This window comes from Solanum dulcamara, chromosome 9, assembly GCF_947179165.1.
Source record: "Solanum dulcamara chromosome 9, daSolDulc1.2, whole genome shotgun sequence".
NCBI classification, from domain to species: domain Eukaryota; kingdom Viridiplantae; phylum Streptophyta; class Magnoliopsida; order Solanales; family Solanaceae; genus Solanum; species Solanum dulcamara.
Genome location: NC_077245.1, coordinates 1,359,465 through 1,475,114, shown reverse-complemented (window position 1 = coordinate 1,475,114; position 115,650 = coordinate 1,359,465). Strand labels below are relative to the sequence as shown.

General features: G+C 32.5%; 11 protein-coding genes, 1 long non-coding RNA gene and 6 other non-coding genes across 23 annotated transcripts; 15 read left to right on the top strand and 3 right to left on the bottom strand.

Annotated features, from left to right (window-relative positions):
- Positions 1 to 778: 778 nt before the first annotated feature.
- LOC129902529 (probable alkaline/neutral invertase D) lies at positions 779 to 6,002 on the bottom strand. Of its 2 annotated transcripts, none has more exons than XM_055977822.1 (5): positions 5,602 to 6,002; positions 4,391 to 4,866; positions 3,118 to 3,549; positions 1,637 to 2,195; positions 779 to 1,232 (listed from the first exon to the last, which is right to left on the bottom strand). In XM_055977822.1, exons 2-5 carry the CDS (start codon positions 4,814 to 4,816, stop codon positions 937 to 939), a joined length of 1,713 nt encoding a protein of 570 aa, XP_055833797.1. In that variant the 5' UTR covers positions 4,817 to 4,866; positions 5,602 to 6,002; the 3' UTR covers positions 779 to 936. The 2 variants fall into 2 exon arrangements, with proteins under 2 accessions (XP_055833797.1, XP_055833796.1); XM_055977821.1 differs by having other exon boundaries at positions 5,623 to 6,002.
- A 3,011-nt stretch (positions 6,003 to 9,013) lies between these two features.
- LOC129904291 (uncharacterized) lies at positions 9,014 to 13,333 on the top strand. The gene is made up of 5 exons (XM_055979838.1): positions 9,014 to 9,334; positions 9,452 to 9,563; positions 11,192 to 11,265; positions 11,401 to 11,976; positions 12,939 to 13,333. The coding sequence occupies exons 1-5, from the start codon at positions 9,131 to 9,133 to the stop codon at positions 13,050 to 13,052; spliced, it is 1,080 nt and encodes a 359-aa protein (XP_055835813.1). The 5' UTR covers positions 9,014 to 9,130; the 3' UTR covers positions 13,053 to 13,333.
- Positions 13,334 to 25,220: 11,887 nt separating this feature from the next.
- On the top strand, positions 25,221 to 28,419 carry LOC129904240 (uncharacterized). The gene is made up of 4 exons (XM_055979783.1): positions 25,221 to 25,588; positions 25,666 to 25,788; positions 25,893 to 25,963; positions 27,876 to 28,419. Exons 1-4 carry the CDS (start codon positions 25,328 to 25,330, stop codon positions 28,195 to 28,197), a joined length of 777 nt encoding a protein of 258 aa, XP_055835758.1. The 5' UTR covers positions 25,221 to 25,327; the 3' UTR covers positions 28,198 to 28,419.
- Positions 28,420 to 41,435: 13,016 nt separating this feature from the next.
- LOC129904846 (small nucleolar RNA Z279/snoR105/snoR108) lies at positions 41,436 to 41,542 on the top strand. Its single transcript, XR_008770515.1, has one exon. It is a non-coding gene; the product is annotated as a small nucleolar RNA Z279/snoR105/snoR108 (small nucleolar RNA).
- Positions 41,543 to 45,778: 4,236 nt separating this feature from the next.
- Positions 45,779 to 48,657, top strand: LOC129902782 (uncharacterized). 2 transcript variants are annotated; one of them, XM_055978182.1, is made up of 5 exons: positions 45,779 to 46,292; positions 46,381 to 46,443; positions 46,598 to 46,672; positions 47,277 to 47,663; positions 48,458 to 48,657. In XM_055978182.1, exons 1-4 carry the CDS (start codon positions 45,852 to 45,854, stop codon positions 47,658 to 47,660), a joined length of 963 nt encoding a protein of 320 aa, XP_055834157.1. In that variant the 5' UTR covers positions 45,779 to 45,851; the 3' UTR covers positions 47,661 to 47,663; positions 48,458 to 48,657. The 2 variants fall into 2 exon arrangements, with proteins under 2 accessions (XP_055834157.1, XP_055834156.1); XM_055978181.1 differs by lacking the exon at positions 48,458 to 48,657 and having other exon boundaries at positions 47,277 to 47,897.
- Positions 48,658 to 49,388: 731 nt separating this feature from the next.
- Positions 49,389 to 52,151, bottom strand: LOC129902160 (tubulin beta-2 chain). The gene is made up of 3 exons (XM_055977228.1): positions 51,632 to 52,151; positions 50,297 to 50,566; positions 49,389 to 50,209 (listed from the first exon to the last, which is right to left on the bottom strand). The coding sequence occupies exons 1-3, from the start codon at positions 52,032 to 52,034 to the stop codon at positions 49,530 to 49,532; spliced, it is 1,353 nt and encodes a 450-aa protein (XP_055833203.1). The 5' UTR covers positions 52,035 to 52,151; the 3' UTR covers positions 49,389 to 49,529.
- A 7,784-nt stretch (positions 52,152 to 59,935) lies between these two features.
- LOC129904038 (uncharacterized) lies at positions 59,936 to 65,069 on the bottom strand. The gene is made up of 13 exons (XM_055979566.1): positions 64,817 to 65,069; positions 64,634 to 64,721; positions 64,328 to 64,514; positions 64,112 to 64,202; positions 63,042 to 63,077; positions 62,816 to 62,914; positions 62,045 to 62,175; positions 61,854 to 61,902; positions 61,676 to 61,765; positions 61,542 to 61,595; positions 60,987 to 61,052; positions 60,328 to 60,425; positions 59,936 to 60,241 (listed from the first exon to the last, which is right to left on the bottom strand). Exons 1-13 carry the CDS (start codon positions 64,892 to 64,894, stop codon positions 60,172 to 60,174), a joined length of 1,137 nt encoding a protein of 378 aa, XP_055835541.1. The 5' UTR covers positions 64,895 to 65,069; the 3' UTR covers positions 59,936 to 60,171.
- A 776-nt stretch (positions 65,070 to 65,845) lies between these two features.
- On the top strand, positions 65,846 to 67,099 carry LOC129903108 (uncharacterized). Its single transcript, XR_008770206.1, has 2 exons — positions 65,846 to 66,306; positions 66,443 to 67,099. It is a non-coding gene; the product is annotated as an uncharacterized LOC129903108 (long non-coding RNA).
- Positions 66,258 to 66,354, top strand: LOC129904848 (small nucleolar RNA Z161/Z228). Its single transcript, XR_008770517.1, has one exon. It is a non-coding gene; the product is annotated as a small nucleolar RNA Z161/Z228 (small nucleolar RNA).
- Positions 66,445 to 66,515, top strand: LOC129904841 (small nucleolar RNA Z105). Its single transcript, XR_008770510.1, has one exon. It is a non-coding gene; the product is annotated as a small nucleolar RNA Z105 (small nucleolar RNA).
- On the top strand, positions 67,001 to 67,097 carry LOC129904850 (small nucleolar RNA Z161/Z228). The gene has a single exon (XR_008770518.1). It is a non-coding gene; the product is annotated as a small nucleolar RNA Z161/Z228 (small nucleolar RNA).
- Positions 67,100 to 67,185: 86 nt separating the features above from the next.
- Positions 67,186 to 67,256, top strand: LOC129904840 (small nucleolar RNA Z105). The gene has a single exon (XR_008770509.1). It is a non-coding gene; the product is annotated as a small nucleolar RNA Z105 (small nucleolar RNA).
- Positions 67,257 to 74,916: 7,660 nt separating this feature from the next.
- LOC129902818 (protein PSK SIMULATOR 2) lies at positions 74,917 to 82,090 on the top strand. Of its 3 annotated transcripts, none has more exons than XM_055978229.1 (13): positions 74,917 to 75,155; positions 75,516 to 75,809; positions 76,863 to 77,179; positions 77,344 to 77,436; positions 77,524 to 77,614; positions 78,174 to 78,267; positions 79,108 to 79,205; positions 79,460 to 79,529; positions 80,437 to 80,540; positions 80,635 to 80,751; positions 80,894 to 80,970; positions 81,100 to 81,144; positions 81,349 to 82,090. In XM_055978229.1, exons 2-13 carry the CDS (start codon positions 75,561 to 75,563, stop codon positions 81,806 to 81,808), a joined length of 1,815 nt encoding a protein of 604 aa, XP_055834204.1. In that variant the 5' UTR covers positions 74,917 to 75,155; positions 75,516 to 75,560; the 3' UTR covers positions 81,809 to 82,090. The 3 variants fall into 3 exon arrangements, with proteins under 3 accessions (XP_055834204.1, XP_055834206.1, XP_055834205.1); XM_055978231.1 differs by lacking the exon at positions 74,917 to 75,155 and adding an exon at positions 75,205 to 75,312; XM_055978230.1 differs by lacking the exon at positions 74,917 to 75,155 and having other exon boundaries at positions 75,381 to 75,809.
- Positions 82,091 to 82,787: 697 nt separating this feature from the next.
- On the top strand, positions 82,788 to 85,871 carry LOC129903476 (monocopper oxidase-like protein SKS1). Its single transcript, XM_055979040.1, is given in 11 exon segments — positions 82,788 to 82,965; positions 83,031 to 83,061; positions 83,064 to 83,166; positions 83,657 to 83,728; positions 83,730 to 83,919; positions 84,020 to 84,122; positions 84,408 to 84,765; positions 84,953 to 85,083; positions 85,086 to 85,266; positions 85,322 to 85,400; positions 85,546 to 85,871. Coding segments are annotated over 11 exon segments (1,587 nt in total). The 5' UTR covers positions 82,788 to 82,839; the 3' UTR covers positions 85,759 to 85,871.
- Positions 85,872 to 86,178: 307 nt separating this feature from the next.
- On the top strand, positions 86,179 to 86,285 carry LOC129904847 (small nucleolar RNA Z279/snoR105/snoR108). Its single transcript, XR_008770516.1, has one exon. It is a non-coding gene; the product is annotated as a small nucleolar RNA Z279/snoR105/snoR108 (small nucleolar RNA).
- Positions 86,286 to 89,858: 3,573 nt separating this feature from the next.
- On the top strand, positions 89,859 to 90,783 carry LOC129902868 (chaperone protein dnaJ 11, chloroplastic-like). Its single transcript, XM_055978302.1, has one exon. It carries the CDS (start codon positions 89,948 to 89,950, stop codon positions 90,434 to 90,436), a length of 489 nt encoding a protein of 162 aa, XP_055834277.1. The 5' UTR covers positions 89,859 to 89,947; the 3' UTR covers positions 90,437 to 90,783.
- A 2,395-nt stretch (positions 90,784 to 93,178) lies between these two features.
- On the top strand, positions 93,179 to 99,298 carry LOC129904222 (uncharacterized). Of its 2 annotated transcripts, none has more exons than XM_055979762.1 (7): positions 93,179 to 93,657; positions 93,725 to 93,773; positions 93,863 to 93,914; positions 97,110 to 97,273; positions 97,752 to 97,865; positions 98,305 to 98,485; positions 98,789 to 99,298. In XM_055979762.1, exons 1-6 carry the CDS (start codon positions 93,299 to 93,301, stop codon positions 98,452 to 98,454), a joined length of 888 nt encoding a protein of 295 aa, XP_055835737.1. In that variant the 5' UTR covers positions 93,179 to 93,298; the 3' UTR covers positions 98,455 to 98,485; positions 98,789 to 99,298. The 2 variants fall into 2 exon arrangements, with proteins under 2 accessions (XP_055835737.1, XP_055835738.1); XM_055979763.1 differs by having other exon boundaries at positions 93,180 to 93,657; positions 98,870 to 99,298.
- Positions 99,299 to 109,353: 10,055 nt separating this feature from the next.
- LOC129903001 (thaumatin-like protein 1b) lies at positions 109,354 to 111,964 on the top strand. Its single transcript, XM_055978473.1, has 3 exons — positions 109,354 to 109,544; positions 109,911 to 110,607; positions 111,320 to 111,964. Exons 1-3 carry the CDS (start codon positions 109,478 to 109,480, stop codon positions 111,537 to 111,539), a joined length of 984 nt encoding a protein of 327 aa, XP_055834448.1. The 5' UTR covers positions 109,354 to 109,477; the 3' UTR covers positions 111,540 to 111,964.
- Positions 111,965 to 115,650: the final 3,686 nt, after the last annotated feature.

Here is a 115,650-nt window from a genome sequence, read left to right as displayed (position 1 = left end):
GACTACAACAGAAATTAGGGAAATCTGAAATCATTGATCATCAGATGCTCATCAATACTCCACAGGTGCCATTTTTGTTGATTCTCTTCTTGTTGTAGACTATGATTGCTGAGGAGTGTTATCAGCTATGGAAGTTGTTGAAACACTACTAAAACTGAATGACCCAACTTGATGGCGAGGTCGGACATCTGGAAAGAGAAGTGTGTGTTTTATACTATAGTAGAAATTAGAAAGGCAGGGAAATCTGAAATCGTTTATCACCATAAGCTCGTTAACGAGTACATTGTTATACTAATTGAGGACAAGTCCACAAGGTGATTCCAAATGTGAAGATAGCATATCAAAGTTGTGGTGTTATGAATTTTGTTTCTTCACCATTATGAAGTCCATCAAAGTCTACTCACTATCCCAAACAACAACAATTACTATGCCTCAATCCCAAGCTCACCTACCTTGCTCGCATTGTTGGTTTCAAACCCAAACAAAAGAGGAATCTAATAATTGGTCAAAACCCAGAGAATATAAAGCTTTTCAGTCAAACAATCATCAACTGCACTGAATTTGGAGGAAGCTTCTGAGGGGGTTTCTCGGATGGTAAGCACCCTTCACCTCCAATTCTAAAATTGTGGGTTCGAATCACCTAGGGAGCAAAAAAGCAAGAGCTCCTAGGGAGGGGGTTAAAAAATACATATTCATGTGACATGAAAGATGCTATGGTTGTAAAATCTAAAGAATCTAACATCACACATCTACGGGCATTCGACGGACGAAAACCAGATTAACTGGGAAAAGAGGAGCAAAGTGTACAATCTCGTAGACAATTCATAGAAAATTCAACATTTACGCGACAAACTAAAAGAGAATGTTTACGAATTGCAAAAAAAGAAAAAGAAAAAAAGAACATGTCATTTGAAAGAAAATTTGTGTACAAGGATATTAACAGGTCCAAGAAGCAGATCTTTTCATGGTAGGCTTCATCTGTTTATCTTCTTCAAGTGCTATCATACCCAAATGAGATGGATCTTCCAGCATCATTCTAGCTACCAAGTAACCAGCAATGGACCATGTCTGAAACTTACGGGCCTGCTTTCCGATAAATCGACCAAGTTTTCCGTCATAATACTCTGGCCAACTATCTTTTAGTAAACGTGATTCAGCTAGTTCAATGGCCCGTCGTGCTATTTGGGGTCGACCGGTCTTGATAGCTGCTGCAGTAAGGAGCCACAGAAGGACTAGACACAAAACCACGCAAATCAGTATTAGCATAAACTAGTAAAAATATCATAGTAGAGAACATGAATAGAACTCCCTCTATTTCATTTTATGTGAAGGTGTGACTGAACACAGAGTTTAACACGCTTAAACATGGCATGACATTTTTTGTGGCTGTAAAACCGTATCATTAAGGGCAAACATGAGTCAAAGTTGAATTGTTTCTAAATATAGAAAGGCATCATTCTTTTTGGAATAGACTTAAAAGGCATGATTGACGCATAAAATGGAACATAGGGAGACCTGTTAAGCCACCAAAAAGTAGACAGAAATATATGTCATCGTGATGCGAGATGAAATAGGAAACTACTTTTAAATATATTTAATTACTTTTGGTGTTATATAAGTAGGAAGAAAATATAACCTGGCCAAGTTCCACCATTGTGGTAACTCCAACTAGTGTTTTTAGGATCACATCCTGTTACAATTCTCCATTCATGACCTTCCATAGCAGGATAACAGATTTTCAGCGGCATTTCTCCAACTAGCTCTTGCCATCTCGATTCAAGGAGATCCATTATGGCGGAAGCTTGCTCAGGTGTAGCCAAAGATGACAAGATTGCAATACAATTACCCAAACAAAACCAACGGAAGTCCATGTGAGCAGGACTAACATTTCCGATGAAGTAACCACCACGACTTGGCATGAAATCAAAAACCCATTCCGGGAGGGAATCTGGCATCACATTAAACTTGTTTACTGCAGTGTGAGAGTACTCTTCCGTTTTGTAGCGGTATATATCATTCAGTTGTTTTATGTCGAGCCAAAAGTAACTTCTCATGTGAAAGCTCAAAGCATGAAGGCGTTTAATAATTGCATCACAACAATCTCTGTTTTCTTCGTCGTGTTTAAGGAGAAGCAAGGCACATCTTAAGGCCATAAAGAAAAGTGCTTGTATTTCAATAGGATAACCATAGACACCCTGGGAAAAATATGAAACAAAGTGCTTATAACATGTGAGTAGTGGTTATTTTAAAGGAAGTTGAACTACAATAATTAAGAATTTTAAGATGTACAAAAATTCATTTAACTGAGGAAAAGAGAATATCAGAAAGAGTACAAGATGAAAGACTTGAAAATAAGCAGTATTCTTATTGATCCAGTGTAATCCCACAAGTGGAGTCTGAGGAGGGTAGGGTGTGCGCAGACCTTACCCCTACTTCGTGGAGGTAGAGAAATTGTTTCCAAAAGACCCTCGGCTCAAAAAATGCAGCAAATCAAAGTAGTTATTAAAAAGGAAATACAGCAGTGAAGAAAACATGTCAATTAATAAGGAAAATAGTACATAGCACAGCGAAATAATGCGCTAACTGAAACACAATAGACAACTGATGGTGATATATATCAAAAGCAAGAAACTACATGTATACGACTAATACTACGACAGACACGGTGCTACCAGACTCCCACCAAGCCTAATCCCACCGAAAAGAGAGACAAAGCTCAACTACCTGCTAACCTTTAGCAGAACACATTCTACCTATTTCTTAACTTCTAGCAAAGGATGTGACATCTCAGCAGAACTCCTGTTCGAAGCCTAACTTACCCTAAGTCGGAGTCAGAATCACTGTCATCATGTCATAAGAAATAGAAAATCAAGCATGTAATAAGTCTTTGGGATAACCATATTTTGACAGATTGTATATAGGCATTTGTTAAGTTATACCATTCTAAAAGTAACAGTTCATAGATATCTCATATCAAGAATAAGAAAAACTTAAAAATCACTGCCATAATGTAATAATAGAAAATCAAGCATGTAATAAACAGAATATAAGACAGGACCATAAGTCAGGTCTAGTTAAAAAAACGATAAAGAGTGGATAGCAGTACATCAGACTGACCATTCTGCGATCAATCATAGAGCATCCATCAGCACACAGCAGGGTTGGGAACGTATCAAAACCTTCAGAAAGACATAATTCAAGAATCAGCCTTATACCCCTTTGGCATTCTGGCATCTCAGCCAAAGAAGTGTCCCCTGTAGACTTTGTGTACGCACGAAGTAGTATAATCCACCAGAAGCCTGAATCAACAGGAGCAACTCTACCAATAGCACTTTCACCGAAATCTGCAGTTATAGTTTCATAGTTCCTAACAGGGTCATGAGATACTTTAAAACTTGCAGGCATAACTCCATCCCCCAATTTGAACTGGTCTATCTTCTTCTCCCGAGATTGGAGGCGCAAGGTTTTCAAAAGAAAGTTTTTTACTATATCAGGTTCACCATTCATCAAGAATGCCAAAGCACTGGGGACAAAATCTCGGACAAAAACCTGCCAAATTTTCAGTCAGAATAGCAAATCGCAAGCAGAATGGTTGTCATATACATAGAGAAAGACACTATGAAAGGATTTCAGTTGGACCGTTAAGCATGAAGAAGTAATATACACAGCAGAAAGCTGGTTTTACCACTGGAGAATATCTAGAATCTGGTTCTAGATCAAAAGCAAAAAGTGAAAAAAAACTCCAAGGTTCATTGGGCTATAAGCACAAAGAAAGTGTGGGCTTTAATGAAAAAAGGTGCAAAGGGAGAAAAATACAAATATATATGTTTAGTCCAAGACTAATAGTTATAAGCATGAATGACAAATATGGACAAAGAAATTGAATTTTTTTGAGATAAAGTGAAATATCAATTATTTAGTGTCGCCTCTTCATAAGAGGTTCATTGGCAACAAAAAGTATGCCTTAGAACCTTGATAACGACACTGAAGCGCACATTAAGCGGGGCAAAGCGCTCGACACATTCTGAGTCTCGCTTCAAGGCTTAAGCGCGCATTTGACAACAGTGACTCTACATAAGTTTTTAAGTAAACTGTTTCAACAATTTTGTCAATCAAGACCAGCTCACATTCATTGACATAGACCCAACTTCCTTTCATCAGTCAACCACAAACCAATCAGTTGCACTGATAACTATAGTTTGGACATAACAATTCTACATTTTCTGTTTATTACGTAAAGAAACATCTGGTACAAATTTTCAGAGGACATTCGTCAAAATAAGTTCCATTGAAGCACATAATCAACCTGCTTCACGGGATATTAAATTGCAACAAAAACATAAAAGACAAACTTGTCTCAACCAAAGAACTAGAACAGTATGCATTATACCTGATCATAATTAAGCTCCTCAGCAGAATTATCTATAGCAGCAATAGTTCCCACAGGTTGATCTCGGAAGTTAACAATAGAACGCCTCAAAGCTTCCCATGCTTCGCCTATTATAGGATGCGGCTCGAATCCGAAAGTTGATCTGGGCGTGTGTATACCAGACCACCTTCCTGGCGAATACACTCCAACCATATTGTCAAAAACACGAGAAGAGTTCTCCGAATTTTTGTATACCTGGCGTGGCGGTGAATGAGTCATTGACATTTCGCTGAAAGATCTTTCATCGAACGACCTCTTCCTTTCTATATTAACCTGTCTTGGCCTTTCCAGCAATCTAGCCAAATCTTCCTCGATTTCAAACAAGGATGGAGCAGCTTCCGCGTGTCTTGCATTCCCATTTTGAGACACATCCACAGGGCTAGGCATCGTTCGATACTTCCAAAAGTCCTAGACAATAAGAAATCGAATCCAAAGATCTGCATATCACCAATGAAACAAGAAAACTTTTTAAGACTTCATCTACGTAACAAGAGATTGTAAACTCAAAGCTACGGCCTGCCCAGAATGCCCATACAGACTAAGACCTTATCTTATTCACACAGCGAAGAAAGGCCGAGTGGAAGGGGGCAGTCTCTTCAAAAACGTCAAACAAGTATGTTTCGGATCCTCCAAAAACAGTGCATTTTTTGGAGGATCCAAAGTGGTGTAGTGCGGTGCAACAACATTTTTGGAGAGTCCGAGAAACAATGAACTAGAACTTACATAATAAAGAATACAATCAACTTGAATAAAGAGTGCAATTAATGCCTCTTAGACTAGGAATACATTAAATTGAAATATACACCAGATCAGAAAATCATCAATTCAGGCAATCAACATTCTGTTAATTTTTCCTTTACAAGCGATACTCCCTAGAAGTTCTTTTTTAAGTCAACTTGAGCAAAATTAGACCAAGTTCATTATAGATAACTTTAACTAATTAGTCATAATCATCAACTTAAATCAAACAATCTAAGTCAAACTACTGTTAGATCTTCTTTTCCTTTATCAATTTATTTATTTATTTCTTTTTAATTCATATTTTGATCAATCCAGCAAAATACTCAAACTAGCAAAGAATGAAAAATCTCAAATGCAGAAAAACCTTAATATCATCTAAAAAAATAGAAAATGAAAAATTAAGGAACATAGATTGAACAACAAAACATAACCTAGGAGCTGGTAATAACAACCTCAAAGCTGTCGGCGGCAGCGGCAGCGGCGACGGCGAACTTCAGTGAGATCTAAGGTTTCCGAGAAAGGCACCAACCATGAACTACCAGAAAGACTTTGGGGACACAATGGACCTTCTCTATATATGTTAGAACTTGGGTGGAAAAAAAAAAGGGGGAAATGGAGGTCAAAAGACTGGTTGACTGGATATACCGGTAAGATTTTGTGCTTGTGACGTATGGGATGGTAACTGACACGTAGGATTGTCTGGGAATATCCGATTAGCAGTTCTGGGGGTAATCTCCGACCAAACTTTGTCCGAAAATGGATTAGTTGTAGTTGTATAGTGATTAAGGAAAATAGTTGTTGTTGATGTTGTTGTGAACGATTATTACGATCTTAAGTATGATTAGTGATAACGATTAATCCCAGATCCTCGCAACCTAATAAGTTCTGTATCCCCTAAATGTTTAATAAGTTTCTTTAATTAGTACTACTACTTTTTAGTTTTAAAAAAGGATGAAATTATTAAGAGATAATGGTAAGAAAGCTATCATATTTTTTTCCTGAATTTTACTGTTTAACTATCAATTTAATTCTGTTTTTTTTAATTTATACTATCACCATGTATCTATTATAATTCAATTATTGTTCCATTTTTCTATCTGAGCAATAATGATAATTATTTTGATCGGAAAATGACACAACTGATAGCTGATATGTATTTTAATAAATAGATGATGATATTTGGATAGAAAAAATGAGAAACTGATAGTTGAATGTGAAAGTCATGAAAAAAAAGGATAATTCAAATATTTTTTAATCATTAATCTAATTATTAATGTCAAGAGAATTGAATAATTTTCTTAGACATTAATTTTGTCAAACATTTATTACTAAAGAGATTAACTATGGAATTTTGTAATTGAAAACATTCTTTATGTAGTTTTTAAGTAAGTAGATTTATTAAAATTTGTAGATGCTGATGTTATTCATCTCAAGGATTAGGTGCGTTAATCGTTCCATTTTTAAATATATGATTAGTAACATGAAAAATAAATTAAATTATCTACCATAAGAGATTAAAAATAAAAATCATGTAAATGTGTTTAACTTCCCATTGTCGTTTTTTTTATAATTTGTTTTATTCATTTTGTGCTTATTTCCATGCTTTCTGTTGCTACCTACTCCTCTGTCTCTTTCTTCTTCTTGCCTTGTTTTGAACGATAAGATTAATTTAGTCATTCTATGATTTTCATTTGCATGAATCTCCCCTCCTTTTAACATATGGTACGCAAAAGGGAAATAAAATAAACAAAACTCTTCTACAAATAGAAATTAATTAATACCAAGATGATTTTCTTTATTATTTAACTAAGCGTCCAATTTCGTTGAAAACTTGAATTGATGTGAAAGCTGGCTTAATATCCTACGTGTAATTAGGTGTCATTTGGATGGCGATGACGGTCTTTCTAACGTGTTTATTACGTGAATATGAAATTAAATTAAAAAGATTAATGTTAAGTGCAAATCCTAATTTTCATGCCACCCCGTGAAGATATTACCCCACGCCAACCTCCCTAAGTTTCACGTGATATAGTATTATTGGAAAGACAAACTTAAAAAAATAAACATAGACTTTTGATACACTAGTCTTTATTTCCCTTATTATCCGGCTTGAGATCGATCGGTTCTAATTAAATATATATACGATCAATTTTTTTAGAAAAAAAAATTAAAAATGTTTTTAAATTATTTGAAATAAATAAAAATATCCTTCGTTTATACTTTGGTCCAAAAATGTCTTTGCTGTCAATACTTTGATCCAGAAAATACCCTTATTATTATGTAATGGGTCAAAAATGTCCCTATTGTTACAAAATGGATCAAAAACGCCCTTTACCGAATAAATATATATATTTTTTTAAAAAAAAATCTTGTTCCTTATAAAAAATATTACTTTTAAGGAACTATATTATTGTTTTCTTTCTTTTTAAATCACTTTAAGTAATAAAAATGTAAGAAATTATTTTATTCTTCGTAATTTCATTTTATCAATAAAAATAGAATAGTTTCATATACTCTAAGTTTTAAAGGATAATATATGTCATATATATAAGATCATAATAAATCTATCATTAATTTTTATTCAAATAACGATAAAAAATAATTATAATAAAATAAGAAATATTTTAAATTTTTTAATTTTTTTCTAATTGATGTAGAATAAATGTTTGCTAATAAAAGAAATATTTTTATGAAAAACATGTGTTCAAAAAGAAAATAAATAATATATTTATTTGAAAAGGGGCATTTTTGATCCATTAATTAACAATAAGGGCATTTCTGGACCAAAGTATTGACGGCAAGAGTATTTTTTGACCAAATTATAAACGAAGGATATTTTTGTTATTTTAAATAGTTTAAGGGCATTTTTGACCATTTCCCAATTTTTTATAATAATATCGTTTGTCCGAATATTATTGCTATATTGAAATGTTGTAAGAATACACATATAATATAACATAATATGAAAATCAAATTTAAAGAAAACTTGACAATTATAACTAGTATATTGTTATAAATAATGATTGTTATAGAAATATCTCACTATATGCATAAGTGATTTAGAAATTGCTTGGCGTATCCTCCTATGAGATTGATATTTCAATATTGTCTTTGATTTTTGTGTGCCTTGCAAAAAAAGGCATGATTGAGTTTACGGGCTAGGAGAATTACATATGTGACTAATCTAACATGTAGCTAGGTTAATGAATATAACATGAAAGTCATATATATTTGTTATGATTTACGTGGTATAAACTTCTTTTTTTTGTAGTTTTGAAAACTTGACAATTAGATATGGGGTAACCTAACATGACAAATATGTTAAGAGTATTATAACATGAAGCCATATCTCTGTCATGACTTGCATGTCATAATTTTAAAATGTAATTTCTTTTCTTTTTGTAAATTTGAAATCATAAAAAAACTGTATCTGGAATAAAAATGAATAAATAAAGGTCAAAAACTAAGAAAAAAGTGAACAACGTATCATGAGTTGGAAAAAAGAAGTCCAAATCATAACAATTTTATATGATTTATGTGTCATCAAACATGATAATTTGATTGAATATAAGATAATGTCATATTAATTAGAAACGTATATTCTTCCTCTTATTTATTTGTAGATTTAAAATTATAATAATTTAATATAATTTATGAATAATCCAACAGGATAGCTAATTAAATATAACATGAAATAATATTAATCTGTCACGATTCACGTAGTATATATAACCCTTACAAGGGCTCAAAAGATCTTTTAAGCAAGCCCAAATCCAGGCCCTAGCCCAAGCCCCTCACTCCTACCTTGTAATTGTGTTTCGTTTCAGAAAGCATAAAGATTAAAGACTGCTGTATTTGACCGTTGAGAAATTTTTCGAACTCAACGGTCCTAACGCTCTCTTTCTCTCTGAAACTTAAAGAATTTTCTCCTTCAAACTCTAAATATCTCTTCAATCTGCAATGCCGAAGCCCAAAAAAGTAAAAAATTCTTCGGATAGAGAAAAATGGAACAAGGTGTTCAACGCTTTAGTTCACATGTTGACATCACAGCAAACGCAGCTTGAATCCCTTGCAAAAGAGAGAATTATACTTGAAGATCGGATAAAATTACAGAATGATCGATGGGTATCTGATATTGATAGATTTCAAGAACAAATTTATGAGGTTACTTTGATTTTCTTCTTGAATTTTGCATTTTTTTTTACTTTATCTAGGGTTTTGATTGGTTGGAATTTTAGGGCTTTCGATAAAATTGGGTTCTTTGGTGAATTGGGTTTGCAGATGAAGAAAGAATTTACAGTTCAAGAGATGGAGCGCATGCTTGAGGTTGCGAAATCGGAGTTCTTTGTTGGTTTGAAGCAACGAGATGTTGCCATGTTCAAAAGGAAGTTTGGTGAGTTAATTTGATAGAAAAAAAACCCTTTCTTGCCCGATGTTTTTGTTTGGTTTCTCTGAATTGGATGATATGATGGAAATTTGATCAAATTGTGGACCTTTATTTCCTGACGCACTTAGTTTTAAATCAGGTAGGAAGTAGATTTCTTATTGCTATGACAGGGGCGGAGCCCGGTGGGAGCGAGGGGGTTGGCCAACCTCCTTCACTGGAAAATGAGATTGTATATACAAGGTTAAAATTACTTTTATGCACAGATGATGAATCTCCTTGGCTTCTTCCTGTGTTTACTGCCTAGTAAATATTCAGGCTCCTCTACTAGCTATGCAGAGTTTAAAGACAGCAACTTTCACTTTAAAATTGCCTCTTTCTTTTCTTTTTTACCTGATAACAATGATGCAATTTTGTGATTACTACCTTTGATAACTTTTATGAGCATTATTTTGCCTCTATTTTGTGCTGTGGTTTAACCACAAAGTACGGTGTCATTGCCTAAACCATGGTGCTGTTTCAGATCATCATTGTAGTGCTTGAACATACAATTTCTTTATAAACTTTTACAAACCAACCATGAATGAAGTTGTCTAAAATGATATTATTTTCTTCTGATAACTTAGAAATCCTCGAGGGATAGTGGTGCACGTTTCATATAAATTGGAACAGAATAGAAACATTTACGTGCCAGGGCTTATATTAAATCACCCTATTTCCCGTTAGCTATGTTAACTTCTTTCAATACACTTTTACGAACCCAACACTGAAATAAAGTACGTCACAGCACTTCATTCAATTTGCAGAAGTCTATAAAGGTCACCAAGAAAGCAGAATGGCATACAATTCCCTGCTTAGTTGCTAACTTTCTCCTTCTACAAACCATGTCTTTAAGTCTTTAACCGAAACAAGATAGAGAAGGAAAAAGAGTCTAGGACAGGAAGTTATGGTCTTTTATGGCCTTCATTCGTGCTTTTTTTCATGTCATGTGAGGGAATGAGGGAGGAAAGGAAGGAGAAAAATAAAGGGAAGAGACCTCAGGGTGGGGGCTTTGACATGAGTGGTTGAACTTTCAATCCGAGACTGGAAAAAGGGCATGTTACTTCTTTTGTTTCCTCTAGTTGACTCACTATCTCCGACTGACTCATTTTCACTTGTACACATTTCAACTCTTGTTCTTAAATTGTCTGTTAGCATTTCATCTCAGGGCACACTAAACTTTCTTTTCGTGTATATTCAAGCTTGTCAAAGTGGAGCATTTTAATTAACAAGAATGGAGTTTCTGTGTGTCAATCAAAAAGTTCTGCAACCACATATCCGATACACACACAGACAAACACTTCTTTATGTATAAAGTTCACAGTTCAGTTCCGATTTAATTTCTAATGACCCTTAAGCTGTCTTCTTTTCTAATGGGATTTTTCAAGACCAATGAAACCAAAAGGAAACTATAAAAAAATGATAGTAACTATTTTTATTGCAAGAGGCTATTTTAAATGGTTTTACTCTTGAAAATTGTTGCCGCATCCCCAGGGTATCAGTAGCCTTAATTGTTCCAGCTTAGACATGATCTTTTAAGCTATATCATCCCAGCATTCAATTTAGCAACTTACTTACTTTTCACCTAAAAAGTGCAGAAGATGCAGATGGTGAACTGGCTGACTTCAGAGAATGGTTTGACTACCTCTCTCATAAATGCTCTGAGACAAATGTATGTTGTTTCAATAGCTTTTTCTTTTATGAATCTTGTTTCTCATTTCTTTTCTGAGTAATTAGTTTATTATTTTCCCTAGTAATCATTGAAAAACTAGAAGATAAGACGTCTGAATGTTCATTTGATCCACAGGATGTACCAAGGGTTGCAACAAATGAAAAAGCAGAGACAAGAAAAAAGGCTTGGGAAGATGAGGTGAGAAGGCTTAAAACAGAAAATGAGAAGCTTACTTCAGAGAAAAATTCTGAGATTTCTGCCCTCTTGGCAGAAAAGAATTTTATTTGGAACCAGTTTAACAAACTGGAGCACGACATGACTGAGCAATTGAGGAGAAAATGTACTGAGCTTGAGCATGCAAATGGGAAAATACAGGCATTTACTAGGAACATTGAGGAACTACAATCATCCAACGCTAATAAGGATAATACAATTGCAACATTAAGAAGTCAAATGGATAATACAATTGCGACGTTGAGAAGTCAAATGGCCAGATTGGAATCTGATTCCGTCTCAAAGAGTGGAGAGATATCCAAACTTTCCACTGAACTAGGATTGCTAAAGAAGTCCGGAAGTGCCTCTGTCACTCCTGTGCTGCATCGCTCCACAGCTGGATCAGGGCCTTCAAAGTTGGGAGGCATGTCCCGTGGAAAGGTTCAGAGGAATATAACTGTCAAAGAAGAAAAGCAATCTACACAAACCCTTGAAAAGGTAACGTCGTCTTAATTTTAGAAGAAACTATTCTGCAGCTGTCCTTTTCCTGTTACATAATTTGTCCATGTTAATGTTGTTCTTCTTTGAGGTATCTCACCTAGTAGTAATGTGTGTTATTGTCTTGCATTCAAGAAACTGATCCTTTTGTCCTGATGATGTAGAGAATAGATTATTCTTGTAATGCAGATAGATTTTTTGTTGTGTGGATCTAATCTAGTGTGGATCTAATCTAATAAAAGCAATCTTCTCACTTTGTAAAGGAAAAATTAATAGAAATAACCGAGAAGTCGTTGTATGCATTAGCATTGCCTTGACACTTTACCGTTTGATATCCTGGACATCTTTCTCTAGCTTGATTTTTGCAGAATTTTACTAGATAAAAATGAATTGATTTGGCATTTGTGCTCGCATGTTCTTCTGTGCCTGATGTAAAAAGCTTGTTCAAATTCAAGAAGCAACCAAGATCAACCTATGTATTCAAGAAATTGCTCAGTTTTGTAAAAGACGCTATGCTGCAGATAGCAAGCTAGCATGCCCATATAGCTTGGATATTGCTGTGTCCGCCCTCTTATCTTAACTGTGGGCCTAGGTCTCCGTCTATCAAAGATATTATATGACATTTAAGGAATGCACTTTGCACACGACTATAATACAATCTTGGTACTACATTAGTCAGTGATTTGAATTCAAATGTATACATAGGGCACTGACATCAATACCAATTTCTTTATTATTTAGATTTTAGATTTAGTAAATGGTTATGCATCTTCACAATTATTTGATCTCATTCAAGAGTATGTCAGTGTATCCGAGAAATATAGATTATGTTATGTTGCTCGAATCCTTCAAAAATGCCGTCAGACATTTGTTTGATCCTTCAACACGAGTATAGTGGCATTTTTGGAAGATCCGAGCAACATAGGTCTTATGTTAGCTGATAGATACTCGGTATTTTGTAGGTACAGAGAAGTTCCAAACGAAAAGCTGGTAATATTATCTCGGGAACTCCAAATCTATTCACGTCCTCATTTAAGGTACCTAAATTAAAAATTTCATCTCCCTGTGTGACATGACCTTGTCACCAGAACTTCGGCCCTGTATCTATATTAGATGATAGATTTTCGGTACATATGTTCGTTTATTGGATCTTGATCATCTGTACTGATGCTTGTGTTATTACTCCCTTTCTGGTTCTTCAAGCTATGTAACAGTAAATTGTAGTAGTCAGTGCTGGATGTTTATGTTGTATACTATAGAGATGTCCATGTAAGTTGTAACTAATTAGTTGCAAGATTTCATTAAACTTAGAGACCTGATTAATCAGTAAATGAGGATCAATCATTTGATTTGTGCATTTTCTGGTTTTCTTTTCCTGTTGCATCATCAGTGGAAATTGTTTCTTCTCAATCTCCCAGTCTCTCTCCATTCCTTTATTACTGATAGGCGATAGCTACTGAATTTGTCTGCGCTTCACTTTGTGTATTAATAAATTTAAAATGGTCACTTTTTCTATAAAAAAAAGTAGTTGAGATAATAGAGAAATTTTTATGTGTCTACATATATTAAAGCTTAATTCAGTTAATTGACGAAATTTCAATCAGATAATGAACAAAATATAACACAGCAGTTCATGGCTTGTTTTTACTATACGTCATAGAACTGTTCTTTGCTAAAACCAAAAATCCAAAAGCTATATTGCTAATTTTGGTATGGTTTGTTCTGATATTGATCCCAAAAAAGAGACGGTAGGTACTTTAACCATCCCTATTTTGAGGTGGTGTATAATTCTTGCCCTTCAGCATTTAAGTAATAAACAGATCGACGAAAATAACCTTGATATTGAAAATAAAATGGCCAATTATAAGTTTAATTTTCGTATCATAACATAACACAAGATAACATAACACAAGTTATGCTTACGAGGCATAACAAATTTGACCTACAAATTTTTACTAAATGAACATTTACATATCCTAATATAATACAAGTTATGCTTTATCAGGCATAACAAGTTTGACCCACAATTTTTTATTAAATGAGCAACAAAGGCAAAGATTAATGACGACATATTTGTGAACAAAAAATAAAGATCAGACTGGCTATCCATCCGTGCAAAAAATTGATTTTGGTGCAACTTATAGAGAATGTGTGTATTAGCAATACGGGAATAAGATTATTAGAATACAAAAATACACTTAAATTAAAGAATACATCCATAACAATCCATATATTATTACTCACTGCATTACGATTCATATATTATTTACCTCATAAAACCGCAATTTAGACCACAAACCCAAATACCTCTCTAAACATTATCTAAAGAAATGAAAAACAGTTCCACCCTAATCATACTAATCCTAATCCTAATCATGTACAAGCTACAACTCAGTACTTTGGACGCAAAGTATAAAAACATATATGTATATGAAAATTACTACAAAAGTAAAACAACTAAATATTGAACCTCGAGCGTAAATTCTGAATTCGCCTCCGAGCTCAGAGTGTACGAAACCAAGTAGATTGAAATGAATCTTGATAATGAATCATGACCAAAAGTATGACCAAAAGCAAAGCAATTCCCCAAGGTGATCCACCTTCTTGGCTAGCCAAATGGTATACAACTGGCCTTGTAACTCCTCCATAAGGATAAAACCATCTATTACAATCAATCATTATGTAGACCAAAAGTATGATAAGAAAAGGCAACAAGAAAGACATGAGTTTCATACTAGCCTTTGATTTTTCTACTGTTGCTTTGTATTCTGAATATGTAGACATAGACATCAAGAAAATTACTAGGCCAAATAAAACTATCAAGGCTAAAGGAGGTGCTGATATTGATTCTAGAGTTTGGTCTCTCCAACTAACTCCTCTCCTTTCTCCTAGCAACCAACCCATAGAGTTTGAAATAAGAATGCTTTGTTCTTCCTTGGTTTTTCTTGAAAGACTATATGAAACAAAGAGGAATATGTGATTATATATATAGAAAGAAAGGTGTGGTCTGCCTTGTGGTCAGGGAGGGACAGATGGAGTTTATTTTTTCAATAGGGTCAAATCAGACGCGGATTCAGAATTTAGAGTTTATGAGTTTCTGCAGCGCTTGGAAATACTTTATTTTAAGTGGAGGGTCTATTGAAAACAATCTTTTTATCTTTACGAGATAAGGGTATAATGCTTGCATACACTCTACCCTCTCTAGATTCTAGTACTTGTGAGATTACATCAGATATACATTGTTGTTTGGTTTCTGCAACAACTTCACATTTTTTAGAATTCATCATAAATTAGTTAGTTTTATGCTGGTTGTCAGTCTATCACAAATCTCCTCTTTTATTCGGGCTTGAGAACGACAATTTGAGAAGGCTCTCACAACAAAGTTTTCAAGTTAATATATATACAATAAGAACTAAATTTACAGTCAAACACAATATTTAGTAGAATTATTAATTAATACATATACATGATTTGTGCAAAAGTTACTAAGTTTACGGAAAATCATAAATTACAAATTAGATACGCCTTTAAGTCCAATTGAACAATAATATGATAAATTCAGTGCTGAGAACCTTGAAAATTGAACTCGTCAAATTTACATTCAAATATTCGTACCTGGTGTGGTCATAAGTTATGGTATAAATTCTGTCTTTATGGATTCCAATTGAAAACCGTCCTTTCTTTAGATTCCTACACTTTGAGAAAAAGGGACTGATTCGAAGATGATAGTAAGCAAATAGGCAAAACAGAAAAAGCAAAGTATATATTCCTTTTTTATCATTATGTAAAAGTTACAAAGAGTTTCAGTATAATTATTGATGTCTCACAACTAAGGCATTGGTCCATCTCCACTTGTTAACTAATAACTTGCCTATTAAGTCTAAAGTTATTCAGATTAATCACCAACTTAGTATCGAAAAAACAAAAATTATAGTTATCAAGGAAAATAATTGATCGTAAAGACAAAATACACGATCAACAGAAAAAACATGTTCAAAATAATTTGATTTTCAAGCACATGTAATTTATTGATAAAATAAATTAAATGGATTAAAGTAGAATTTTCTAGAATGTATCAAAACGTTAGAATTATACTACGGGTTGTTTTATGGCATAAATAAACTTAGGATGGAGGAAAATTCGCAATATGTGTAAATACCTTCTGGTTGAAAGAATCTATGATTATGCTAATGTTACCAAAACCATATATCTGATGACCATCTTGCGTTCTGCCAGTCTTAGGCTTGAACAGCAAACAATTCTTCTGCGCATGCACTTCAATAATGTCCTTCAACCTCTCAAGCTCCCCACCTGTACAGTCCATGTGGACAGATGGACAACCTTGAACTTGTGCTGCTACTTTTTCCTAATTCTCAACCTGCCTTTGTTCGAGAACCCCAAGACAACTCATGTTCTCACTCATACCAGATGGGAACTCCACCAAGCCTTCAATAGCCTGGTTCATCATGCCCAGACCAAGACTTAGTCTACAGCAAACATGTTCATTTGCCAAAAGTTCAGGTGGTAGAATTTCTTTCCATCCCAAGAACCATTTGGTCACTACCTCGAAATCCGGGCTTGAATGCAACCAACAGCACAAAAATTCTTGCAAGAAGATATCCATCACCCGAATCATGTGTTGAATGGGAACAACAGTAGCCCAAGTGAGAACCCAATAGAACTAGTTTTTAAATTAGTTGGATTAAATGGGTCAAAATGGATTGAGTTAATAAAATAAAAGAGTTTTCATAAATAGTTATCTGTATGTGTGTGATTCACATGTATCTAGATATCATATAAATAAGAAAGTAACGAGCGAGATGGACAGAAAACAAGATTAAACTAAAAAACTATATAATTATGATCGATCATTTGGGAAGTGAAAGTGTTTAAACATTTTGTAGACATCGAAATTTTGTAGCATTCTACAATATGAGTCCTATTTTAGTTAGGGTTTCTTGGAGGCTACTCTACCCTAAATCCTAATTCATACTTATATTACGGGTATTATATTCCCTTGAAAAGGCATCTCAAAAATTCCACAAATTTATGGAACATTCATAAAGAGATCAAAATATGTCAAACACTTCTTGATAATCAAATACTTTAAGAAGATCCACAAATTCTTTTATGGAGATCAAGTTCAAATCATCCTAACTAGTTCGAGAAATACGCCACTAACGCCCTCGAATCATGATGGAGATTAAATCCAAATCATCCCAGTTTGAGAAATACGTCACTAACGGCCCTCAAATTATGAAGAAATCTCGCGAGAGAAGAATCAAGAGAGGAACAGAATTGCATGTACCCATATTATTTTATCAATAATAGTCTTGCTTATTCAGCTTTTATTTATGGTTAATTTATTTTCCATTTATTTAAAATTTGTTACAAACACATTTGACAAGAAAAATTGTTCAAATGGTAAGTACGATATCTACCTCCCACTCTTCGATTGTGGGTTCGAGTCATCAATGGGGCAAAAAAGATGGAAAGCTTCTATGGATGGGTTAAAGAAAAAGTGTCTAAGCATTATAGAAACAATGACGGATCGATTTAGGATTTGGATTAATTTGATAGGTTTCACTTACTTGTAGTTTTAAAATATTTTTAAAGGGATAATTGAATCAAAAGCAATATATTTAGTTGAATTCACCTTAAATTCATACGTCTAAATTCTAATAGTAACAAATATGATGATGGCAGTGTATTTATTTGACTTAAGAAATATGCCGACGCATAAAAACTTATGGTTATTCCAAAAGGCGGTAAGTAAAAACAAAATTGTTATGAAAGTGGATGTCCACTTCCGTGGACGTTCCTTTCCCTTTTTCCTCGATTTTCTTCCTTATTTTAGTTTTCTCTTCACTTCAATTTGTCCCCTTCTCCAACTTGTTAACTTAGCCACTGCTCAGAATAAATGGTATCCTCTCATCTGCTCCTTCTTATTTTCTCTTACTCTCTCCTTTTTATTTTGCTAAATTAGTTTATTTTATAACACATTATCAGCATGAGCCTCCATCGCTTTGAGCTATATTTTTAAGAAAGTAACAAAAGGGGTAAGAATTTTATTTTCTTAAAATGTCTAATATTTCTAAACTTGAATTTGTTGTTCTTGACATATCTGAAAAATGCTACTTATCATGGCACTAGATGCCGAAATACATCTAGAATCGATGGGTCTGGCAGACACCATCAAAGATGACAATACGGCATCTAGTCAAGACCGTGCCAAAATCATGATATTTCTCCACCACCATCTTGACGAGAGATTAAAATTACACTACCTTACATTAAAGGATCCCCTTAAATTGTGAAAGAATCTAAAAGAAAGATATGACCACCTGAAGTTGGTCATCCTTTCATAGGCACGTCATGATTGGCTAAATCTGAGATTAATGGATTTTAAAAATATAACTGAATATAATTCTGTCTTGTTTAGAATTATAGCTCAGTTAAATTTATACAACAACAACAACAACAACCCAGTGAAATCCCATAACGTGGGGTCTGGGAGGGTAAAGTGTACGCAGACCTTACTCCTACCAAGGTAGGATGGTTGTTTCTGAGAGACCCTCGGCTAAAAAAAGCGTAAAAAGGGGTCAAATAAGGTTAAGAAATTCAAAGCCATATAGGAAAATAAATAAAGAAAGCGTCGCAGATAAAATAGAGTAATCAAAGTACAGAAAGTAATAAATAATAACAAAAATATCAGAAATGAGAGCACAAGAAATTGTAATGTGCTAATGCGCCTACGAATAGGAAAGAATAACATGAATATGCTCCTGCGGCAGCAATATCGCGAAAAGGGGTTAAAAAATATTCGGAATTACTTTATCACCTTCTTATTGCTGAATGCCACAACGAATTGCTAATAAAAAATCATGATAATCGGTCCGTTGATTCTTTGCCACTCCCTGAAGTGAATCAGATAAATTATAACCAACGAGAAAGAGGTCATAGCCCCAGTTGTGATCATGGTCATGATCGAAGAAGAAATTATAATCATGATGCTCGGCTGGCACCGAGAAATGATCAGCAGTACAAAAAAAGAGTGAAAAGCCAAAAGCTTTACCAAAGAAAAATTTAGAAAGTATATGTCATAGATGTAGCGTTATGGGCACTAGGCACGGATATGTCGGTCATCAAAATGCATGGTTCAGCTATATCAGGCATCTTTGAAGAGGAAATAAAATAATTCAAAGACAAACTTTATCTCTGAAGATAATATTGAGCCTATGCATCTGGATGTAACTGATTTCTTTAATTTTCCAGAAGATAATATGAATATTGATAAGTCTAATAATATTTAAATAATTTTCTTTTTATTTGTCTGTACTAAATGATATGTTTGTATTTTTCTAATCCATGTAAATAAATAAAATTTGTATAATGGATCATGTTTTAATTATAATATTTACTTTATATCTTTTTGAAGAAAAATATGGATATGCCTCAAAAAAATTTGGATCAATGATCAATCACAAGGATATTTGTGTAATTGATAGTGAAACAACTCATGCCATTTTAAAGACGAGAAATATTTTTTCAACTTGCTTAGAAGAAAAGTAAATGTTACTATAATTTCTGGTAATTCAAAAATGATAGAAGGCTCCGGAAGAGCTACTATATTTCTACCTAAGGGGACAAAAAATGTTATATAAGATGCACTATTCTCTTCTAAATTCCCAAGAAACTTGTTAAGTTTTAAAGATATACGCAGAAATGGATATCATGTTGAGACACTAAATGAAATGAATATTGAATACCTTGGTATAACCAAGAGTGTCCCAGGCCAGAAATATATTTTGGAAAAATTATCAACTTTGTCGTCTGACCTATATTATGCAAAAATTAGTTCAATTGAAACACATATGATCGTAAACCAGAAGTTTGCTGATCTAAATACATTTGTGCTATGGCATGATCAAATATGTCATCCTGGATCAATAATGATGAAATAAATTCTTGAAAATTCAACTGGACATCCGTTAAAGACTGGAAGATTTTTACGAATGATGAATTTTTATGTACTGCTTGTTATCAAGGCAAATTAATTAGTAGACCATCAACCATGAAGGTTGGCATCGAATTTCCTGGCTTTTTAGAGCGTATACATGGAGATATATGTAGACCTATTCATCCACCTATTGGATTGTTTAGATATTTTATTATCCTAATAGATGCATTATCAAAGTGATCTCATGTGTGCCTGTTATCATCTCACAAACTGATATTTGCAAAGTTGCACAAATAATAAAATTAAGGGGGCAATTCCTAAATTATCCAATTAAGGTTGTTCGCCTTGATAATGCTGGAGAATTTATATACCAAGTTTTTGATGATTATTGCTTATCAATTGGGATAAAAAATGAATATCATGTTGATCATGTTCATACTCAAAATAGCCTCTCAAAGTCATTTATTAAGCGCATACAATTGATAGCAAGACCTCTACTTATGAAAATAAAATTGTCCATTACTGTTTGGGTCATGCTATCTTACATGCAGCAGCACTTGTATGTCTCAGACCGACAAATTATAATAAATACTCTCCGTCATAATTAGTATTACGTTACAAATTTTTGATTGTGCGGTATACGTGCTTGTAGCACCACCACAACGTACAAAGATGGGCCCTCAATGAAGGTTAGGCATATATGCTGGATTTGACTCACCCTCCATAATTCGCTACCTTCAATTGTTGATAAGAGATTTATTTACTGCTCGATTTGTAAATTTTCGGTTTGATGATACAACTTTTCCACCATTAGGGGGAGAGAAAAAGGAATTCGAAAGAGAAATTGCGTGAAAAGTTCATCACTATCTCATTTTGATCCACGTACCCGCACATGTGAGCAGGAGGTCCAGAAGATCATCCACTTACAAAAAACAACAAATCAAATGTCATATGCATTTACTGATTTGAAATGGATAACTAAGTCATATATCCCTACAGTGAATGTGCCTATCCGGATTGATGTCCAAAAAGACCATCTACTTGTATCATAACTTCTGAATCTCAAACATGCCTGAAGTTTGGTAGACCATTGGGTTGAAAGGATAAAAATTCTAGAAAAAAAAGCGTGAGGAATAATAAAGATGATACTACAAAAGAACCTCCTGAAGAAGGTCAAGATTTGAGTAGTCCTTATATTCCTAAATAAATCAATGATCCAAGACTCAAGTGAATGAAGAACTTTCAATAAGTTCTACCGGTGATGAGATAAATTTAGATCGATCGAAAATCATAATAGATAATGTTTTTGCATATAATGTTGCACTTAACCTCATTCAAGATAGTGAAAGTTTTGAGCCTAAATCCGTTGAAGAATGTTAAAGTAGGGAAAAGACAATTCAATCAGAATTAGACTCACTTGCTAAATGTGAGGTTTTTGAACCTGCAGTCCAAACCCCTGAAGGTGTAAAATCAGTTGACTATAAATGGGTTTTTGTGCGAAAATAAAATGAGAGAAATTAAAATTGTAAGATACAAGGCACGCCTTGTTGTACGAGGATTCTTTCAAAGACCCGAGGTCAACTATGATGGAAAATATTCACTTGTTATGGATGGAATAACCTATCGATATCTCATCAGTCTAGCGGTACATAAAAATCTTGAAATACATCTAATGGATATAGTTACAGCTTACCTTTACGGTTCACTTGATAATGAAATTTACATGAAAGTACAGAAGGATTAAAATTACCTGAAGCATGTACTAAGTCTCGAAATATGCACTAAATAAAACTGCAAAGATCATTATATAATCTGAAACAATCAAGTCGTATGTGGTATAATCGCTTTAATGAGTACTTGATAAATGAGGGTTATATAAATGATGTCATTTGTTCATGTGTTTTATTAATAAAACGGAAACAGAGTTTGTTATACTCGTCGTTTATGTTGATGACATAAATCTCATTGGAACTCTTGAAGAGGTGCAAAAGGCGATTGAATATCTAAAGAAAGAATTTGAGATGAAAGACCTTGGAAAGACAAAACTTTGTCTAGGTATGCAAATTGAACATTTAGCAGACGGGGTCTTTGTCCATCAATCTGCCTACACTCAGAAAATCTTAAAATGATTTTATATGGACAAAGCACATCCATTAAGTACTCCAATGATTGTTTGATCACTTGAAGTGGATAAAGATTCTTTTCGACCTCCAAAAGAGAATAAAGAACTTCTGGGTCCTGAAGTACCATATCTTAGTGTTATTGGTGCACTTATGTATCTTGCTAATGCAATCACACCTGATATAATATTTTCTGTTAATTTATTGGCAAGGTATAGTTATCTCCAACGCGAAAACATTGGAATGGTATCAAACATATTTTGCGATACCTAAAGGTACCATTGATATGAGTTTGTATTATACTAACAAAGGTTGTGTAGACCTTATTGGTTATGCAGATGCATGTTATTTATCAGATCCACATAAAGCTCGATTTCAAACAGGCTATCTATTTACATACGGAGGAACTGCTATATCATGTCGATCTATAAAATAGTCTATTGTTGCTACTTCTTCAAATCATGTTGAAATAATAGCAATCATGAAGCAAGTAGAGAATGTATGCGATTGATATTGATGATACATTTCATCAAAGAAAGATGCGGCTAAAAAAATGATGTCAAAGTACCCATAATTATATTCGAAGACAATGCCGAGTGCATAATTCAATTTAAAGGTGACTTCATTAAAGAAGACAGAACGAAACATATTTCACCAAAATTATTCTTCACATATGATCTTCAGAAGAATAGTGATATTGATGTACAATAAGTTCGTTCAAGTGATAATCTTGCAGATTTATTCACAAAGGCATTACCAACATCAACTTTTTAGAAGCTAAGATATAAGATTGGAATGTGTCGTCTCCAAAATATCAAATGAAAGTTTTTTATTAGGGGGAGTAAAATACGCTCTGTACTCTTTTTTCCTTAACCAAAGTTTAATCCCACTGGATTTTCTGGTAAGGTTTTTTAATGAGGCAGCAATCAAGACGTATTATTAGATATGTGTACTCTTTTTTTCCTTCACTAGGATTTTTTCCACTGGTTTTTTCCTAATAAGGTTTTAATGAGGCACAAGATCTATGGGTGTTCATGATAACTATGTATATTGTTTCTTGTAAAGTTTTTAATGAGACACATTACACGTGGATATCCAAGGGAGAGTGTTGTATAAGTAGATGTCATGCCTTTCACTTTTCTCTCCACCAAAATTTGCCCCCCTAACTTTCTCCCCTCAACTTGTTACCTTTCTTCATTTGTAATGGCTATAAAAATAGTCACTGCTATTATGCAAATATATGTACACAAACAATACTCTCCATTCTCTTTTTCTATATCCATCTTTCTTCTTGTTTTGGTAAGTTAAATTTGTTTTATAACAAAATTTATTCCCAAAACAAACGAACCCCTAAAGGATTGAAATGTTAAACATGATGAAGGTACACGAGGAAAATCTAGCTCCCAATAATGAACAAACTTTAGACTAAAATTTAATGCAAAAAATTATTACAATGAGTTGGGCAGCTTAAATGGTGCCACTTATAAATAAATTTTAGTGGATGAAATGAAATGAATTGTTTTGATTTAGACAATTGATTGAAATCTACCCATTATTTATCTTATACTTGTTGGCTTTGCAATCTCCGTTCACTTTGTCAAGGCACTTAATCAATAATGATAATTATGTATAGTGGAGTAAGAAATTTTAGTCCATATATTTTGTTCATATTAGACAATTATTATCTTTGTTTATTGAATTCTGAATAGATAATTTTTACTTATTAACTATTAGATTTTTAACATAAATAAAAAATTTGAATAAAAATTATTAAATTCTATCAAATCAATAGCAAGATTGGCGAACCCGGCTCTGCCATGAAAGTTACTCATCTCTTATCCCCCTATTATTGTTATCAATGAATTAGTAACAACGAAAAATAACTTCTACATTCTCTTGAATCAACTGGAAACTTCAGCATATTTGTTAAAAAGCAAAATAGTGAAACAAATATAAATCAAGAAAATATACAGACGTACATATATAAGATGATTCGATGATTTTTTGGCAAATTGTCATTACATATAACGAACGTAGAAAAATTAAAAAATATTTTTCTTTCATACCAACACACCCAAATACGAGCTTCTTTTAAATAATTGAATTCTAGTACCATCTACATGGAGATATATGGAGGGACTGCATTTGATTCATCCAATAACTTTACATTTTAATTGGCAAAACAATTACTACTAATTATTAGCATAACTTAATCACCCACAAAGGTGAAATTACTAACCTTTTTGTTTGAAACTTGTGCTGTTTATGAATTTTGTTTTTTCACTAGAGTATTATGCAAGTTGATCTAAGTCTACTCACCATCCCTAACAACAGTATGATACTATTATAATATTATTACGCCTCAGTCTCAAAGCTACACCACGATGAATTCGCTTACATGTTAGTCTAAAATCGATCAAGATTATGATAAGATAATCAATGTCACACTAGCCTTATCAACATTTATTTGATCCACTTAACTTTTCATAAAGTTTGAACTGCCACAATTTAAACATCCAACATTATATCATAAAGATTTAAACTTACATAATAATTAAGACTCCATTTTTTGTGGAGTTTGGACAACCAAAATTCAAACCCCAAGTACTTTTTATGGATTTTTAAACTGCTATAGTCCATACTCTTTTAACATTTTTTTCTGTGAAAATTTGAACTACTAAAATTTAGTTCCGACATATTTTTTATTGAATTTGAATTGTGTCAGTTCAGAACTTTAGAGACTTATAAACGTTCAAACTCTATTTTTAGGAGTTTGATCCATGCAATTTCAACTGAATATAACTAGAGGGATATTTTTAATCAAATTTTATTTCTGCATTCAAAATCTATCACAAATAGCCGAATAAATTTATTCTTCACTTTTTTAGCCATATATATAAATTATGCATTGATTACACCGATCATATATGGATTGTGGATTATGCATATATTATACATTTGCCGGCTACTTTTAGTTTAATCAGTGTCTAGATGGCTAATTGAGATTATTCTTCAAATAATGTAACTAAAGTTTACTTGTGGTCTAAAAATGACAACTTGTCGATTTTTTCCACCATAGGGCCCCCATAATTCATCCGATAATTGGGCTTGAAACCCGAGAACCTGAATATAGTCTTAGGCCCAAAATAAAATTTACCCAATTGTCTCCGACTTCAAAACCAGTTAACCAAAAGCTTCTTCTTCTTCGTTGAGAAACCCTCCACATTTCACAGTATTTTTACAGCTGATTTTTTGAATTAAATCCTGAAAAATGTCGTGTGAAGACTCAAAGCCAGTGAGTAAAGAGGAAATTGATGATGGAGAAAGCATTGGGTCTCTTCTGAACAGCAAAAAGAAACCTAACAACAATGCCGCTTCAAAATCTCAGCCTCCCAAAAATGCTAAGTTGAAGAAAGAAGAAAAAGATGATGATTTTGAAGAATCTATTTCAAAAAAGAGTCCTAAGAATGTCAAGCCCAAGAAGGAAGAACCCTCGCTCATGTCGAAGAAAAGCTCAATTAAAACTGATAAAGTTGGTATTGTTTTTTTGTGCATTTTTGTTTCTTTACTGTTTGATTTGTTCCTTTTTTGATTGGGTTTGTTGTGTAGAAAGTTGTGAAAAAAGAGGAAGAGGATAAGAAGAAAGGAACCAAAAATGGAGATACCATTGTGAAGAAGAGGGAAAAGAAAGTTTATGACTTGCCTGGACAAAAGAGAGACCCTCCTGAGGAAGTATGTGACTTCATCTTATAGTTGTAGATGCATTTTCAAAAAAAAAAAAAAATATTTTTTCGGGTTTTAATCTGATGTAAATGTTACATTTTTTTGATTTTCAGAGAGACCCTTTAAGGATTTTCTATGAATCCTTGTACCAGCAAGTGCCAGAAAGTGAACTAGCAGCTATCTGGTATAACATTTTCCCTTACAAACGATTTTGGATAAGTTATTCTTAGGTAGCTCTGTTGTCGTTTGTGTTAATGAGTATTCATGAATCATGAAGCTGTCTCTATCTTCTTTCAGTTACGGATTGTTTGAAAAAGAACAACCATGAATGTTATGTGACCTTAGAGGCCAGAGTTTGTTCTTGTCCTAACAAAGTGTGTGTTATTCACCTGGTTGATGCTTCTGTATTAGCCCATGCTTTCATTTAGTCATACGCTTCATCGAATGACTAACATCTAACTATTCTTAGTCTTATTTTGGGATATAAACAGTGGTTTAGATCTATTCATTATCAGACAGAAACAAGAGTAAGGGTGTGGAAATTCTGTTTGTATATTGTACAACGGATAGTGGAAACACGAGGTGTGTGCTTGAATGTCGACATGCATGGAAGTGCAAGTGGAGCAGCTAAAGGAAACATGTGAAGTAAGCAGTACCATGTCAAAAGAAAAGCCCTCAGACGTGAACTTACAAGTCACTTTCCCTAACCCCCAACCCCTCCTTTGTTTTTTTTTTAAAAATTTGTTTTTTAAAATAAAGAAGCATCAGCATAATGTAGGTTGTACGTCTACAACTGAGATGCTTAGTGAAGTTGCTAATCGAGTTAGTAACCATTGGTCAAGGAATATGCATCTCGGCTTCGCCCTTTTCGCCCAGTTAAGTACAATACATATCTGGCCACCTTAGTCCTAATCTAAAAGTTTCAGCTTGCTATGATTGATCTAACGCACTACTTTAGTTTGAAAATGCAGAAATCATCTTTCAAGTGTTGATTTGAACACAGGAAAAAATGAAATCAAAAGTATGTAAGATTTGTTATAACTTCATTGAAACTTCCGCCTGGAATGAGAAAATGGATAGTTTCAACCTTTTGACATTCTATGTGATGAGTTCAGCTAACTTCTGACTGAAACTGTGGCATATAGAAGGTGAAAATTTTTCTGGTAGTGCATTTTTTTTCTTATTGACTATGGTTTAGTACATCCTTATGCAAAGCACTGTGTCACTGGGCACAGGCTTTTACGTTGATTACGTAGGGGATTCAGGTAAAATTGCCACCAAGAATAGTTTGTGTTAGTCATGAGTGTTGGTAGTGGTTATGACAAATTAGATTAATGTGTGTCTGAAGCTTAAGATGGGAGCTTCTGTGGAGCTTTGTTGGTTGATGTCTACTTTTTTGTTGTGTTCAATCATATGCCTTTTTGCATGCGTTAAGAATGATATTTGGGAAGATTGATAGCATCTCTTTTCTTCATTTAACTGATGTAGGATATAGAGGCATGTGAGTTTAGACTGTTTAATCGATGCATTTGACATTATTTTGATGAAATATTGTTGCAATTACTTCAACCAAGATCTCACAGTTTACTTATGACTGTCCTGTTGCAGAACATGATACAAAACTATTTAGCCCATTCTTTTTATTACCATGCTTAGGTGGCACTCAATTTTCTGAGTTCTACTGTGGGTCGATGCTAAAAAAACTATGTTTGATGCTGCTCATCTATTCTCTGATACAAACTGTCACCCTTCCCTTTCTGTCTCACTAAATCCACCCTGATCACCAAACAAGTGTTTGAAGTGATATAAATTGAACTAGTTTCTCTAATGAATTCGGTGGTTGATCTCAGTCTATAAATGTTGTGAAATAAAGCTGGTCAAACAATATCTACGCATGAATAGTTCCTCCTCAACAGCCCTTTTGACCATCGGTGATGCTACAGAAGGGATCTTGATGGATCCTTATTCTTCAAAATGTCTGCTTGTAACTGTTAACAACCAAATCCAGAGTTGTTCATAATGGTTATAAAAACTACGTCAACTGTGCCTTACAGTTGGATTTAAGTAATTATATCATGTTACTCTTGTTCTTGCAGGATGATGGAGTCTGGTTTGCTTCCCAAGGACTTGGCGAAGAAGGTTTTTGAGAAGAAACAAAAGAAGGCCCAGCAGCTAAAGCTTGGCTCACCTATGAAAACGGTTGTGACCATGAAAAAGACTACAGAGACCGTTACTATTAAGAAGACGACATCCTCCTCAACCTCGCTATCAACGCAGAAAAAGAAAACCCCAGAATCTGAAGCTAAATCAAAGCAGCAGTCAAAGAAACGGAAGATGAAGGATGATTCTTCTGAAGAAGACTCGGATGATGATTTCGTTGCAACTCTGAAAAGCGCAAAGAGACAGAGAGCTTCTTGATTTTTCTTGTATTACGCATTGACTATTGGCTAAGCGAAATTGTAGATGAGAAATGAACAACTAGGCGCCATCGTCTAGCAGAATTTGCCATGGCTAAATCTTTTATGTAAAAGTTCCCATTGATTTGATGAGCTATGAGATACTCTGTTACATGCATTTCAATTTCCACCTACTTGTAAGATCTATTTTAGACAGTGAGATTTGGAGAAAACCATTCTAAAATCTTTGGTCTGTTTAGACTTTTGTTCTTTCTTTTCCCATTCTTTTTTCAGGCTCTATTTAGATTCGAAAACAATTACAATAATTGTATCTCAAACTTCGTTGTCCCTTTAGAGATAGGGGTGAGCTAGAAGCTTACTTAGTTGCCCCTTTAGAGATAGAGGTGAGCTAGAAGCTATATTTAGAGATAGAGGTGAGCTAGAAGCTTACTTCAAGTATTTATGACTCAGATGGCTAACACATAGGCGAATCTTGGTGCTTGCATTAACACAGTTTAAAAATTCTAAGTGAACATTTGATATGATACCATCCATATAGAAGAACAAATTGTTATTAATTCAAATTATTTTTCTTGACAAACAGCATCCGAATGCGGGTCTTGTTCCCAATTTTTATTTTTATTTTAGAAATAGCGTTTACCGGCTATTTTTTCTTTTTTGGTCACGATTTTGAAAAATAGTGACCATAAAGCATTTTTTCGGACTTGTCTTTAAATTTTTTAGCCATAATACGTTTTAATTCGTCTATGTTTATTTAGTTTTTCACCTTGCTTCCTTCCTTCAAAAGATCAATAGTTATTCTTCATTTATTTCAATGCTGACTTAGAAACTCAACCTATTGATTTGGGGTTACAGCATAATTTTCCTGACCCAAAAAATTGTATTGTTTCAAATAGATGCAAAAGGTTAAATATATTATTATTTTTTGGAAAAATCACATCATATATGTATTTAAAAGTTAATATTACAACTTTTAAATGTAGTTTTAAATATTTATCACTTATAACATTTTATTTACAGGTCTTAACATATCTGTATTAATTTAAAAAATAGTTTAAATTAATTACTTTTAATATGTTAAATTAGAACATAATTAATAGGAGTGATATCGCAAATACAACACATTTATTGGAACAATCCAATCATTAAAATAAATTAATTTTAATTTATTAAAAAATTATTAAATGTCAGCACACGAAATAAGAAATAGAAAAAGGCATGTAAAAAAAAAGTTCTGCTTTCCTTTTGTAATAATCCATTACTATCTTGGAATGAAGAGAAGGTGAGGCAACATGCTCCTAATCACTTAGTACACAGGACCATGAACACTGAGATTAGCTGCCAACAGAGTGCTCCTGATCAGGCTTATTGGAAATTGACCTCTCATGGAAACTTTACTTGCAATTCAGCTTGGGAACAGGTCAGGAGAAAGAAGAATAAAACTATGACTGATTCTCTTACATGGCATACCAACATACCTTTTAAGGTCTCCTTTCTTCTATGGAGAACTCTCAGGTACAAACTTCCCACAAATGATAAAATTACTACTTTTGGGAGAGAACCTGCAGCATGCTCTTGCTGCTACAGCCCTGGCCTAGATAATATTGATCATATATTTGCATCTGGAACCGTTGTTAAAAACATCTGAAAATTCTTTTCAAGCTAGTTTGGGATTCTACATGTTGACAGCCCTCTTAGAAGCATTCTAATGAAATGGTGGACCATTAAGCCTAACAACTATGCTCACCAACTTACCTACAAGCTACCCCCATCTTTATATGTTGGAATGTTTGGAAGAATAGATGTGCTAGCAAATATGGGGGAAAGAAGTCTAGTACTACTAGAGTAATCTTCTCAACTATCAAAGACTTACAGATGCTTATTTCTAATATGTATCCTTATGTTGTCTGGCCTGGGAACTGGAAAGAATTGGTTACTATGATAGAAAAGTGCAAGCATGAAATAAGGGTAATCAAAGTTCAATGGATCAGACCACCCCCTTCCATTGTTAAACTCAATATAGATGGAAGTGCTATAGATAATCCTGGAAGAATAGGAGCATGAGGAATCCTTAGAGATCATACAGGTGCTTTGATTTATGCATTTTCCACTCCTTTGGGCATTGGATCCAACAATCAAGCTGAGGTTTAGGCAGCATCCTTTGGCATTACTTGATGTCTGCAACATGGCTACAGCAGGGTGATCCTAGAAGTAGACTCAGAGCTATTGGTCAAATGGCTCAAACAAGAGATACGACCTCCATGGAGCATTCAAAGCTATATCACAGATCTGCAGGGATTGGTCAAGCTGCTGGAGTTATTTCATTGTAGACACACCTTTAGGGAAGCTAATTTCCCTGCAGACACACTTTCAAAACAAAGCCATATTGTTAATCATACACAACAACTACAACTATCACCAACTCCCAATAGAGATCAAGGGGCACTTCAAAATGGACAAAGATGGAATGGCAAGTTTCAGGAGAAAGAAAATGAAAAGGATCAAACAACCCCCTTGAAGGATTTGTTTACAAGTAGTATAGAAGGACTTCCTTCCTTTTCTTTTCTTTCACCTTTTGTACCTATTTAACTTGGCTATCTCTTACATAATTAGTCATAGCTAATTGAATAGATCCTAGTTTAGAGTTTCTCCAACTTATGTAAGGGGAGAGTCTCCCTTGTTTATGTTTTCTTAGGCGCTTTGTATCGAGAGGAGTCCTCTAACCTATTGCTTAGCTACATAGGGGCCATTGTCTTCCTTTCCTACTCTTGTGCAGGTACAATATAAATCTGTAGCACCCAACAAGTTTATCAGATCTGCAGCAGTTGAGCTTTCCTTGGAGCTCTTCCAATGCAAACAGATACACTGCAGAGCTGTACCTTCAACAAGAAGTCCCTGCTGAGGAGCTGTCTACAGAACTTCCAATACAATCATTCTTACAACTTTCGGTTTCCATCAAACTACAACATATTGCACAGCTGCAATGTGTACACTAAAGAGCTGCAACATTTGATCCAAGTTTGCCTGGCTGGACAGTTGCAGTTCTCAATTGTAACTCTTCAGCATCTACACCATGCAACACACTGCAGCAGCTGAACTTCCTTCTTGTGGAGTTCTTCCAATGCCAATATTTCTGGAATTCCTCCAATGCAAACATGTATCCAACAAGGTCAAGAAACCATCTCTAGACTTTCCAATACAATCAGACATGGAATTCTTCAGCATCCAAGAACTTTCTAGTAGTTATGACTAATTTTGTAAAAGGGAGAGTCTCCCTCGTTTATCGCTTTCCTAGATATTTTGAATTGAGAGGAGTCCTCTTCTAGGGTCTTACTCTTTTCCTGTATTTAGGAGGCACTTTATTATATCGGGGATGAGTTAGCCGACCTTAGTAGGTTAGCCGACTTACGAACCAACTTAAGAATGGAGGTAAGGTTTATGTCTCCCTCATTGTATCTTTCTGATTTTATCTATAATAAGGCTTGGGAGTGTGCGGCTCAACCCCGACCGCCACGAGGGGTGGGAGCCTCGGGGCAAGGTCCGTTTCCTGGAAAGAAAAAAAAATATATTGCACAAGTTTCTACACCCCCAACATCTCAAAATCAACAGTAATTCTTCTTGCCCCATCATTAACAATAATCTTCACCATATCACCATATTCAATAAAATTTTGTCTCAACTGACTCCATCTTTCTCGCTCAAAAAAAATCTTCACCATAAGAATCAAAAACTTGTTCTTACCCCTAGAAAAAGTCTTAGGGTTGTCGATGATAAAACATTAGTCAAGATAGAGCCACCAAATTTTCACATTTTAACTCAAACACCAATGAAGAAGGATGTCTATTCAGTGAAGAAAAATATATATCCTTTAAAGAAGAATCAAAATCCAATCAAGAAGATTCAAACCCTTCTCATTAAGATTGTGTCGATGGTGAAGAAAATCTCAATTTCTTCAAACCAAAAGGGGCTAAAACGAAAGAGCAAGATTGTGCAATTTTCTTCATCTGATTATTAGGATTCTAATTTCGATTTTTGTAGATCAAAATAAAGCAAAAAAGCCAAAGAGTGTTTCGAGGGGAGAGTCTTCAAAACCCTCAAGAAAAAGATCTAGTTCAACATTGAAGGAGGATTCAAAAAATCCCAAGTCAAAAAAGGTCGAACATGTTGTGAAGGTATATTTAATAAATTATTTTTAAAAAAAAATATTTCTTTTTTATGTATACAATGACATCAAAATGACGTGAAATTGATACGAAATTAATAGACTTTATTTATTGATTGTGATTTCTGTATTGACATGAAAATAATAATATTTTGGTGTACTATGTGTATATGCAAAAAGATGCAGGTATGAAATTATTATAATGTGTGTATTATTGGGTATGAAATTAGTATGAAATTGTTATAATGTGTGTATTACTTGGTATGAAATTAGTATGAAATTGTTATAACCTGTGCGTATTATTTGTTATGAAATTGATATGGAATTAGTATGAAACATTATCTAAAGTCTTTATTATGAAATTGGTGTATACTTTGTGTTTATAATTAGCATGAAGTTGGTATAATTTTCATACTATGTATACTGTTATAATGTGTGTATTTTTTAGTATGAAATTGTTATAACATGAGTAATTGGTATGAAATTGAAGATTCATATTATGCATACTGTTATGATGTTTGTATTATTTGGTATGAAATTGGCATGAGTGACATTTAAATTGACACAAAATACCAAGGTACGACACAATCCTAGGGCAATATGGAACACACAAGATCAGTGAGGGCACAATTAGCGAGAGCGAAGCAACCAGTACTGTTACTAGAAAATTTGATGGACCATGCTTAACAAAAGAACAGGCTACGAACACCACTAATTATTGTTGACACCCAATTTTGACCCCCCACAACGCAAATTAGCTATCGAGTTTCTTTGAATTTCGAACATTTTTGAAATAATTAGCTTTTATAAAAAATAAATATATTTTCATATTATTCTTAACTATTTTTATTTTTTTATAAATTTTAGTATAATCTACATATTTTTATATTACTATATCTTTGATTACTATTTATGTAGTTATTCGAAAATCATCTCAAAAATATTTTATTTTTAACTAAATACAATGTTGGTTAGGTTAGTTTAATTATAGTTTGCATTTTTGAAAAATTTAGTTTTTTTCTAAAAAAAAATAAAAAAATCCCCAATCTCCACATCGAAAATTGTATGAAAATTTAAAGTTTTTGGAGCCTATATAAAGACTCATATTCTTATTAAGAAGGGAGAAAAAGTGGAGGTTTTTAGCTACCCCAAAGTTGGAGATTAAAGTCTAAATTTAGGCTAAGAACAGTGTTCTTATAACATCAAACCCACGAAGGTTCGAGTCTAAATTTTTAATCTTTTTTTTATAGATTGAAGTTCCATCAAACTCTTGAAAGAGGTAAAATCTTTTCTCAGCTTTATTTTATTTAATTATTTCATGTTTTATATTTAGTTGATTCGTAGTCTTATTTTTTTTAGTTAGCATGTATTAAGAATAATTATACTAATGATAGAAATTTCTTATAGTTAGCATGTGTTAGGATTAATTAGCTATCATCTGTTGGGATTATTTCATGAAATATCTTAGTTTTGTTCATTATTTTTTCAAATAGTTTTCTTTGACAATATAGATTTTCATGTTCTTAATTTTTTCTTTCAATATGATTTAGATAACAACAATATGCTTAAAGTTATTAGTTAATTAGAATTTTCATGGCCTAATTGATTTAATTTTTTCTTTAAAATTTGAGCAAGTATAGCGTATATATTAAATTTGTGTTCTTTAGTTACTTGAATATATTTCTTCTTTTCTTTCTTTTGTCTACATATTTGCATATTGTTAATCACTTCTAGGATGCCCATCAATTTGATAATTTAAAATATCATGATATATTCCTTGGTTTAGCTTAAAATGAATAAATGCTTATATAATTTTATTTTGGTGCATGTGATATCAATTCGAGTCCATCTTTGGACCTCATCCTTGCATATCATTGAGTTTTGAGTCTCTCATCATCTTGCTTAAATGACTGAAAAGTTGATACATGGAAAGGAAGGTAATATTCATGATTTGAATATTGATATTGGGCTGTATACATGGAATACAGGTGGAACAGTGTCGTATACACTGATATACAGTATCTATGCAGTCTGATATGCAAGAAAACAATGTTGTATACAATGATATACAACAGATACAGGGAACAAACAGGTGGTATACAATGTGTATACAGTTTGATATACATAAATAATGTTGTATACACTGTATACAGTAAATATACAGTTCAATATACAATGTATATACAATTGAAATATACATTGAAGTTGTGCTTAAGACCAAAACGCAGATGACACAACATCTTAGTCCAAGCATACAGAAACTTAACTGTCGGGCTATATTTTTATGTGTTATTTATTGTTTATTTTGATTCGGATTGTAATAATTTACTTGCTTATTTTATTTATGTTTGCTTAGATATTAATTTTAATTTGTTTTAACTTAATTAGATTCTTCTAATGATAAACCAATTCATGTTAATTTACTCTTTAAATGATTTTCTACCTTTACTTGTTCATTTGATAAACTTTTACTTTTTTTTATATATAAATGTATATTATTTTCAATGTTTAAGTTTGATCATTTTTTTTTTAAAAATAATTTTAAAGTCTTTATTTCCTTTTAAATTAATATTTTTAAAAGTTAGTCAAATAATTTTTTAAATCGTCGGATAACCGCCCGTTCGCGGCCACTTTGAATGCTTAACACCTTCTCAAAGTGGAAATAAGAACCTCGTACTTTTTCTCTGAATTTTTAAGACTTAAATATGTTAGGGTCTTTTAAATTAAGTTTTCTTAATTTCTTTAAAAAATTAAGTGGCGATTCTTTTTTTCTAAAATTAATTTTTTCTCTAAAAAGTATAAATTAATTTTAAACCGTATTTTTTTGACATAACAACTATCTTACACCAAGACCCTTTAAATCATTTGCAAGATAGAGGATCGACTCATATCTTCCTTCCTTTTTTTTAATTTAGAATGTTGTATATTTTTTACTTCAGTTTTTGACATGAAATAACATATATTATGTTTTTGTTTTATTAGTATTACTATGCAGTACACTAAACATTTTAGTGTCATTTGATTTATATATAATACTTGGAATAAAGCTTAGCAATTAATTTTATAAAATTAAAATTCAATTACATATCAAATTTTTACATATAAAATATACCTACAATTCTAACTGGATATCAATAGCATACAATTGTACAGACTTCTGTACAGTGAGAAAAGACAAAAAATATATATCATATTTATACCAATCTCATATCAAATTAATACAAATAATAACCAGATTATATATAAATATAATATATCAGTTTTATATCAATTTCATACCAAATTAAAACACACTGTAAAAAGACTAGAAATAACACAATGTACCAATTTCATACCAAATTAATGTCAAATTCGTATAACATTTCAATGAACGATTCTTCCAAACAAATCACATTTGATAGACCACGCATGACAAAAGAATAGGTTCCAGACACCACTAATTATCTTATACCAAGACTCTTGAAATCATTTGCCAGATAGTGGACTGGCTCAAAGAAAAATTCTTTCAAAAATAATAAGAACAAAAATCAGAAAAAATGATCGAAAGAAGACAACAAAACTATTGAAAAAAAATTATTTCATAAAAACAAATAATAAATTGAGTAAAGTGATTTTAGTAATTTTAGGAATATAAATATCTAATCAGTTATAATCTCCTTATTAGATGTCAATTACTATAAATTATTTTTTTCATTTATAACTGGTTAGAGTGATTTAAGGAAGATAAATAATTTATATATTTATTATTTTGTTATTTTCTAATCTGTTTTTTAATTATTTTATTATATTAAAAAAATGTTAGAAGCTGTTAGTATTTTACTGTTAGTACTTGAAATATAAAAAATCATGTTATAATTAGTAATAAACTATCTTATAAATGTCATTCATGAAATTTTCACTTATTTTGTTGCTTTTTCATTCCGTATTGCTTTTTTCACTTAGTTGACATGATAGTCATTTTGCGTAATCTTTCAAAAAGATATTTATAAATATATATAAATTATTGTACGTCAAATAACATAAACAAATATTTAGATCTTGAATAAATTCTTATTGATTTTAATTTTAGAAACTTTTGCCAATCGAGTTAATTGTTGTTTAAATCATTATTCTACAAAAAGTTAAAATAATGGAAAACTTGCATGGTATAATATCTCGTATTATTTTTAATTTAAAAAACATGTCTAACATAGTAACTTTTATGCTTTAGAAGATATTCAAAATTAAAACAATGTCTTTTTAAATCTAATCATTTCTTGTCTAAATAATTAAACACTCAATTTGTTTCTTGTCTAAATAAACACTCAAAAAATGGAAGAAAAAAAAAACTTAAAGCCAAAACTAAAAACACAATTAATTCAAATTGAAGTGAGAATTGTACAAAATTAAAAGTAGGAAACAACTTCAGATTTAATTATCTACAAATTCAATCTTAATTACATCAATACTATTTTTAGAAAAAAAGTATAATTCTGAAAATATGTGCATAATAATTGATAAAAAGAATTACTAATCGATTTCAATTAACATTAATAATAAATACTCCCTCTGTCCAGTTCATACGACACACTTTTTAGTCCGTCCACAAACTAAAAAGGACATATTTTTATCTTTAATAACAATTTAATTTTAAAAAGCTCGATGATTTATAATTACATAAATATCTTTAACTTATTTTAGACCACAAGTTTTAAAAGTCTTCTACATTATATAATTGAGACATAGTGAGTATATATAATTATTTTTATTTATATTACAACATTATTTTGAGGTCTTATTTTTGGGACCTAAGGGTTGAGCCGTCCAGTCTCTCATCACAACAACAGCAGAAAAAATGGCTGATCATCCTGAATTAGCCGCACAATGTGCTGCTATGACGGAAAAAGAGAGAGACGTTATGGATATTCTGTTAAGTTTACCGGAGCTCATAGCTGATTTACGCGTTTATGGCAAAGATCAGCTTAATGCTAATTGGGGCTGGAAGAAACGGAGGTCCGCCGATTATTTTCCTTCAACTCCATTCCCGTCTCCATCTCCGTCTCCGCCGCCAGAACTGAATAATTTAAAGCCTAGAGTTGCACATACTTAGGTTAACGCCGTTAAACTTAACCTAGCTGGCTGATTGACCTGATCGATATATCACGTTGTCCATGTTTAGTGTTCTTGTGGAATTATTATTTGTATAACTACGATTAAAAGATAATCACTTCAAAATTAATCTTAATTTTATTATACTTTGTGTTTGTTTATCTTCTTACAAAATCGTTTTATATTTATCCTTTGTCTTTAACATGAATTAGATGGATTTCATGTGTAAAGAACCCTAATTCTTTTGGCGAGTTTGAGCTAAAGTTCAACACTGATTAATTATTTGGTAACGAAAGGTAAAATTAAGATATTTCATGTGGTAGATTAACCACTTTGTATAGTATCCAACAACTGAAAAGAACAGTTTTGAATGACAATATTATTAGTTTCTCTTCTTATGTTATCATTAGAGAGTTAATTAATATCTCTCTAACTTATTTATCATTGTTATATTCGTGAGATGATCACAAAAAGGTAACATAACCTGGACGGATAATTGTCTATGATCGATTTCTCCTGTCAAAGCCTTCTCAGTCAAGGTCATCACACCTGGCTTGTTTAATCGATCTCTAGTGTGATTTTTGAGTTATTGCATAGGAACAAACGTATCTAATGTGCACTCAAAGAGTAGTTATTCCCTCCAAAAAAGAAGTTAATATAAATATTTTGTCTTATAATTAGCGTTATACTATTGTGTAGTCAGTTTGGACTTCAATATAATATTCCAACCTCTATGTATTTGATGTAGCAGTGCATGGCTGATTCAAGGAATTAATTTGTTTCGATCTGCCTTAAGTGATCCTCTACGTGACATAATCTGCCTTAAGTGATCCTGTACGTGACATAAAATCATAATAAAAGAATGAGAAGTACAGATTTAATAGACCTTAACAACTTTGATTCAAAAACTGTATATTCATTAGAAATTCACAGATTATATATATAATAAACTTCAAATATATAATTATTTTAATATATAACTCATAAATTTTTAATTTTAAATCGTTCGATGATTAAAACCATCATATAAGCTTTCTTATAAAAATCAAGTTTAATTTGTTGGAATTCTTATTTAGTTCGAATTGAAAAGGAGTGAAAGCTTATGATGGATTTTGATTGATTTGGCCAATTTGAGTCTACAATGAAGTACTGTAGATATTCCACACACGTAAACATTCTCTCTTTCACACACTCACGCTCTTTATCTCTCCAAGAAAGTTTTATATATACCGTGTTGCGAAATTTTATTTAGTACATATAAAAAAATAGCGATTGTGGATTTTTTTTAAGATTCTAAAAAAAAAGAGAGTAGAAGAGCAGTGAAGCTTAGAAGTGACGGATTTAACTAAATTCATTATTTTATCGCAACATAAATACTTATATGTTAAGTATTAATACTATAATATCAATAAGATTTAATGTTGGTCTTATAATTCTTAAAAAGTAGTATATTTTAACAAAAAAACTTTAAAAGTTGATTCATAATTTAAATTTAGATCAGTCTTTCCCTACCACACTTTTGTGTAAACATAATTTAGTACTAGTGTTGACATAGTCAACTTAACTAAACCAAATTACCAAAGCAAAAGTTTCATTTAGTTGTAATAGCTTCCAGAACCAAATACCCTGTATCCTTTTTGGACCCTTTTCACCTTTAAACACATCTCCCCAAAATGACATTTTTATAGTGTATATCATTTTTATTTTTATTTTTTAAAAAGCCTTTAAAATCTCCCAAACATTTCAACGTCCTTTATAGACTTACCCTTTTGAATCATATGACCTTTAAAACCCTCTTTTTAGATAATTGCACCTTTCCCCAAGTGACACAAAGGCGGAGTTGACACAAATACAGAATTCGAGTCAAATCTATTAGATTTTATTGATTCGTAATTGGTAATTTGGTTCCGCCCTGGCTAACAGTTCCATATGCTCATATAAATGAACTTATAATCTTCTCTTCTTGTTTCAAGTACTTCTAAATATTCTACCTCTAGCTTTTGTTAGTGTGACATTTTAATATTTTATTAAATTACAATTTTACATTATCATATTTTCTTTTGTTTATGGCCGTGGAAGTAATTGCCTTAGCAATTGTCCATTGATGGCATTTAATGTCATCTTTATTTTATTTTGTATTAGTGCATATATTACTCAATCAATTATGTTTTTTTAAAAAAACATAATTATCTCCAGTAAGTGGTGCACTAAATGATAATTTCTTTTAACATAATTATCACTAGTAAGTGGTGCACTAAATGTTAAAGATAGCATTCCACTATTTTTTCATCTTTTGAATTCTTCCCTCTCCTATAAATAGAGAGGTCTTCTTTATTTTTGGAATGCAAGAAAACATTAAGTGCATTAAGTTTGTCAAAAAAGAGATTTCTTATTAGTTGAAGGGGGGTGTTCTTTTTTGTGGAGCTTTAAACTCAACTCTTGTTCAAAGTTTGTTGAGTTACACTTTGTGATAAGACTGTTGTATCCTGGAGGGGACAAGTCAAAAGGACTACTGCTGGGCCGGTGAAAAGATTTGCTGCAGTGGGCTTGAATCTCCTTAAAGAGAGCAAGATATCCGCGTCTCAACCAAGAAGTGAATTTATTTTCTTCATTTTATTTTTTCAATTGTAATTTGTAATCTTGTAATTTCACTAACATAACAATTTCCTTGTTCAATGTGATATGCTACTACAATTCCTATTTCTTTCAATCACAAGGTATTGCAAATTCACCTCATTCAATATTTTCCCAACTAATTTCACTACTTCTCAACTTTCTCCTATTGAAGTACCAAAATCATGACAATACACCCTTTGAAACACACCCCAAATCCATATATTGTGCCATAACAAACTTTCTTGCTTATTCCATATTACATGACATAGAAAAAAGATTTTTTTCACAACGACGAAGTATTATTACAAGGAGCTGTGTTTATGAAGTTTTTCATTATTATACTATGTCATTGTTTGGATCATTGTGTGTTGCATCTTTGGGGTCTATTTTGCTACCGGACTCAGCTAGCCCTGTTTTGTATTTGCTCTGTCTCATGCTTCCTATTTGTGGATTACTAACTTTGGCCTATAGGAACATTGTGGTGATTTTTTGGCAGAGGAATGATTATAGGAGGCGAGTGTGGTCATTGTTCTTTAGCCTATGGAGGTTCATGGCTCATTTTCACCGTATCCGCGACCGATTGGATCTTCCTTTGTAGGAAGGTTCAAGGGCGGATTTAACGTATTGAAGTTACAGGTTCAGCAAAATTCAATAATTTTGATTTGTATCTTGTATTTGTGTTATGAATTAAATCAAGCTTCATATGTTTAAAGAATCTATTCGATATCTAGTAAGAAAAAAGGTTCTGGTCCAACTCACAAACATAAAATTTTGGATGCACCTCTAGGAGGATCCATAGTTTTGAATATGGTACAATTTACAATTTCACATGACCAATATTTTGGCTTGTACATTTAAAAAAGGGGTCTTTGTGTAATTTTTTAACCTTTAATTCCATGGTCTATTATTTGTCAACTTGTTGCTTTTACCTAGCTCCGCTCCTGATTGTGGTTCAACTAAGTTCAGATTCATATCAGGAGGTCTCATATTGAGGCTAAAATGCTGCTTAACAAAGGTAATTTTGTATTCACGACTCGAACACGAAATCTCTAATTAAGAACACAAAAGTAGTTACAACATAACTACCAACACTTAAGTTGATCCATCCAAGATTTCTCCAACTCTCTAAGGAATGAAGTCCCAATCCAAGCAAATGTTATTTGATAGTAGTATATAGTATTTCACTTTACAGATAGAATTAAGGGTAAATTACTCCATATTAATTAGTATTTGATTACTGAACATATAGTTACAAAATGAATTTAAGATAACGAACCACATCGTAGAATGAAGAGAGTTGTGGGCTGGTTGGCAGAATAAAGAATGGAGACTCTGGGCTTTATTAAAATATGATCCTTCAGGCAAGTTTTAATGGGATGTGATGAGTGGTCAATACTCGCAATTAAATATGCGAGAAGGGCGTCCAGGCTCAGCCTGGTTACGACAATTTGGACGCTCTCATTTTTACCAATCTGATCCCTATGCTTGAATTATCTTATTTACCCCACGCCACACACCCTCTATCCCTCTCACCCCCCCCCCCCCCCCTCTTAAGTAAATTTTTCTAATTGTTTGGCATTTTTTTTTCTTTTTTACATTTTTTTCCTTCAAATTTTATGTTCTGTTATTTTTTAATTTGAGATAATATTTAAAAACACATAATTTTTTAATTGAACTATTAGGTGTTTACATACCGACATTCAAAGAAGTGCATGACAATTTCTTAATTTTTTCATAAAATTTCACTCCTTAATTTTGTGGCATAAATAATTAGTAATAATTCAAGCAAAAAATACAAACACCTAATAATTCAAATAAATCAAATAAAAGGATAAATCATTAAATATTACTCCATATCTTACCAAGATCATAATATTGAAAGGAGATTTTCATCGGTTAAATATATTTCCAATTTTAGACCTTAACGAATCATAAAGGAGCATTCACGACTAATTCTGCAACTTTTAGGACTCCAAATTCATTAATGACACATGATTGATATGGTTGAAGAGTTCAACATCGAATTATATTTTACATGATATAGAATAATATTTTCCTCATGAATCAGTTTTTAAGCTGAATTAAATTCAAAATCTATTTTCTTTAATAGATAAGTATCACTTTACCTGGATCAAATAACTTTTGTAGAGATCATTTCATGAAACATCCGTATATGAAATAACTTCGTAGAAGTAATAAAATAAGAATAATATTCTTTCATGTATGATTTGTAACAAACCAATATTACAACGTGACATAATAACTACGGAGTTCTATGTCTATAAAAAATAAAAATATCATCATTTATATTTTGGTGCAAAAATATCTTTAAATTATTTGCATCTTAACATGAAAAATATTATTTCCTTTATTGTTTTCAATTCTATTTGTGTTTACACCAATATATATGTGAGATCTCATAAAAAATGTACAAATATTAAGTTTTAAGTTCATAATGTAATTTTAAGAACTCAAAATATTGAACACGTTTAATTACTAAGTAAATTAATTAATTACTGATTTCTCATGAATAACATTTCACATAGTTAACTTAATTAAATTAACGGAACCAGGTCATTTGCATGAATCTGTACTTAATTAGCAATCTTGTTACGCCACATATCACATTTCTGTTTTGGGATCTGGAAAAAAAAATACTCATTTCAGACTTTCTAATTGTAATTCAAATTTTATTAATTTGATTAATTCAAATTCATATAAGATAGGTCTAGAGGAGAATCGCGTTATACCAAAAAAAAAATTGATTTTCAAAATTTAAATCTTAGATTTGTAATTAAGAATAAAATGATTCATACTTCTCCATGGTCATCATGAGATTTCACTTTATTGAAATTATTATAAATCAAATGAAATAATTATATAACAATAATAATATATTCAGTGTAATCCACAAGGAAGAACTCAAGATTACTTAGACCTACATCCTATTTTGTGAAGATAAAAAATATATTTTCAATTAATCGTCGACTTAAGTAAACCAAATGAAATAATTAATCATCTAATATTTTAGTTAGTATAATTTGTAGTAGAGAGAAAGTTTAAGAAAGAATTAGGTTAGAGACCCCAAAACTTGGGTAAGTGTTCAGATTTATTGAAGATGAGACAATAACAATAAAAATGAAATAAGGACAAAAATGTAGCATTTGTAGATGAGCTCTTCTCAATGATTACAAAGTAAAATAACTTGTAGTAGTAGTAGTAAAAAATTGACCAAGTGTCCCCCTTACTTATTCGGGATTTGTTTGGTACGAGCAATAAACAACAATTAACTTTAAAAAAATATTAATTATATTTAGTTGAAATAAAATTATAAAATAATCTATTTTAAAATTATAATATTATTTTTATCTCATATAAAAAATAAAATAACAAATTCCAAACTAATTAATCCCGAAACTATTTATAATAAGCCCTTACTCCACCATTTATACATGTCTCTACACTTCCTTTATTTCTTATTCATTACTATTAATACTACAATTACTTGCTCAACAAACACCTTTCACATTTACCTTTTACGTCGATCAAGTCTTTCGTCGATTTTTTTTTCTTTTTTAGTTTATTTTAATAAAAATATATATCTTTTTTCTTTTTTAGTTTGCTTCAATAAAATATATATATATATTCTTTTGACTATTTTTAATTTCATTTTATTATACATCATATTTAAAATCAAAAATATATATTTTCATACATTATATGTATCAATAATTTAACTAGATCACATTATTTAACTCTTTTTTATTTTCGTAAACTTCGATTAAAAAAGATTTAGTAGCACGTGAAAGTTTTACTTCTTTCACTTTGTATGAATTATATTGGATGGGATTGGAAACAGGCTGTAGTCTTTGAGTCTTCCACCTACCCCACCCCAAAACTTTCCTGACACACCACTGAAAAATAAAAATAAAATAGAAATGAAAATGAAGGAAATTTATAAGAAAAATAAATTAAGGGGTCGTTTGTTGAAGTGTGTTAACAAAAATAATGCATATATTAAAGTTTTATATTAATAGTGCCTTGTTTGGCAGCAAAAATATATTAGGACTTGTATTACTAATATCATGAATTTTTAGGTATTAGTAATGCAAGGTATTTTAACACTTGCATTAGATTAATTAATGACAAAAATACCCTCAAAGCCTTATTAAAACATTTCCCAATAAAGAGTGTGAAAGATATTTTTGTAAGCAACCACTTTTCTAATAAAAATTATGCAAGAATTATCATTTCTAATACATCAAATTAAATGATATATCAAAAATAATGCAAACATTACTAATACATCCTATTTAATAAACAGATCCAATCATATGATATTTTGAACTCACTAATCCATTAAGTTAAATTCATTTTATAGTGAATCCATTAAAGGAAAAACAATTAGGAGAGGTAGAAGATTCAACTGAATATAATAGCTTCTTTTCGAGTGTAGTGTATTTTTAATGAAATTCATTAAATACATTAACATATCAAGTAGAATCAATTATTATCATTTTTCAAAATTTCAGAACCAATAAAATTAAAATATGTCACCACATCTATCCCAAGTATTTCTTTAATTCTAGGATTTGAATTCAAGATTTCTTATTACGGTTTTAATGTTGCATAGTTATTTAGACGTCAATGAAATTAATTTTAAGACTTGAATCTAAGATCTCTTATCACCGGGAAAAAAAGGTTTTTCTTGACATAATCAGAGGTATTAAATTATATTAGTTTACTATTATTAAATGATAAAGAATATTTATAACCCCTAATTAATATTGAGATTAAAAAATATTAATCATAATTAAGTAATTAAACTTGTATACATGTTACACCATTGATTTGAGCATTTGATGAATGCACTACTTTCTCATTCCCTCTTGTTTAAGTAAGAAAATTATGACCTTTCCTCTTCTACTCTCTTCTTCATGGTAGGTATTTAACCATACATTTGATATTTGAAGTTAAGGAATTTCTTTTTTTAAAAAAATGAATTTGAAGGGAAAAATTATATTTAAACACACATTCTTGAAAAAAGTTAAAATTTATAAGTGATTTTTTTTCAAACTTTAGAAGTTTGTCCTTAAAAACTAACCAAAAATTAATAATCAGTACAATGTACTATTCCACAAATCCCATAATATGTGTCTATTTTTATTTTAGAGAGTCAAACTAAATTAATTTTGATCGATACTTTAAGCTATAAGTTTTCACCATATTCATATGAGAAAATTGTAATTTACACTCTCTCCATTTTAACTTGTTTTCTGATTTTAACTTAACATAAAGGTTAAAAAATTAAAAAACACTTTTAAATCTTATGAATTGAATGTACCAAAATATCATTTAATGTTGTCCTTTTTATTAAACATATCACGTGAAAAATTAAAATTTAAAAATTATCAAAAAAACATTCTTTTCTAGACGAACTAAAAAAGAGAGCAAGACAAATAAATTGAAATAGAGAAAATAATACTTTTCGTATACCATTTGAATATATAAAACATTAATTTATTCTAATTAAATTTAATTTTAAAGATTAATTAAATTAAATATCAAAAAGCAGAACATAACAATTAATCTGAGAAAGAAGGAATACTAGACGAAAACATATTTTAAGAAATAAGGAATTCTATTTTGTTGAAGCACTTCCTTATTTATTATTTATAGGTTCATTTCCAAAAAAAGAGGGAAAAAATGTAAAGAGAGGCTCAAAACATAAACCCTAGACAACCCTCCCATCTCTATTTGTTTGCCACGTGTCATGAGCCACAAACTCCATGGATTTCTCCTTATTACCAAACCCCCCACCACTCCCTCCATCTTCTTCTGCTCTGTTTCTCTCTCAATTTTCTCTCTTCCAAACCATAATGAAACACAGCAAGCATAACAAGCACTGCGTTTTGCTTCATAATTCCTCTAAAGATGAAATTGAAGTAGCAAAAATTCTACTCGATCTCGAAAATCTAGTGAGAGGAAATCAATTTTGTTCGTTAATTTGGGGTTTTAAGAAAAGAAGATCTAATCGAGGAATAGATTTTTCTTCTTCTCGTGTCGTCAACTCTTCAACTTCTCTTCAAGGAAGTTCGAAAATAGATGAACATGAAATTCAACCCAAAATTAAAGCTGAAGTTACTAGCCCTGCTACTCCTCTTTCTTTTTCTCCAAGTGAATCTGATGAAAAATCAAAACATTCTTCTCGCAAAACCTATAAACGAAAGGTATTTTTATTAACTTTTCCCATGAATTCATAATCCTTTAGAAATTGGTGAATGATTTTAGTTTTAAAATTGTTGATTGGTTTTGCAGACGAGGGAGGAATTAATGGATACGATAAAGCAGTTATCTCAATGCAGAGAATTGCTAAGAGGGGTAAGTTTGTAAATTTAACAAAAAAATTGATTTTTTTTTCTTTTCTTAAATTATCCTGTGTCTGTCTTCTTTTTATTACTGTAGTGTTTTTTTCCCCCTTTTTTCATCAATATCTTTTATTTATTTATTTATTCCGGAAATGGAATTTGTACAGGAAGTGGAGAATGTTCGGAATTGCTACAACAATCAAAAAGCTTATAATTTGAAGTTGAAAGCAATGAAAGAACAGGTAAATATTCATCTCTATTTTTGGACTTCAACATAAAAATTCATCTCTACTTTTTTCTCAATTCATATTTGTGTTTTTTATTTGGGGGCTGTTTGCGTAATTGTTTAAAAAATTGATCATTTGCAATACTAATTGTATAAAAGAACGTTTACATTATCAGCATAATTTAACTTGCGATAACATATTATTACTTTATTTTTCAAGTTTGCTTATTAGCTTACGACAAAAAATGTATAATTTAACTCGTGGTAGCACATTATTAGTCTAATTTTTCAAGTTTACTTATTACCTAACGACAAAGAGTGTAAAATTTAACTCGTGATAGTCCATTGTTACTCTATTTTTTCAGGTTTGCTTATTAGTTTACAACAAAAAGTGTATAATTTAACTCTGTGATATCACATTATTACTCTATTTTTTCAAGTTTCCTTATTAGCTTAATACCAAAGGCGACTTGTTATTATACATCAACTTAATCTATTTAACGAAGACAACTTGGGGTTAATTCATTTGATTTCCTCCCGTCTTAATTCTGATTAATTAGCTACTTCCGAGCCCTTGTTGTTATGTTGCATTGTGTGATCTTCCGCTTCGCTAATTACAGGTAACCAGAATGGTGAATTTCCAAGGGGCTAGTGTTAATTTAGGTCAACTTTACAGTAATCCTGGAATGGAACCCAATCGTCAACAGCCATTCATTATGGATCAGGTTGCTTTAAGATCAGAAGCTTTCCAAAGATTTCAGTACCCATTGGGCCAGCTTCAACAGGCCCAACCTTTGTTCTCAAATAGATTGGGCCCAGGCCCAATGGGTCTTCCAGATCTGAATGTTACGGCGGACGAGGCTTTCGCATTGGACCCGTTCGATATCGATAGAATGAATGTTGAAAGGAAGGCCCAATATGCTGAAGCTAGAAGGAGGAGGATAATTAAAAGAATAGAAATTAAGAATTCATCTGGTTTTATTAGACCACCAAGAAGGAGATAGTAGGTAATTTTTTTTGTTGTTGTTAAATTCCTTTTAACATGTTTTATTTGATCCCTCCATAGAATGATATGATTTTTTTTGTAAGCGATAGAAAGGTCAATCGAGCAAAGCTCTTTATTGGTTTAGGCCATGTCGCCAAGTGACATTGTATCGTACATTAGTTAAAGGAGATGGTGAACTATAATAATGTGCGTATACTTTTCATATCGTTTAAGCAAAATATTTCCTTGATTTAGATTTTTTTAGCTATTGGATTATTACCATGAATTATGATTTTGCTCATTTGGTAAGATTATATAAGAATTAGAGATATTTTGATAGTTTTTCACAAATTGTGAGGTTTTCATGTTTGTGAGAATAAAATACACATGTCCAAACGAAATATAAATTTTTAATCTCGTTCAAATGGGTCCTTAACATTTTATTATAAAGTTTTCAATTTGCTCAATGAAAAAAACATTTAGATGATAGTATAAAAGGTTCATATATTATTAAAAAGAAATAAAATGAGAGCTATTCAAAAAGGCATCATGGGCCCAAATCTAATGGTCTTTGAAATTGGGCTATTGACTAGGTCCACATAAAACTAGGTTTAGGGTTTGTGATGACTGCTGCTATATATATGAACTCTAGACCCAAAAAAAACACCCTCTCCAGCAGCTCACTTTGTGTCTAAAATCTCTCTTTGCTTGTTAAGAGAGTTTTATGTATTTTTCTTTTTCTTCTTAATATTCGATTCAATTTTTGTGCACATGGACTAATTTCACGTTTTCTCTTTGTATTATGTTTTCTTTTAGAGTTTGATTGCAGAAGGGGTATGCAAACGATGACAATATTATTGAGGATATGAGAAGCTCGAGCTCAATTATTATTGAAGCTTGAGCGATGCTTTTTCCTAATACTTCCATGAATCTGATGCATACCTTATAGCCAATTTCCTTGTATTAAAAGTATTTTTTGAAGATAAATATTTTTTTTTTGAAAAAAAAGTTGATTGTCTATGAATTATTATTTTTATACAATTATTTAACTGATCAGTTGTATTTGTTCAATAATTAATTATTTATAAAAATAATAAGATATTACTCTTTCATTCATAAATCAAAAATCGATTTAACCGAATCAAATAAATGAAAATCGACGTTTTAATGTCCACCCTAAAAACAATGGGAGGACTCAAATGAAATAGTTATGTGCCACCTTTTAATTTGGGAAGGTATGTGATGAAAGGGTCTGAAATTTTAATGATAATATTGGTGCAAAAATGCTTTAAATGTAAGGGAATTTGAGAATTGGTTGTGGAAATTTGTTAAATTGATGGTATATTTGAGGTAGCTGTATAATTTTGGGCGCATGGTATGATGGAAGGTAGATCTAACCAAATATATTATTAAAGTAGAGCAGTACCTTTGACCATTTTATAAAAAGAACACTTTTATAAAAATCTGAAGCTCAGTTCTGAATTCCCAAACCAATTTTTGTGTCTTTCAAAACAAACACGACACAAGTACTTCTATGTACAGGTTTATTTACAGTATGATCCTCTAATGCAAAACAATTACAGTTCCATTTGCTACTGAGGAAAAGAAACATTTCAGCAATGTCAACATTTTACAGCATTCAGAAAATTATTTAGAGGAATACGGATGCATATTATAATACTAAAATAGTAATTTTCAGAAACTGCAATATCCACACCAGTATAAGAAGCTACTGTAATACAATATATTCATATTTAGACCAATAAAAGACATTTCATTTCTCAACAAACCAAACACAAAGTTCAAATGAAGAGAAGACAATAGTAAACATAACAAATTCACTTGGCAGAAATTGAACAAACCAACAATATCAAATGTAGAAACGTCTTTAGTATTCATTTTGTTCTTCAGCGCCCTCCTCATCATAATCTTCCTCATCATCTGCTGTAGCATCCTGGTATTGTTGATATTCTGCAACCAAATCATTCATATTGCTCTCGGCTTCAGTGAACTCCATTTCATCCATTCCTTCACCTGTGTACCAATGCAAGAAAGCCTTGCGCCTGAACATGGCTGTGAACTGCTCACTCACCCTTCTAAACATCTCCTGAATGGAGGTTGAATTGCCAACAAATGTGGATGCCATCTTCAGCCCAGTTGGTGGGATATCACACACACTAGACTTCACATTGTTAGGGATCCATTCAACAAAGTAGGATGAGTTCTTGTTCTGCACATTGATCATCTGTTCATCTACCTCCTTTGTGCTCATCTTACCCCTAAACATGGCAGAAGCTGTCAGGTAACGTCCATGACGGGGATCTGCAGCGCACATCATGTTCTTGGCATCCCACATTTGTTGAGTAAGCTCTGGCACTGTTAGGGAAATGTATTGCTGTGATCCGCGAGAGGTTAGTGGTGCAAATCCCACCATGAAGAAGTGAAGACGTGGGAAGGGAATTAAATTCACAGCCAACTTCCGCAGGTCTGAGTTCAGCTGACCAGGGAATCTCAAACAGCAAGTAACACCACTCATGGTTGCAGAAATCAAATGGTTCAAGTCACCAACTACAAGTGAAAATAAACAAAAATTAATCATTTGCTTACTTGGGTTGCAGATCATACTATTTGTTACCACTAAAGAAAAATACTTACAACTTGGAGTAGTAAGCTTCAAAGTCCTGAAACAAATATCATATAGAGCTTCGTTGTCGAGGACCATACATTCATCAGCATTCTCCACCAATTGATGCACAGACAGTGTAGCGTTGTATGGTTCTACAACAGTGTCAGACACCTTTGGAGAAGGGAAAACAGAGAATGTGAGCATCATCCTGTCTGGATACTCCTCTCTTACCTTGGAAATCAGTAGTGTTCCCATGCCAGATCCAGTCCCTCCACCAAGTGAGTGACAAACCTGGAATCCTGATCCACAAAGCAAAGAATATAAAACAGTCAACTACCACCTCTCAATCAACAAATGGTAATAATTGTATAGAGAGGATCAACAAAATGATGCATCAGACATATAAGATTATTCAATAGATAATATCACTTGTCCAGATATTTTCAGGACGGAAGCAGTATGCATAAGATCTTAGATAAACTTCCAAAACTAGAAGGAAAAGGAATACAGGACGACTGACTAATATTGTCATCAGTAAGATCCAGACAAATCATTAATCTCAGTACTCGATCATGAACTCTAAGAGAGTAGGACTTGTTACTAGATGCATAATGAGAAAGTAAAATTTATCCTACTGCTAGACTATACAATTTTATGCAATCACTTATGTGCTCAATAAAATTCAGGCTTTATATGAACATTGAAATGTGCTCATAGCATCAGCATTAATTCTACTTTGAGTCAGACAAGTTGTTAACAGCAAATATAGGCATTTTCGATCATAGATCATGCGATTACAAATGAGTAAAAGAGATCTAAATACATCCAGACCATGCTACCCTAGATACATTCATAGAAACAACGAGTAAGCATTAGAAACAGAAACAAAAGGAGATCAAAATCGATTAGACATTCATAGAAACAATAAGCATTCAATTGGAAACGAAAAAGGAAAAAAGGTCAAATCTAGGCACTGTCAACTATAAACACACACATCGGACCAATTAACATAGGATTTGAAATGAAAATGAGAAAGATATATAATATAGGCACTGTTAACTATCAATAGGAAGAATGAGTATGCAATCTTATGCTTATTGCTTGGCAAAATCGATTATAGACATATTCATAGAAACAATAAGCATTCGATAAGAAACGAAAAAGGAAAAGAGGTTAAATATAGGCACTGTCAACTATAAACACATACATCGGACCAATTAGCATAGAATTTGAAATGAAAATGAGAAAGAGATCTAGTATAAGAATAAGTATGCAATTGGCAATAAAACGAAAACAGAAAACAAAGGCAGCAGGCAAAATTCATAGACGAAATGAGAATTCGACTAGAAAAGCATAAACAAAACCTTGCAAGCAATCACAATTCTCGGCCTCTTTACGAACAACATCGAGAACAGCATCAATCAACTCAGCGCCTTCAGTATAATGACCTTTGGCCCAGTTATTCCCAGCACCAGACTGACCAAAAACAAAGTTATCAGGACGGAAGATCTGACCATACGGACCAGATCTGATACTATCCATAGTACCAGGCTCTAGATCCATAAGAACAGCCCTGGGAACATAACGTCCACCAGAAGCTTCATTGAAATATACATTGATACGTTCAAGTTGAAGATCAGACTCAGCGGCGGTTCCTTTGTAACGTCCGGTAGGATCAACGCCGTGCTCATCACAGATAACTTCCCAGAATTTAGAACCGATTTGGTTACCGCATTGTCCTCCTTGAATGTGAAGAATTTCTCTCATTGTCTCTTTTTTTTTTTTTTGAGGGGGGGGGGAGAATTGATGAGAGAAAAGAGAGATTGAGAGAAGAAGAAGAGGAGGAGGAGATGAAGAGAAATGGAAAAGAGAGTGATATTTCTAGTGGTTTGGGGGTAAGAGGCGGGAATACATACACATGCAATAACTGATGGACCCTACATTTTAGGGTGAGAAGAATATGGGTCCCACATTTTTCACCACCGATATTTTTGGCCTTCAATAAATTAATTAAATACTCCTTTTATCTCAAATATGTTCTTTTCTTTCAAAATGTTTATTTTAGAAAATTAGTGACTCGTTATTTTTATTTCTAATAAGTGTAGAATAATGTAAATTAAATAAGATTTTATGAGAAAGATATATATATATATATGATGTTTTGGGAATTTTGATAAATACTTTCATAATTAAAGGCATTAAATGTCACAAAAGACAGATAACGTACATATAGACCAATAGACATATGTCTATTTAAGATTTGAATTTATTGACCATTTGAGTTATTGGATTTAAATTTTAATATCAATAAATATGTTTTTATTGAGTTCAGTTGAATTCAACGTTTTAATTATGTGTCACGCTTAGTAAGTAACTATAAGGTAATTTAAACTTATACTTATCAATACTGTTGTTGAATATAAAAAATCTTTAAAGACAAATAACACGGGATGAAAATGAATAGTTATTATGCATAAGATCATTCAAATTTATACCTATAATAATAACAAATAGTATGTATTATAGCCTTGTGGAGTATCAAATTGTCTTATTATCCTTCATGTAGCTCCTCACATATATATATAGTAATGTTTGAATCGTAATCAAGTAAATTGATCTTTTTTTTTCTTTTTTTTTAATTATTCTATTTTTAACCTTAATTGTATCATTAAACACAAAAACAACCTTTAAAAGTCTACAAAGTTGTTAGTAGTAGTAGATCCAATCAAATTTTGTCAAAAAAGTGTTGAAGAATATTTTGTATTTAAGTCGCTTTAATACAATTTGGAAACTTAAACAATCATTTGGATCAAGAACTCAATTATTGTCTTTTCATTACTGTTTTCACCCTCCATTATTTCATTCACGTGGCTCTGTTTCTTTTTTATTACTAATATAGTTTTTTTTCACGAGCACAAACCCCACAGCCAGTGAGGTTTTTATGATATTTGTGGTGTTGACAGCTACTGATTTTTTGTCTCAATTACTATAAGGTGTGTCTACTTGCATTTGTTTTTTCTTTTCAAGTATCATATCGTGATCACCACCTAATATTATTTTCACTATGTTTTATTTATTTATATGAGTTGCCAACTCCCAACTATTGTACTAGATGGGGACAGTAGCAGAGTTTTAGATCTGAATAATGTTACACTTCAAGGCTTGAGCTCATCCACATAAAACTGATCCAAAAAAGATTCCACAAATATTAACTGATCTTATTAGTTTGAACTCTGAGTTCATTGACTCTAAATCTTGAATTTATTTTCATTTAGTCATGATCTGTCAAAAATGTCCAATTTTAACCTGTTTTAGACAATCTATCGAAATGTGACTGTGAGTATACAGAATAAACAAAATGACGAAATAGGTTGTAAAATTGCTTCTACTTTTTTTTTTTTGATAATGTTCAAGAATATATTTGATTCAAAGGATCTGTTATTATCAACCAATTAAAATGGTTGTCCACTTAAAATGGTGGATAATCCATTTACTTTTTAAGTGGGTAAAATGCCCACTAATATTTTCCTCCACTTGTAAATATGGCTATAAATATAGCCTTAAACTTCAATGTAAAAACACACAAACACATAAAAGAAAGAATTACTATTACTCTCTCTATATTACTACTCTCTCTATTAATACTTTCTATATACATATTTCTTGTTCTTCTTCCTTTATAAAATTGTCAAGTTAGTTGATTTATAATACGTTATCAGCACGAAGCTCTAATTTTTCAGAAAATTAACTTCTATATCAGGTACATCTACTAAAGAAATTTAATTTTTAAGTTATCTTTGTTACTTTCAAATTAATTTTCATCATGTCAAACTTGTCAAAATTGGAATTTGTGGCACTTGATATTTCTGGTAAAAATTATTTGTCATGGGTACTTGATGCTGAAATTCACCTTACCACTAAGGGTCTTGGTGATGCTATAATTGAAGGAAATACAGCATCAAGTCAGGATAAAGCAAAGGCTATGATTTTCCTTCGTCATCATCTAGATGAAAGCCTAAAAATGAAATACTTGACAGTGAAAGATCCACTTGAATTGTGGAAAGACTTAAAAGGGAGGTATGACCACCTCAGGGCAACGGTATTGCCAAGGGCTCGTTATGAGTGGATGCACTTACGGTTTCAAGATTTTAAAACCGTAATTGAGTATAATTCTGCTGTATTTAGAATAACTTCCCAATTAAAATTATGTGGGGAAAATATAAATGATGAGGACATGTTAGAAAAGACACTAACTACTTTTCATGCCTCTAATGTAATATTACAGCAGCAATACCGTGAAAAGGGTTTTAAAAAATACTCTGAATTGATATCATGCCTTCTGGTGGCTGAACAACATAATGCCCTTTTAATGAAAAATCATGAAGCCCGTCCCACTGGAACTGCTCCGTTACCGGAGGCAAATATGGTAAAGCACATGGCCAGTCTGAAAGAAGACATAATAAATATCAAGGTCACAATAATGTGCGTGGGCGTGGCAATGGCAGAGGACGATATAATAATCGTCGTGGTGGTGGTCAACATAAAAGGGAGAACAATATCAGTTCTCAAAATGGCCCTTCAAAAAGTAACTGTCATCGTTGTGGCATGAAAGGCCACTGGAAAAATGAATGTCGGACGCCTGAGCATTTTGTAAGACTTTATCAAAATTCTTTTAAAAGAAAGGCAAATAGAGGTGGTGCCTCTTCTTCTAATGCTCGGATAGAGTCACACTTGGCGTTCGAAAATAATGTTGAGGCAAGGCCTTTGAATAATGATAATATTGAAACAAATCTGGCCTTAAGGGATGATGATTTTAATGACCTCAATGATATTACTCATTTGGAGGTTGAAGATTTTTTTAAGGATCTTAATTGATGTTTAATTTCATGTTTTTCAATATGTTATCATGTATTTCGAATTATTGTGTTTTTACGTTTATGTATTTGAAAAAAAATAATAAAAATAATAATAATAATAATCAAGGTCACATTTTTATGATAATTGTATATTGTTTATTACATTGTGCTATTTTATAATGTTGTAATTAATTACTATTAGTGTGCTATTATTTAATCTTAATATCATATTGTCACTAAAAATAATATTCGCCTTATTTAATGTCATTATACTAACTGTTTATTCTTGTTAATGTTTTAGACATTAATAATATATAATGATTGTATTATTTTTGTCAATAAACAAATTATCTATACATGATGAATAATATTATATTAATGTTTTATAATATTTTATATTTGTTTTTAATACTTGTGTATAATATTTATTTAAGGTTAATAAGTATATAATAAACTAAATTATTGTAACATTCATCATAATTGAATCATATAATTTTTTAAATTCTAAATTACCATGATTTAACTTTAAAAAAAAAGGGACTTATGTTTTTCTAGCAAAATTGTTACTTATTTTATTTCTTACAATGCATTTTATTTTATGAAGATAAATAAATTTATCAGTCTTCAATTGGATTCAAGATGAATAATGGAGATATGTGCATTTTGGATAGTGCCACAACTCATACGATATTAAAAGAAAAGAAATATTTTTGTCATTTGATTATGAAAAAGGCCTATGTCAATACAATATCTGGTAGTACAAAATTAATTGAAGGCTCTGGAAAAGCAGTCTTATTACTACCTGGAGGAACGATATTGGTAATTGAAAATGCATTATATTGTAGTAAGTCTCAAATAAACTTGTTAAGTTTCAAGGTTATTCGCCAAAATGGCTATCATATTGAGACTGCAAATGAAGGAAAGGTTGAATACCTTTATATTACTACAATAAATATGGAGAAGAAAATTGTGCACGAAAAATTACCTGCACTTTCTTCTGGGTTGTACCATACAAATATTGGTACTGTTGAATCACATGCCATTGTAAACAAAAGGTTTACTGATTCTAATGATTTTATCATTTGGCATGACCGGTTGGGCAATCTCGGTTATAATATGATGCGCAGAATTATTGAGAATTCACATGGACACACTTTGAAGAATCAGAAAATTCTTCAATCTAAGGAATTCTCTTGTGTTGCTTGTTCCCAAGGAAAATTGATTATCAAACCATCAGCAACTAAGGTTGGGATTGAATCCCCTGCGTTTCTGGAACGTATACAGGGTGATATATGTGGGCCAATTCACCCTTCATGTGGACCATTTAAATATTATATGGTCTTGATAGATGCATCTACAAGATGGTCACATGTGTGCTTATTATCAACTCGCAACATGGCTTTTGCGAGATTGTTAGCTCAAATTATAAGGTTAAGAGCACAATTTCCAGATTATGCAATAAAGACAATTCGTCTTGATAATGCTGGTGAATTCACATCTCAATCATTTAATGATTATTGTATGTCGATTGGAATAAAAGTTGAGCATCCGGTCGCTCATGTACATACACAAAATGGTCTAGCGGAATCATTGATTAAACGCCTCCAATGGATAGCTAGACCATTGCTAATGAGGACAAAACTTCCTATTTCAGTATGGGGGCATGCTATTTTGCATGCAGCAGCACTTGTGCGCGTAAGGCCAACAAATTATCATGAATTTTCCCCATTACAGTTGGCGTTTGGAAGGGAGCCAAATATATCCCATCTTAGAATATTTGGGTGTGCGGTATATGTCCCAATTGCTCCACCGCATCGCACAAAGATGGGTCCCAAAGAAGGTTGGGAATATATGTTGGGTATGAATCTCCTTCTATTATAAAATATCTGGAACCTATGACTGGAGATTTATTTACGGCAAGATTCACTGATTGTCATTTTGATGAATCAGTATACCCAACATTAGGGGGAGAACATAAGAAGATGAAAAATGAGATAGATTGGAATTCATTGTCACTATCTCATTTAGATCATCGAACAAATCAATGTGAGCAAGAAGTTCAAAAGATGATTTATTTGCAGAATATTGCAAATCAACTGCCGGATGCATTTACTAACCTTCCACGGGTTACTAAATCGCATATCCCAGCTGCTAATGCTCAAGTTCGAGTTGATGTCCCGATAGGACAACTTGTTCAGGCAAATGAGTCTAGACTACGCTTAAAACGTGGAAGACCATTTGGTTCCAAAGATAAAAATCCTCGAAAAAGGAAAGGAATAAATGATCAAGATGATCATAATTTGGAGACGAGTGCTCAAGAAGAGCCCAGAGACACAACAAATGGTGATACCACCGAGGAGGTCCAAGTACCTGAAAATAATGAGAATGAAGAAATCTCAATAAGTTATGTCTCGACGGGAAAACGGTGGAACCGAAATAATATTGTGGTCGATAATATTTTTGCTTATAATGTTGCCATTGAAATAATGCAACAAGATAAGGATCTTGAACCAAAATCTGTCGATGAATGCAGACAGAGAAATGATTGGCCAAGATGGAAGGATGCAATTCAAGCAGAGTTAACTTCACTTGAAAAACGTGAAGTTTTCGGATCAATAGTTCGAACACCTGAAGGTGTCAAGCCAGTAGGGCACAAATGGGTTTTTGTGCGTAAACGAAATGAAAAGGGTGAAGTCGTAAGATATAAAGCAAGACTTGTAGCCCAAGGTTTTTCGCAAAGACCTGGCATTGACTATATGTAAACATATTCCCCTGTGGTGGATGCAATTACTTTCAGGTATCTAATGAATTTGGCAGTTCATGAAAAGCTTGAAATGCAGTTAATGGACGTGGTCACTGCCTATTTATATGGCTCATTGGACCATGACATTTTTATGAAAATTCCCGAAGGGTTCAAAGTGCCTGAAGCATACAAGGATTCTCGAGAAAATTGCTCAATAAAACTTCAAAAATCCTTGTACGGGTTGAAACAATCAGGGCGAATGTGGTACAATCGTCTTAGCGAATATTTGCTAAAAGGAGGATATAAAAATGATCCAATTTGCCCTTGTGTCTTTATGAGAAGGTCTGGATCTGAATTTGTCATAATAGCAGTATATGTTGATGATTTAAATATTATTGGAACTCCAGAAGAACTTTCAAAGGCAGTAAAATGCCTGAAAAAGGAGTTTGAAATGAAAGACCTTGGAAAGACAAAATTTTGTCTTGGTCTACAAATTGAACATTTTACAAATGGGATATTTGTCCATCAGTCAACATATACTGAAAATATTTTAAAGAGATTTTATATGGATAAAGCACACCCATTGAGTACTCCAATGGTTGTGAGATCTCTTGATATTAATACAGATCCGTTTCGGCCTTATGAAAATGATGAAGAACTTATTGGTGCTGAAATACCATATCTTAGTGCAATTGGTGCATTAATGTATCTTGCCAACAATTCTAGACCAGATATAGCTTTCTCAGTAAACTTGTTAGCAAGATTTAGTTCTTCACCAACACGCAGACACTCGAATGGAATTAAGCATATATTCAGATACCTTCGAGGTACCATTGATATGGGATTGTTTTACTCAAATGATTCCATGTCACAATTGATCGGTTATGCAGATGCGGGATATTTATCTGATCCCCATAAAGGTCGATCGCAAACAGGCTATTTATTTACATGTGGTGGTACAGCTATATCATGGCGTTCAACAAAGCAAACTATGGTTGCCACTTCCTCAAATCATGCAGAGATAATAGCCATTCATGAAGCAAGTCGAGAATGTGTTTGGTTAAGATCAATAACTCAACACATTCAAGGAACATGTGGTCTTTCTTTGACAAAAGACGCTCCAACAATATTGTATGAAGACAATGCTGCATGTATAGCTCAACTGAAGGGAGGATACATCAAAGGAGACAGAACTAAACATATTTCACCAAAATTCTTTTTCACTCATGATCTTCAAAAGAAGGGTGAAATAGATGTCCAACAAATTCGTTCAAGTGACAATTTGGCGGATATGTTCACCAAAGCATTGCCAACTTCAACCTTTGAGAAAATGAGATACAAAATTGGAATGCGTCGTCTTCGAGATATTAAGTGATATTTTCATCAGGGGGAGCAAAATACGCGCTGTACTCTTTTTTCCTTAGTCAAGGTTTTGTCCCACTGGGTTTTCCTGATAAGGTTTTTAATGAGGCAGCACTCAAGGCGTATTGTCAGATATGTGTACTCTTTTTCTTTCATTAGGCTTTTTCCCACTGGGTTTTTCCTAATAAGGTTTTAACGAGGCACATTTCTCGTGGACATCCAAGGGGGAGTATTATCAACCAAGTAAAATGGTTGTCCACTTAAAATGGTGGATAATCCATTTACTTTTTAAGTGGGTAAAATGCTCACTAATATTTTCCCCCACTTGTAAATATGGCTATAAATATAGCCTTAAACTTCAATGTAAAAACACACAAACACATAAAAGAAAGAATTACTATTACTCTCTCTATATTACTACTCTCTCTATTAATACTTTCTATATACATATTTCTTGTTCTTCTTCCTTTATAAAATTGTCAAGTTAGTTGATTTATAATATCTGTAAAGTTTTTCCATTTGTTCGAAAGCAACTTGATTTTGAAAAGGATAAGGGGATGAATATAATACATACTTTTATCCTATGTGGCTCAGACTCTCTAGAAAAAAAGTCACTAAATGCATGTAGAATACTCCAAAAGTAGTGCATTTCTTAAGGATCCAGCATATGGTGTGACAGTTGTTTTAGAGAGTTCGCGCAACATAACTTTTATCATTTCCTATTATCACAAAGCCTATTCATTAACACAACAGACGAGAATCACAGAAAATGTTATCAAAATAGAAATTAGAAAAACATACGAAATTAGAAAGCTGTTAGGTTTTTTGGGGGGTCTTTCTTCTGCACATCTGGAGACATTACAACACAAAGATCAACACCTGAAGACTTGAATACAGGACATCAACAAAATATAGAACAAACGAACTCTTGTAATGGCTGCTTTCATCGGTTCTGAAGCATGGATTCGTTGCAATATTTCTTGAAATTCAAGCATTCTTCTACAATGAAATCACTGAAAATTTTGGTTTCAACAAGTGGTGTTAGCGAGCCAAATAGCAAACTTCTTAATCATATAAGCAGCAACAAGTGGGAACTTACAAGATACGCTCAGCCATATCTGATGTTTCCCATCTGGGACTCCACGGGCATTCAGTAGTGACCGGAGACTTGATGGGAAGACCTTGAGAATTGAAGTGCTACACAAACATGTCAATGCACAGAGATGAGCACCAAGTCAATTGATACTACAACAACAACAACTACTACACCTCAATACCAATCAAGTTGGGGGTTAGTGAGTCAAGTGATAGCACCATCAAAAGTTTTTGCACAAACAGATGAGAGGAAGGGCAAAAGCTGAGAAGTATGTCCCTCCTTTTATCACAGAAGGGCGGGCAAGAATTGGGGGCATAACCACTTAACTTTTCACAAGAAGGGTCTATGCCTAAATATTACAGGCTCATGAAGGCAAACTAAAAGATGCTCAAGTATTACAAACTACCACACTAAAATATTTAAAATCCTGTCATGTTATTGAATAACAACATTAACAACATACTCAGTGAAATCCCACAAGTGGGGTTTGCGGAGGTAGAGTGTACGCAGACTTTACCCTACCTCGTGGAGGTAGAGAGGTTGTTTGGCCTCAGCTCAAGCGTGCAAATCAAAAGAACAAGGTACATGGAGAAAAGAATAAAATGTAGTAAAGGGAAGAAGGCACCAATATAGTTCAAGGGGACCTACACAAACTATTTTACCTGGGAACTCTGAAGCATCAAACTTGGCTGCTGCTTAGGGAACTGAAGTGGGATGGCAACATGAACCTAAAATATCAAGGATCTTATAAGATTTTTCTACTAATAATCGCTCATCAATAATTTCGAATAAAAGCACCACAAGTGAAGATATTCAATCATGGGAACGTGGTCTCCAGCCAGAGCATTAAAACAAAGCTTTATCTTGTGGAAGAAAAAAGAGCAACATGATATGCTGAACAAATTGCAACTATAGGTAAGACCATGACCTGTTTCTCTATGTTTTGAGTTATTCTAATAGATGTATGGTCTATATTGTGTTTTATATCAGGTGTTTGCATTCATTTGAAATTCTACTCAATTTCCCATCGTTCTTCAGCTATAAAGGCTTCTTCCTTTTATCCCCTCTTCTCTTGAGAAGCAAAAACAGAGATTTGTGCAACCAGTCCTCCCGAGCACATGCCTTAAATAATTATAATAAAATGTTTCCAAGCATCACATCAGGAAAGAAATGTCTACTATGCGTGTCTCTGCTTACAAGTCATTACGTAACCATACCAGAAAAGTAAATACCCCCGAGGAAGATAGAAAGGTCGCCTTCCTGCAGAAAACCTGACAAACGAAGAACGGAGCATTGAACATGTCATTTTATCAGCAAACATACTAATTACTACAGAATTAAGATTGCATACTGGATCTGCTTCCACTGGCCTTCCAAAAAGAGGAACTAATGCCACAATGAGCTTCCTTCTACTTTCAATGGATGCAACTGCATCTTTAATCTGTCAAGAGCAAATGGACAAAACAGGAAAGAGAACTTTAACAAAATAATTTGGCATAAACACCAATGAAGAAATTAGTAAGACTAACCTGTGATTCAAGTATCTCTTCTAAAGTCGGAAGGTACTCAGCCATGCACCTAGAAATTAAAAAAGAAGAAAGAGAAAAGAATTATGAACATGAAATGACACCGCAACTTTGTTGGAAAGGGAAGCAGAACAAAGATGTCCCTAGAAGGGTTGACAAATGAGCCTGCTTCTGCAGCAATAATCAGAACTTACATTCCATCCAACCATGCAGGAAGCCTGAAATCATCAATTGAGAAGACAGTCTTCAATTCAGGAGAAGAAACCAATTTCAAACGTGGGGCAGAAGGAGAACTGGAGTATTTCCTGCCAACTGGATATATAACCTGTCACATTAGTAAAGTTAATCGAGTGAGAACCGGGAAAGGGAGAAAAAATGACGAGCCAAAAGATGATTACACAAATAAATCAGTCATTTAGCCTCAATAACATATTACAAGCCGAAAAAACAATTAAACCAACAAAGAACTGATTTAACCTCCACAAAAAGAATTCAGTTTTTACACTTAATTGATGCAGCTTTAGGAATGACTGAAAGCAAGTAAATGACAAAAAAAGATGCATTGCATTCATTCATCTTAATTTTTCCTCGGGAAGATATACAAAAATAATGCCTTAAATGCTCCTCAAATGATGCCATGCTTTAATCTCCTTCAATCAGTATCTTCTACTACTATGATTCTTTAAGAAGAACCATTTTATTTAAAATGCAATCTTCATTCTTTTAATTGTCATAGGTATTACTATTAAAACTAAGGTTCTTTTAATTGTTATAGGTATTACTATTAAAACTAAGGAAAGCAAACTAAAATAGATTTGAGAGACCAGGGGTTAGTTTCAATTGACAATCAAACCATATAACTGTTTCATTTGTGTTGGAGATATTAAATCTAATCAGTGTTTTCATCTTCGGGTAATATACACAGACAATAGGCAATGTATGGAAACATCCCTCAGAAAGCTGACCTGTAGGTATATCTTCTGCGGATGGCGCCAAATGGATCCCGCAACCATTTTGTTTAAATCCAAATCCAGCAGCGGGACAGCGAATTTAACCTCTTCTGGCTATACTACAATTTAATGGCACAGAAACCATCCACATAGTCAAGATTCGAATGTTATGCAGGATAATCCATTCACGTGAGAGCAGAAGGGTGATTATTAAATGCAGGTGTTAGTGACAGTACCGCACCTTATCAATATTTGAACTCAAAGACATTTCAATACCCTGCAACATAATGATCAAAAACAGAACAAAGTATAAATTAAAGCTCGTTATAGCAAGTACAATAAAGTAAAAATGATAACTTGAGAAGGAGAGGGGGTGGAGCCGCGATCACACTTTTAAAACCCCTTCCCCTCTATAGAATCTTTCAATGTAATAAATTAGGCAAGAAAACCATCAACATTATAGTTAACTCTTGCACTCAATTGAGCCCTATCAATCCATCACCCATAATCCTAATAGTTTAACCTATAAGCAATAGGCCACTAACTGTAAGAATTGAATTGTAGCATCTTTAGGCAGTGAAAAGAGTGAATGTGACTTTTTCAAAATTCACCACACAGGATGATGTATGCTACCTAGATCAATTTGGTCTAATGTAAATTTGCCGATAGTCAAAAAACAGCAAATTTTGATATACACCTTAGAAAGCAACCATAGACGCTCATAACACTAGGACTGAAACAGAAGCATGTACAACATACTGAGACTTTATATGCTCTAGACAGTAAACAAACTATGGCTACAAAGTATTCAAAATTGACAATCCCTCCACCGTTTCCAAACAAGAATTTAAGGATCTATAGAGCTCAGTTTTGGGTCTCTCTCCAAGAACTATGTAGATGCCTATAGTAGATGCTTTACACACTCTCATTCTTTTGAGTTTCTCTTTAGGATTTTGTTTTCTGTACTCAAGTATCCTTTTACTTCTTAGTTATAATGCATCAAGTATAATTTGTTGTTTGTCACGATGCCCATAATACCAAAGCAAAAAGAAACCTAGCTCCATTGGGAGGAACTCCTGACTCCATATCTTCTGCTTACATTGGAAGCAAACTAGAAACCACCAAAGACTCAATGAATGACAAGCTAACAAGTTGGGAAAAAAGTTGGAGCAAGATTACACAACACACTCCCCATTTTACAACTCAACTAAAATTACCATGATCTTACAACTGAAAGATGTGGTGAATCACATTCCATGCACACGGATGATCTTTCCAAACAACAACTTGATGATCAAACTAGAAGCTTACCTCTCTCGAGAGCATTGTGCTGATTTCAAACTTCAACCTTTCATCATCAACTTCTTCAACTCTTTTCTTTTGGTATGCCTTGTACAACTCCCTAACAACCACATAAACTAAAGCTCAGCTCTTCTTTTTCAGAAAATGTTCTTCACTTCATAATACATGCTCTTTAAGTAAATGACAATACACAGACTACTGATGAGAAATGTGAAAATCCCCAACCTGAGCTGCAGAACCAGAGAAAAAAGACGAGTCGGGTCTCTATTATTCCATTCAGTAAGAGGATTCTTCAATGACTTTGAGTCACTAGCATCACTACGACCATGATAGGGTCGAAAAGTTTCATCTTCCGCCCCAAATATAACATCTGGTGGTGCTAACGGATACACACCATTGTATATCACGTCCCCTGCCCCAAATTTCATTAACAATACAGGTTGTTAACATATCAAACTATGGACAGCTGAACTAATCCACCCGGAAAACTTAGACTGAACTGTAAACTCGAAAGTTTAAAGAATAACTCACATTTGATGTAATCCAGGCAAAAGGGGATTACTAAGGAGAATCGATCAAGCAGACCAATGTTTTTGCCTCCTGACCACATATTCTCTATCTGAAACATGCTCCAAGTTCCGTTGTCAGTGAATTACCATAAGCAAGTTTAAAGAAAATGACCTAATTTTTTTGAGTTAAAGCATATAATATGACCTTAACAGAGAACGGAGTGTTAGTGACTAGGTAATTCAGCTGTGCAGCGATGAGTGGAGGGATTGCGTCGATCGCCATGGCGGAGAATCGTCGGAATTTCACAGAGATTGGTTTTGTTCCCGTCGGAGTTTAATCGGTTCTTTTGATCCGGCAACGATACCGATGGATAGGCCCCTGTCTGATTAACTCGTTGGGCTTATATTTTTCTTGAAAAGTTTAGCTTGTAGCCCCTTTTCAGCCAACTATTTAAATTACATGATTTGTTTTTCCAAATTATTTAAGTTATAAACAATTTTGGAAACTTCTTTTTGTTCATTACTAACTATTGTTCGTACAATACGTTAGTGATATACTCGGATGTAATTTTAAACCAAATTCTCTTTCTCTACATAGTGGTGGTTACGTGTGCTTTCCTGTATGGAATAAAATATTTTAAGAATGTTTATGCTTAAAAAATAGAGGTAGCGGAGATAAAGATGTTCAAATAGATTTTTGGCATATTAAGAGAGATATAATTAAGAAAGAAATTATATTGGCAAGGTAGAGTGACTTTTGTGGCGGACAAGATGAGAGAAGCAAAATGAAAACAGTTCATATGTGTGAAGAGAAGTTGCGAGGATGCATTATTAAAAAGGTATGAGAGATTGACTGTATCCAATGGCAAGCTAAAATTTTTATTAAGAGAGTTCAAAACATGAATATAACACACAAAAAAGCCAAAAGAAACTCTACATCGCACATAATTTTTTTTTTAACCATATATAAATTATATAACTTTTCATTAAGGGGTTCATACATGGCTTCGCTCTTGGCTTTAGAAGGGGAAGGAGGGATAGAGATATATCCATAAGAATTAGGCGAAGGTTATTAAACACAATATGACGCATTTATAATTGACTGAGAAGATGACCTTATATAAAAAGATATAATTTCGAGAGTTAGAGTAAAATATTAGCCCATGGCTAAATGTTGTCACACTTTGTATTAAAAAAACAGAGGGACTAACCTCCTCTTTTCATCTTCTCCTAATTTAACAACATGCAATTCACGTAGCATCTCCCTTTTCATTTATATAATTCAGCTATAACTTAAATAACACAATTGATGGTAAAATAGGCTATCACTTAAATACCACTCCTCAAATCGGTTATCCATGCACTAGCCCCTATTTTTCTACTTCATGGGCCTTTGGAACCATCAGTTAAAGCCCAGAAAGAACATTCGAGGTTTAAATCGCAAGCAGCCATGGAAACCCTAATGACACCATTTTCAGATACTATAAATATATAGCCCGTTCTTCTCCTCCTCCTCCAGTCGTGCCTTGCTTAAACTTATCAATGGCGGAAAAATTGTCTATGTGAGTTTCAGAGTTTGAGAGTCCTGTGTTTTATTTGATTTTCGTATTGTTATTATGATACATTTTTCTTTCTATGAATATGTGAAGCCGCTTGATGATTTTTGGATTAATATTCTCACGACGGTCGTCTGAGGTACATTCATGTGCCTAACTGATGATAGATCCAAATTTTCTGATGGTTTCTTCTTCTTTCTCTTATAGAAATCTTCTATTACCGTGAAAATCAATTTTTTTTGCTGATTTTTTGTTTCAAATTTGTGATTTTACAGAGCAAGCATAATGATGACACAAAATTTATTCCGATTATTCATGAAAGGAATACCAACCTCCTACTCATTCTGAATGCTTGCCTTTTCCTTTTCACTTTGTCTCAACTCTGCTTATAGCTTTTAGCTCGTATTTGCAATTCTGAACTGTTTTGATTTGTTATTCGTCTATTCCGAACTCTCTTTATTCTTAGCACGATGAGGATAAATGTTTATGAGATCGAAAGATCATTGATATCATAAAAATTTAACAATTAGTCCTTTTCATTCTGAGTGCCTCGTAATTGTTGTTCATAATAAATCATAAAAATTCATAAGTTTTTTCTATATTTTGATTTGTTTAAAATGGAAATTGTGAATAACATAATGGGTCTGGAGTTTGACTCTTTGGCAATTGAAATAGCCACGCCTTAGGGATGAATGCAGTACCCTATATAGATTTTCCCCCTGTTGAATTCTTGTGGTTTTATTTGATAAACCTGCTTGAACATCTTCGAGGGGAACACTTTATTGTGCTGTATTTTTTTCAAAAAAAAATCAATTTATTGTGGTGAATTTGTGAAACCCTATGATGATTTTTGGATTAATATTCTCACGATGGTCATTTGAGGTACTCTTGTGTGCCTAACTGATGAAACATCCCAACTTTCTGATGGTTATTTATTTTTTGTTTGTGAAAAATATCCTTTCTTTTTATTTTTAGATTAAAATAATTTCTGATTTTTTGGTTATATTTATAGTGGGATCGAGCATAATGATGATTCAAAATATTATCCGATTATTTATGAAAGGAATACCAACCTCCTACTCATTCTGAATGCTAGACTTTTTCTTTTACCTTTGTTTTTACTCTTCTTGTTCTCGATTGGGTTCGAAATTTTCTACATGCTTTTTAACTTGTTTCGATTTACCTCTTTTGTGTGATTTCGGCTACTTCCTGGGATGGTTAATCTGTGTGCACCTTTCATTCATTATCGAATTGTGTCCAATAGAAACTATATAGTGAAGAGTGTGCACTCTGAATATATATCATTGTGGCCAGACAATTACCTTAATTTGATTCGACTGATAGTTCAAGTATAATCTGTTCATGACATAAAACACATATTTACATCATGATTTTTCTACAACATTAGTAAATCTTTCGTATTAATCAATATTAACAACAATAATATAATTTCACAACTATTGTATAGAAAGAAAGAAATAAGCCATCCTCCAAAAGTTTGAAACTGGAAGACATGGAATAAAAGTGACATGAAATTATCAAGATACAAAACAAATGTAATAACAAATGGTAGTACACGTCAAAGACTTAAAAAACTATGCCATGACTGAAATGCTACTAAAAGATCAAGAAGAGAGAAAGATGGCCTATTCCTCCTCCCGCACAGAATATGGCAAACATAGAAAGCAACACTTTTCTATCCTCTCTATTATAAAAATCATCTTTTATCTTTCCATATAAGGTCTCCAATCTCCTCACGAACCCCTTGCACTTTCTCTTTATATTGTTGAATCATCTTAGCCTTTCGTCACTATTACTCTAGAAAACTTATCTTCAAGCTTAGGGACACATTGATAGTACATTACACCAACTGCGAGCCTCTATTTAACAATCTTGAAAAATGCGATGTGTGACATCATTATCAATTTTTATTTCCTTAGATTATGAACTCAAAATACTTGAAACCTCTATCATAAATGACTTGTTCGTACTTCAAGTCATGCAATTTGCATTCACTAACGACAAATCTTGGTGATAAAAATTAGTCAACATTGATAACCTCCTACTCTTTTAAAAATTCTTAAGGTCGAATGATTTAATCTTTAAGGTGTCACTGTTTGATTCATGAAAAATCAAATTAAACTTGTAAGAGCAAGTCCACATTCTTGATACGATATGAACGGTGAAGGGAATACTAATCCCAAGCAGGAGACTATTAAGTCTAGTTCAACTAGGATGGACATTCTTGAAATTTGAACTTTTTTAGGTATTTGGTTTATATAGTTGGATTATGAATAGGACTTCGAATTTATTTTAAAAATTTATGAATTTTGGATGGGATATCGAATTTAATATTTACAGATTTTTGGATGCCCTATATCACCCTTATATATATATCAGGTATTCAAATGTTAATAAGTCTAATTTTCAAAGATTCAATAAATTAGTATCATATGATCCTACTCATTACTCATCTACTATTTGCTTGTTAAATTTTGACTCGGCACACTTATTAAAAAAATAATAATTGATATAGTGAGTTTAACATTTTACTTACCTCTATTAATTAATAGAGTTTTAAACATATTTATTCACTACATTTTTCAAAGACATTAACTCAATGTTAATAAATTGAGAGTATAATAGGTAGAAAAAAATTGTTCTTCCTTGATTTGTCAAATATGACAAGCAAAAAGAGAAATCAAATTAGAAAATATTTAACAAGTAAATAAGAACAAATGAAGTATAATATTAAATCTAATATGAAAGTACACTATATACTTTCTTTGTTCTTTTTTAATTGTCAAATTTTTATTTGACACACTTATTAAGAAAACAATAATTGGTATCATATGATCCTACTCATTACTCATCTACTATTTGCTTGTTAAATTTTGACTCGCCACACTTATTAAAAAAATAATAATTGATATAGTGAGTTTAACATTTTACTTACCCCTATTAATTAATAGAGTTTTAAACATATTTATTCACTATATTTTTCAAAGACATTAACTCAATGTTAATAAATTGAGAATATAATAGGAAGAAAAAAAATTGTTCTTCCTTGATTTGTCAAATATGACAAGCAAAAAGAAAAATCAAATTATAAAATATTTAACAGGTAAATAAGAACATGTGAAGTATAATATTAAATCTAATGTGAAAGTACACTATATACTTTCTTTGTTCTTTTTAATTGTCAAATTTTGACTTGACACACTTATTAAGAAAACAATGATTGGTATAGTGAGTTTACCATTTTATCCTTATTAATTGATTGGCTTTTAAATATATTTATTCAATGCATTTTTCAAAGATATTAACTCAATGTTAATAAATTAAAGATATAATAGGTAAAAAATTATTCTTTCTTGATTTGTCAAAATTGATAAGTAAAAAGATAAATTAAATTGAAAAATATTTGATAAATAAATAGAAACGGAGGGCGTAATAGATAAGGACATGACCTCAATCCTTATACTTGGGATTGTTGTTGTTTTAAAAACCTTTAAATACATTTGTAGGATCACCATTCTCAAACTTGATGAAACATAATTAAAATCAAAGTATGACTTTGAAGAAAGTTAGGTCCCCGTGATGACAATGTCGGTGAATACTTAACAGACAATGAACTGTTGATCAATGAATTTAGACTATTAAACGATTGCCATTGATAACACAAAATGAAGTAAAATTAGAGACAATGAATTGAATACTTCTTAAACTAATAAACCAGCTGACTTTCTGTACTTTTAACACAATAATACAAATATAAACATGTGACTTGATGAGGATTTTTTTTTTTAAGTATAGAATGGAGAATGGTACGTATCCCTCCTAAAATTAAAACAAGACTAAATAATTGTGGAATTAACATTGAGGAAGAAAAAAAATATATACCATTAACGCTTTAAGAATCACCTGATTTTTTTTTCCTGTTTATTAGGAGGCTATATATATGAAAAAGGCTCTCACATAAGGACTATCTTTCATCGTTGACAGACATGGTTCAACGTGTCAGCTACCTTTCTTCTTCTGGAATAGTGACAATTAAATTGAAATCACAAAAGACAAAGATAAGTACACTTTCAATTCAGCATAAAGTCTGAGACCCCCGTTTATCGTGAGAAATGATTGGCGGAGCATCAGGATTTTCTTGATTCATTCTCAAGATCTCGCCCTGACAAGAGGGTAAGCCGCTCCAAGTAGAAACTGACAGTGAATTCGAAACTTGCCCACACTAATCATCATTACCCTCAACCGTTTCTCGAACCTCTATGAAAACACAATGGTTTCTTCTTGTTTTATTGATTGGTTACTGCTCTCCGTTTGTATCTTTTTTTTCTATTTCAATCTCGATTAGTTCACAAGATTGAATGGTCTTACTACTTATTTTGCGGTGCTTATTCCCACTATAGACTCAATAGTTGCGGTTGCAAATGTTATTGCTAAGAGGGCATTCAAGTCGATAATTGTTTTATAACTTTTCTCTGTTTATTTATTGGTCATAAAAGTTTCACCGTTATTTTTTATTTCAAATATATTGAAACATTATTTGTGATATTGCAATTTTGAATTGTGCCCAATAAAAATAGAGTCTCATGTAATGTACTATCTCTGTCCAATAATAGTTGTCCATTATTGACTTGACACATTGATTAAAAAACAGTAAATGATACAAATAATTTTACCAAATCACTCTTATTAAATATAAGTCATCTAAATATTAAAAGATAAATAATATCTAATAGCAGTGTTAAAATAGACACAACATGATAAATTATTCATTGAATTTATAAACTGAACAATTAATATTGAATATTGAAAAATAATATAATTGTCAAATAAAGATAAACGGAGGGACTATCAAGTTCATCAAAATTACCCTTTAGGTTAAAAAATATATAATTTAAATTTCTTATTTTACATCTAATGATGTAGCTTTATATTACAAATTTCAAATAATTTTATATAATTTTTTTATGTCTAACGTTGACACGTGAAGTTGAAGAATAAGAAAAGACAAAGTCAACTAGTTTTTCAACTATATGCAATGCAGGCATCTACGACGTTCACACCTTTGGAAAATTATATAAAATTATTTGAAATTTGTAATATAAAGCTACATCATTAGATGTAAAATAAGAAATTTAAATTATATATTTTTTAACCTAAAGGGTAATTTTGATGAATTAAAAAGATAAGTATTTAATAAGTAAGTAAATAAAATATTTTTTAAAAAAATATTTGTACATGATCTAAAAAATATTATATAGTGAGAATATTGTGGTGGTGGGTTCAAAATTGCGATGTGGGATAGTCAATAGGGAAGCTATATTTTTCTTAAGTGAATATAAAATATTAATATATCAAAAAGGATTCAACATCTAAAATATATATATAAATAATTTCAATCGTTTATATAAACAATATGATTTTTCATCAAAGGAGTTCATCCTCGACTTTTCGTGACTCCGCCCTTGGTCTAGGGTGGCAAGACACATCTACATTGGCCACTATTTTCGTAAATTTCTTTCGAAAATTAGTACAACAACTAATTTGTACTTGTAAGTATCTGACCATTTCAATTCAAAGGTTTAAATACAATAATCTAATCTGTAGGGTCCAAATCTGGGTGGGGGCCTACACAAAGTTTGACTGATAGAGCTTCATTTTGTTTTATATAAAGTGACCATTATGACCTCCCACTTGTTTATCTTATGTTTGTCTTTTGCTTAGTGGTTTTGTTACGGAATTTAATATAATTAATGAGCAATGAGATGTAATTAGTGATAAATTAAGAGAGAAACATCAAAATGAAATTTTGGAGCCTTCTTATCTGATGGATTCAGCATACCTAATTGTTTAAAAATAATTTTGGGCTTATTTAGCAACTCAATGCAATAGCATTCTATGTTCATATAGAATTCAGTAAAGTATCACATCTTTTTAAAGTGTAACGTATGTAACCTACTTTGACAATAATTGATTTTATGATTTAAATTTGTGACTTATAGATAATATAAAAATAATTTTATTATTGCTTTAAGACTCTCGTTCAATAATAATATGTGAATAAAATTTAGAAGTCATATGTGTTTAACTTATTTTAATACCAATTTTTCCCAAAGTGCAAACACACGTGAAATAAAAATCCAATTGCAATATATTGAAGGAATAACTAATATACACGTTAAAGTAAGTATTACGCGTTAAACAGGTCAAAAAGTCATATGTCTAAGACTTATTTTAATAGTTATGGTTTTGTATAAACACATCTAGAAGCATGTTCAAATTTAACTTCTAGACGTCCCAAATTTTGAAACGAAAATGTAGAATTTTAAAGAACTCATGTCACAAAAACATGAAGATAATGGACTCGTATTTTATAATAACAATAACATATTTAGTGTAATTTCACGAGTGTGATTTGAGAAGGATGGTATATACGCAACTTACTTTTATCTTGTGAAAGTAAAAGAATTGTATCCAACCGACCCTCAGCTCAAGTTACAACAATAACATATTCAGTGAAATCTCACGAATATAGTTTTAAAAGAGTGATATGACATGTGTTGAGTCTTACCCTTAACTCAAGTAACACATAGTAAAAATTAAGTATGTTAAGCAAATATAAAGTGAAGAAGTCAAGCTAAAAAATAAAACGGGTATGTATTTTGTATTGAGGTTATAACTTGATAGTATTGACTAGTAGATAATTTTTCTCCATGCTCTATAATATTTAAATCCCCCAAAAATCGATCATTAACGCTCCTATGTAAAAATAAAAAATAAACAAATACGAAAGGGTAAAATATAAGAGTTTCACAAGTAGGCAAAAAGAGATGAATGATAAAAAATTACTTAACACTTTATATTTACATTCAAATCATTTTTTTTAATCATGATTAATTAAGTCAGAGTTTAGGTAAAATATATTAATTAGTTATAGTTTAGCAATAAGAATGAAAAATTTAAAAATATGTTTACGTATTTAACTATTTGTTGAATTGACGTAAGCATCAAATATGAGAAGATTATTACAATGATGAAGTAACAATGATGGTGAATGTTGCTTAGTAATAATTACTAAAATATACTTGGTCAAAAACATACAAAACCTTGTTTAATTGAATTAGATTAGAAACTTCCAACATTACGTATTCATAGTAGGAATGAAATATCATAGATAATGATTCAATATATTTAATTTGGATAAATGATAATGAAGTTTACTAAATTGAGTTAATAATTAAGGTAATACTATAGTTGATACATATATTTCTGTATTTACCCTTCTTGTTTTCTTGAAGGCCAATCCTTTTCCCACCAAAGATATACTAGTAGTATTGTTACTAATTAATACAACATTTATCTCATTTTATATGATTTCTTTATTTCTTTCTTAATTTATCTTTAAAAAAAAATTGTCATGTTTCTCAATTTGAAACCTATTTGTTATTCTTTTCATTTTTTGATTTTGTTCTTATTGACACGATCTTTTTAGACGCTTAATAAAAAAATTTATTTGATGGATAATCTTTTAGGTGAAAAAATAGTTTTAGTTATAGAACTTCAACTTCTACTAGATCAATTATTAATATATTTGAATTTCAGTAATTGTAATGATATTCGATTGAGCATATTTAATTTTTGATCTTTAAAATATGCATTTTTGAGTTTTTTTTATCGGTGATAGCCGATAACTTACAAATTTTTAGAATTATTAACTGTTCTACTATTTAAATACATATTATGTTAAATTTATAATATTACTCAATTTCGAATATAACATATTTCTTACCTTAAGGAATCAAAAATACACGTTTAATCAATTAATTAAATGACAATTATGTTGATCATATATCATAAGGACCACAAACTAATAACTTAGAGAACAAAACTATTGTTCTCCCTTTTCTTTCTAAGTGAAATTCAATGTTCATACACAATTATTACTTTCAAATTTTGTCTTTAAAAGGTTTTCAAATTCAGTGTCTCGTTACATATTAGCCTCACTCTGCATATCAACAGTTTTGTTCAACATTTTTTGGTAATTGTCAAGCTATTCAGCTGATCTTAGAGAATTCATGTTATCCGATACATCATGTTTATTTTCGACGATAATTACACTCTTTCTCAGGATTAGCTAATCCACAAGATTATCCCCACATAAAAAACATATCCGAGTAAAAATTAAGGAACCATTTATATCTTTAGATTTATTGACTTTTTTTTTGAAATAATTTTCCACTAAAATTCAAAATCAGTGTTTCGTTACAGATTAACTTCACTCTGCATGTCAAACAACTTTGCTCAACATTTTCTGTTGATTGTCAGACTGTTCAGATGACCTCAGAAAATTTCTATCACCCGACACATCATATTTATTTTCGATGATAATTACAACCTCCTTTTTAGAATTAGACTACTCCAAAAAATCATCCTCACATAAAAAGCACATCAAAAGTAGAAACTAAGAAGCCATTTGTCCCTTAAGATTTATTCACTTTCTTTTTACAGATAAAATTTTTAGAATTCAATCCAAAATATAGATAAATTTTCAAAATTCAATTCAAAATATAGATAAATTTTCAAAATTCAATTCAAAATATATGATCAAATGCAGCTAAAAATTTGAAAAGGGTATAATGGTAAAGAAAAGTATCCTTCCTTATACCAACGGTGACAATAGAGACAGATTTTTATTTATAAAAGAAAAGCAAAGGACGGCGGGCAATTCTTCCGCTCCTTAAACTGATGATAGGTATAATATACATTTCAAGAAGACGACTTTTTATGCCCAACTTTGAACTTTTCCCCTCAAAGAGTCAAACCCAAAACCCAATTTCCAAACCATAAACACAACACAAAGTACAACCCCTCACCCCCCCAAAAAAAAGTAAGCAAAAAACAGCAATTTTTGGTCAAGTAATTCAGCCGCTGGCTTGTCCGTGTCCTCTGAATCTTCTTATTGCTTCTAAGGTGGGCTCTGTTTACTCAATTTTTTTAATTTTTGACTAATCTTTTTCTTGGTGTCTCATTTATGATCTTGAAAACCCAAAACCCCACTTCAGAATTTTACATTTTTGTTCATCTTTTTTCTCTGAATTCAGTCTTCTTGTTCAGTTGATTAGTTTTGGTATGCTTGTTTACTTTGCTTTGGTGATTTTGGGATGATGAAAAAGGAATACCCTTTTTTAGTTTTTTATGTTTTAGCCTTGAAATCATTGAAAATGGAATGAATTTTAGAATCGGATTGGTGTTCTTGGATTGTTTTAGCTTGTAAATTGAATAGATTTGATTGATGGATTTTGTTCTTTTTCTTGTTTTTGCTTCTGATAGGTGTAAAGTTTGAATCTTTTTAATCATTTGAGTGTTGGGAGCAAAATGGGAGGTGTTTGTACAGGTGGGACAGCGAGGAGTAGAGTTGAAATTCACCATGAGAGCACATCGGAGTCTTCGAAAAAGCTAAAGTCAGTTAAGAGCATTGAGAAGCAGAAGAAAGATGGATCTTTTTCGTATCCTGATGTGGGTGCTTTTCGTGGGACGCCTAATCTCTATGATTCTGGTGAATTGTATATGTCTATTTCGAGGGAGTTAAAGCCATCAACACCTGCTAGGACAGGAGGGAACAAGGTACTCATTTTTATGGAAACATAGTCTTTGTTGATGTATTTGGATGCTTGTTGTATAGCATATCAAAGCTGATCTGGTTGTTTTTATTCTATGTGTTTTTAATGCTAAGTACTCTTGCACGCCTGATCATAAAATTGCGAATTTCCTCCCATCACATTACACATGAAAGAGAGAATTTTCTTTTTGAGGATAAAAGAGATAGAAAGTAGGAAGGAAGAGTCAGTTGACTGCATAGATTTGTTTGAATCAAAACGTCTGCATTTTGTAATTTCAAGGTGTAAAGGTTTTTCAGAAGCTGATGGAATTATTATTGAATGAAAGCATTGGTTGGATGAATTAGAATCTGTGTAGAAGTGAGAGGACCAATACGTAAGTCCTGCTGAAAAATAGAACGTGATTTGTCTTTGATGTGGTTGTGCTAGAGCTGGACAATGCTGCAAGTCTCTGTTTTGTTGCCTTTGGCAAGTGAAAGCATTTCAGAGTCCTCTAACCAATTCAGTTCCATCAATATGTTCATGGATTAGAGCCTTTGATAGATATTTGTGCATAGATTATACACTCATAATTTCAAGTTCGTATGGTAAAAGTGACATTCTGCGCATTCTTGAATTCCTACTCGAAGCACCGGTGATGCTATCGATGTTCGCCGCTTCTCAACACATGGTCTTGCTGTCACAAAATTGTGATTGCACTGGAGAAATCAGCAATTTGGAAGCTTGAGTATCTCGACATGATTTTTTGTGCTGAAACTTTTGGCTGCTCTCAAAAAGGGTGAGATGACTCCATGGAATTGGAGATAAATTGCATAGAAGCCCATACTGATTGGTTCGTGCCGAATCGGCATATAAGTCAACTTAATTGTGGCATGCTTTTGGAAGTTTGTATTGTATTAATTGTCTATTTCTCTTGTAACCTCGGAAGCTCGCTGCAAGAGCCGTGTTTGAGCAACTTTCTGTTTTCCTTTCTTTTTCTTGTTTTTCACATTTAAAGTAATCTGGAATCTTTATACTGCATTGCTGTAAGATAACAAGACATGGTTTCTTCTTGTGATAGGCTCCTAGCTCTTTTCTTGGAAAGGCCAGTACAGTCGGCCTAGAGAAAGCAGTGGAAGTATTGGATACACTTGGGAGCAGCATGACAAATTTGAACTCCGGGGGCTTTATGACAGGAATGGCATCAAGAGGGAATAAAATATCTATCCTAGCATTCGAGGTAGCGAATACTATTACCAAAGGTGCAAATTTGTTGCAATCTCTTTCCAAAGAGAATGTCGAGTATTTAAAGAAGGAAATTCTACCTTCAAAAGGAGTGCAGCAGTTGGTTTCTACTAATATGAAGGAGCTGCTTACTATTGCTGCTGCCGACAAAAGGTTAGAATTTTAAATATCCACTCCATACTTGATGTCTAGCTTCTCAACCGGTAGACAGTTCCCTTTCCCCCAAATTTGGAGGCACCTTTCAGAATTCTACAAAAAGCTGTAATGCTGTAAGCAGCATACGCGTTGGTGAAAATAAGTTTTTATGTTTTCTGTAGGGAGGAATTTGATGTCTTCTCTCGTGAAGTCATTAGGTTTGGAGATATGTGTAAAGACCCACAATGGCACAACCTAAATCGATATTTTTCCAGGTATGCTAACACCTTTTTTATTGTAGAGGAGTCAAACCATTCTGATTTCATTAAAGATGTTTATCAGAAGTTGTAACCACTTCTCAGGTTGGACTCAGACACTCTTATTCACAAACAACTAAGATCAGAGGCTGAATTGATGATGCAGGAACTGAGCACTCTGGCTCAGCATACTTCTGTAAGTTTGTACCTCGTTTTGAAGTGCATGATGCCTTTCTTCAAGTATTTGTTTCTCAACATTATACGTGTTTTATAGTATAAGTAAATTCTTCCTTTGTTCTTTGAGTTGAAATCTTTTTCATATCCTTTTTACTTATATGAACTGTAATAATTTTGGGACAATATTGGAATATGGTTTCTTCTTGAGGGGAGCCGAGGGTCTTTTGGGAAGAGCCTCTCTACCTCACAAGGTAGGGGTAAGGTCTGCATACTCTCTACCCTTCCCCAACCCCATTTGTGGGATCACACTAGGTATGTTGTTGGTTTCCTCTTGAGTGCTTTATAATTTCCTTGATGTTATACTAGACCTATTGTATGAGATTTGCCAATATTTGCATTTACTAGCAAGAATATTTTCTGCTTTATGATGGTTATACTGTCTTGTATAAGGAAAAAATATATTAAGAATGGTATGAATTGAAGTGTGTCACCAAGAGGGGAAGTTACTTGCTCTTTTCTTACATCTATGTTGATATTCCAAAGTCGGTGATGAGATTCTGCCACTGGTATCTTTACAGGAATTATATCATGAACTGCACGCACTGGACAGATTCGAACAGGATTATCGGAGGAAACTTGAGGAATTAGATTCCTTAAATCTACCTCGTAAAGGTATGTCAGTTTTACCTTTTTTTAGTTCTCTCTGATTTATCATTTGTAGCAAACTTAGCTGGATGAAGGTTTGAATAAACATGTCATGCGGATTTTTTGTGTGGGAAAAGAGCAATATAGTGAGGCATACAACTGTACAATTATTTCTGTGCCGTATTTCTCTAGCTACTGAGGGTAATTTGGTTCGTTCCAGTGACACTCTGTATATTTATCTAGATCTAACTTTTCAGTCTCTTGTCGGGGGGATTCTTCCAAATTGGCATCAATATAGTCCTCTTTTGCAATTTAGTGGTATTCATCTGACCAATCATTTAATTAAAAAAAACTACTCCCTCCATTTCAATTTGTTTGTCTTACTTTCCTTTTTAATCCATTTAAAAAAGAATGCCGTTTTTTGGTAACTTTTTAATTCTAACTTTCCATATGACATGTTTAAGACCGCAAGGTTAAAGGGCATTGTGGTACATTCTACATATCTTTAATTTAAGACCACAAGATTCAAAAGTCTTTACTTAAACTCGGCGCCAAGTCAAAAAAAGAAAAGAAATGGAGGGAGTATTTTCTTTACTCTTTACTTGCTTTTGTGACAGATGTAACCTATATGGATTCTCTAGACATCCACTCTTCTTTGCACATTAGATAACGAAGCTGACTTTTGTAGCTAATAGCAATGTACAACTCAAATACCATATAAGTGATGTGCACATCAGTAGTATCTTTTGCTTGCCTATAAAAAAGAAAAATTACACTGTTAATGTTTTAGTTGTCTTCTTTGCAATTCTTCTTTTTGATAGTTTGGTAGATTAACATACAAATTGACACATTCTCTTTCACTTGTAGGCGAAGGTCTCATGATGTTACACAGTGAGCTAAAACATCAAAGAAAAATTGCGAGGAGCTTGAAAAAGAAATCTCTTTGGGCTAAGGGTTTGGAGGAGGTACTTTGACCAAAACTCATCTTTTATATCATTTTCAAGGAATGAATTTTTCACTTATCCAAAAATAGAAGTAACAAAACCCATTGTAAAAAGAGAACTTTTTTAAATTACCGGGGAAATTGCTAAGCGCATGGAGGCAACAAGATATTCATTTTATTTAGTTATTGAAATGAAAACTGTCTTTTTTTCTTTTAAGAGTGCTGTTATTATCTTTAGAGATAATCGCTTTTTTGATCCCAAATTAATCATTGTAGGTTGTGGAGAAGCTTGTTGACATTGTTACTTATATACATCAAGCAATTGTGGAAGCATTTGGGGACAATGGTATGAAAGTACATGTAGTTTTTTATTGATCAGTTCAAATTTGATGTCAGTCGTTATCATCATTTTATTATTTGCAAATAACGAAGTCAAGAGTATCAGACCTTCATTGGTGGTGATAAATGGCCATTTGCGCTCCACACCACTAAATTGCACTGGTCACTTTGATTCTTTTGCCTCAGAACCTTTTACATGTTACATTTTAACTTATCGAGTTATTTTTCATTAATAATGGTTACAAGAACATCCTAAGCCATATACTGTCTCGAAAAAAAGTAAAATGGAAGGGGAAATGGAACAACGGGAAAGTCAAGTTACACGTTAAGATTTTAATTATACGATTGACTAACGTGGCAATTGAATGATTATTTGCTTTTTTAAAAATTGGTTGACTGATTTAAGGATATATTTAAAATTAATTACTCAAGCTAAGAACTATTCAGTCCCGAGGAAAAAGGGAGGACAGTCTTTGGATCTTCAGCATCCAAGTTTCCCGAGTCGCTGCATTTGCATAACATTTTATGAAAGATGAAATAGTTGTGACTAATCATTAATCTGTACATTTACCTAGCACTCCCCCCCTGGAGATTACGGCAAAGTCAAGATACTCCCTCCGTTAACTTTTTGGTAATTCTTTAATTCTAACTTTACACATGACATATTTAAGATATTAAAGAATATTTTGGTACATTCTACATATCTATAGTTTAAGACCACATGATTTAAAAGTCTTCTTTACTTTGTTAAACACTTTGCCAAGTCAAAACACGATGAACAAATTGAAATTGAGGGAATATGTCTCTTGTTATTTACAACGTCAAGAGTTAACTTGCATATGTACGCTTTGTCCCTTCTTTACCAGAGTATGATTGTTTTCTTAAATATAGACGAATCTTTATGCTTCTTGCAGGATTGACATCTGCTGTCAAGGAGCCTGCGAAGAAACAAGAAAGATTGGGAGTAGCTGGTCTTGCTTTACACTATGCTAACTTAGTTACTCAAATTGATAACATTGTAAGTTTTAGTGCTGAATTAGAGCGATACTGATTGCACTGTTTATGACTGCTCCAAATATTATTCATAACAATGGGATTTGATATCATGTCAGGCTTCACGGCCCACCTCTCTTCCCCCTAACATGAGGGATGGATTATATAATGGATTACCTCCTTCCGTAAAAACAGCCCTTCGTTCACGTCTGCAGGCAGTTGATGCAAAGGAAGAGGTTTGTCCTCCATATTAGTTTCTAATTCTTCCCCTTTCTCCCTTTTGCTCTTGTCGGGGCTTAATGATGTAATTTAGTTCTTCTGTTTGCATTAAGTATTATGTCTATATAAAATAGTTCCTCCACATTGTGCTTTTTGCAGCTCACAATTCCTCAGATTAAAGCAGAGATGGAAAAAACTCTCCAGTGGCTTGTCCCAGTAGCTGCAGATACTACAAAGTATGTGTTTCGATAGTTTTCTTTGAACCGAGTGTCAAATTATGCCCCCACCCCACCCCCCTTTCAACCAGTTTTGGTAATATATGCTGATTCATTTTTGCCTTTTCTTTCTTGGCAATTGGATAACAGGGCACACCAAGGCTTTGGATGGGTTGGAGAGTGGGCTAATACTGGGTTAGTTCCACACTTCTCTGTCATTATATGCGCAAAATTTAATATTTACATTTGCAGTTCAGTGTGGATATCATTCTTCAACAATTTAATATATATATATATATATATATATATATATGTCAGTTAAGGACTTCAAAAGATTGAATACATTAAAGTTTTAAATTTTCGATCCGCTTATGATGTTATTGGTTGTTTCTCTTTCAGAAGCGAGTTTGGCAAGAAGAACCCTCCACAAGTTACCCTCATTCGATTGCAGACACTCTACCATGCAGACAAACAGAAAATGGACTACCATGTCCTAGAGCTTGTGACATGGCTTCACCGTCTGATCAGCCTGGTAAGATTTAACGGTCCCAAGGCTTTCCCAGGACGATCACCAACACGCAAAGGACTTGATCTGCAGACTGAGGTGATGATGAACACTAACTCAAAACCGTCTAAGGTTCAGATTTCTCTCGAAGATAGAAACTTGCTAGAGGAAGTGATGAAACGCAAATGTTTGGTTCCCGGAAGAAGCAAAAGCCAGGAGTTTCTTTTGCCCAAGAATCGGAAGAAGGTGTCAGCTGCGCTAAGTAGAAGCATGGGTAACTCTCCTCGTACCGACTTTCAACATCCAAAGGCTACTGTTTTGGATATATTAGATGGCTTACATTCAGCATTTTGAGTTGCTAAAGAGAGATCTCAAGCAAAAAAAAAGTTCATTTTTTAGTTTTCTTGATTCTTAGCTCCATCCTTGAACTTCAGCCTCTTTGTATATAGTCTCTCCATCATATGGTGATTGGGTAAATTGTTATACTGTAGCATATTATAATCATCCAAATACATTTAGATTCTAGTGGAAGTGAATGTTCAAGGGTGATAGGGAATGGTGCTTATTTGGGCATTTTGCAGCCCGACTTCACAAAAATTATTGCAATTTGCTATGAATGTTTTGATGCTTCGGATACTCCTCTTTTGAGTCGTGGGTCTATCAGGAACAACCTTGCAATTTGCTAGGAATGTTTTGATAATATGAAGTGTAACCATAAGAATGAAGTCCCAATAGCTCTCTATTTTGTTATTGGTCCAACATTGAGGTCCACTAATCTTTATATTTTCTTGTAACCCTGTTCCGGCTGCTCCTTTTTTGAGCCGGTTTATCGGAAATAATTTTTCCATCCCCAATAAAGATAAAGATAAGGGTAAGGTGTTGTTATGGATCTTCGGATTTCACTTGTGAATCATACCGGATATGTTGTTAAAGTCTATCACGTATACTAGTTAATTGTTCAAGCCTTTTATCTATTTATTTTTTGAATTCTAGTTAGGGGCCATAAAGAAAAATTCCAAAAACCAAAGCAAATCGAAAATGAAACGCAATGTGCATAAAAATTCAGCGTGTTGTTTTCATTTAGGAATACTAAATTTTGAGTTAGTAATTATAAAAGTTTAATAAGTTCAATATTAATAACTTTAAACGTTGATTTTGAATGCACATTGCGTCTTTTGAACAATTATAAAATAGATATGAAGCAATTTTACGAAGGTCTATTATAATCTTACTCACAGACCTCGTGACCCACCTATATCTCAATGTAAATCCCTAATTAAACTATTTAACTTCTTCCAAATGTCTTCACATTAGTTAATTTCATGATCTAAAATTAATGAAATAATTACTCCAAAGTTTTTACAACTATTAAGTGAAATACAGAAATGAAGACCAATTTTCTCCTTTATATTTTTACAATTTCTGCTTTTGTTAGTGTCCATTCAAAACTACTTCACTTTGATTGGGTTGTTTCAATTTCCTCTAATGCACACATTGGAGGTCCCAAAGAGGTCACTATGTTTTAATCTTAATGAGCATTTAAGATAACCTTATTTTTTTCTTATGGTGAAAACAGGTTATTATGATCAATAATTAGTTTTCAGGCCCCTTCTGAACACAACAACAAATGATGTGGTCATTATCAGTTATTTCTTAGCATGTTATTTATGACCATTTATACGTTAGAGGTAGATTTAAGGCGAGTTCTGTTGGTTCAATTGAACTCATTACTTTTAACTTGAACTAAGTATGCACATGCGATTTAACAAAAGTTTATATATGTAATGAAAGTCCTTTCAAGGGGACTATAGGAAATGCAACTATTGAGACAACAACTACAAAATCCAAGAGAAAATAAAATTAGTGAGGTAAGGTTTATAGGTTGTAAGGCAGAAGGCTCGAAAGAAAGAACATTCTCACTAACATTTGAGGGATAAATCCAATTAAGACACCTTAGACACTGTATTCTCGGTAGGACTCTCAGGACTCTTATTTGATAGGCATGAAAATATGACATGAATCAAGTTTTAGGACAAGACCATAGATCACACTCATTCTGAACCCATTAATTGTAGATTCTGAATTCGTCTCTGGTCTACATATAGCTTTTCCACATATTCATATATTCATGATTTCTTTAGAACAACTTATATTCATGAAAGTATTCTTGATTTTTACTTAAAATATTGCGAAAACTATAAGGAATGGAGTGCAGTTAAGGAGGAATTCATGGCAAGATGGAGTTGAAGGAACCAATTGTCCAATAATGCCTGGGAACATATAAATTTCAGATGAAAGATCAGATTGGAAGTTTCTTCTATTTTCCTTCACTTTTCTTCCAGAAAGCTGCTCGAGGCTATGGTCCTATTCGAATTAACAACGTTGAAAATGTCCCTCTTCCATTTCCACGTTCTGATTATGAATACGATATACTAATTGGAGATTGGTATCTTGATGAGTACAAGGTATGTGTAAAGTTGTAACATAGGTATTATTGCTAATTGCTATAGATTATGAACATGTACAATGTGGTCTGGTTGTAACATTTTTTATTTTTTTTTGAAGGACTTGAGAATTTCTCTAGAAGATGGATGCAAGATGCCTTTTCCAGATGCCATTCTCATCAATAGAATGAGATCAAATCAAGCTACCTTTGAGTTTCAACCAGGTAAGTTTACGTGACCTGATGGTGTTAATCTTTTTTATACTGTTAGCGCATAGAACTTATTGGGACCGAGGTGTAGTTGTTGTGTATATGTAAATTATTGAATTCCTTTCAACATAAACCAAACTTTTTGTGTAGTGATAAAGGTACTAGCTCAAAATTGCTTTGAGTCACATGTTCGTATCTTAGGTGGTTTTGAATCCCCTTGTTGGAATTCCTAATTCCACGCTTCCCTTTGATTTCAGGGGCTAATAATGTGTACCTTTATCACATTTTTGTTTCTCTGTTGGGCTGCCTATAGATTGAGAATCTCGAACGTAGGATTAAAAACAACCTTAAATTTCAAAATCCAGGACCATGAAATGCTTTTGGTGGAGACTGAAGGAGACTACACTTTAAAAGAATACCACCAAAGTCTAGACATCCATGTTGGTCAATCTTATTCTGTTCTTGTTACTGCAAAGAATCATAGCCATGGTAGCTCTTATCATATGGTGGCCTCTTCGCGTTTCATCCCGAGGGAAATTTCAGGCCTTGCTATTATCCGTTATTCAGGTTTTGATGTTGAACCCCTGGCACCTGTTTACCCTGATGAACCTTCTCAGGACGAGTATGGATATTCGATGGAACAAGCTCTATCAGTAAGGTACAAACATGTTATAATGCAGGTTACGGACTTTCAGATAACTTATTTATACATATTAAGTGAATAGAACTGTAGCTCCACCCCCTGGTACAAACATGTTACAATGCTTGTTTGTTGTAAGAATAGAACAATTAACTGTTGTGTCGTATCAAATGTTTAGATATTGAAACTTCAATTACTGAAACAGGACAGATTTATCAGTAGGAGCAGCGAGGCATAATCCTCAAGGATCTTATGTATATGGCAGCATTAACATAAGCCGGACACTAATTCTCCAGAACGGTGAGGCAGCTATGGATGGACAAAATCGATACAGAGTGTCCAGCTAAGTGATGTTTTCGAGCCTGGTGTTGTTCCTGATGCACTAGTAGATGATCTTCCTAGACTCGGTGTCTCAGTTATTGATGCCTAATACCATGATTTCGTTCATGTTGTTTTCCAAAATCCACTAGACTCGTTACAATCGTGGCATTCTGATGGCTACAACTTCTTTGTTGTCGGGTAATTGCTTGGGATTGAGACATAGTTGTTATTCTAATTCTTGAACGTATTGCAGAATGGGACGTGGGAAATGGGAGGATAGGAAGATGGAAACATACAACATGATTGATGCAATTTATCACTCAACAATTAAGGTTTGAGATGTGATTGTTTTGTCAACTTTTATTAGAAGTTGGTTCGTAAATGTAGGCACTATAAAGTAATCTTCTATAACATGTTAAATCGCGCTGAGAGTATATTTTCAATAGATATAAGTTAAATTTCTGAACGGAAATACAGGTGTATCCATATTCATGGACTGCGATTCTAATAAAGTTGGACAATCAAGGGATGTGGAATCTGAGATCACAGAATGCAGAAAAATGGTATCTTGGACAAGAATTGTCTATAAGGGTGAAAGGAGATGTGGATGACCCTTCCAAAATTTCTCCAAGGGATGAAGCTCCAATCCCAGCAAATGTTATTAAATGTGGAAAACTTGCTGCTTTATAAATTTTGATAGTAATGATAGTATTGTTTTACTAATATATACTAATAGTACTTATTTCACTTCACAGACGGACTTTAGAGTAAACTAATACATACTAGCATTTGATTACTAAATATACAGCTATCATCGAAAGGTATATAGTAGTGAATACTCCTTCATTTTTAGAGGCAAGGAAATGAAATTGCTTTAATAAGAACGGTTATTTCCCCATATAAAACTTTCTTATGCAAGTCTGAATTAATCAAGTTTCAAAAAATCGAATTTGAACTTGGGGATTATATCAAATGAGAGTGTTTGGTAATAAAAAATTGGAAGTGGATATCCCATATCGCAGAATGAAGAGAGTTGTGGGCTGGTTGACTAGAATAAAAAATGGAGGCCGTTTGATTTATGAAAGTATGATCCTTCAGGCAAGTTTTAATGGGATGTGATGAGTGGTCAATACTCGCAATTAAATATGCGAGAAGTGCGTCCAGGCTCAGCCTGGTTACGACAATTTGGGCGCTCTCAAATTTACCAATCTGATCCCTATTGCTGAAGTTATCAACCCCCCCCCCCCACCTGCCCCAACAATTTTAAGTCTAGTATAAAGTTTTTCTAATCTTTTGCTTAATTGAATTTTATTCAGACAATGACTTTGGAACTTATACTCAATAACACTTTTTATAAATGTGAAATTGGGTATATATGAGTATAATGGTTTAGTGTTTTAGGTTGGAATATATAGGTCAATATGTTACTTTCTTTATTTTAGCCTTTTAGTACATAATTAGTGTTGTTGATGGGTTGCTAATTTCATATATTATGAACTTGAAATGACTGACATTCAATTCTAATTAGAATTTGGTTTAGTGTTTTAGGTTGGAATATATAGGTCAATATGTTACTTTCTGATTTTAGCCTTTTAGTACATAATTAGTGTTGTTGATGGGTTGCTAACTTCATATATTATGAATTTGAAATGACTGACATTCAATTCTAATTAGAATTTGCTTAACTAATCTTATATAAATATCTATACATCATACCAATTTTATAAGTCCAATTTGCGTTAAGTTTGACTTGCACAAATTTAAGGTTATATTAATACAAAGTGGATTATAGCGAAATGCTTTTTCGCTATTGATTTATCAAAATTTATAACTTTTGTCATTAAAATTTTGATAATTTTTAAATTTAAATTTATAATTTTAACGATATGATGAATTCACTACTAAATATCTTAAAGATTACTCTGAATTCGCTTCTCTAGCTACCGAATACCCAATGACATCATTCTTTATGGCCCTTGAACAGCCACTGCCACTTGAATCTAAATGTGGTTAATTTCATTAAGGTAATTTTCTTTTTATCTAAAAGATAAATTTTACTGTACTGTGATATCGCAATCATCATATGATGGACTAATGTACAAGAAGGCTGTAGTTCCAAAAAGGGGAGGTAGCTAAGAATCAAGAAAACAAAACAAAAAAAAAAGGAATTTTTGCCTTGAAATTAATCATGCCCATCTAATATATGCAAATCATTGGCCTTTGGATGTTTAAATCAATCTGTTTGGATGAGCTTTTGACTTTTGATTTGTAAGCTAAAAATTATAAGTTAGAAATTTTAATTTATGATTTTTGATTTATTTTTATTATTTTGACTTAAAGCTAAGTGTTTTGAAACTCTTTTTTGAATTACTCAAATAGTCTACAAATGCTTAAAAACTATTTTGATACTCTTTTTAACTTTTTGTTTAATGTTTAATTCTTAGAGTCTGTTTGGATGAACTTATTTTAAGTAACTTATAAGTTGAAAACTACTTATAAGTTAAAAAAATAAGTAGGTGCAGCCCATTTTTTTTTGACTTATAAACTGTTTTCAACTTATAAGCTACTTAAAATAAGTCCATTCAAACAAACCCAATTATGTATTGAGGCTTATTTTAAGCACAAAATGACTTTAAACTGGTCAGTCAAATACTCAAAAAGTTAAAATACAGCTTATAAGTAACTTATAGGCCAAATCAAATGGGCTCTTACTTTTTTTTTTGGTCGTTTTCCAATTTTACTTTCTTATTTTTACCCTTTTAATCACTTTTAACGAAACAAAGGAAAACATGTGCTTGAATTAGAAGTGTTCATGGTTTGTTACTTTGTTTGGTTAGCTTTTTGGCTAAAAAGAATATTAAAGTATGCGAAAGGAGCCAACAATTTTTGGTGAATTGGACTATGAGACATACGCTAAATCACAATGACTTAGGAATTTATACTCAATATGACACCTTTTATAATGGCATAATACACAAATATGTATTTTAATTGGGTGTCAGTTTACATGTATGCTCTCCAATTTCGGGTGTACATAAGTAGATAATTAAATTTATATAAAGTTGAACAAATAAACACACACGTCCTACGTAACATTCCACATGACAATTTGAGTCTTACGTGTATTATGACATGCAAGACTCATGTGTTCAACTTTATACAAGTTTATATACCTACTTGTGTACATTTAAAATTGAAAAACATAAATATAGAATAAATCCAAGTTAAAAAGCACAATTATATATTATGCTTTTTATAAAACTGAAGTTGGCTTTGGTTGGATATAAAGTGAATAATTATATATAAATGGTTTAGTGATTTAGGTGGAACATTAGATGTAAATATTTTACCAACATAGGTTGTGGTATAATGGCGGAACTGTTTCACTTTTAATCAGAGGTCTCAAGTTTGAGCTTTGGATATGGAAAAAATCATGTTGGGAGCGCCACCCTCAAATGGGCCTGCAATGCATGTCGGATTTAGTTGGAGCTCCATGAACTCCGAACATCGGGTGGAAAACAAAAAAAAAATGTCAATATTTTACTTTCTGATTTTAGTAGTACATAATTAGTGTTGTTGATGGGTTGCTAATTTCCTATATTATGAATTTGAAATAACTCTAATTCTATTGTTCCAAGTGGCATCCAAATAAGTGAATAACATCTCCAGAAGGGTTTCGGTGCCGACGTGACGAATTGACAGTCAGGCTAGATGCTCTTACTACGCGTTTCTGTACAAATGAAAAATGAATATGCGAGTTGTCATAAGAGCCCTACATTGTTCTATACATTGGCACCAAATTCTTTCCGTATCAATTTTTGTGACATAATTTAATATAATAATTTTTTTAAAAAAATTTCTTCTTCACCATTCGTAAGGATAAACAAGAATTTAATACTAAAATTGTTTCCTAGCAATTAGTACTCCTTATCCCATGCACGACTTACGAGGTAGAGAATAATTTCTTTCATGTTTAAAGAAACATTTTGATATCTTCTACTATCTTTGGTTGTAAATTATAATTTATTTATTTTTTATAAAAAAATTACGTATCAAATTAAGACTAGATAAAATGAAGGGAGTATATGATTTAAGATTTTGAGAGTTGAGGCTGAGTCAGCAATGGATAAGACCATACAATCTAAAAGCAAAAAACTTCCTCGCACATACCACAAAGCTTTTACTTCTCCGATTTAATACTTCCAATATTTTCCAACATTTTAATAGATATTACTCTTTCCGTATCACGACACAAATAGTAGCTCCTATTTATAATATTCCCTCGCTTCACATTGTGTCGAGAAGAATACACAGAACATATCACCCCCCCAAAAAAATCTATTAAATATATACTTATAATAAATTTTGAACCTATACATAAGTTGTGATATTAGTGTAATCGTTTCATAACTTACATAAATCACATAGTGTAAATGATTAATTATCTTATTTTTTTATTTTTTTTTAATTTATAAAAATCTTTTTAAAATATGATAATTCTTATATATTAATTTAGTAATCTGGATACATTAATTAAAATTTTATGAATTAGATAACATTTAAAATATAATACATTAAATATAGAGATAATTTATGAATTAGAATTAATGTATCTGAAAAAGTGATTTTTGAAATGAATAAAAATAATAAAAAATATGTTAAATAAAAAAGTGTAATTATATAATTTTTTCAATTTTTTTTTTGTATCCTTGCGGCACTATTCTTAGCCCACTTCTCCTTTTTTTTTTTTTTGTCGTATTCCAAAACCACTTTAATAAATAGGAATATGTTCCTCCATTTTTCCATCTATCCAAAACACTCACACCATCATTTTCTCCAATAACTAACCAAATTCTTCTAGAACAATCATTCCAAATCCATGGCTTCTTCTTCTTCTTTTCTTCTCTCCACTTCAATTACCGGCTCCAAACTCTCCGCCGCTGCACCACAGCCGAGCTCCGTTAGCTTGCGACGGCGGCCGTTCTCTGTTTCCTCCGCTTACTCCACTGCAGAGAGGACTACTTCTTCTTCTACTACTACTACTAGCTCTACAATCGCCTCATATACATCGTTATACGAAGTTTTGGGGATTCAAATAGGAGCTAATTCTCATGAAATTAAATCTGCTTACCGGAAATTAGCCAGAATTTTGCATCCGGATGTGGTCCGGTTTCAGCAGAATTCGTCGGCGGAGGACTTTATTAGAGTTCAATCAGCTTATGATACTCTCTCCGACCCGGAAAAACGTGCTAATTATGATCGGAAACTATTTGGGAATAGAATTCCACGGCCTGTTGATTTCTCGTCGGCGGGAGTTCGTAGCCATTATACTGTTCGCCGGAAATGGGAAACCGATCAGTGTTGGTAGATTTTTCGAAATCTCCCGCCCGATTATTCCGAAATCACACTAGATTTTAGCCCTCCTACTCGAGGAGGACTCTAATTTCAGGTTGTAACTCGATCCTGAAACATTGATTAACGAATGATTAGATCCATTAGTTTTTAAAATTATTGATAGGTCTTAGTTCCATTTGAACAGTACATGCAAATGTGACTTTATGTATATACTATTTTTTAAACTTTTGTTGTGTTATTTGGGTGAAAGATAAAAAATCACACGAAGTTTTTGAAGTCTGAAAGTTCATCAAAATTGTCCATCAACGTTTGTATTATAAGAATTCGCAATATAATACTTTCTTATCTTTTAAAGTTTAATGTTTAGTCAAATACTGTTACGTAATTTGGAAAGCAACGAATATATTTTTTCTATTTGTTCAAATGATAATGTATTCCTTTAGTATGTCTCAATTAATTTAAAATTGAAAATTTTTCGTCGAATAAAAAAGAGAGTAAAAAAGTAAAGTTGAAAAATAGTGTTTGTGTTGTGAAAGTGGATGTCCAATTTGTGAACGTCCTCATTTTTTATTTTTTTTTTGCTTTTCTTTCTTTTTTCTTTTCTTCTCTTTTTTCTCCACTTATGTTTTCTCTCCTCTTTTACTATAAATTGTCATAGTTTTGCAATGAAGATTGCACACACGAATTCACTGAAAAAAATCTCTTTTTTTCTTATAATTTATTATTATTTTTTTTTCTTATTAAATTGTTATTAAATTGTTATGTTAATTTATTTAATAACAGTTGGTAGATTTGGATAGTTTTCCATGACTTCTCACATGTCCAACTCGTGACTTGTGAGGTGAAAATGGTGTCTATTTGGTCCACAATCTCCTTAGGTCCCCACTTTATAAGATAAGAATTACATGTCATAACGATTTAGCATAAGAATCTTCCATTCTCAGTATCAGAAGAGAGTAAAAGAGAATTGTTCGGATGATAAATATTCTGTATCTTTAATAGTTTTTCGTGGTAAATTTAATTTTTTATATTATATTATGATTATATATTTTAACGATAAAAAGTATCCTATTACATGAGCTTAAATTATATGTATTGATTTTATAACAATGTTTACATAATCTGATTGTTTAAAACACAATTAAGTGCAGTTCTAACTACATTTTGCCTATCTTATCTATTTAATACTATTAAAGTCTACACTATTTCTTTTTAAACATCATAAGTAATCACTTTCGATCCATATTTGAGTTTCCTACATCTCATCATTAGGAAATCAAAACAAGTTCAGTAGCAACTAGCAAGTGAAATCTTTCATCCTTATCTACAAGTACAAAATGACACGTTATATATGTCGTAGTTTTTTCTTTGATAAATTATTCTAAGTATTTCGAGATTTTTTATTTTTTTTTAATTTAATCATAGAAATTATGTCGGTTATATCTTTTATTTTATTTTTCTTAGCCTTTGTTTGGAAAATTATTGTAAATTTTCGATGAGATCCTTATAATAGTATTCTAGAGAATTCATAATTTATCATTTGAAACCTCGATGTTGAAATTCATGGAAATCAAATTTGTCTAGTACTTAAAAATAAAACAACATAAGTTTTTACCTCCATAATAAGTATAGAAAACTCATAATCATCTCCCTTTATTTTCCAAAAAGAAAATGACTATTCAACTTTGGCAGATTTTGTGTGGCCATCAAGATTAAATTTTTCTAAGACATGTCACCAGAAATAGGTTCAACACATTGTTCTCGTGCTTAAGGGTAAGCCTAGATTATCAAAGTTATTTTCTAATATATGACCAACAAAACATTGGATAAGTGTTAGAAGAATCTCACCTCTGATGAAAAAAAAAGGGGTGATCTCCTTATATTATCTTGAATAACAACCAAATAAAGGGAGAGAAAACTAAACAGAGTCTTGATAAGTTTGAATGTCGATATCGAAGGAGAAAATAGACCAATATTCTTAACAGGAAATTAAAGTGGAAATGAACATCGGAGAGCCGTTGCTTGTTGAAATTCGACGCCTTCGTTCAAATGCCGTGATTTGGCAGCTCTCCTAATTTGAATCACGCTTTCAAAAGTTGAATTTCAATATTTTAGTCTTTAATGTTGAGCTAAAAGTAACCTGATATACTATTGATATTAATAATATTCACTATGAAGGGGAGCCTTACGTACTCCTAACTCCATCCATATCCAACAAATTGTTGTAGATTTATAGTTTGTGCGTGTAACGGTATGTCCAAATAGAGCTTTTCTATTGGACGACATGTACTACGAGGCATAACCGGATTATGTACTCTACCTGTTACCTATAAAAAGCTAAACTATCAATTGTGAATTATTGAATTTTTGACAATCCAAAGCATTATATTAACTGTTAAGATATAATAAATATTGTAGAGATATTCTAATTTTAGATATTTTAAGTATTTACGATATCTTAATATTAACACTTTACAACTCTTAGCTTTGTCTCATTATTTTCTCGTTTAAGGCAGACTCAGAAAGAACATTTGTACCAGAACCTCCGATTCCGAAACCAACACTCAAAGTTGTCACTGAAATTATAGCGGAAACATTCCTAAATGGCTATTTGTGCACTCAAAGTAGTCCTAATTGGCTACTTGTGCACTTCCCATCCAATAGAATACCGTACTTCCTGTGGGCCAATAGGTTTGGGCCTTTTAACAAGGCACCTCGAATAACATGAGTTAGCCTATAGTTGGGCCCAATCTACAAAATGGCCTTATTCACGCTTACCTAGATATGGAGGCCCAACTCATAATAAGTTTGGCCCAACTCATTATAAGTTCCTGAATACAAGCAGAACGGGAAAAGCTAACACAGTCGTACAGAAATGGCTAATGGAATGAAGCCTCTCATGAATTGGCCAAAATGGCATCACTATTTATACGTTCGCGCCTCATTCATCCACTTGGTTCAATCACAATCTCCACTCTTCTCGACCTGCAATGTCCGCCGACCGCCGTCGTTCACGGCATCACCATCCGCTTTCTGGCAAGCTCATTTTCGTTCTGGCGCCGCTCTTAAATCACGTGAAAGTCCATTACGGTTGGATCCATCGGAGAGCGACAGTGATTCCGATGAAAAAATAAGGAAGAGTCGCAACGAGAAGAAGCGTGAAGCTCGACGCGCCGTCCGGTGGGCTATGGATTTAGCTAAGTTCTCTGCACCTCAAATTAAGCGCATTCTCAGGTAATTGGAGAACTTCCTAGTTACAATTGACAAAATGATATAATTTAATGTTTCATTTGCACTGTAGAGTGGCTTCAACAGAGCAAGAGGTATACGATGCAGTTATGCTGGTCAAGGTAATTTTATGTTCCAGCAATTGTGAGGTATTATTGCTATTTTTTTCGTGGTTAGTGATGAGCATAACATGTTTGCTCATTTGCCTCAGAGACTAGGTCCTGACGTACGAGAAGGAAAGCGAAGGCAATTCAGTTACATAGGTATGCTTCAAGATGCTTACTTTGTCCATCAAAATGATCTTTTGGCCAAATGTTTGAGTGCATTTGTCAATTTTGGTTATAGATGTCTTAGTTATATCCAATTTTGGTTCACAGATTAGTCAATATTGATCACTTGATAAGTAAATGGGAACTTACAAATTAGCACGGAGGAGACCTATTTCTAATGATAGAAGATAATCAATAGCATTTGGTAAGAAGAAGGGTAATGGATGAAGTATTAGGATTTAGTGAAGAAGTATAACAATCTCAGGCCAAAAAAAGAAAAAGCAGATGAGTTTGTAATAGACAGTTCTGTTTTAAAATGAGGGATTTCATCTTATGTATTTGAAAATCAGGCTTATTTGCTTTACTTTGGTTCATATCATGTACCCTTTTATCCATTATCTTGGAATCATTTCAAATGACACTTATAAACATGCCATTTTAAATTCATAAATATGCTATCGCTTCTTATTAGCAGATGCCTCTATACAAATATAATGTGAAACGAGATACAAGATAAGAGAGATTCAAGAGATAATTAAGAAATTAAGGGAGAGAAGAATTGAACTCATACATGAACAATCTTACCACAAGATATTCAACAGAGATCCAATGTAGAGATAAAGAGATAAACCCCACAAAACTCACCAAGAGTGTTCACCTAAAAATACTGTTCCAAATAATATTCATCCTATTCTATTTATACTACTAGGGTTAACTAAGATAAGAAAAGACATAAATACCCTTAGTTACATCTACATCATAATATGATCAAAAAGATCCTAAAACATAATGTTAATCTTTTCTTATATTGGTTCTTTGATTTCGATACTCTCTTGAAACACTCTAAGCTCTTGATGTCAAGTAAAAATCCTTTCATGCAATGAGTACTTCCCTAACTTGCATCAAAATGGGTCTGTTGCTTTCTTTGACACCTAAAGGATGGACATGTTAGCACGAACGCCAGAAAGTGTTAGGGAGTATGTATTTCGCTTTGTAATTGACTTACCACAGTACAACTATTAGAGAGAAGAAAGTACCATTAAAGTTGTATTCTTCCTTACTAACTGGTCCTTATCCCTCAAATTGTATATCATTATATCTATCTTCTTAGTGTTTGTGCTATCTTCTTTTTTCCTTATTATATATTCAACAAGATTTTTAGTGCAGGTGCTATCTAAAACCGTTCTTCTAATGATTTTGTAATGTTAGAAACAATTTATATATTAAAACCTGAAGAAGAGGAAAGCATTTTTTGTCAAATGCTATAGAAAATTCCCTTTCAACTGCATCTCATCAATCTATTACCAGTCATATATAATCTGAATTTTCTCCGTAGTCAACCCCTGGCCTAATAAACTTCTTAGTGTTCTTTGTCTGAATCAAACAACTATGGGATCTATGGTTCTTGCCATCTGATAAATTCAGGTGTAAATGATTTATCTTTAAGCTTTCTTTAGGCCTCAATTTTGTGCTATGCAAATGAATACTCGTGTTACAAAAAAAACAAAAAACAAATGGATGAAAAATGTTCTATTTCAAATAGAATCTTCAGAGTTTCATACATTTTGCATCCAGAAAAGTAATTGTATTATGAGTTGGTGTATAGGCTGCTGGAGGAATGAGAAGCAATAAGGATAGAATTGAGCAGTAGGAATGCTTGTGTTGAACCTCCTTCAGATCTAATGCTTAATTTTTTGATAGTTTCTCGAGTTCCACTTGCACGGGTCGGTTTTCATTCTCACTGGGGGAAGTACTTTGGTCATTGGAGTGGCTTCCATGAAAGGTTCAAAGGAAATTAGATCTCTTGGTACAAATGGAGTGGATAAACAAATTTGTGAGTTGAAGTTGATGCTCCCAAAACCTAAAAAGGATAGGAAGATAGAAAATAGGTGAATGAAAATAGACACTCCTAAAGTGTAAGCTGTTGAATACTTAATAGTTCATACTAACGGAAAAGGAAATAGTGGCATATTGTGGAGTTTCAGTAATTTTGTTATTGGGAACTGCATAATGCCTTAATGATCAATGAAGTGGAGAAGAACCATGAGATCTTAGGTTCAAATCACAGTGAAGACAAAAATTAGACGATTTCTTCTCATCTGTGTGGGTAAAGGCATAAAGTTACTTAATACTTGTGTTGGTGGGACGTAACAGGTACCTGGAAGATTAGTCAAGGTCTGCAGGTTGTACCACCATAAAAAAGAAGGAAGTTATTGGGAACTGCTCAACACAACTTATTACAATATAATTTTTAATTTGAATCCTCCTAATTTTTTTATCTCATATTTTTTAGGAGGTTCATGAAAATGGAGAGTAAACACTAAATAGTATAATACTGCAATACCGACACTCAATCGAAAGACGATCAATCAACTTATTATATTCTTGAACAGAAGCATCCAAAAGAAATGATAAATTTGTCCTTTTGAGAAGGGACATTCTCGTGAAATGGTGTAGCACTTTATGTCTGACCTATATACTATCTGTTATTAGGAAGATCCAGCAATTATTTATTGAGTACCATACATGTTGATAGCAGAAGAAGTAATCTGAAACTGGATATCCCTTGTGAATGCATTATCTACTTCCTGCCTTTTCATTTCTGCATCTGTGCTCGCTCCAGGCCATAGTGAATAAGCTTGTCATGTTGTTGTTCCGTTTTTTCTCTATGACAGTGCTTTGTATAATTAATCTGTAAACTGTTCATTCCCATCACTGAAAACAATAACGTTCAGTACTAAGAGTCGTAGTTTATTAATTGATTGATTGCACATAGTAATCTTGATGCATTATAGACAAGAGGGAGTTGGTCGGATGGTAAGCACTCCTCACTTCCAACCCTAAGGTTGTGAGTTCGAGTCACCAAGGGAGCAAAAAGGGGGAGCTCCTAGGGAGGGGTAAACAAAATTAAAAATTACTAATTGTTGTGGTATACAATGATACCATGCTTTTAGTGTTTTCATTTTTCTGCATTTTGAAAAGAGGTGGTTTACTGATGATTTGAATTCTAAAGTCTATGCTTATAAAAATCTATGGGCTCATAAACTGTGAACTTTTTGTTGGGCTTATTTAACCTTGGAAATGTTTGCAGCATTATAGTTTTAGTGTATCCTCCTGAAATTTTTGATCACGAGCAAATGGTGTATGTCCAAAGATATATGCTCACAATGTGATACGAATTCATGTTAGGTAGATTATTGCGGGAAGTTGAGCCTGAATTGATGGATGGTTTAATTCAGGCTACAAAAGATGGAGATCAAATTAAATTTCAGGCTTTATCTGGTTCGGAACTTTCGGCTACTGAAGATGATGAAGAAGAAGTTGAAGAGAGTGAATATGAGGATGACGAAGAGGTACATCATAATCTCACTTCTTATTTTCTTTCTCAAAACAATCTGAGGGGATCAAAGTTCTTTGGCTGCTTTGCTGTGTTAGAAGTTATGACCGAGCACAAGAAACTAAAATTGCTAATCTATTTCCTTGAAAAATTGAACAAGTATTAGAACAGCTGTTCTGCACCTCTGTTTAATAAAAGAGCTGATTATGCAGCCTGCATAATGTGGGGTAGATAGCATAACAAGACTGCAACTTAAAGTTTACTTAGGAACTAATTTCAGTAAATGGCACTTACATGGCATTTTCAGGAGACCAAATCAGATAAGAATTAGACTGCAGAACAAAAGTTTTACGACTCTAAAGTATATATAAATGCGTTTACTACAAACAGTCATAACTCCAAAATTTGTCCTGTAATTACATGAAACCAGGCTAACTGAAACCCAGGAGATGTTACATTATAACTGTTGCTTCCTTTTTTTGGCTTATTTTCAGAATTCTGAGGACGATATTGTTTTAGCTGATAGATGGTTTGATGGCTTGGTCAATAAGGACGTTGACATCTCTAAAGAAATATATTCTCTAAGCGAGGTTGATTTTGATCGCCAGGTTAGTTCAGCTGCTATGCGCAGGTCTTGAGTTAATTATTCTTTATCCTTTTAATTTTGGATTTTCTGGTGTATAAGTTGAATTGACACATGATTTTATGATTCTCATACTCAATTTCTTGTCTGTATATGTTAATTTTGAAAGACAAATAACTGGTAAAGGAAAAGTTAGTAAAGAAGAATTATGGATAAATCAGTATTGCAGGCTTGTCAAGTGTGCACCCTAACCTAAAAGAGCATAATTGTTAGCTTGGTTAACTGCACCTTTCATTACTGTAAGCTTACAGCTGTCAACAATTTACTTACGCTGTTTATATGGAATAAGCTGCTCCTACTTGAGAAATTAAAGAAAAATTATGTGCCTTTTGTATGTAAACTACAATTTGCTTGTGTTTCCAGGGTCTGTTATTTATCGGATTATATGTTATCTCATTATACAGGAGTTACGTGGTCTTGTTAGGAAAGTACAATCAATACAAGAAAAGGGAAGCAATTCAAACGAGGAAGGAAAAGTAAATAGTGATGTCGTCCGTGCAGAAAAGTCTCTCATTCGTTTCCTTCAAGACCTAGCGAAGCAGCTTCACAGCTGAATAGAGTATCAGATTAATCTGGGGATTCTGGGTGAGTATACTCCACACTGGCCATCAATGGATCCTCAAAAAGTACATTAAAATGTATTTGTAATACTTCCTAGTTCATGCATGTACTATCTGGAAGTTAGATCTCATTTCTCTGGCCCCATAGCTTCTTATTTCCCCTATATTATTTTTCTAGGGGAGGGGAGTGGGGGGGGGGGGGGGGGGGGGAGATTATTGTTTTTGCTGTAGATCAACATCCATATGCCATGAACTTTTGTGTGGAACACTAGTACTGGAGTTTTAAAGTTAATAACGTTGAAAAATTTGCATAATGTTTGGCTGATAGATGACATGGGGATTGAGAGCTTGTTTGTCTCTATTGAAAATTATAATGAAAGAATCCTGTAGTCATTCCTTTTTGCATCAGCTGATGGCAATGCAAGACAGGAAGAGGAGTGTCTGCTTGTGTTGCTTGGAGTAATATACCACTCATTGATAGATGGACAAAGACATCGATGACATTTGCATTGGGCTTTCCTGTACAAGTAATGTGTTTTATTCAGAAACTTGAGTGACAGAAATTTGCAGATTGTCAAAATACATTCCTTTCAAGTGATATTTCATTTTCACTGTTTAAGACATATATGAGTCATCTTTCAACTTTATTTTGTTGATTCATTGGACTGTAAATTTAGAATTTTCTTTGTTTAATTTCAACATTAACGGCAACTTGTTCAACGCATGATTCATCCTTGGTAAAGAGAAACACTTCTCCATTTATTCAGGCAGACAGTGGTTTGGTGTAATTCAAAATTGCTGACTAATGTTGATGTGTACACTGTATAGGTTCAGCTTATATGTTGTGTGTCTTGAAAAATTGTTGTAGATAACATGGAGCTATCAGCATCAGTTTACAAAAGGTCGTGGCCAGGTCATTTTCTGCTAATTTAAGTTTTGGCAACCTACCTTTTGGGTGTGATTAATAGCCATTCATTTATCATAACCAACTCTTCCTTCAAAATAACAATATATGTTGCATGTAAGTTGAATAAATGGTTGAATCAAAATGAAAAAAAAAAGAAGTTAGGAATTTGTTTCTGTCGGTAGTTTACTTTTCTATGCTTCTTAGGATCTTTTATTAGGTGATGCAATTTCAGACTGGCTTTAGAACTAAATATCGCATACGTGATAGAAAAGTGAACCTGTCTGTAAAAAGAATGAAGTTTACTACTTATGTAATGATTTTTTTTCCAATGCATTAAACGTATTGATTCATAACTTAAGATATTGCAACAGATTATGTGGCGCTTGTATTATAGAATTTCCAGTTTAGTTATTTTATTGTTGTACGGAAAGTTGAAGCTTGATACACAAAAATATCTGACCGACAACATAACATTAGGATAAAAGTAGCATTTACCAAAATATTACAATAACAATAACAACAACAACCCAGTGAAATTTCACAATGTGGGGTCTGGATAGGGTAAAGTGTACGCAGACTTTACTCCTATCAAAGTAGGACGACTGTGTTCAAGAGACCTTCGGCTTAACATTTAGCAAAATATTCTGAGAAAAAAAATATCAGAAGAAACTATGCATGCTTTAATTGGTTGTGTTTGTTGACCGCATGGTCGCTGATTTATAATCCAAGTATTTCATTATGGTAGAAGATAGGGGTAAAATTTATAAAATAATTATTTTTCAATCTTTATAATCGATAAATAAGTTTAAACCCCGTCCTTGTAAATTACCCCCAAAAGTGGCCAATGGACACTATTTTTATGAAATAAGGAATGGCTAGTTGATGCTATTTCTATGAGTAGCCAGTGGACAAAGTGATAAGGTATATGTGCTAATTAGTGCTCAATGTCTTGTCGTAGCGACTTCTTTGTCTTGTCAAACACCTAAAGATAGCGACTCTTAACCAAATGCCTTTTTGTGAAAAAGATTTCTCACAGTAAATACACGTCCGCCGTGCATGCACTTAATTTGGTCATAACCATATAGTATTAATCAAATTTTATGTTGTAGATTCTAAGGTTGAATAATACTATTCTTATTTCTCAATTTATATGAAACATTTTTTATTTTTATTCCTCTCATAAAGAATGTTATGATCACCTTTTAAGAATAATTTAACTTTATAATAATCAAAGGTGTTTTAGACTATAAATTTCAAAAGTCTTCATTTTTTAAAAAATAAAATTTATTTCATTAAATGATGTAGTATTTTGAAAAAGTAACATAGGTTGAATATAATGGTTAGAAATATTCATCTACTTTAGGACTTATTATTCTTCAACTTTCAAGTATTTATCTACTTTCAACATAGATACAAGGGTGAGTGATTTAAAAGGAAATTGCTTTACTGCTTAGCTGCCCCCTAAAAAGTAGAGTAGTTCCTTCTTTTTTTTTTTTATAGATAAGAAGATAGGAATTTTAAGATAAGTACATGTGCTGATTGCTTTTACAAAGTAACAATCAATTTTTTTATTTTTATTTTTTTGTATATAGAAATCTCAACGTATAATAGTATGCAAGCAAGTGGTGAGAGTAAGTGAGTTCGGAAAATTTGCATTTAGAATATTTTAATGGATTATTTCTTTTTAGATTAAACCATTGTTTTTCATATTGCTTCTCTGACCCAGAAAAAGAAAAGTTGTAGGTTGAATAAGAACCTTAAAAAAAACAAATAATAAGTGGAGACAAGCAAATTCTTGACAAACGGGATAGTTGAGACCCCTCCATCATTAATCAGAGGTCCTGGAAAAGAAACCTTATTGTGAGACTAGCTTTAAAGCGGATTTTGTAATATACAAATTTGAATTTAACCAAATTTTAATGTGGATATAAAGTAAGTTTGAAAACTAAAAAGAAATCTTGAACACGTGCAGAAACATAACCTGGTAATATTATCCATAGTCGCCAGTCTAACAGTTAAAACTTGTAGTCAAAAACTTCGTCCTAGTAATTAGCCGTCACACTGTGCTATTTGCAGCTGTTTATGTTTACAACAGTTTTATTTGACCAAAAAAATTCAAGCATGTTTGAACAAACTCTCCATAATTTGAGGGATCAATAAACATAACCTTAGTTTCTACAATTCAACTAGATTTTTTGATGGAATTTTAAATGAAAATGAAATGATCCAACATTTTTGGAGGGAGAGCTCTTTTTATATGTAACTTATATAACCTATTTGATCAAGCTTTTGAAAAATTAAAAGTGTGTTTTTAAATGTTTATTTTAGAGAATTCAGATGTTTAGAAGAAAGAAATACTAGGTGTTTTTGAATATTAATAAAAGTTTTTCCTCAAATAATAGTTTTCCCCGCATTCACTCTTGGAACCTTAATTAGCTAATCAAGCACAAATTGTTGGTTTAATACTGTAAAAATACGTTTCAAATTAATTAATCAAATACAAACAAACAGAATATTAGAAAGTTCATTAATGTGGTTAGCTGATTGAGTTAAAAGCCTATAGTGCCCTCCAGTTTACAAGTACTAAATTGGCTTATCCTGTCTTATGGGGTAAGATGAAAATTTACTACTCCATCCATCAATTTTTACTTATTCAATTTTAAAAATAAGAGATAATTTATTATTTTATACTTATTTTACCTTTATTTTTAAGTGCTATAATTATTAATTTCCAACGTATAATAATTAGGAATAATATAAAAAAATTACTATTTTATTTATAATTAGTGGACATGTGAGTTTGTGAATTGTTACTTATGGGGAATTTTTTTTCTCTCCCCAGGAATCAAAGAAGATCAATAGCGTTCTCAATTATCCTACAATATAATTCAAACGCTCAATCTATATCAATTAGTGATGAAGATTATCAACCACTTGAGCAAGTCTCACTTGTCGATTATACAGGAAATTAGAAGAAGGAAGAAAATGAATTTTTAAAAACCCAAGTAGCGTACATTGAATGAATCAATTATTCGATCTAATTCTTACCAAAACTCGTTTATTCCATCATTAAATTAATTAATTAATTTTATCTTCCCCTATTCAATTGGAGAATTGAAGAAGCATGCACTATAGTTTTATTGGATTGGTCAAAGTAGCTGTAGCTAAAAAGCTATAGAATCTTTGTTATAAGGATAGAGCAGTTGAATGAATAATAATGTTTACTAGTTTGGATAATATTAATTAAGCAAAATTAGGTGAAAATGAAATGAAACAACTAGCTTTACAACAATGTGAGCTTCCTAAAAGTATAGAACAATTAAAAGACTGTCTCAACTTGGTCAAGTGGCTAAGATGGACAGACATGACTTTTTCAAGATTCAGTCACCAAATTTAAAGCCCAATACGTAGATAAGACAATCTTGATTTCCATGAAATTACTTAAATGATCACTAAGTAGTCATTTGAACAATGTTTATTTCAAGTCGATAAAAAAGTTTTTTGAAGTTAAAAGTGAGGAAAAATTAAAGTTACCTTCGGTATGTAATTAATCACTTTAAAAGAAAAAAGTTGAAATATGTGAGAATCCTGCCGGTATTTTTATCAGATGTTCAGTATGTATTATGAAACTTGATCAATTAATCTGTATTTGTATGGGAATATATATTCCACTTAAGCGCTCACCACATAGACGACTTCATTTCAAGCTCGACCTCAAGAGAAACTATTATTTCATGATAAATATTTCTTAAATTACTAAAAGTTTCAAACATATCTTCATAGTTTGTAAAATCAAAGAATACAAGATATGTGGTTTTTAGCTAGTACATATATAGTAATAAGTTTTATGACTTCACCATAGTAAAGTGGTGGATAATTTTGCTTTTAATTTGTAAGCATCACGGATAAATTACTTTTAACTTGAGAGGTAAAATATTGAATGCAAATAATTTATTTTTTGAAAACTGTGTTATATAAGAGGGCATGCATTCACAAAGAGAACCGTAGGTGTTAGAAATAACAGTAGTACTAATTAAGAACATGAAATATCCTACAATTTTTTTGTTGTTGAAAATGAAGTGACAAAATTAAGGCCAACTCCATGACGTTATCAAGGCAATATGATATTTATTTGTATTCATCGTTTTGTGATATGATATTTTGTTGGCTCCAGCCTACCTCTCTAGATTTTTCTGCCTTTTTCCATTGTCCTTTTTCAAGAATCTGAATTTTCTTTTCCAATTATTTCTGACCAACAAAAGTTTATTACACCTATGACCAACCGGGACGGGTCACAGAGAAGAATTGACAAATTAATTTCTAAGCTTCTGAAAAAAGATACATATATAATATTTTTAATTTATTGAATCACACATTAAAATGAAAGACGAAAAATGAAAAGTCCTATAAAGCATTACTTATATAAGATCACGATACATACACTTTTAAACTCAATGATAAAATAGCTCAAGATCGCAACAGCCTAATAGATCAAAATGAACAAAATATATATCATAAACTTGAATCGTGAATTTAATTTGCACTAAAAATCTATGTAAATGATATTTTCGTTGTGAAATAAAGAAAACAATCGAAAAAGTACAAGGCATATATCATGATAAGAAAGCAAGTATAGATGATGAAACCGGCAAAATGTCAGTACATGACAACCTTGCAACCGGCAAATAATACTGCTCCTGAAGATAGAGAATTATACTTTTCGTTTAATTTCTTTCTTTCTTCCTTCTATTATTAATAGGTATTTATTTAATTTCATCATCTATACTTGCTTTCTTATCAATAATATTAAATTAGCTCTATGTTTGTAATTTCTCGTTCTTCTTTTTTTGTTATCGCTTGTATATCTTGTATATCTCGATTATTATAATATTTTATTTTTCAATATGTTAATATTGCCTTCCATGTTGCATTTATTAACAATTTTTTTTAATTTACTTTAAAATGCTCTATTTGAATCAGAGTTTATGGGAAATAACTTTTTTATCTTAACGAGATAGAGATAAAAATAGCATCTGCATATACACTTTCTTCCCAGACTTATCTATGAAATTACACCAATTATGTTGTTGTTTGTCATGCAACGGTACATAATATTCATTAAACGTAGTTGGTAGACGAATATCTATTTTCCTCTAGGAATTTAGAATTTCACTTATTTATTTACTCGATTTCACATTCAACATAACATTTTCATGTATATAAGAATATTGATCGTAGACTTCATAATCGATGTCAAATGGTATACGCTAATGTCAATTCGAGGATGACATTATTGACGTATAACGGTACAAGGAACTTGAATTATAAAATTGTCCTTTTATGTTGGGAGGTATATTCAGATATAGAGAAATACAAATGGAAAATTGCTTTATAAACTACTATTATATAAAAACTCATATTCCATAAATATAACATAATCACATATTATAGATTACAATAACATATTTAATCCATACCTTTTTTTCTAATTGATTCGCATTAATTGTCTCATCAGTAGTTTCCAAATGATTAATGAAGTATCTAAAGCGTTCACGATAACTCTAAATATGAGTCGAATTAAAACGGAATAACTTATCCGAGTAAAGGGTGTGTACGTACGGAGGAAAATATTTTTTTTAAAAAATATTTAGTTTTTGTCTCGGTAAACAAGCAAGCAAATAAAAATTATTATTCTAAAAGCATTTATATATGACTTAGACAAATAATATGAGAAATGGAGTGGGGATTGCGGAGGCTTGAAGATGAGGTGGGACGTATGTTGAAGGATGGAGAGGACACAATTAATATGAAATGTTACTAGCGTAGCTTGTTTTTCTTAATTCTAATATATAGGAAAGTCGTTTTTTTCATTTTTCAAAATATTATTTTCCTAGAGAGTAACGTAAGATTTTTTTTTTCCTTTTTTAAGAGCTTGATCTCGCAGAATTGTCATCATAGGACTAACAATCATATTTCTTGAAATTAGACAGTCCAATACTTTAAGATAAAGAAAGAAATATGGGAGGAATCATTTTATGACCCAATATTTCCCATTAATTGGATCAACAGGTAAACTTTTTCTATTTTAATTTTTTCTCTAAGAGAAAGGTTAAATAGTTAGCTTATGAAGTAAAAATATTGTTCAAAAGGATTACTCAATGCATGCATAAAATTAAATATTTAAAACGTGAATAATATAATAGCCTAACCTTTTATAATAAAAAATGTAACAACAACAACAACAACAACAACAACCACCCAGTGAAATCCCACATCGTGGGTCTGGGGAGGGTAGAGTGTACGCAGACCTGACTCCTACCAATGTAGGACGGCTGTTTCCGATAGACCCCCGGCTCAATAAAAGCATAGAAAAAGGTCAGACAAGAATATTAGAGAATATTAGAGTAAATAAGTAGATGACGAAAATGGTCCAAACAATAGTATAATCAAAGCACAAAAAACAGTAGATATTATTATTGGATAATAACATAAATACCATAAATAACATACATCAGAATGCAAGAAATCATAGTGCGTTAATACGCCTACGAATAAAGGAGAATAAAACCACTATGTACTAGCCTTCTACCCTAATGTGTGTCCTCCACACCCTCCTATCTAGGGTCATGTCCTCGGTAAGTCGTAAATGCGCCATGTCCTGTCTGATCACCTCTCCCCAATATTTCTTCGGCCTACCCCTACCTCTACTGAAACCATCCATGGCCAGCCTCTCACATCTCCGCACTAGTGCATCTGGGACTCTCCTCTTCACATGTCCAAACCATCTCAGTCGCGTTTCCCGCATCTTGTCTTCCACCGAGGCCACTCCTACCTTTTCTCGAATAGCCTCATTTCTAATCTTGTCACTCCTGGTATGCCCACACATCCATCTCAACATTCTCATCTCGGCAACCTTCATCTTTTGCACGTGGGAGACCTTAACTGGCCAACACTCTACCCCATATAACATAGCTGGTCTAACGACCACTTTGTAAAACTTGCCCTTAAGTTGCGGTGGCACCTTCTTGACACATAACACACCGGAGGCGAGCCTCCATTTCATCCATCCTGCCCCAATACGGTGTGTGACATCCTCGTCGATCTGTCCGCTGTCTTGCATGATAGAACCAAGGTACTTAAAACTACTTCTCTTTTGGATGGCTTGGTCCCCGAGCCTAACTTCCGCGCCAACCTCTTGAGGTGTGTCACTGAATTTGCACTCTAGGTACTCTGTCTTGGTCCTACTCAGCTTAAACCCCTTAGACTCCAAGGTGCGTCTCCACTCTTTCAGCTTAGCGTTAACTCCGCTACGAGTCTCATCGATGAGGACTATGTCGTCCGCAAAAAGCATACACCATGGCACCTCACCTTGAATTTGTCGCGTCAATCCATCCATCACCAAGGCAAATAGGAACGGGCTAAGAGCTGATCCTTGGTGCAACCCCATCATAACTGGGAAGTGTTCTGAGTCCCCTCCTACTGTCCTTACCTTGGTTTTGGCACCCTCTTACATGTCCTTGATCACCTTTATGTACGCTACAGGTACACCTTTAGCCTCCAAACATCTCCATAGTATCTCTCGTGGGACTTTATCGTAAGCCTTTTCCAAGTCGATGAACACCATATGCAAGTCTCTTTTCCTCTCCCTATATTGCTCCATTAGTCTCCTCATAAGGTGGATGGCTTCTGTAGTTGAGCGTCCCGGCATAAATCTAAACTGGTTCTCTGAAATAGACACGCCTCTCCTCACCCTCATCTCTACCACTCTTTCCCACACTTTCATAGTATGGCTTAGAAGCTTAATACCTCTATAGTTGTCACAGCTCTGGCTATCCCCTTTATTTTTGTAAAGCGGGATCATGATGCTCGATCTCCATTCTACGGGCATCGTTGTCGTCGTAAAGATGACATTAAATAACCTAGTCAGCCATTCCAAACCTACCGAGCCCGCACTCTTCCAAAATTCTCCAGGAATCTCGTCAGGTCCGGTCGCTCTTCCCCAGCGCATCCTACGAACAGCATCCTTAACCTCATCGACCGTAATACTCCTACAACCCCCAAAATTGTGACTCCTTCCTGTATGTTCCAAATCTCCCAACATAATTTCTCTGTCCCCTTTGTCATTCAAAAGTTTATGGAAGTATGATTGCCATCTTTGTTTGATAAGGGTCTCCTCTACCAATACTTTTCCGTCTTCGTCTTTAATGCACTTCACTTGATCCACATCGTGTGCCCTTCTCTCCCGGGCTCTGGCTAGCCTGAATAATGTAAATAAATTTAATTATAATACCATGTTAAAGAAAAATATTAATCTAACTCAACTTCGAAACTAGCTAGCTATTAATGAAGATTCTCAAACAAACCTAATTAAGCAGATTATATATCATTCCTCAACTAAGGTCGAATGGTTATCATAAGTTCCCATTATATAATTGCAGAGTGAACTTATAATCCAATTTTGAAAGGAAAAAGGCAAACATAATCTTATAAGGAAATTGATATTAAGACTAATTTAATCATGAAAGCTAACTTAAGATATAATAATTCTACAAAATAGCATTAAATCAAATAGTAAACTTGTACTTATAATTTTTAGTATATAATAAGTTTAATGCTATACACTTTAAAGTTAGAATTCTAAGACTCGATTGATACATGAGATATTAATGGGATATTTAATCCATCATTTTGCATTTTAAAGATTATAATTATCTTTTATCAGATCAATCAAATTCATAATTTATCAAAAAATTATTAATTTTTATTCCACTAATTAATCAATCCTCATATAATTTAAATTTTAGGTATGTAGGTACAAACCCGTGAGGAATATTGTTGAAAAACGAAAGTGTTGCATGAAATGTGAGAAAAAGCAAAAAGAAAATGAAAAATTGTCGACATGAAAACTCATAAGAGTGCAATAAAACGGTTAAAGAACAGAAAGTGTATTTTCTTTTCTCTATATTTGTTAATAGAAACAAAAAAAAAAAGTAAAGTAAAAGATTACAGCAAGCAGTTAATACGCAAAAAATGACAAATTCAATTTGGACTTTCCTGTACACCCTTCTTTCTCAAAACACTTTATTGCTTACCGTGTTATAGGTGTAAATATCGAAATTTTATACAACTCTGCTCAAAACGAATTTTATATCAATTAAGAATTATATGATTTAAAGGATAAATATAAATAATTTTAGGATAGAAAGATAATTTAAGAATAAAATTTTTGCATTTTTTATGATTGACAAGTTTGGAGAACTTATCCACCACTTATAACATAGTGATAAAATAAGTTATTCTATATACATGATAGGATAAGTTATCCACATTATTCCATGATAATTAATTTCAAATAATTAATTATGGAATAGTTTGTTCTCAACCAAACGACCCTCTAGTGTTTCTTAGAGGTTACTATAACTATATTTTATTGCTGACTAAAAAGTATTTTCTTTATTTTAATTTGAGATAAAAATTTATTAGTAAAAATAATTTTGGCTAATGTGATTTTTAAGTTAGAATTAAAAATTGTTTTAAAAAAATTACATTGGTTCTGAAACTGAACAAAAAATGATAGGTATAATAAATAAATGTGTTTCTTTAATTTGATCTTAATTAAATTTATGTTCTTTAATTTTGTATGTGTAAAAATAATTATTTAAGTTTGTATTAAATTAAATAAATAAATATTTTTATTTTACATGATAATTTTATTTCCTACATCTTATGTGATAAGTGTATTTGTTTTATTTTTAAAAATTAAAGTTCTTATCCGTATACACTCAAAATTGAAAAAATATAAATATTAATTTAATTTAATTTAATAGACATATTTATATATTATATAAAAATAATAATAAGACGAACAAATTAAAACGGAATAATAAATAATGACTACTTGGCTGGTCCCACACTCCTTCAACGTTACACTTTTTCGTTTCTATAAATGTCTCCTCGCACTTCTTACCAAAAAACTCCCTTACATTTCTCGTTTTCCATTTTCCATTTTCCATTTTCAAGAGGAAGGAGAAGAAGGAAAAGGCTAGGGATTTTGATTCTCCAACTCCCTTTTGCACCATTAAATTAATATTCCCACCTTCCTCTTCTTCAATGGCGCAAGTAAAAGTGCTCTGTCTCTATGCTCTGTTTTTAACTCTTACAGCTCTTTTCATAACAGGTAATTATTCAGAAAACAAAGATTTGACAATGAAAGAAAGACAAAAAACACTTTGAATTTTATCTTTAAATTCTCTTTTGGATCTTATAAATGAAACTCTGTTTATTTACTCTGTTTATAGCTCTTTCCAACAGGTAATAATTCAGAAACAAAAATTTACAGTAATGAGAGGAAACTAAAATTGATCCTTTTTTTTTTTTGCATATTTATCTTTAGGAGCTTTCATTTTATATTAAGTAGTATTCAAGATTTGTTTTTTTTTCTCTGTCTGTTTGCTCTGTTTTGATGCATGATTCAGAGCTAATTTTAGATCAATTAATGTTCAAAGATTTGATTTTTTTGCCTACTTGGGTTTATGAAATATAGGTGTAAATTCAGCTGTAACTTTTACAATGGTGAATAAATGCCAGCAAACAATTTGGCCTGGCTTATTATCCAACTCTGGAATTGCTCCACTTTCCACCACAGGATTTGTTCTTCAAAAAGGCGAATCCAAAACAATTAATGTACCCACTTCATGGGGTGGTCGATTTTGGGCTCGTACACATTGTACCGAAGATTCCACCGGAAAATTCACCTGCGCCACCGGCGATTGCGGTTCCGGTAAGCTCGAATGTGCCGGCGGTAACGCTGCACCGCCGGCAACTCTAGCTGAATTCACACTCGACGGCTCTAATGGGATGGATTTCTTTGACGTCAGTTTAGTCGATGGGTACAACTTGCCCATGCTTGTGGTACCACAAGGTGGTACCGGTAACAACTGTACGAGTACCGGATGCGTGGTGGATTTGAACGGCGCGTGTCCATCGGAGCTTAAAGTGATGAGCGTAGGAGGTGAAAATGTCGCGTGTAAGAGCGCGTGTGAAGCTTTCCGGCAAGATGAATATTGTTGTGCCGGCGCGTATAATAATCCGACGACGTGTAAACCGTCGTCGTATTCGATGTTGTTTAAGAAAGCTTGTCCGAGTGCTTACAGCTTTGCTTACGATGATAAAACGAGTACCTTTACTTGTGTTGGCGCTAATAATTATCTCATCACGTTTTGTCCTTCTCCTAATACAAGGTAAACTTACTTAATTTCTTGTCAATTCTTTATTCAATTGATTCATTTTTGCTTTTTGTAATGGGATGGGGGGTGATGGGAAATACATTGGGATCCGAGTTAGGAATGTGGTCTGTCGAATGGAACGTTAGGACGTTACTTTCAATGTAAAAGACAATATCTATGAGATCTATTGGGCTATAGGATGATTAGTAGGGGTACTTTAGGACTTTAACATAATAAATGAGATCATTTTGTAGGGATATGAGTTCCACATATAGTGATCAATAAGGATATTTTAATATTTCTAAAATTACATCTGAGGTCATTGTATAGGGGTATGTGGTGATATATAGGGGGGTATTTAGTACTTTCGTATGCAAACTATGTCAGCTTTGGAAATTGGGAAGATATCAAACTTAACGGCTTAGAGAGAGATTCTCTGAACCCAAGGCTCTGAATTTTCCTTTCCGAGAAGCCCATTGAAAACCCAATTAGCCAAACTGTCCAAGTTTTCTGAGGATTCAGTTTAATTGTTTGTGATATGTTTATTCTAGTCGATGATCTATTCAAATCGTTTCTATCTTTACTATCTAAGAATTACATTAATATATATATATATATATAATCAAAACTTGGACCAATAATATTACTGTGAGTATAGCATTATGAATCATTATTAAAATGATATGTAGTAAAAATTCATATAACTGATCGTACATTTCAATTGCAGTCAAAAGTCGTCATCATCAAGTGGACAAAATCAAGAACCAGAAGACAATAACAACAACAACGAGCCATCGACGATCAACAACTCTATGGTATATGATGGTGCATGGGATATCAGCAGTGCATCTTTAACCACGTGCATGCACGTGGTCAGTTCACCGGCCATAGCCGGTGCCGTCGCCTTGCTGACTGCCACTTTCCAGTTGCATCATCAGCTCTTCTAATTTTTATTTTTGACTTTGCTTACACTCAAATACATTAGTGGAAAGTCCGGCCCGACCCGGCCCATCTTATTTTGTCGGAATTTGAGGTGTGGACCATTTAATTGGGCCTTGTGACCCACATGGGGCCCATGTGACGGGGAGATGAGTCACCTGCAGAAAGCTTACGTGTCAATTTATTTGACGAACACCTACTCAACTTTTTATTGGTGAAAGGAGAGGTACCTCTATAGCCACGAATTTAGATTTTTGAGGTTATTTTATTTTATTAGTTTTTATTTTTAATTTGAATTAAGATTGGGATTAGGTTTAGGAGAGGGAGATTCATTTGTTAGGTAGGTTTTAGAAATTATGTATAATATGCTATATATATCTATTTGGTGGAAATTTTATACACTTTAGAAAATGGATTGTTAGTTTATTTTTTATGATTTTTCATAAATTTCTTTGTCTTTTTTTTATTGCAATCGATTAACGTGTGCCTAAAGAAACGAGGATCTATCAGAACATCTCTATTTTATAAAAATAAGATTACGATTTGTATACATTTTATTTTTTAAAATTTCATTTGTAGAATTATAATGACAATGTGTTGTTATTTAATTATCTAGGGAAGATTCAAAAGAAATGAAAAGAACATGGAGTGCATTATGTTAAATTAATAGAATTATAAGCTCCAAAAAGGTTGTACAAAATAAAATAAAAGTAGTGGCTAAAGGCGTGGATAGTGATATTGCTTGTTGCACTAAATTTTACTCCCCCTTTCTATAAAATAGAATAGCCTAGTTTGACTTCGCACGAAGTTTTAAAAAATATATATTTTTTTATTTTATGATTCTAAACTAAAATTATGTCAAATATATCAAAATATTTTTTAATTTTAATCTTATGACCTTAAACATGTCACATGAAAAATTGAAATTAAAATTTTATTAAAAAAAAGGGTTATTCTTTTTGAAAGATATTTAAAAAAAAAAAAGTCATTCCAATTGATGATCGGCTATTATATAAGTGTTAGACTTGAAACGGAGGAAGTATAAGCTTGCTACATTGGTGGGAAAATAAATAAGTATTAAGTAACTTTCAATAGTGACCGAGATACATTATCAATAGATTATAATACTAATCATAGTGTTAAATTATTTTAAATGTTTTATTTTATTGGTGATCGATTCAATAAAAAAGAATGTGTTCTTCACCAATTTTTATTTTATTTTTTGGATCCAAATTCAAAATTTCTACCCAACAAAAGTGAGATGAGGTTTGCAATATTCTAACGTGTTTCACACAAAATATGTTATTATTGTTATTGAACTCGATTGAAACCTCTTATCAAAAGGCAATACTAATTTTTCTCTTTGATCATTTCGGTTAGAAGATGCTGAATTAGTCATCTTCAATATGCATAATTGAGCCACTGTCTTTTTGTCCTACTAATTAGTTTTAGTTGAGAATTATGATTAGTACCTTATAATATACATTAGGCACTAATTATTAACATGTAGCATGATTTGCATATATAAAATTATACAGTGTCATGCTTTAATTATTAAACATACAATCCATTTAGTTAATAATGTCCAAATTAAGGGATTAATTAATTAACAGCTGTCTACTAATCCAAAATCATATTGCATGTTCATTTTATTGGAGAAAACTTACCAATAAGAGAAAAGACTAATCATATCTTATATAAGCAACCTTTACTATGAAACAATCAAGTGATGGCCTTGATAGAGACTCTTTATATATGTAACAAAAACTCACTCAATAATTAAGCAGAAATAATAGATTTCAAACCCTACGTACGGACTTGGAAGAAATTAATGTGGTAGAATTTCGAATATGATGAACTCATAAAATTAAATTTTAAAAGTATCTTTTTGCTGAAAATTGTTGATATTAAAATGTTAGATCATAACATACTAAATTTTTCTTTGTATCTTAAGTTTGTAAATAAAAATCCCAAAATGGTAAGTAGAATTTTGTTCATGCAATATTTATGCTTAGAAGTTTATCATACATAAAAACGTTGTAACTATTAAATTAATTAGGGTGCGAATTATTAAAAAAAATTGGTAACTGGCAAATCACAAAGAAATACATATGTTATAGGGGAATGCAAAAGATCTACTCTATAATATTTTAAGCCAATAGTAGTGTCTTTTCCTTTTCTTTTTCTATTTCTTCAATTTTATAAGAATTTAATGGCATTAATAACATATATCCATCTATCACATGTAACACGGAATTATTGGATGTCCACTTTCCTACAGCATGAAAAAATGGACAATGCAAAGGAAAAAATAGCCCGACATATTTAGTGCATAATCTTCTGTAGATATGATATGTGATCGAACTTTGACCTTAAATTCTTTAAAAAGTTTTTTTTTCCTTTGGCCAATAAAATTGAAATTTCACATAGCAATATAATATAATTATAATTTATTTGAGTTGAGAGTTTATTGAAAAGACGGGAATAGTTTCATTTACCTTCACAAAACAGGAGTAAGGCTGCTTATTAAATCTTCTTCATATTTATGAAATTATACCGATCATATATGTTGCTATTGGTATTGTAATATCACCTAATTGAACTTTCAATGATAAAGGTAAGGAAAAAAGTTGTGTTGCTCTTCTATGAAGCAATCTATAATGATGTAACAAACTCACGATCATGACAAAAGTCCTCAATTAATTAGGATATTTATACTAATACTATGTAAGCTTACATATCTCTGGTAAAAAATCCATTTTAGCTTCAACAAGTAAGCTTTATTCATTAATAAATGAAAATTTTATTTTGTCAACTATTCAACGATATCGATTTTCTCCAAATTGTGGCATGTTATAAGCGTTCTATTAGTTTTAAGTCACTTACCACAAGAGATCGGTAGAATATAAAGTGTTCAACTTTTAAGATTTTTAGCATTGTACACATTATACTATTAAGTTATGGGTTCAAATCTAATATTTCTTAATATATATAACACATCCGTCCCTATCTGACAACAGTGTGGGGTGGAAATTAATTTGCTTCCTTATATGTAATGAAACCACCATGTTATGTAATTTTATTGACTAGATGTCCACATTAAGTTGGTAGCCAATAATCATGAATTGGTAGTTATGTCAAATATGTTTTACTATTTTGTTCACTTAATCACTTTTGAAGTTGATTTATATTTACCAACCAACCTTACCAACTAAATTGGAGTACGTATAAAGTACTTTGTACTCCTTTCCTTGTACTTTTGGATTGCTATTAGTTACACAATTTCCGATGAATCCAATAATTTTTGTTTAGATTGGGTATTTATATTAAGAATTTCATTGAATATGTATAAAGATTTAATTACGAACTCAATAACTATAATAATTAAAGAACGATGACAAATTTAAAACCATAAACTCTAAATTTTGGGTCTATCTCTCAGAATGTGTTACTAATTGAAAACATACTTAACATTAAATGTAAGTTGTAATATTTGGTCATTTTAGTTAGGTTAAGTGGATAGCATTTTGGCTGTTTGGGTTTCTCCCTTTGGTAAACGACCCAATGAGTAGAAGAAATTCACCAACTTATTCATTAATTTGGTTGCAATAATATTATTTTAATTTAAGTTAGAAAATTCTAGAAATTTTTTATCAATATCAAATTGAAATTTCTTTTTCTAACTAATTACCAATTTGGCCTGAATTCAAGTTCTTTTACCCAACACCTAATTCAACAAGATGGATTGGGTTATTTATGGGCTTGTTATTCATTGGGCCCAATGCAAATGTTTTCGACAGTATTGGGCTTTTGTGATCCACGTATAGGAGCGAAATGCTTATTCAAGTTTCTTTAAGATTTGCACAGCATAGCCATTTCTCTTACTCTTTTGTATTTGTAACCACTTTGTTGCCTAACATTCCTGAAGCAACATAACTTTTGCACCAATGTCTTGCTCTCTTTGAAGACCATTTTCTCCCAAACCCGCAATCGCTATTTTATGGATGCGCATTGGATAAATCAACTCTTGTATAATAGCTCACAAACCACACGAGGCAAATTTAGTGTGAAGAATTCGACTGAGAAGGCGCTGACAGAAAAAATCAATCTCTGAACTTT

What these genes read in the sequence shown, in the direction of transcription:
- LOC129902529 (XM_055977822.1), bottom strand. Translation starts at nt 4,816, where the DNA reads ATGCCTAGCCCTGTGGATGTGTCTCAAAATGGGAATGCAAGACACGCG. An exon ending in AGGAGCTTAATTATGATCAG is followed by an intron (nt 3,550 to 4,390) that starts GTATAATGCATA and finishes AAAATTTGGCAG; the next exon opens with GTTTTTGTCCGAGATTTTGT. An exon ending in CAATGGTGGAACTTGGCCAG is followed by an intron (nt 1,233 to 1,636) that starts GTTATATTTTCT and finishes TTTTGTGTCTAG; the next exon opens with TCCTTCTGTGGCTCCTTACT.
- LOC129904291 (XM_055979838.1), top strand. Translation starts at nt 9,131, where the DNA reads ATGCCGAAGCCCAAAAAAGTAAAAAATTCTTCGGATAGAGAAAAATGG. An exon ending in ATAAATGCTCTGAGACAAAT is followed by an intron (nt 11,266 to 11,400) that starts GTATGTTGTTTC and finishes TTTGATCCACAG; the next exon opens with GATGTACCAAGGGTTGCAAC. An exon ending in CTACACAAACCCTTGAAAAG is followed by an intron (nt 11,977 to 12,938) that starts GTAACGTCGTCT and finishes GGTATTTTGTAG; the next exon opens with GTACAGAGAAGTTCCAAACG.
- LOC129904240 (XM_055979783.1), top strand. Translation starts at nt 25,328, where the DNA reads ATGTCGTGTGAAGACTCAAAGCCAGTGAGTAAAGAGGAAATTGATGAT. An exon ending in AGAGAGACCCTCCTGAGGAA is followed by an intron (nt 25,789 to 25,892) that starts GTATGTGACTTC and finishes TTTGATTTTCAG; the next exon opens with AGAGACCCTTTAAGGATTTT. An exon ending in AGTGAACTAGCAGCTATCTG is followed by an intron (nt 25,964 to 27,875) that starts GTATAACATTTT and finishes TTGTTCTTGCAG; the next exon opens with GATGATGGAGTCTGGTTTGC.
- LOC129902782 (XM_055978182.1), top strand. Translation starts at nt 45,852, where the DNA reads ATGGATTTCTCCTTATTACCAAACCCCCCACCACTCCCTCCATCTTCT. An exon ending in GCAAAACCTATAAACGAAAG is followed by an intron (nt 46,293 to 46,380) that starts GTATTTTTATTA and finishes TTGGTTTTGCAG; the next exon opens with ACGAGGGAGGAATTAATGGA. An exon ending in TGAAAGCAATGAAAGAACAG is followed by an intron (nt 46,673 to 47,276) that starts GTAAATATTCAT and finishes CGCTAATTACAG; the next exon opens with GTAACCAGAATGGTGAATTT.
- LOC129902160 (XM_055977228.1), bottom strand. Translation starts at nt 52,034, where the DNA reads ATGAGAGAAATTCTTCACATTCAAGGAGGACAATGCGGTAACCAAATC. An exon ending in GAATTGTGATTGCTTGCAAG is followed by an intron (nt 50,567 to 51,631) that starts GTTTTGTTTATG and finishes TTTGTGGATCAG; the next exon opens with GATTCCAGGTTTGTCACTCA. An exon ending in GAAGCTTACTACTCCAAGTT is followed by an intron (nt 50,210 to 50,296) that starts GTAAGTATTTTT and finishes TTTCACTTGTAG; the next exon opens with TTGGTGACTTGAACCATTTG.
- LOC129904038 (XM_055979566.1), bottom strand. Translation starts at nt 64,894, where the DNA reads ATGGCGATCGACGCAATCCCTCCACTCATCGCTGCACAGCTGAATTAC. An exon ending in GCACAATGCTCTCGAGAGAG is followed by an intron (nt 63,078 to 64,111) that starts GTAAGCTTCTAG and finishes ATTATGTTGCAG; the next exon opens with GGTATTGAAATGTCTTTGAG. An exon ending in GGCCAGTGGAAGCAGATCCA is followed by an intron (nt 61,596 to 61,675) that starts GTATGCAATCTT and finishes TTCGTTTGTCAG; the next exon opens with GTTTTCTGCAGGAAGGCGAC.
- LOC129902818 (XM_055978229.1), top strand. Translation starts at nt 75,561, where the DNA reads ATGGGAGGTGTTTGTACAGGTGGGACAGCGAGGAGTAGAGTTGAAATT. An exon ending in ATTGCTGCTGCCGACAAAAG is followed by an intron (nt 77,180 to 77,343) that starts GTTAGAATTTTA and finishes TGTTTTCTGTAG; the next exon opens with GGAGGAATTTGATGTCTTCT. An exon ending in GGAGAGTGGGCTAATACTGG is followed by an intron (nt 81,145 to 81,348) that starts GTTAGTTCCACA and finishes TTTCTCTTTCAG; the next exon opens with AAGCGAGTTTGGCAAGAAGA.
- LOC129902868 (XM_055978302.1), top strand. Translation starts at nt 89,948, where the DNA reads ATGGCTTCTTCTTCTTCTTTTCTTCTCTCCACTTCAATTACCGGCTCC.
- LOC129904222 (XM_055979762.1), top strand. Translation starts at nt 93,299, where the DNA reads ATGGCTAATGGAATGAAGCCTCTCATGAATTGGCCAAAATGGCATCAC. An exon ending in AATATGAGGATGACGAAGAG is followed by an intron (nt 97,274 to 97,751) that starts GTACATCATAAT and finishes GCTTATTTTCAG; the next exon opens with AATTCTGAGGACGATATTGT. An exon ending in AGGTTGATTTTGATCGCCAG is followed by an intron (nt 97,866 to 98,304) that starts GTTAGTTCAGCT and finishes CTCATTATACAG; the next exon opens with GAGTTACGTGGTCTTGTTAG.
- LOC129903001 (XM_055978473.1), top strand. Translation starts at nt 109,478, where the DNA reads ATGGCGCAAGTAAAAGTGCTCTGTCTCTATGCTCTGTTTTTAACTCTT. An exon ending in TACAGCTCTTTTCATAACAG is followed by an intron (nt 109,545 to 109,910) that starts GTAATTATTCAG and finishes TATGAAATATAG; the next exon opens with GTGTAAATTCAGCTGTAACT. An exon ending in TGTCCTTCTCCTAATACAAG is followed by an intron (nt 110,608 to 111,319) that starts GTAAACTTACTT and finishes TTTCAATTGCAG; the next exon opens with TCAAAAGTCGTCATCATCAA.